This window comes from Watersipora subatra, chromosome 4 (assembly GCF_963576615.1).
Source record: "Watersipora subatra chromosome 4, tzWatSuba1.1, whole genome shotgun sequence".
Taxonomy (NCBI): Eukaryota; Metazoa; Bryozoa; class Gymnolaemata; order Cheilostomatida; family Watersiporidae; genus Watersipora; species Watersipora subatra.
The window spans coordinates 63,211,677-63,355,855 of record NC_088711.1 but is presented as its reverse complement, the minus strand read 5'-3'; the positions used below and the strand labels follow the sequence as shown (position 1 = coordinate 63,355,855).

At 36.6% G+C, this 144,179-nt stretch overlaps 9 protein-coding genes across 11 annotated transcripts in view; 2 read left to right on the top strand and 7 right to left on the bottom strand.

Annotated features, from left to right (window-relative positions):
• Positions 1-54,553, bottom strand: part of LOC137393504 (poly(A)-specific ribonuclease PARN-like) — a 59,417-nt gene extending 4,864 nt beyond the window's left edge. Inside the window, exons 1-17 of the mRNA XM_068080080.1 lie at positions 54,437-54,553; positions 53,856-53,933; positions 53,586-53,656; positions 52,879-53,031; positions 50,744-50,804; positions 49,428-49,563; positions 45,051-45,164; positions 44,728-44,848; positions 44,263-44,397; positions 43,606-43,649; positions 40,754-40,872; positions 36,985-37,171; positions 30,496-30,551; positions 28,084-28,170; positions 27,293-27,364; positions 26,422-26,572; positions 15,210-15,268 (exon numbers count right to left, since the gene is read on the bottom strand). Of these exons, the coding sequence (XP_067936181.1) occupies positions 15,210-15,268; positions 26,422-26,572; positions 27,293-27,364; positions 28,084-28,170; positions 30,496-30,551; positions 36,985-37,171; positions 40,754-40,872; positions 43,606-43,649; positions 44,263-44,397; positions 44,728-44,848; positions 45,051-45,164; positions 49,428-49,563; positions 50,744-50,804; positions 52,879-53,031; positions 53,586-53,656; positions 53,856-53,933; positions 54,437-54,455 (1,663 nt within the window). The 5' untranslated portion in view covers positions 54,456-54,553. The remainder of the gene's footprint in view (positions 1-15,209; positions 15,269-26,421; positions 26,573-27,292; positions 27,365-28,083; positions 28,171-30,495; positions 30,552-36,984; positions 37,172-40,753; positions 40,873-43,605; positions 43,650-44,262; positions 44,398-44,727; positions 44,849-45,050; positions 45,165-49,427; positions 49,564-50,743; positions 50,805-52,878; positions 53,032-53,585; positions 53,657-53,855; positions 53,934-54,436) is intronic.
• Positions 54,554-59,036: 4,483 nt separating this feature from the next.
• On the top strand, positions 59,037-64,457 carry LOC137393716 (protein FAM167A-like). Its single transcript, XM_068080388.1, has 2 exons — positions 59,037-59,764; positions 63,602-64,457. The coding sequence occupies exons 1-2, from the start codon at positions 59,183-59,185 to the stop codon at positions 63,851-63,853; spliced, it is 834 nt and encodes a 277-aa protein (XP_067936489.1). The 5' UTR covers positions 59,037-59,182; the 3' UTR covers positions 63,854-64,457.
• A 521-nt stretch (positions 64,458-64,978) lies between these two features.
• On the bottom strand, positions 64,979-83,274 carry LOC137393670 (primary cilium assembly protein FAM149B1-like). Its single transcript, XM_068080310.1, has 12 exons — positions 82,958-83,274; positions 81,724-81,967; positions 80,885-81,033; positions 79,721-79,846; positions 78,754-78,879; positions 75,637-76,053; positions 73,706-73,865; positions 72,756-72,911; positions 70,844-70,972; positions 70,299-70,398; positions 69,157-69,240; positions 64,979-65,683 (listed from the first exon to the last, which is right to left on the bottom strand). Exons 1-12 carry the CDS (start codon positions 83,155-83,157, stop codon positions 65,625-65,627), a joined length of 1,950 nt encoding a protein of 649 aa, XP_067936411.1. The 5' UTR covers positions 83,158-83,274; the 3' UTR covers positions 64,979-65,624.
• A 9,945-nt stretch (positions 83,275-93,219) lies between these two features.
• On the bottom strand, positions 93,220-105,776 carry LOC137393440 (small glutamine-rich tetratricopeptide repeat-containing protein alpha-like). The gene is made up of 8 exons (XM_068079992.1): positions 105,668-105,776; positions 103,383-103,518; positions 103,127-103,212; positions 102,822-103,000; positions 102,431-102,535; positions 98,662-98,801; positions 98,197-98,332; positions 93,220-94,029 (listed from the first exon to the last, which is right to left on the bottom strand). The coding sequence occupies exons 2-8, from the start codon at positions 103,480-103,482 to the stop codon at positions 93,801-93,803; spliced, it is 975 nt and encodes a 324-aa protein (XP_067936093.1). The 5' UTR covers positions 103,483-103,518; positions 105,668-105,776; the 3' UTR covers positions 93,220-93,800.
• Positions 105,777-117,009: 11,233 nt separating this feature from the next.
• LOC137395193 (uncharacterized) lies at positions 117,010-124,823 on the bottom strand. The gene is made up of 6 exons (XM_068082031.1): positions 124,021-124,823; positions 123,767-123,926; positions 123,577-123,683; positions 122,706-122,847; positions 121,222-121,434; positions 117,010-117,790 (listed from the first exon to the last, which is right to left on the bottom strand). The coding sequence occupies exons 1-6, from the start codon at positions 124,746-124,748 to the stop codon at positions 117,509-117,511; spliced, it is 1,632 nt and encodes a 543-aa protein (XP_067938132.1). The 5' UTR covers positions 124,749-124,823; the 3' UTR covers positions 117,010-117,508.
• A 311-nt stretch (positions 124,824-125,134) lies between these two features.
• Positions 125,135-130,200, bottom strand: LOC137395195 (clathrin light chain A-like). The gene is made up of 6 exons (XM_068082033.1): positions 129,997-130,200; positions 129,575-129,621; positions 129,307-129,381; positions 128,337-128,451; positions 126,282-126,393; positions 125,135-125,538 (listed from the first exon to the last, which is right to left on the bottom strand). Exons 1-6 carry the CDS (start codon positions 130,145-130,147, stop codon positions 125,358-125,360), a joined length of 681 nt encoding a protein of 226 aa, XP_067938134.1. The 5' UTR covers positions 130,148-130,200; the 3' UTR covers positions 125,135-125,357.
• Positions 130,201-130,895: 695 nt separating this feature from the next.
• LOC137395194 (transcription factor Jun-like) lies at positions 130,896-132,266 on the bottom strand. The gene has a single exon (XM_068082032.1). It carries the CDS (start codon positions 132,133-132,135, stop codon positions 131,128-131,130), a length of 1,008 nt encoding a protein of 335 aa, XP_067938133.1. The 5' UTR covers positions 132,136-132,266; the 3' UTR covers positions 130,896-131,127.
• Positions 132,267-141,117: 8,851 nt separating this feature from the next.
• LOC137394473 (uncharacterized) overlaps positions 141,118-144,179 on the bottom strand; it is a 3,104-nt gene continuing 42 nt past the window's right edge. The window contains exons 2-3 of the mRNA XM_068081196.1: positions 143,351-143,812; positions 141,118-141,773 (exon numbers count right to left, since the gene is read on the bottom strand). Coding sequence (XP_067937297.1) covers positions 141,234-141,773; positions 143,351-143,812 — 1,002 coding nt within the window. The 3' untranslated portion in view covers positions 141,118-141,233. The remainder of the gene's footprint in view (positions 141,774-143,350; positions 143,813-144,179) is intronic.
• The window catches only part of LOC137393264 (RDS/peripherin-like protein xRDS35), an 8,676-nt gene continuing 8,075 nt past the window's right edge, over positions 143,579-144,179 (top strand). The window contains exon 1 of one of the 3 annotated variants that reach the window (XM_068079730.1): positions 143,579-143,719. The gene's annotated coding sequence lies outside the window, so the exon portion shown is untranslated. Of the gene's footprint in view, positions 143,720-143,795 lie in introns of those variants that run through there. The other 2 variants (XM_068079731.1, XM_068079729.1) reach the window with 2 other exon arrangements.

Genomic DNA, 144,179 nt, shown 5'->3' with positions numbered 1-144,179 from the left:
CTGTTGCCACATATATGTGTTTCCCATTTGCCACAGACATAGATGTGGAGGACATTGCCTTCAAAATGGGAGCACTCTTTCAGCTGGATACAACTGCATTGGAAAATGAAATAGTCTCCCTTCAAAATGACATAGAGATGAAATCCAGGGCAACCACTGAGAGGGAAAAATTGTGGGGATTGTTGTTAGAGGAGAAGTATCCAAACATAAGAAGATGTGCTTTTAATTTATCAGCCTGCTTTGGATCAACCTACCTGTGTGAATCTGCATTTTCTTACATGAAGATAATAAAATCAAAATACAGATCCACCATGACAGATGACCACCTACTGGCGTGTATGAGGCTTGCAACAACCTGCTACTACCCTGACTATAAGAAACTAGCTGCATCCTCCCAGTGCCAGGTTTCTCACTAAGGTAGAGAATGAATGTTTTTCCTTTAAAATTATGTTACTTACTGGATCACTGCATTATATAAGCATATATGTGGAACTTAATAAAGGTGATAGGCTCACCACTACAGGCTCAAGTTTGTTTTTAATTTTTTGTTTTGGGGCTTCGCTAGACTAGTCGATCTTTGAAGGCAGGCAAATATAAAAGTAGATCACATGTCTAAAAAGGTTGAGCACCGCTGGTCTAAACTCTTGTAATCTTAGATGCTGACTTGCAACAAAATCTACATTACAGTTATTTGGTATCAAAGGATTCACTATGTCTTACTCAGCTGTGTTGTATGTGCAAAATATCTGGAAATGTGATTACAAGCTCTTAAAAGCTCAAAAACGAACAGTTAATCGCCGCCATCACGAGACCGCCGTAGATTAGAATCTCTTTCCAAAGTGGCTTAAATGGGACGTAATTGTACAAGATGGCTTCTGTTTACACTTTCACGCAACCTCATTCGTTGAAATATTTTCACAAATATACTTCACGCATTCACTAAAACCATGTCTATTGTTCTTACATGTTCCAACATGTTCTATTGTCTATTTCATTATCATTGTAATGTTGTTACTTTGAGCACTGATATTTCAAAACCTACCATAAAAATTCGTTTAACTTGTAACCTTAGCTCGAAGGAGTGCATATCGTCCTCTGATAAACATGACGAGCCTGTTGGTCACCTGTGATAATCGAAAAATGCTGCAGAAATTATTCGCGCTGTTTGGCAGGAAGTATGGGTAACATAATCAGATTATGACTAGACAATTAGACCAAGCCGAAACAAAACTGTAAACTAGCGAGCGTCTATATTTGGTAAGTGCTCTTCGGTAAAACCCGAAGTGTTTGTCATCAACTAGTGCAACGAGAAGTTTTATATTTAGTCTTTTATTGGCCTTTCAATTTTTGCTTTTTGAGCTTTTAAGAGCTTGTAATCACATTTCCACATATTTTGCACCTACAACACAGCAGAGTAAGATATGGTCAATCTTTTGATACCAAATAACTGCAATATGAATTTTGTTGCAAGTCAACTTTTAAACTCAGGCAAGAGCCTGCTGCAAATGAGGAACCAATGAAGATCGCTGTATAATGTAGATATGATTGATGGCTGCTACTTCAGAAATGTTATGCCAAAAGCAGGTACACACATTTGGCAAGAGCCAAGCAGCATTACGACATCACTAGGTCAGCATTGGCTAATGTAGATTACATTGGCTAAGTATTTATATCAAGCAAGGTCTGTGAAAAAATCATATATGGAAGCAGAAAGTAGTAATTCACACCAACTGCTTGTACTGTCTCCAGCAATGGTTGCCGTTTATGAACACCAACACTGATTATGAAAAGAGAAACACTGCTAAGGAGTTCATACCCTTCATTTACAGACAGTTCATCAGCCGTAATTGTTAGTGTAAAAATAAAACTATTTAGTCAACAGGTTTGCTTCACTTAAAAGCAAGTTTAAACTGGTTTGATGGTTCAACATTTCAACAGCAAGCAATAGGCTGCCAGAAGATCTGCAACAAAAACATTTTTATTAAAGATGTTTACCCTTCAGGCTTCAAGCAATAAGCAACGAGCAACTCCAGCCATATTTGTCTCCCGAATCGAGCCGTTAATCTAGGAAACTCCTCTCGCTAGTGGCTCTCTATTAAATATTTGTTTGAAACGCAGCAGAACACCCTCCCCCTCCATGTCACGCACGACAAAACTGCAATTATTGAAAAATCTGTGATACGCCGAGAGAATAGAAAAAGACGAGAGAATAGAAGAAGACGCAGGCAGTAGCAACCCTAGAAACAATTACAAGCATTGGCATTGGGTTGAAGTAATTTGTTGTATCCAATTAATTATTTACCCGTGTCAATGGTTTTATAGCTATCTTATTTGCTCCGGCTAACAATTGACTGATTCATTTAAAGATGCTTCACAAAGATTCACTAAGTATATTTACTAATATACAATGACAGTTTCATAAATTGGTAATTTTTGACATGATTGGGTACACAATGGTACAGAATAAGCAAGTCCGTAAGGTCTATCTATAGTGAATAAGCACAGGTGTGGCGATACATCAGCAAATGCTGTTGCTTGAGATTGTTTTATTCTATGCTATTGAACTTTTGCATTATATAAAAAGCATTAAACTCATGCTAGAAATGTTTCATCGGTATTATTTTTAGACCTTCAAAAAGCATTTACCGTGTCGGTCAGATACCAATGATCACAGCATGTACAAGGTAGCTCCATGTTTAGGGTACGAGTAGAGAATACAAAAGCGTCTCAAATCACTAATAACAATTTTTTAAAAGGAACCGAATCTGCTGAGATCACTTGGTTATTACAATTGGCTGCTTTACGATGAACCCATTGGTCAATATGCAAAGGTGAACCAATCATCCAATGCAAGCTGCTAAGAAAAACTAAATACATTTTCAATAGTATACAATTCCAGATTTAAGTTTAATCAATAACAAATTAATTTTTTTAATTCTAAATTTAGGCACGCAGATGAAGAAAACGCTATCTTATTAGAAGTAAGTAAAACTAGATCACATAACCATAACAAAATAATAATTCCAACATGTGAGTACCGTAAAACCTCTAATTGAACGCCGCCTCTATTTAAACACCACCTCTATTTGACTGCCACTACGAGAGAAGGGTTGAAAAATAGAGCGCCACTCTCTATTTGAACGCCACCTCCATTTGACCGCCACTATGTCTATCTTTAATCTTTATGAACCTATAATATCAAGTGATCAGTAGAAAAGTGTCTACAAAATCGTATAAATAATGAATCGTTTACATTAATAACTATCAATTCTCTCGTTGTCCAACTCCAAAGCTTTTCGCTTTTTCTTTTAATGTTTGAAAGCAACACCATAGAAATAATCAATAACGGTCTCAGGCTAATAATAGTTCCTTGTTTAACGCGGTCTATCTACTTCGAAGTAGCCTACATATATAAAACCGGTTCAAATTTATGATGATAGATAAACTTTCAAAGCAACGCCATAGAACTACTGACTATTTCAAACTAATAGTAGTTCATTGTTTAATGCTGTCTTAATACTTCGAAGAACATGCATATAAAAAACGGTTTGCAAGTTTTGGGCCAAAGGTTACGGTTAGCGAGCAAACTTTTACGCGTTGTATTTGTGCTAAATGCATCGCGTAAAATTTTCGCTCTGCAAAAAATTGTTTGAACGCTAATATCGACTAGTTCAGCAGTGCAGAAGAAGAGTTGAGGCCAGAAGATATTGTGGAAAGTATTGGACAGCTAGAAGATGTTCGTTCCATCGAAAGCAACAATAATAATGCAGATATTTGAGCAAACGATGCAAATCTTTTTGTTTTAAAAACGTTAATTTTTGTTTCTGCATGGTTCAGTTATGGTTCGTTTATGTCACTTATTCATGAATACATATTTATATCATTTGACAGATTATCATTATATAACTTTTAAATATGCAGAATTACAGCATGTTATTTAATAGCATCCTTGCAGTTATCTTAAACCATAACTGCCACGAACAACTTTTATCGTATTTACTAGGTAAATCAGACGTGCTGATTCCGATTTTGTAATCAAAATAAAGATTAGGCCACTAACTTTCAGAGTAACGAAGGACTTTTTATAGCGTTTTAATATCGATCTCGAAAACAACACGATCAGCATAACAAGCTCCGCCCATAAATACGTGACGTAACCTAGCTTTTTAAGAACAGAAGTTACGTAGGGATGTTTAGACCGATTTAGAATAATAGAGATGGGTGTTTTAAAATCCATTAATATCTAAATTCAGCCTTAAAAATAATATCAGTCTTTTCTGAAAGGTAGATAAGCTAGTTAGCATTGCATATTTAAAAAGCGCGATAACAACGCTAGCTTGTGATAAAACCGCGCTTTTTGAGCTCATTTTTCTCGGCGTCCAGCCCATTTAAATGTCATGTAACAAGCTGCGAGCAATTTTAAATAGTTAATATCCCTTTCATAAAAAACTGAAATTATTTTACAGGCTGGATTTAGATAATAATGGGTTTTAAGACACCCATCTCTATTATTCTAAATCGGACTAAACATTCCTAACTTCCGTTTCTGAAAAAGCTAGGTTTCGTCACATATTTATGGGCGGAGCTTGTAATGCCGATTGTGTTGTTTTCGAAACGGGTATTGAAGCGCTTTAAAAAAGCCTAAATGACTTTGAAGGTTAGTGGACTAATCTTTATTTTGAGTACAAAATCGGAATCAGCGTGTCTGATTTACTTAATAAACACAATAAAAGTTGTTTGTGACAGTTATGGTTTAAAGGTTGACTTGCAACAAAATTCACATTACAGCTATTTGGTATCAAAAGATTCACTATGTCTTACTCTGCCGTGTTGTAGGTACAAAATATGTGGAAATGTGATTACAAGCTCTTGAAAGCTCAAAAACGAACAGTTAATCGCCGCCATCACGAGACCGCCGTAGATTAGAATCTCTTTCCAAAACGGCTCAAACGGGACGTAGTTGTACAAGATGGCTTCTGTTTACTATCACACAACCTCATTCGTCGAAATATTTTCACAAATATACTTCACGCATGCAATAAAACCATGTCTATTGTTCTTACGCGTCTGTTTTACCATCATTGTGATGCTGTTACTTTGAGTACTGATATCTCAAAACCTACCGTAAAAATTTGTTTAATTTTTAACCTTAGCTTGAAGGAGTGCATATCGTCCTCTGATAAACATGAAGAGCCTGTTGGTCACCTGTGATAACCGAAAAATGCTGCAGAAATTATTCGCACTGTTTCGCAGGAAGTATGGGTCACATAATCAGGTTACGACTAGAAATTTAGGCCAAGCCGAAACAAAACTGTAAACTAGCGAGCGTCTATATTTGGTAAGGGCTCTTTGGTAAAACCCGAAGTGTTTGTCATAAACTAGTGCTACGAGAAGTTTTATATTGAGCCTTTTATTGGTCTTTCAATTTACGTGAGAACATCACGTGACAAAACAATAACCAAATGTAATGACTACGCCAGAGAAATAAACTGATTTCAATCTACGGCGGTTTTGTGATGGCGGCGATTAACTGTTCATTTTTTAGCTTTTAAGAGCTTGTAATCATATTTTCACATATATTTTGCACCTACAACACAGCAGAGTAAGAGATGGTGATCCTTTTGATACCAAATAACTGTAATGTGAATTTTATTGCAAGTCAACCTTTAACAAAGCTTATAATGGATCGATGCCCAAAACTCCTCTTCTAGTGTACATAAAAAGCTAATTTTGGCTGCAAACTGTAGCAAACATATCAATGAGTGCAAACACTGCAATGAGCTTTTAAGCAACATTGGTAAATATAGGGACAAAATAAAAATATGTCTTCAAATTTAGAATGAAATAAAAATTGAAAATGCCAACAAATTGCAAAGAAGAGCTCTGGCTATAAATTTATCGCAGGTCAATTGCAAGCAATAGATATCGACTCGTAGGGATATTTCTCAGTTTCTCGATGCATATTTATTAAAAGATCTTTAATAAGTCAGAGGTAAGTTAGCATATTTATTGCATCCAAAAGGTTTAATATCGCTCTACCAGAAAATGAGGGCAAAATATAGGCGACATTCGCTTCGCCCGTAATAGGGTTAAATTTACCTTTTGAAAATTCTGACGAGCCATTTGAAAAATACAATGCCAGCCTCTATTTGAACGCCATCTCTATTTGACCGCCACTACAGAGGAAGAGTTGAAAAATAGAGCGCCATGGCGTTCAATTAGAGGTTTTACGGTATATACATTAATTGGAAATTGGTTGCTTTACTGAATAAGCTACTACATTTTCTCTCCCTCAATGACTTTCCCTGTGTGACATGATCTGAAAAAGGCAGGGGCTTATGATTTTAGTGAGTCTGGCGAGTTGTGAAGCGTGGCTAATTTTTAAACTACATACCATCTTGTACAACAATATATTCCCTTCAAAATAATATCCAAAGTCATTTTTGTAAAATATGCTAACTTGGCCTCTCCTTTATAATGACCAAAGGTATAGCATCACCCATAGCTATTATATAGGCATGTAGATGCTTTCGTCTGCATAACATGGAGTAACGCTAATTTCTAAAACAACTATTGTGACAGTTGTTAGGGCCAACATAGTCTTATTAGAGGAGCCAACCAACGGCAGGCTTGTGATTGTTGCATTTATTTTGGAGCGAAAAGCAATGGAATGGGGAATCCCCGACTAGTCAGTATTGGCTTGCACTACAGCATACAAAAGGTGAGCAAATAGAAGCCACTACCCAGAAGCTATCAGCAATGAAAAGGCCATTGTGGGGCTTTGCGCGCCACACAAGAGTTAACTAGCGGAGCTATCTACCAAGTTCATAGGACAACCAACACAAGCTAAAAGTGCTCCTACTTAGCTGGTCTTTCACAACCTAATTTGGTTAAAGATGTTTTTCAATTCCCTGCGTGTTGAAGGCGTGTATACGAAGAGGACATGCACGTGTACACACAAAGTGTGTGTGGGATCATGTATAGGGCACACATGTAGCACATGGGTACATGTAGGGAGCATGCATAGGTACACATACAGAGCACGCACGGGTATATATAGATGGGACATGTGGGTCCACCTAGAGGGCACGGGTGGTTACACGTAAAAAGTGTGGTTATATGTAGAAGGCACATGTAGAGAGAACGTGTTTGGGTGCATGTAGACAGCGTGTGTGGGTGCATGTAGACAGCGTGTGTAGGTACATGTAGAAGGGAGGGCAGGGCATGCAAGGGAACATGTAGAGGGGAGGGCATGCGAGGGTACATGTAGAGGGTAGGGCATCCAAGGGTACATGTAGAGGGAAGGGCATGCGAGGGTACATGTAGGGGACATGGTAGGTATACATAAGGAGCTAGAATTACAATTGCGTACTTCTCATGAGTTTAGGAAATATAAGGTAGTTTTGGCTTGGTTTAGGCGCACAATGGTACATGAGAACCAAGTCTGGTAGGGTTAGTAGACAGTAGATAAGAGCATTCGTGGTGACACATCAACTAAAGCTATAGCTAGAGATATTTAATTTTTTAAGGCTATGACAACCGATTGCATGCCTTACAGCACGTGCATCTTTATATGTTACACAGATTTTATTGGATTTGTTCGCGGATCGTCGATAGAGTATTCGTCGCATCGGTGACAGATTGCTGAAAGCAGCAAGTAGAAGATAATTACAAGTTTTTGAATATGTATAGACCTAAATATCACGCTCCTCCCCATTCCTTGATAAATACCGTAAACCTGTATTTGAACATCACTTTTATTTGAAGGTTACCCCTATTTGAGCGCCACTATAGTAGGTTTGGAAAATAGAGCGCCACCCTTTAATTGAACGCCACTTCTATTTGACCGCTACTTTTATTTGACCACCGCTATTTGACATTCTTAATCTTTATGGACCCATAATAGCAAGTGATCTGTAGAAAAGTGTCCATAAAACCTGCTAATAATATCTCGACTACATCAATAACAATTAATTAATTCGTTGTTTCTTTTCGTAAAGAAGTCCGTTTTCAACTCCAAGCCTTTAGGTCTTTTCATTAAAACCTTTGCTTGCATCGCCATAAAATAACTAGTATCCAGGCTAATAGTAGTTCCACGTTTAACGCGGTCTTGATACTTCGACTTACTGCATGTGAAAAACGTTTTACCAATTACAATGCTTTGGATGACTTGTGCTAAGCGTGCATGCGACTAAAAGTTTATCATTATTTTCGTGATAAGTTTTTTTAGATAGCAACGTGAAAAAGTTTTGCTCGGCTAAAAAACTGTTTGGACGCTAATATCGACTAGTTCAGCAGTGCAGAAACAGAGTAAAGGTCAGCAGGCAATGTGGAAGGTATTGAACAGCCAGAAGATGAATAAAGGTTCCATATACACGTAGAAGCAACCATCAGAACACAACCTGCCAACAAATGATGCCAATAACTTTGTTTCAAAAATGTTAATTTTTGTTTCTGCATGTATTATAATTTGTTTATGTCACTTGTTCTTGAATATATATTTGTAGCATTTGATAGGTTATTATTATAAAACTTACAAATTTATAGCATATTATTTGATAACATCATTGCGGTAATCTCATAACTCCACTTCTATTACACATAAAAAGCTAGTTTTGGCTTCAAACTAGCAAACATATCGATGAGTGCAATCTTTTATACGACCTTGTTAAATATACCCTACAGGATGAAAATATTCGATGGATATAATTATTCGCGATTTCGCGAACAGTTAATTCCGTGAATTATTAAATTTCGCGAATAATTGGTTCTATTTTTAAACACAAGGGAGAATAACTACTGCCTCAAATTAAAAACTAGCCGCTAGGCAGAAGTACTAAACGTAGCCGAGTTCCAAAACTTTTTTTACATCATCACCGGAACTTGAGTTAACCTCATTGCCATTGCATCCCACTTCTTTACAAAATTATTTAAAGAATAGAGAAAGCATAATATTATTATGCTTTATTATTCATCTTGAGGTGTTGACTGATGTTTTAAAAAAAAATCAAGGAGATTGACCAACCAGAAGCTGAGATATAGCCAGCCAAACACAGGTCTACCAAAAAACAAAAGTGTTTTGGTAATCATCAATATATGACGTATGAAATCGACTTGTGTGTCATTGGTCAATTAAGCCAACTAATGCGCTCTCCTATAACAATCACGGCGTTTTAATTGGTTTAATCCCTGGAAGTATAGAACAATCAAATTGGGCCTAACAATCATCGCTCCTAGAATTCCGAACCAGTCCCTCCGGACGTGTAGATTAGTTTTAGCATAAAATAATTACATGCGTCTATTATTTCGCAACATTTCGCTATCTTGCTAGTTCAGCTCAGTTTTGTTGTTCTCCTACTTAGCTTCCCTATTCAGACTCATCTTTAGCGTTGTTCAGATTTTTTAACTATAGCTAATAAATAGAATCAATTAAATCAATCATCAATCTCGGTTATCATTTGGAATTTTCTACAAATTATATTAGTTACATCATTTATTCTATACGCAGTTATATTATTATTTTGTATAATATGCATTATGAATATTATATAAATCATAAAAAATAATCGTAGATAAGATAATAGATCAATAGAAAAATCAAAGCAAAAGTTATCGTTTTCTTTTCTTATAGCAAGAGCAGCACGGTCAAGTTAGTCTTTTTAAGATTATGGCTGTAGTGAACTTCCAGTCTGTTAATAGTGACGATAATCATGAAAATCAACTGAATGCTGCAGTAGATACACAGTAGAAAAATGATGAAGGAACAAAAAGTCCCATTCCTATTTCGTATTCTAAACAAACTGCAATCGCGGATATCGCATATAGACTATACACGCACCGTTCGTTGAACAGATGATCTTCGGAGCATATCCGTGGAGATCGAGTTAAAATTTGAAGCACAATAGTCAAAATCTGCTCTTCTGCTTTAAAAAATCATGGCGAGGGGTTGTGGGCAAATGCCTTTACCACACAATGTTTGGATGATTTTCCTGAGAAACCAGAGCTAGTATGTAAATTATTTACTATCGCGAGAAGCGTTTCACATCTCGTAGCCAAAACAATCATTATAAGTAACGGTGGTAAGGGTGCGCAACTCCGGCACATGACCATTAAGTCGATTTTATACGTCATAGTTTTCGGGATTTTCGAAGGGTTTTCCTCTGATTCTTTATTAGGTAGACCTGTGTTTGGCTGTCTATATCTCAGCTTCTAGGGGGTCAATCTCCTTGATTCTTTTTTTAGAACATCAGTCAACACCTCAAGATAACTAATAAAGCATAATAATATTATGCTTTCTCTATTCTTTAAGGGTTTCACAAGTTATTCGGCATGGCGTCGTCATCGCAAAAATATCTCTTACAGTCTTATTACATTGAAATCAACTCCATTAACTTCTAATATCGAAGTTGATGACGATAATGATTCTGATCTGGACATTATAGTATGTGTTTGATTTGCAGTGCAGATACATTTTTTCATAATTAACTGCGTTAGTTCATTCTCTTGTTTAAAAACTGATCGCTTTCGTTCAATACTCCAGCTATTGTTTTTGTACTTCCTTTACACTTATTAATATTTTTCTTTTTTGTGTTGACTGCAGATTGAGAATGAAACAGAATCTATTCCAATTACGAAAACTAGAGACAAGTAGTAATATTCACCAAGGCAGGAATATTGGCAGAGAAGCAACCAGTCAACCTAGACCCCTTCATCAACAACTCCTTGATATCGCTGCAGCAAACATGATTATATTATACATATATTCTATTTCATGTGTAGATATATTATAATTTATTACAAACTTGAGTTTACAAATATAATATTTGAAATACAAATAAAATTTTACAAACAATGAATGAAGTAAATAAAAACAGTTTAGCCCATGTGGCGGTCTGGCAATAAAATTAAACCGATACTCTTGATAAGTAAATAGGCCTACTAGAGTATAATGGTGCTCTCTGACTAGTTATTTTGGTAATAGCAGCTCTATATCGCTGTCACTGTCTCGAGTAGATGTTAAAGGCAATTCTCTCGCTACCACATGGCTGGTAAGGGAGTTATCATCAGAACTCTCCTCGTGGCTCACCATTGCAAAGTTTCACCGGTTGGCCAAAAATTTGTGCTCGTAAAGGCGTTGTTCCTTTTTTAAAACAGATATATTATCCTCGTAAGTAGCTGCAGTCACTTCTACCTCAATTGAAAGACCTCCCTGAATGATTGGTGATCTTCTAGTAATGACATCCACCACCTTTGCAGTCATTGTGCCTCCGGGTATGATGAAAAGCTGCTTACTCTACTTATTTCACGGGTAGGTGACCAACCGTTGTTCAGTCTGCGTTTATTAGCTTTAGTGCAAATAGGTTGTGCAGATTATTGGGCTCTCTCTCAAACGAAAACAAATAACGAAGCGGTAGGAATGGAAAAAATAAATATTGCATTTTACCAAAGAACCAAAGTAAAATTCAATTATTAATTTAGTAAAGGGTTTTGAAAAAAAAACATTACTTACCACAAGTTGTTGGTTCATCAAAGGCCTCCAAATCGATGAATATTCGTGAAAACCTCTGGACGCAGCAAGAAATTTATAGCTTAGCATGATCGACTCATAGTTGTCAGCTAAATAGAAATCCGAACGCGTGGTGTACTCATGTGCAGCTAGCAATACGCATTGCTCTATTGCTAGCCGCAATAGAGTTAACCCTTAATAGAGCGTGATTGTGTTCATCTGCGAATAAATTAGTCCGCGAATATGCATGAAAAAGGCAATTTGCGCAAAACTTGACTCCGCGAATATTTTCATCCTGTAGGGTAGTTTTGCAAGCAGTAGATATCAACTGATAGAAACATGTACCAGCTTCCTCGTGAATATTATTTAGAGTTCTACAAGTTGGAGGTAAGTTAGTAAATTTTTAGCATCCAAAAAACTTAAATGTCGCACCGCTCGAAAGAGTGCAAATATGGGCGACATTCGATTTGCTAATGAAAGGGTTGAATTAATCTTTTCAAAATTCTGAAGAAGTATTTGAAAAATACAATGACACCTTTCATATGAACATCACCTCTAATAAAGCCCACTCTAACGGAAAGGTTGAAAAATAGAGCGGCCATAGCGTTCAAATAAAGGTTTTACGGTAGTCTTTCGATATTTTGCGACGAGTGCCCCTCCAGGGTACACATAAAGAATCCAAATGAGCCGTAATATTCTTTGTTTTTGATGTGGTCATTAAAGGCACTTTGGACAAATAGAAGAACTAAATACATTATTGTGTGCGTTGTTATTGGCAGAGTAAGAGCAAACAGTAAGATAATAGTGAACAGTATTGGCATATAAAACACGAATGGCCTCCTGAGTTGAAAATTTTAAGCAAGTCTGCAAAACACGAATAGAACCAATGAAAGAGTACAAAAAGTGTACAAGCACTAGATTATAACAATGGTAGCACGACGACGGAGCCACCCGTGGTCAACCATGGCCTCCTAATCATATAGTTTAAAGTCCTGTACAGGATCAATTCGATAACTCAGCCAATTATGAATAAGCCATCAGTATTTCAAGAGTTCGTGGAGAATAGGTCAGACACACATGTGAATACTACACTAAACATGACAAATGCTGAGCCAGTGACATGTTATAAACAACCCACGGAGCTGAATACTAATGAGGTGAAAAAATGAGACAAATTCAATTATTATGGGTTTGACAATTGCCTCTATTTCTAAACGCCTGAGTCTCTCCTCTATTGCAATGTTTATCATGTACCAACAAACTCATCTAAGATAATTACTGCAGGTAGATCATCAGTTTGGGGAATGCCATATTGGCTCAGGCCACTTAGCATGCCATCTGAAAAGTTCTTTTCAGACAAGCCGAAGATCGAGCCAATATCTTGCTGGCATCACTAATAAGATGCTTGCTAAATTTGTAAAGATAAGGTGGTCAGCTCTGTGGCTCTTTAGGCTAGAAGGAAGTTTTGTTGATGATCGTATAACACTATTATTTGACGACTTGACAATATACAAATTTCAGTGCCAGTAAACTAAAAATAAACACCAAACATATCAATGAGTGCAATGAGCTTATATTCAACATTTTTAAATATAGATATAAAATAAAAATGTCTTCAAATTTAGAATGAAATAAAAATTGAAAGCTCTAACAAATTGCAAATCAAAGCACAGGCTATAATATCATCACAGATTTATTGCAAGCAATAAATAACAACTGGTAAAGATCTCTCATCTTCCCAATGCATGTTTTATTTAGAGATCTTTGACAAGTTAGAGGTATGTTAGCAGATTTATTGCAGCCATAAGTTTTAACATCACTTTACCAAAAGGGGAGTACAAAATACAGGTGTCATTCGCTTCACCCGAAAAAGTACTAAATTTATCTTCCCAGAATTCTGAAGAGCTATTTGAAAAATACAACGCCAGCCTCTATTTGAACAACGCCTCCAATTGACCACCACTAGAGAGCAAGGGCTGAAAAATAGAGCACCATGGCGTTCAATCAGAGGTTTTACGGTATTGAATGCTAGTTCTCAGTCATCTAATGATTAAAGACTATCCGAAAAGATGTCTTCATAGAGCAAATGTGAATCTAACCATCTCACCGCATAAGAGGTCACAAATATTGGGTCGAATACTCCAGCAAACCATACCTACAGTTTCATCAAATGCACCCACAAACATGCTCTCGGCCTCAGCAACTCGTCAGCCCAGTAGCAACCATCTAGCCATACGCTCTTTCCAAAAAAGACTCACATCTGAGTCTCAAATCGGAGATTTGTGAGTGGATTGTTGAATTTGGTGATGAAGTTATCAAAACTGTAGAACAAGAGAGAGAAAAGGAGAGGCAAGACCGTATGGCAGCTGAAAGGCTAGTAGCATGATAAGAGAGTAGACTGGTGAAGAATTAGAGGAGGGTAAACAGATTAGAAGAGGAACTGAGAAGAGGTTGGAAGGAACAAGGCGGACCGAGAGGCTATGGGTTTAAACAAGTGGAGAAGGTAGAAAAATGAATGACAAGATATGGAGAAACGAATAAGGGGCAAAGGAACAGGGGCAGCCATGTTAATCAGCATGAAGTTTAAGGCCAGCCACGCTGCTTAAAGCATTCTTTTTATCAAGGTAACCAAACAAAAGCAGGCATTCTAATTGCAAGCAAAAAGTGAACAAGCTTCAACTGATCAGCTATGCAGAGCATTGCATGACACTTGCACCGAACAAGGAAGTTTTGTAATAGAATGTGAGGGCCAGCCTTATCAGGATTATCAATATGAGCTCTCATGACTTGTATGAAACTTATGAGCAAAGGCTATGCTTACCTAGAAGCCGAGGCCTCAAGAGAGGGATGTAATGGCTCAGCAAACAGCCGGCAATACGCAGCAGCGTCAGCGGATACATTGCTAGTCGCTAGTCAAACCGGTATCAAGCAGTAAATGCCCTCGGAGTGCATCATACACAAATGTCATTTACCTCTGGCAATGCTTATAAATGCTACCATAAGGAATGCCAGCCCACTATGCTGAGACTGGGCCCCATCCTAACTTTCGTATGTCAGGAAATAGCAGAAGTGTCAGTGAGCGTTGTTGCTGCTTCAAATGGCGCTAACGGTTTCGGTGGAACCGAAGCACTAACAGCTGCATGCAACGGAACCCAGGCACTACTGATTGTTCCCTTGCTCTAGCAATAGCATCAGGGAAGCTTGGTTCAGCTATCTCTATGCTAATAATGTGAGTGATAGCTCTGGGCTGATGCACTATTACAGCTCCGATACTACTAGCTAGTGCATTCCAAGCAGGTACTCAAACTAGGACAAATGCAAAAGTTCACGGAAGAGTGCGTTACTACGGTACGCCCTGACATAAGAAGTAGCTGTAGTGTTTAACATGCAAGGATGGAGGTGGCTTGCTATGCAAGACATGCGCAATCAAACATAGTTTTTCTTGACAAACTCAGCTACAAAAGGCGGGTCATTCGCATGGGTATCATTTTTGTAGTAAATGGGAATAAAAAGGATAATCGCACATTTTGATTGGTCAATTCTTCTTTCTAGGCACTGGAACTTTCCACAGTTCAAATCTTTTCTCCTCATAGAAGTTTCATTGTTTCAGTGCAATCCAAATATCTAACAAACCTAACAAGATGTGAGTTCTAACAGATGAGATGAAGTCTAGGTAACACAACTGCATCCGCATAAGCCTTACCTGTTTCACTCTCTTTTGTCACCTTGACTAGCTTCACATCACTTTCCCCGGGAGTTGAACTGAAAGAGAGAACACCCGTGCGTGAGTTGCCTCAAGTTATGTGCACAATTTAGTTTTGCCAATAGCATGTTCACCTCTTAGTCTAAGAAGCTCACCATTGCATACCCTGACCTTTCCAGCTACTGAGTGTGAATGTCATTGGTAGAAGGGGGATAACAAGTATGTTCAGCAAACATCATTTGCAAAAAACCGTATTTCCTCTATCCCCAAGCTAATAACAGTGATGGAAGGTGGGGTTACTAGGTGAATGCACTAATCGAGAGAATGGTCTTGAATCATTTCATTGCTAACGGCCAAAGATTTATATACTGGCTTGTCATAAATAAACAAGCAATGCAACATCTAAACTTGACACTAATTGACAGGTACTCTCTAAGATGGTGTCATCTAAATGGCTGCTATATAAACTGAAGAGGTACCTCAACTTTTCACTACTTATTTATCCGTTAGCTCAGAAATGAACTTAATTAGTTGTTCATCTTCAGTAGGTTTATGAGGAGTCGTAGCAGATAGCAAGACCGGGCTTCGGCAATGGAGAAACGCACGCCTGTATACCAAATGCTCATGCCATTTTAGTAAACATAAATGATAGCCAAGTGAGCGAGTGATGAACGCATCCTGAGCAAACATAAATATTCAATTATAAAACATGAAATTAAAGGTTGTCTTATCTTTCATCCTATTTCATTAAAAAATGTAAAGAAATTGCCAAATAGTTTTGTTTCATTCAAGTTTTAAAATTTACTTGATAATATATGATAAAACTAGCTGAAATATCCTGCCTTGGCCAGATGAATTTTGCCGTACAATTATTGTCTTCCCACATCTACTCCTTCCTACATCTATTTCTTCCTACATCTACTCCTTCCTACGTCTATGCCTTCCTACATCTATTCCTTCCTAGCCTATTCCTTCCTAAATCTATTCCTTCCTATGTGTTCATCCATCAATCTATCTCATATGACCGTTGTATGTATTCTATTCCAAATGATGGATATATATAGATTATCTCATATGACCGTTGTATGTATTCTATTCCATATGATGGATATATATAGATTATCCCATATGACCGTTGTATGTATTCTATTCCATATGATGGATATATATAGATTATCTCATATGACCGTTGTATATATTCTATTCCATATGATGGATATATATAGATTATCTCATATGACCGTTGTATGTATTCTCTTCCGTATGATGGATATACAGTGAAACTCGGCTAACTCGACCTTCATGGGACCGAAAGAAAGTGTTAGAGTTATCAGAGCGTTCAAGTTATGAGAACACTGTCACAAGTGCATGTATTATTGTATTTATCAGTACATATACAAACTATATATAAATCAAAAGCATTGATTGCTTGTTGCAAGTTAAGGGACCTCTCATGTAATGTTTTAACAATTTTTATCAGAAAGTATAAATATTTTCCTTTTATTACTTGAGATTCGTTTGTTTGTTTTAGGTGATGTGACTGCCAGGACGTTTTCAGATTAAAATAGGCAAAACCTGATCGCGGTTGAAACTTTCAGAAAAAAAGACATATGTTTCTTTTGAGCGTTTTAACAAAAACCAGTTTAGCCCATTTTTCTTAAAGTTTATCTGAAGGTTACCTGGGTTCTCCTTGCTTGCGGAGGGCTATCCCCAAGCGGATGTTTGGTAAAATTTGATTTTTTGCAAACTTTTAGAAAAGTCATTAACGAAAATATTTTGCCGATAGTGGTAATAATGACGCCTAAGTACTACTAAAAGTTGTTGTTTATCTCTATGGCTTGGAATAAAGTGATTTTCTAAAGCGATAACAACCGTCTCGGTAGCCGTTGGGCAAAAAAACTGTTCGAGTTAACAAAGTTAAGGTCGAGTTATCTAAAGGAATTTATCATTGCGTGGGAACGGACCAAACAAATCCGTTCGAGATAACCATGTGTTCGAGATATCCGAGGGCGAGTTATCCGAGTTTTACTGTATATAGATTATCCCATATGACCGTTGTATGTATTCTATCCCATATGAAGGATATATATGAAGACCACAATGGAAAAACCAGTGATGTCACACTTTCGAGAAAATCAATTTTTAAGATTTGAGACTGGATCACGCAATCAAAATACAGTTTATGACAAATATATGTAGGTTTATTGACAGATACATAGTTTGGTGCTTATAAAATAACATTTTTAACTCAGAATATTAGTTTTTTTGTAATTCAGTGGTCAAAAATGAACATGCATGTTGGCAACGGACATCACCTATTTTTCCATTTGAATGCACTAAAAAGGTTTTGCTCAATTAAACATTATATTTTTTCCACTTCAAACTATATTTAACTATTATAATATAAGTACTGTAACACAACCAGTAATTAATAGCAGTTTAAAGTTTCACTACAATGTCTAAATTTCATCACTATCTGCTGTCACACCATCACTGGTTGTAAAATTGTCAAAATATGGTTGATTCTCTAGTTTGCAAAATTGTTTAAAAATCTGCCAATCTTGGTATTTTCTTTTGCTGACTGGCAATCGACTGATAGTAATGATAGTTGATTTAGTTCAATGAAGAAGCTTAGACGGTTTTTTAATAGCACTCTCGATGTAACTGCCAATTCACGATTCTCTATAAAACGCCATGAGCTTGCTGTTCGCATTCGCAGCTTTCACTTGACGAATAGGCCTAGTTTTCATTGGACAAGTTGTCTAGTACATCTGTTTAAGATATTCTGTGTTATTGAAGGATTTGAGCTGTTAAAGCACATAAATTACATAATTTTTTATTGTATATTTCAATACATCAGAGTCTTGGCTTTCGAATGAGCTATTGTTTGCCATGGTGAGACAGACATTGGTTGGTGTTTATAGGATTTCCCCAGAGCTCTACCGCGAAAAAGTTTACTGGCATAGTCTCGAAAATTATGACGTCACAATTCTCATATTCGTTGTTGTGTGCTCTTACCGCTTATCTATCAACTACGAAAGTGACGATAATGACGCTAGTGGCAGGCAAAGGTAGGACAACTCCAGAGAACGAATGAAAATGACAAAGGAATCAGTGTCATTAGTTCTCCATGTACATATTATTTCTATGACAAGTACCTCAAACTCCAAGAACCATACTATATTTTCCCGATAATATTATGCACTAGCTCTTTGTTTTTAATGCGATGTTAAGGGTGACGACTGAGACCAATTAATTTCAAGCATTGCGTGATCTCGCGAAAGCGCGATTGACATTTAGTCCTAGGGTCACGCAACCCGCAGGTCATAATTTAATCGATGTGATTTCATTACCTTTATCAACGACAGTACATTTATTGAAGCATAATTAATTAACCCAGAACATGTGTTTGTATTGGTCAGGCGTTAGCACGATCGCAGGCATTGTTGATTATCTAGAATCTTAGTTTATTATTAGCGCTCTCCAGGTTTAACAGCACCGATTGTCACAGAAAAACGAAGCCTCAATGGCAGCAAAAGGGATCGACGACCTAAGGCTAAATGAGAATTATGACGCCACATTTTGAGTACCTGAACCAAATTTTTTTTTTGCAAGACGAACTTTTGACACTCCGTTTTTCATAGTTCTATTATTCTTTGTGTATTGAATATAGGCTCATTCGAAAGCCAAGACTCTGATGTATTGAAATATATAATAAAAAAATTATGTAATTTATGTGCTTTAAGATAAATTGTTTTAAAGGGTTTAGGATGTTTGCGAGCATTTCAAAACAACTTTACCCAATTAGACGGTGGATCTACATCTGACTTGCAACTCACTGCAGTCATGTCTCAATCACATTCTATGTAAGAATGTTCATGCGTTGAATAGCTTATTGTGATCTTGTTAAAAAAGGTTTTCTCATGCACAAGCCAATGGAAATAGTGAATGAGTGTGTAGTTTTTGTTCTGTCCATCATAGCTATCACATAACGAATCTAATTGCATTACTTTGGGACCTGTGGCTTTCAATGGGGCCTTCTTTTCTCTACTTTACACACAGTTATTAGCAAAAATAAATAATCGTTTTGTATTTTTTGTAGTGTAAAATTGATTAAAATCAGAAAACAACTTCTGCCTGTCATCTGCACGCAATTACAAAGCATGTTTACCGTTTGCATAAGCAATTTTCTCCTGTTGTGTGGCTAGAAACCTTTTGCTTTTTAGCTTGCTTTTGTACACTACCATCTTTTCTTTGTTTTTCTAGGCTTCTCAGTTTATTCTGAAGACTCGATCTATCTCCAGATGCCATCAGCATTAATAATAACTTAACGAACAAGCACGCGTTACGCATCGATCGTTTCTGCTAGCTAAACAACATTAAACAATGCAAGACCGCGTTAACGAGCAAAACGCTCTCTGATTGGTTAGCTATTGGACTTAGCCGATTTTTCCACATTACGGCTTAGACATCTCCTGTTTATTCATTTGAGCATAAAATTTAAACACAGTTTTTTATAGGATAACACTGGTTTTTCCAAATTTTTAATTCACCATACAATTCTACAGTGCCAAAACTACAGGTAGGTAGCAATAACTCCAAAAAAACCAAAATGTGACTTCACTGGTTTTTCCATTGTGGTCTTCATATAGATTATCTCATATGACCGTTGCATGTAATCTATCCCATATGATGGATATATATATAGATTATCTCATATGACCATTGTATGTATTCTATTCCATATGATGGATATATTTAGATCAGTGGTTCTTAACCTTTTTTGCCCCATTCCCCCTTTTCCAAACCTAAAGACAGAAATTCCCCCCTCCCAACTCCTTCAAATAATGCACTGCAACTAGATAGTGAACTTTATTTACATATATAACTTATATGCATATATATACATGTATATATGCATTTATTACAGTCATATTTACATGGAATATTAAAAATGAATGTATATTGAAACTCAATATATCTATCATTGTACGACAGTCAGCAGACTAGTGCGATTTCTGTGTTTGTTTGGAGCTGACCAGAATTTTGATGTTGGGAGTTGTTGTAGATAGGGCACAGATAGATAGGGATAGATCAGCTTCTACTTCCAGACGGTTTCTAGATTTGCTCTTTACGGTTAGCATTGCTGAAAATGCTGACTCGCAAAGGTATATGGAAGCAAATGGTATGAGCATCTTGAAAGCGGCCAGGCTTATGTTGGGATACAATCTTTGGGCCTGAACCCAAAAATGCTCTATTGATAGCTCCTTGAAGTCATCTTTTAATGCAGAGTTGTTTTTCAGCTCCAAAAACTCCTCCTGAAGCTGTTCCGGAATCTCATGTACATTGCGTCTGAAAGGGTCTCGGGGCAGGCTCATCAATTGCTCTGTCCTAGGATCTAACTTTGGAAAATATCTCTCAAACTATGCTATCAAGCTGTTCAAGTGATGCTTTACGTCGTTTAGCAAAGGAGCGGAAGGAGCTTTCTTGTCAACTAATGAATGCAGAACTGGAAATGAAACTCTTACATTCCCAGTAGCCAGTCTTTCCACCCATAGTTTGAGCTTGTCCTTGAATGCATTGATACTATCAGTTACATTCAACACATTTCTGTCTCTACCTTGCATCTTTGTGTTCACTTCATTGATTGAACCAAATATGTCAACCAGGTAAGCAAGACACTGATGGAAGCCTTCCACCTGCATTGAAGCCAGTAGTTTGGGTTTGTTATGAGTTTTCATGAACTCATTGAACTCTGCTCGTAGATTGAAGAAACGCAGAAGCATGTTACCCTTTGGTAACCATCGAACTTCGGTGTGGAACAATAGTGATGAGTGCACAGCATCCATACCTTCGCATAACTTGTGGAAGAGACGTGTTTGCAATGCAGAGCCTTTGATAAAGTTTACTACTTTAATCACTGAAGAAAGGTGTTGCTGCAATCTTTTGGGAAAAGTTTTTGCTGCTAGCGCATGTCTGTGAATGAAGCAATGGGTACTCACCACTAAAGGATTCTTTTTTTTACCAACTGCAAATCCAGCACGACAGCCAAGCATGGCTGGAGCACCATCAGTGCAAACTCCAATCAGTTTGCCCCATTCCAGATGTTCTTTGCTGAAGAAGTCGGAAACCAGGTTCATAACATCAGCAGCTGTGGTGGTCTCTGTTAGAGGACTGCAGAACAGAAATTCTTCCTCGATTGTCTCTCCGTGTACATAGCGTGCAAACATCATCAGCTGTGAAATGCTAGCAACATCAGTGGACTCATCAAGTTGAATGGCGAACATGGGAGATGACTTGATCTTTTCAATTACTTGCCTATCTCTGTCCACAGACATATCATCGATCCTCGATTTCACTGCGCTGTCTGAGAGGGATAAATCAGCTATCTTTTGAGCGGCTGTGTCTCCGAGAATAATCTTAGTACACTCCAGCGGACAAGGTTTAACTAATGTTTCATCAATGGTGTGTGGCTTCTTATCTCTGGCGATACGGTAAGACAGAGCATAGGATGCCTCGGTAATGGCCTGTGCCTGGATATGAAAGCTGCCAGTGGAATCCATTTTGCCTGCTTGAGTTCTCTCTTTAGCTTCAAGGAACAACGGCTTTGATTTATCCATGTGTTCTGCATGTTTATTTCCTAAGTGTTGCTTAAGTTGATGTGGTTTCATGGAGTCGTTAGCGAGCACTTTCATGCACAAAACACATTGTGGTACTTCGATGCCGCTTTTAATCATACAAGTGAATCCATAGTTAAGGTAAGAATCATCATATGTTCGTCTTTTTGTCTTTGACATTTCTAACACCTACAATATGGGATATACAATCAAAATATTTGAATACGTTCAATATCTACATGAGCAAAACATCATACATATGTTTGGCTACAGAGCAAATTGTCAAAATGTTATACGTTTATGCAAACCAAATCGGTAACTGAACAATTAATATTGCAGGTATGTATATGCATGTAGTGTAGCAATCCTTACCTTTTCCACAGTTTTAGATCTTGGCTTTGTTGAAACTACTGAAATTCATTCACTCCTCGCTGCCCTTTATATAAGAAAAATTGGTGCCACGGAAATCCCCTCTGGCAAACTGCCAAATTCCCCCCTAAAATCCCAAAATTCCCCCTGGGGGAATTCCCCCCTGGTTAAGAACCACTGATTTAGATTATCTCATATTATGGATGTATGTGTTAGCCCACTTTAGAGGTCTACTGGTATATTAATAAAATAATATATATTATTCTATAATAATATGTAAAACATTTATAGTATATATAACATATATATTATACAATATATATTATACAATATATATTATACATACAATATATATTGTATGTATAATATATATGTATATATTTTATATTAACTAAAAGCAAGTGCAGAAGCATATAAAAAGAGAACTCTACACTAAAAACCTAAAAGATTATTAGTGGAGTATGAAATATTTGAAAAATTATTGCGAAAAGTAAACTTTTAGTATTTGCGTTACAAATTTGTTTCGTGCGGAGCACTCATCAGACGCGATTGTACTAAAATGAAAAGCTTTACCGAATGTGCCAAAATATCAGAAATGGGCTCGCTGTGGTAATCATGTAATTCAGTGCTAAGTGTAACCGAGAAGATAACTCCTAGCATGTCTGCAATTAGAAGTCAATTCATTTCTTTTATTTAATGTGCCTAAGTGTGGTTTGCATATTATGAAGTATTTTTCAAGTAAACATAATTTGCATCGTTTTGTTTTGTTTGTGTATGGTTGTGCTTGAGCTAGTATTTTCCATGTTATGTTGTATGTTGAGTTGCTTTCTTTCAACTTCCAAATGTGCTTGCTCAATTCTGTGTGGTGTTGTTTGTTTTTGTGGTTAAACGAGGCTTTATGGTTACTGTATCTAGTTTTAAATTCGGTTGAGCAAAGTCCTATGTAGGTTGCTACGTGGTTGTTTGTGTTGTTGCTTACTGTTGCTTGATATATCACATTTTTGGCTCTGCATTTTCCTTCCAAAGGGCAGTTGTTCTTTTGTCTGCAGTTGCAACTTTTTTCGTTGTCTTCTCTTTGTAGTGTACTGGTTTTATTAAGGGTTTTGTTGCTCCCATCAATGATTGTTTTCATGTTTGGCATTACTGAGTAGCTCAGTTTTAAGGTTTGTCTATTAAATATTGCTTGGAGTGGGTGTTTCTTTGGGAAGCATGTTGTAATTATGCTGAAGAATTTTTGTCTGATATTGGTTGCAACATTGGCGCTGAATGGTGGGTTGTACCATGTGATTTTTCTTTGTCTGTTACGTTTTTTAGGTTTTTTCATGTTGGTTTCATATTGTAGTTTGCTGTTGTATCCACTTTTGTGGAGTGCTTCTTGGTATGGTTGTACTGTGCTGTTAAATTGTTGTTCATCTGATGAAAGTGCGTTTAGTCGTTTGTTTATGTTGTCTGGTAAGTTTTTCAATATGGAAGGTGGATGGTTGCTTTGTTTGTGCACATATAGTATTGTGTTGCCTGGTTTTTGGAAAGGCTTGAAGCTGCCATCTTGTAGATTTAAAGTTACATCAAGAAAGTTCACTGATCGTTTGTTCGCCTCAATAGTAATTTTCAAGTTGTTCTTATTAAATATGTTGCATATCAGTTTCTTTGTTCTCTCTATAGCTTGTGGTGTACCCTTGCAAACCGCAAGTCCGTCGTCTCTGTATAGTCCAATGCTGCAAGTCAATTCTTTGGGTATTTGAGTCAGTAAGTAAGTCCCTACTAATTCACAAGTCTCCGCTCCGTCGTAGCTACCCATAGTCACGTCAAACAATTTATTAGAGTTCTTCTTTGCCCAGGTTGTGTCGTTGTGAAATACAAGCGATCTTTTTGCATGTAGTATGATTGCCTTTTCGTATATATTTTATATATATTTATTGTTACAGAAACTGACGTTATAGGAGGCATATGTTATAGGAGCGTCTACTGTATATACATGTATATATACATATCTATCTATATAACTCTAAGTTTGTTTGAGTGTTTGTGTGTGTGCGGTGTGTGTTTGTGTGTGGTGTGATTGTGTAATTCGGCATGTCAAGTTATAGCTATTAAAATCTTGGAATTAAAAGCTCATATTCTGCTGGATTTGAACTCACGAAGATCATGGTCAAAGATTGGTACTCCAATAATTGTCTAACCACGAGTGTACGAGGGCTGTAGCGATTCATAGCTTTTATTATAATTGTATTGTATACACCCTTTTCCCGATTTTACACGCTAAATGACGTATTAATTGGAACTCTATGAACTCTATGCTTTCTCGTGTTTCCGTGAACTTCTATTTACGGTTTTTCGTAGGGTTCAATTGTATTATATACATCCCTTTTGTAGGGTTCAATTGTATTATATACATCCCTTTCGTAGGGTTCAATTGTATTATATACACCCCTTTCATAGGGTTCAATTGTATTATATACACCCCTTTTGCTAGATCCGGTAAAGACTAATACTCTTCACGCGGACAATTGTATCTCCAGTAAGAACTGCCTCTATATTCTCTCTCCGTTCGGTCAGACAAAGACTGTCCAATATTTCATTTTTACATTTGTACCAGTATCGAAAGGTACCAGTGTCATTGTATTCAAATAGATAGCTTCTGCTGGTTCAGTAAGCTTTTTTATACACACACACACTTCTATGCACGAATTGTTATTATTAATTCAACATATTCAGGATTTTTATTTTGTTTTCTGGGTCGGTATTAAATTTAGCTATTACTTGCTTATTATTTCCCATTCACATTTAAACACTATGTTATTTTATTTTGTTTCTTAATTTATTTGACCAGCACAACACATTTTTCTCATCATGTGAAATTTTAAGTTAAAGTTGTTTGACAAAGCTTGAAAACTTTTACAGTTGTTTTATTTTTTCTCTTAATGTATTTAAACTGCACAAAACTTTTTTCTCATGATATGAAATTTGAAAATTAAAATAACTGTTGTTATATATTAAGTAAAAAAAAGTCTGTGCAAAGACTTTTATTACTCGGGCATTCACCTAGTATACATATATACTACATATATATACTATCTATAAGTATATATATATACTATCTGTAAGTATATACAGTCAAACATGGATAACTCGCCCACGGATAGCTCGAATACATGGTTAAGTCGAACAGTTTCTTTGGTCCGTTCCTACGTAATGATAAATTGCTATAGATAACTAGAACTCAACACTGTTAACTCGAACTGTTTTTTGCCCAACGGCTACCGAAACGGTTGTTATCGCTTTAGAAAATCACTTTATTCCAAGCCATATAGGTAAATCTCAACTTTTCGTAATTCATAAGCGTCATTATTACCACCATCAGCAAAATATTTTTGTCAACGACTTTTCTAAAGGTTTGGTGAAACTTGATTTATACCGAACATCCGCTTAGCGATCGCCCTTCGGAAGCAAGGTAAAGCGAGGTAATCTTTGCATAAACTCCAAGAAAAATCGGCAAAATTGATCGTGGGTAAAACGCTCAAAAGAAAAAGATGTCTTTTCTTTTGAGCATTTCAACAACGATCAAGTTTTGCCAATGTCAATCTAAAAAACGTCCTGGCAATAACATCACCTCAAACAACAAACCAATCTCAAAAGATAGAAAAATCTCTATACTTTTTGATAAAAACGTTTTAAACTTTACATTAGAAGCATTTAATTTGAAACAAGCCATTTGTGCTTTTGATTTATATTATAGTTTGTATATGTACATGTATCTACTAATAAATAAGTAAATACATGGACTTGTGACAGTGCTCTGATAACTTGAACGCTCTGATAATTCGAACACTTTCGCTCGGTCCCGTGAAGTTCGAGTTATCCATGTTTGACTGTATATACTATTTATAAGTACGTATATATATATATATATATATACTATCTATAAGTATATATATATACTATCTGTAAGTATATATATACTATCTATAAGTATATATATATACTATCTATAAGTATATATATAGATATATATATTGTACAGCAATATACTGTACAATATATAGTATATATATTTATTTGTTTATGCACATATACACACACAAACTAGGGCTATGCAAAGGTTGATAGGATGCTTATTTTCAAAGGAATTTCAGTTATCTTTGATTTTTCACATGTGCAAGGGGCCTCAGAGCATCAGAGCCTCAGAACCACTACTCTGCAGAGAACTAATCAATTAACTTTCCCACCTCTCTGTGCCGCTATGCTTCCTCTTGACAGCCTGTTTTGATGCTTGTTCATATTTTGGAGACAGAGACTGGCTTTTTAGCTGTTGTTTGTGCCACTCAGCGTATGGGACGACTACGCAGCCAAGAGTACTAGCACTCAACAACTTCTTCACTGAAATCAACAATGGAGTACAGGCTAAGACACTGAGTCTCATACGGCAATATTGATGACCAAGCTGGATAGCCCATTGCTGGGGAAGGTTAGTTTGCAGTCACTTGGCGCCTCTGTCTGTGCCTGGGGATGACACATAAATAAGACAAATGCCTCAATGTCACCACTACAATTACATGTATGCAAAATCAGTCCACTAACAAGCACACGTGAACTTAAATTTATGCGGAACCATTCCCACGGTCTGCCATATATATAGAGCGAAAGCATTTCTAAACAGCTTAAATGGGTCAGGGAGTTTGTCGTAGTGAATACAGGTAAGTACAAAAAGTGAACACAGGTATGTACAAGGAGAGAACACAGCTAAGTACAAGGAGTGACCACAAGTAAGTACAAAGAGTGAACATATGTAAGTACAAAGGGTGAACATAGGTAAGTACAAGGAGTGAACATAGGTAAGTACAACAAGTGAACACAGGTAAGTACAAAGAGTGAACACAGGCAAGTATAAGGAGTGAACACAGGTAAGTACAAGGAGTGAACACAAGTAAGTGCAAAGAGTGAACACAGGTAAATTCAAAGAGTGAACACAGGTAAGTATAAGGAGTGAAGTGAACACAGATAAGTACAAGGAGTGAACACAGGTAAGTGCAGAGTGAACACAGGTAAGTACAAAGAGTGAACATAGGCAAGTACAAGGAGGCTGTCACCAAATCTCACCTTGTGCATTCTCAGATCTTTCTTGCAGACTAACCATAGCAGAGGAGTTGTCTATCCATGTCACATATATCACTAGCAACAAAACACACAAAGTTATGCCTGCAGCTTATCCGGCAAGCTAGAACTCTTATAGTAAGTGCATATATATGAGAGGAAAACTCCGTGAAACCAAGTGAATGGTACCAATAGCTACCAAACAATAATACTGCTCAAGAATTGCTTGTAAGTTTTCGACCACTTCCCGGGATGGTAGGTACCACCATGAAGGTGACACCTTGTATCCACTCTAGGTAATATTAAAGGTTAAAACCTCAACAACACTTTTTGTTCACAGAGGCTGCTGACTACAGCGATGGTGAAGCCGTGACCAGACAGAAATCGAATGTTAAGCTTTAGAGTGCGCAAATTTCAGCAGAGGAGACCCAAGTTTGTAATGAACAGTCGTATGAATCTGAAGAGACCTCTAGAAATTAATACATTTTATTCGGTTGTTGCACAATTCCACTTATATGTCTATAGTTTGATTTTACCTGCTTGTGAGCGTACAGACTATAGATAATAATATACTTAACGCGACTTTAATGCTTTACACTGGCAAGAGGATCAAGCGAAAATTGCGTTTGCTAATAATAAAATATGTTGTCCAACCAAAGACAAAACAAACTGAGTATGACCAAAGCAGTTTGATTTACAAGCTTTCACGTTTCGGTTCTTTTTCAAACAAAGTTTCAAAGACCGAAAATTCCGTTTCAGTTGTCATGTGACCACCCCTTCATACTAAGTGTTCTTACAACTTGGGAAGAAGACTTGATTGATATCCTGTCTGGTCCATGTGTTAGGAAATGACAGGTAGTACAGGTGCTCCCTATCCGGCAGAACTGTAATAAGGATGGTACTGAGGCTAAACTGTCATCAAATATAAAATATGCTAAAATATACCATTTATACATGGACTGCTCAAGAATGAACGCGATTGACATGTTTCACGGAGCGTACCATGAGAAAGGAAAATCTTTCTGACATGCTCCTGAAACCCTCCCCCCCCCCCTTTGCCGTCTGACACGAGCCAGAATCGACGTACCGCTAATGGAATGCTATGCGGAGGATAAAAAAGGCTATAGCAATTTATTAGTCTTTTAAAATATCTGAGGACATGAAATGTTTTTGTTGGACTCTCAGTATTTGGTCACTAATTCTATTGGCTAGTTACTAGCATAACAAAGTGTAGATGGGTTACTATTGGCTAGTTACTAGCATAACAAAGTGTAGATGGGTTACTGTTGGCTTTCTTATCATATGGATGTATATAAAAATCTTCACACAAATCTTCACAATTAGTTCTGTAACTAGAATACTTTTGTTAACTGTCCACAAGTCTTTATTTGAGTGGCTCAGACTTAATCTTTTGTGAATACATTATTGCTAGAGATCAATCACAAGCTCACCTCTCATATCAATATTTAAGCCGTTTAAACTAATGATAAGTTTTGGAGTTGAACCGCTCGCTCTCATATCAATATTGCGAAGTACTCTAACAACAAACACAATGAATCAAAAACACAGTTATTAATCCAGGTAATCACGCGTTACCGCTTTATCACTTTGGTATTGTGATGCACACAAAGTATACCTACTGAGTGCTCATATTCTCAGTGATGGTACTGAATATTTCCACTGGTTTAAATCAATGCTGTGGCATTTTAACATAGTTATGGATAGTGAATCAAGTAGCTATCAACTTCCAAGGTAAACAGAGTATAAAAGTCTTATTAATGTGAACAAAACATTAAATCATGGAAATGCAAGACTTCCTTTATATATGAAACATTTAGATATATCATCTACTCAGTGGTGTTTAATTAAAAAAATTCAATTGTTCAATACAGTTCCAGTACATTCAGGCATTTGTTGAATGTGTTGCTATAAATAAATGTAAGAACCAAGTTATTATAAAACATTTTTTGAACGCCACCTCTATTCGAACACCACCTCTATTTGAACACCACCTCTATTTAAACACCACCTCTATTTGAACAACACCTCTATTTGAACGCCACCTTCAATAGAACGCCTCTACAGAAAAAGGGTTGAAAAATAGAACGCCTCCCTTTAATTTAACGCCACCTCCATTTGACCGCCACTTTGACATTGGCGAAAATCGCATTAATGTCGATCCGCCTGAAAGAAAGTGTAACACATAGGCGACATTAGTATCGTTTCGTCCATGAAAGGGTTAAATTTATCTTCACAAAATTCTGACGAGGTAGTCGAAAAAATACAGCGTCAACCTTTATTTGAAAGCCACCCCTATTAAACGCCGCTATAGGGGAAGGATTGGAAAATAGAGCACTATGGCGTTGAAATAGAGGTTTTACCGTATATAATAATAGATCAAAAGCTTTAAGGCTGGTTCACACTATAGCGTCGTATGTCAGGGTTGTCCTCTCGGCGATTATTCATCAATTATGTGCACTGTAAACCGAAGGCATGGTCGATGCACCGCGTACACTTCAGAAAAGTTTGCAGCTGTCAAAATTTCGCCAAGCATCCACGACAGGCTGTGCAATGTGTATCATTTCAGTAATGAAAATCGTCCATCGTGGATTGCTCAATCCATATTTTCTTTTATGGCAGTGCCTGCGAAACTAGTATTTCATCGTTTCTGCGACCTTTCTTTTCTTACATTTCACTGATGTAAACATGGATGGGTTTGTAATAGTGAACATTGTTATTACAGACGATCCCCGAAATATTGTGTGAATAACACCAATGTATATAGTGCGAACCAGCCTTTGGTAGCTAAAAGCGATCACAATGGTTGCAAGTGCTACAACAGGAAAAACAAGAGCTGCATGTACTACAACAGGAGTGACAACAGTTGCAAGTGCCACAACTGGAGTGACAATAGTTGCAAGTGCTACAACAGGATTGACAATAGTTGCAAGTGCCACAACTTGAGTGACAATAGTTGCAAGTGCTACAACAGGGGTGACTATTATTGCAAGTGCTACAACAGAGGTGGCAATGGTTGCAAGTGCTACACGAAGAATGACAGTAGTTGCATATGCTACAACAGGAGTGACAACAGTTGCAAGTGTTAAACAAAGGAATGGCAACTGTCGCTAAAACACTCCATAAGACAGTCAGTAAAATGGACGGAGCACAAGCACAAATGCGAAAAGTACAAATTGAAATAAACAAACCTTCTGGGCCAGCCAAGTTCATGTATGGTATGTCTTGTATCCTGTTTAGATATATTCTGTAAAAGACATTTACGAGCCATCATTAGCAAATGCGCTGGGAATGCCGCAGTTGGACTGGATGACGCCAACATTGTCAATAACGGGTTGAACATTGTTTTAAAAAGTACCGCAGTTCATGGTTAACCATTTTTGTTTGTTTACAATAAGAATTGTAAACAGGTGCTATGCCAATCAATGAAAGATTGTGACAGATAAACATTGTAAAACAAAACCAAATTTCTGTTGTGACTGCAAAAACACGACATATTTAGCATGCTGGTTTAGAATTGCATCAAAATGTGACTTGTACTTGTCAAATCTCCCCAGCTATTTAACTTAGACATAACACCGATGTGTATCTGGCCTTCAATGCTGCTCCTGAAATCACTCAAGCTGCCTGTGTATACTAGCTGAATACCTGCTATCAGTTGTCAGTCAAATTTATGTGATAAATGCTAAGTTTCCATACAACGACACATCCCCATATGGCGCTGTAATGCCATCATGGAAAAAGCTGTGTGGCTCTCATTCTGTCGTAATTCAGTGTCACTGTTTAAAAGCAAAACACCCATAGGATGCGCCATCTTTGCGCTATGGAGATGGTCTGAGCGACCAACGGCGCCGCACTTGTGCATACATAACGGTCTTGCATAGGAACTTGACATACGCCATCGCACAACCATCGCTCTACTATAGTGCCCTATGGAAACATGATCTGCTTGTGGGCCCAACATAGCACCCAGAGGTGGCTACTCCTCTGGCTGTATGGAAACTTTAGTAAATAATCAGAAACTACATACCATTACATTAATGAACATTAAAGACTGCACTTTAATGTGCAGACATTCACCGAATTGACTAGCTGAGCACCTCATAAACTTTATATATCACTGTCAGTAGGTCGAATGGACTTCTTGCAACTAATAAATGCTGTCTGATAAACCAAGCATAAGCACTGAGTAAATAAGGGCTCCCTGTTTTAATAATAAATACAAATAGTTGGCCACAGAGTTGCTAATAGCAGCAGTGATTATTATTCTTAATTTATCTACAAGAAAGATGAGCAAGCTATGAGGGTCTGGAGAGCAATACGACAAACAAAATAATCCAAGTATAAACTATATTTTTACAGAAACTCACTCAAAAGTTTTAGACTAGAGCTGGTCTATAACCTTCTACATTCTCTTTTTATTGCTACACATACATGCTGCGGCGATTATATTTTATAGCATGTGCGTCACAAGCAAATATTTGAACTGAACTACACTGCTGATAGATAGTGCGCCCACGAGTACATCGATCATGCTCATTGGTTACTGGAGCATTACAAACACATTTTTCAAATTTTATGACTGCTTACTTGGGATGTTAAAAAATAACAGGCTAATCTTTCAAAATGCACATAACACATGAAAAGTTTTCTTACAATATGCAAGGCACTAACTAGCCTTGCTGAAATGTCTTTTAATCGATCGGATAAAGCTTTCAACGATATTGAGAGTATGTCATTTAATTTTATGCAAAAATATTACGAACAGGGATGAAGCAAAGAAAATTACCGAAGCATTTCAAAATTCTTTTGAGTGTTAAAGTTCTGGAAGTAAAAGCTACCTAATAATTGATTCCATCAGCCTTGTTCAGTGCCATCCATTCATTCCTCATCTTTCAAACCTTTTTCTCCAGCCTTACGCAACACGCTGTGCTTTACATAACTACTCATACGCTCTTCAAGACATTGGAAAAAAGTGAAAAGGTAAAAACAAATTTCATTAGAAATCTGCATTTATCCCATGAAAATACATTTTAAGGTCTGTTGTAATACAGCATGCTTAGAGTTGCCTTTTCTTGCATCCATTTAAAATGGTTATTGTAGTTTAAATGAGAGCAAAGAGATGGGTTTTATCTTCTACGATAGCTAATCAGAAACGTCCAAGAAGATTTTCACACCCTATCGCACTTTTTTCTTTTCACTATTATGACTTTGTAATTATACTATTTAATACAGCGTGGAAACTCAATCAATTCAAATATATATTATGTATATATTTGAATTGCTCGACTTTTCACAAATATATAAAAAAGTTTAATACGGTGGAACCTCTATTTACGAAAAACTCTACATATGAAATCTCCAGGTTACGAAGCATCTTTTGGTAAAAATTTTGTCTTGACTTACTATGCAAGTTTTTAGATATTTTGTTTTATATTTTGTTGTATAACTTTTGTTTTTTTTTAGAAATTTTGTTTCGACTTATGTTTCTATGGCTTAAAAGATGTTTCTAGATACAAAAGACTAAAAGGCCTTTCGTACTTTGGATCATTTGCTTCCCATAGGTCTAGCAAGTGTCTCACTCAGTTTTCTTAGCTAGCGAAAGTCTGTAAAAAAGTGTTTGGCTTTCATTCATTGTATAATTTGGAGTTATCATATATCACATATTCTACAGAGTAGAAAAATCTTCGATTCTAACAATTTAAGTTCTGCGTTTTCTGTATGAGTTTTTTAGTTTGTCGGGATGTGAATAAATCTTTGTACTTACATATTAATAATGTTTATTCTGAGTAAAACAAAACCACGGCAACAGCACAACACCCACCTTTTCCGACCGCCCTCCTTTAACTTCCCGCTGTCTTCGCTAAGCAGCGGCTAGACGGCCAACGCCAAAAGTTAACAAACATACCGTTCCTAGTTTTTATTCGTTATATCTCTATTTTGCTTTTTTCAATGTTCTTTTTTCCATTCATAGTAATATAATTCTAACACGGATTTGTTACAAATTTCAACTATTACATGTGTTTAGAATTTAGCTTATGTTTGTTTTGTGGATGCTTGCAATGGATTAGGGCATTTACATGGTAAAATGCCTTTCTACTTGTGAAATTTCCTACTTACGAAACGGGTTCCAGAATGAATTACTTTTAATAAGTAGAGGGTCCACTGTATTTCGTGAAAACCAAATATAAAAGATTTATATATTCGAGACTTTGTATGTCAATGTTGGATCTATATATTCGAGACATTGTATGTCAATGTTGGATTTTGTTATGAAAGTCGTAAAACTAGACAAAGCGCAAGAAGAAGAGACTACAAGCCAACAGGTCGCAAATATTTCCTGCTGTTACATCTGGAGGTAGGAAGCTAACAGTGTAATGGTCAATTGTAGCTTGCATCTCCACATTTTTCATAGAAGTTAACCGCTTTGAGTTTCTTTACAACCATGTTTGGAGACCAAGGTGATCTTTATAATGAGAGAGGGCAAGAGAGACTAGGTCTTTGCATTTGTGGAATTGTTTACGTAATCATTCAGTATAATATACAAACACCACTAGTTCCTGTCTAGCGTCTTCTTAGAACCTTGCCTGTCTATCCTAACTAAAAGTCGCAACTGAACAAGATGTGTCTGCTTCTCTAAACTTTCTAATGTGTTAATTGCTAAGTGACCCAATGACTTACAGTGCCTCAGTGACTACAGTGACTCAGTGATTACACTGCCTCAGTGACTACACTGCCTCAGTGACTACACTGCCTCAGTGACTACACTGCCTCAGTGACAACAATGCCTCAGTGACTACAATGCCTCAGTGACTACAATTCCTCAGTGACTACAGCGACTACAGTGCCTCAGTCACAACAGTGACTACAGTGTCTCAGTGACTACAGCGACTACAGTGCCTCAGTCACAACAGTGACTACAGTGTCTCAGTGACTACAATACCTCAGTGACTACAATGCCTCAGTGACTGTAATGCCTCAGTGACTACAATGCCTCAATGACTACAGTGCCTCAGTGACTGCAATGCCTCAGTGACTATAATGCCTCAGTGACTACAATGCCTCAATGACTACAGTGCCTCAGTGACTACAATGCCTCAGTGACTACAGTGCTACAGTGACTACACTGTCTCAGTGAATACAGTGTCTCAGTGACTACAATGCCTCAGTGACAACAGTGACTCAGTGACTACAATGCCTCAGTGAATACAGTGGCTCAGTGACTAGTGCTTCAGTGACTACAACGCCTCAGTGACTACAACGCCTCAGTGACTACAATGCCTCAGTGACTACAGTGCCACAGTGACTACACTGCCTCAGTGAATACAGTGTCTCAGTGACAACAGTGCCTCAGTGACAACCGTGACTCAGTGACTACAATGCCTCAGTGAATACAGTGCCTCAGTGACTACAATGCCTCAGTGACAACAGTGACTTAATGACTACAATGCCTCAGTGACAACAGTGACTCAATGACTACAATGCTTCAGTGACAACAGTGACTACAGTGCGAAAATAAAAATGATGTCATTATTATCGCACTTTTTAGCGGTTATTTCGTGATTTTTAAAATGACCAAGTTAATTATAACTCAAATATGTCATTTTAAATTATAACTTTTCGATTTATAAAAACTGAATATATGTTGCTTTACGAGTTGCTCTAAACTAGACACCTGTAAGAGTTGTCATCCCACACAATACAAGCCAAGGGAGGCAAATCTAAGTTTTTTCCGGTGAATACGAATATAAAATCTTATTTTTGCCATTTTCAGACATTAGGATTTTTCTACAAAGAGAGACTACTTTTAATTTCAGATGATAACTCTCAAAACAGAAAATGGTTTGGCAGAGAGACTACATGAGCGAGGGTGAATGTCAGAAGCAGATCAATACAGGCACGCAATTACTAACTTCCTTACAGTGATAGTGTAGTGACACCTGGGTGCACCAGTGCACCTGGGTGCACCAATGCCGAATGGTTACACTGGGCCAACAACGCTGGCTTTATTCGCTATGCATAGTTAATCCCCAGTTTCTGTTACTACGACATAAAACTATGAGACATACAGCCTTCACTTCTGCAATTTTCAGTTTCAAGTGAAAACAGATAGATTAGAGCGCTTTGAAAACAAAAATTTCTGCATAAGAAGCAAGAGGAAAAGCAAGACCTATATGCACACACAAGTATGATGTCATAGGTCATTAAGGCTGTTTTCCATGTCACATCGCACGGGTGTTTCGCTTCCAAATTGTATATCTTTTATGCTTTGTGGGAGGGATTACGATGAACAGCATATCAGCATCTTCATTATTCCAATGTATTCAGCACACCGACTGCCGAATTGCAATTTCTAGAGAAAATCTTTTTTGATATGGTATGGGGAAAAATGTACGGCAGGGGGGTGGGTGTTTCGAAAAAATATCGTATTCCACATCATCAGGCGAAAAACCGTATAACAGGGACATCGTAACCCAGAGATGCGCTGTATTTGGCTAAAAGTTTATGACACTTTCACAAATTTATAAAAAATATATTATAGAAAAGTATTGAATGATATGATTGGTCAACTGATAACCATAATTGGATAAAACAATACTTTCTGAACCTTTGGAGAAAATAAGAAAATAAATTCCATAATAATGGAACTTATCACACAAATAATGCTTTTCATAAATTATAGAGCACAGGCAATTAACTAGCTTAAAGCTAGTCGTAAGAGGGTTAATATACATAATATATTATAAATAATTATGTAATAGGAATAATATATAAATATGCATCAGAAGCCTTTGTAGTCAGGAAAACAAGTCATTTTGGTTAATTGCTGCTCTAACGGCATAAAAACCTACAAATACTGAAGATCATGTCTACAACCTTCATAAAAGGAATCAGTTTTCACTGCACTTTTATGATTAAAAGATACATACGGGAGTCGTTGTTCCTGTGTAGGAGTTGTCACCTCTACAAAGTATTGCTGGCAGGTGCGTATTTAGACCGCCAAAGAATACAACTATCTCATAAATGATTACCATACATGATGTTCACAGCTTTTTAAGCAATCCAATTGATGACCGCGGTAACTCATAATAACTGGTAGCAAATTATAGTTTCAAGATAAACCATTCAACTGTTTGAGTTTACAATTTAAATATCAAATTCTTCCAAATTACAATTGTATTATAACAAACTGATGCGAACGGTCATATGAAAGGTTGCTATAGCAACTACAATAGAAGTGACAGGGATAAATATCATCAACTCCATGCACAGAATCATTCCCAGTAAGACAACTCCTTCGAAACTGAATGTAATACGAACAAAGATTAAAATGAGTACAATTCTAAGTGTTTCATCAAAGGATGTCATGAAAGACTACTAACTGAATTAAGATATCAAGATACCGCGATTCAAGGCTTCAAATGACTCTAACACAACTGTGTCAGCAGTATTACCTAGACAGTAGCCATTGCTCTGAGATCGATATGCCCATAAATATAGTAAACCCTATATCTATGGGTTTACTATATCTATGGATGTGCCTAAAAATTCGATCTAAGAAAGCTGCAGAATACGAGGAGTCAGCGTCCCACCCAGTACACAAGTAGAACTAAAGATTGTCTCAAAGAGAGTACAACTAACACAAGTGTAAAGTCAATTAACAGAGATAAAAAACTTACTTATTGATAAACGGGGTAAGAAGCTTGCTGTTGGAGGCCAGGTTCTGTACGGGAGGAGTTGCCTTAAGACCGATGGTGTGCGCCATGATGGCAAAGCATTTGCCTGTCGTATAAGCGTCATAGCCGGCGTCATGAAATTCCATCTTGCAATCCGGAGCCTCATAGTCTGGGAATCCTTCAGGAATAACTTCAAAAAGAATATCAGATGAAATTAGGCAGCTCTCAACTAATTAAAGCATTCAACCTACAGTAGATGCTCCTATAACATAAATGTCCTTTGACATAAATTCCACATAACATGAATAGTCTATTTAAAGTTTTGCTTCTACTCTTGCCATACTTAGGAGAGAAAGGGATGTTTATGTGAGAGTCTAGTTTACTGCGAGAGGTAATCAGGAGTGTCGATAAAGCACAGAAAATAGGTAGCTGCACAAATATTCAGAAATACCCAAAGGAGGTCGACTGATGTAGGTGTTCAAGTGTCGATCTATCATGCTGAATGCTACAAGTTATAGTCTCGTCAAAAGCGGTTTTATCTTTTATTTTAACCTTTAACCCTGGCTTCAAATGGACGAACGAACAGACAGACACAGCTCTTATTGTAGAGAGGCTTTATTTTTGTCTTACTTTATTTTAAAAAGTAGTTAAAAAGTTAGTAATTTTTAGTAGTTGAAGTAGCTACTTTAGTTTAAAAAACGTGAAAAAGCGATTTAAACTGACATTGAAAACTAAACTGAAAGTGCGCGTGCGATTCCCTAAACATAAAATTACCATAATCATGAACCATAATCCAAGCGAAAGCGATAAGAAAAAAAGGAAAGTTGCCGATACAACCCGGTAATACCACAGTTACTGCAGTAGAGTCATTAAATTAAAAAGTTGTTTAGTTTTTTCCTAGTTCTTTTTGAAGGGCAAGACGAGTGAGTTTGGGAAGATCTTAGAATGGATTAGGAAGTATACATGTATTTTAGTGTGCGCGTAACGTAAAATCCCTATATTGTAAACTTTTTTGAAACGGATTATTTACGTTGTAGGCGCGTCTATCGTATTTGCTCCAAGAATTAATCAACTGAGGGAGGTGCAGAAGCATTTGCGAATTAGCGAGTTTCCGCGATTTTTAATGTAAATGGACAGTTCTCCTTCGCATAGTTTGGTTCTCAGTACTCGTATTACGCTAGACAGCACTGCGTACCTTCATTATTTAGCCTTAAAACTCTTGAGACCGTGAAGACTAGTGCAAGTGCTAGAAGCTGTGAAAAAGATGAAGCTTCTTACTTTAAAATTAAAGCAAATAACAGAAGAACACGAGCATCACAGAAGAACACGAGCAGACAATTAACAGAAGAACACGAGCAGACAATTAACAGAAGAACACGAGCAGACAAATAACAGAAGAACACGAGCAGACAAATAACAGAAGAACACGAGTAGACAAATAACAGAAGAACACGAGCAGACAAATAACAGAAGAACACGAGCAGACAGACACCTTTGCATCATCAATTCTTTAAACGATTTCCAAACGCAACTGTCGTAATTGTGAAGAACAATGTGAAGGTGGTACGGACAAAAGAAAGCCTGATCTTGCGAAAGTGGAAAGACAAGACGTGGTAACTAAAAACCAAATGTAAAAGGTATGCAATATAAAAACAAATACATATATAAAAAAGCTATGAGAATTTAAAGTTCTTGTACTCAGAGTTAGAGTATATTGGCACAAGATAGACTATCATCAGCTAACTACAAACTGTCTGTCTGTCTGTCTCGAGTGTTGCCAAAGCTGCTCCTTGATTCACCTGCTTTTTACCATGAAGACCAAATGATAATAAAAACATTTTCTTATTGAATTACTTTATCTAGTTGCTTACAAATAATTTAGTATTTAAATAGTTTTATAAAATGGATTGGTTTACATGTAATATATCATTACTTCAAGTATTTATCATGACGTATTTCAACTGTAGAATGAACCAGCTGTAATACAGAGTGTTTTAATAAACTTGGCATTTTAAAAAGGAAAATAACTGAACTCAACTTTTTAATTTAATGACTGTACAGTAGCTGTGGTATTATGGGTTTGTATCGACAACTTGTCTTCTCTTTTTTATTACTTTCATTTGGGTGGAGAGTCCATGATTACGGTAGTTTTACAGTAAATTAAGGGGGTGAGCGAGCGCCTTCGATGTCAATTCAAAATTGATTTTTTTCTACACAGAAAAAGTCTACGCCGCAAAAGAAAATTGTATGTCTAAAATAAATGAAAACAGACATATATCATTATTAAAAGCAAAGGGATGTTTGTCTGTCCGCCTGTCGCCAAGGTTTGAGGATAGGATAAAAAATAGCTTTCAACGAGGATCTCTTACAGTGAACTAGACTGTTTAAGTGCTAGTATATATAAGAAATAACCCTACATGTCATTTTCTCTCTTAAGTGCGGCAAAAAACAAAGCGATATTTTTAAGGCTGACAATTAGATTCTCGATATTCAAATCAAATTGGAGCTCTTGCACCGACTACACGCTTTACATAGAATGGAAGCTTTTCCATAGTACAACGCAAAAATTCTACATAAATAGTTCACATTACATGGAATCTATGCTATAGGAGGTTTACATTATAGGAGCGTCTACTGTATTGACTAAAGGAACTTTCGGACCCAACATGAATATGTAATTAAACCGGGAATCGAGTGTTCTTAAAACGATGACCGAGAATCAACTCTGTCAAAAGCTATAGCATGAGAGTTATCAGAATGACCTTTGCTTTATGACCTCTAGACAACCTTTGCTTTGCTTGTATTCTCCAGACAGGGTGCTTGGTAATGGCTGCCGCAACGTTATCAGAGATGTGATTAATAGTTCTAAAGTGGATCACTGAATTTGAACCAACTGAGTTGAACAGTTGTTAGGTTGCCATATGAACTACATATGAAAGGTGCCTATATATGTGCATATGTACACATAAGCCTATATATGTACATATGTACATATGTACATATATGCCTATATATGTACATATATGCCTATTTATGTATATATGTACATATATAGGCATATATGTACATATGTACATATATAGAACATATGTACATGCACATATGTACATATGCACATATATAGGCATATAAGTACATATGTACATATATGCCTATATACGTACATATGTACATATATGCCTATATATGTACATATATAGGCGCTAATCATTTAACAGTTGTTAAATGACTATGTTGAAAATGTTGAAAATAAAAATATTTATTTTATTAATATTTTGTTAGAGAGTACATAGTTTGCTTACAAACATGTTGGAATGCTGTTGTTCCCATTTAATTAAAACCTGTTATATCATCTCGATGCGCTTGTTACAGCAACAGTTTCACCATTACAATATCAAAACCAATTGTGCCGATTCACATGTAGGTGTACTCATATAGTTCAAATAGATTCTTATGTTCTACTAAATCCACTTACATTGCCATAGTTCTACTTAGACTGCAACCTTTACTATAAGAGCCGTGTTCGTTTGTTGGAAGCCATATTTAGAGCGTCATGAATAAATGCATCAGATGAGAATTGAACTCAAAGAGTCAACTTGGTAGACTGATACACTAGCCACTGCGCCACTTAGCCTCCTCGAACCATCACAGAATAATTGTGTATATAATCATTGCAGATGATGATAGAGATGCCGATGTACTAGAGATGATAATATATATGAATGATAATATATAATATATATAATATATATGCTATCATAAAGACACCCACCAATATTGATCTGTTGGTAGAGGGAGGATGTGAGAGCCTTAATCAATTCATCTAGAGAAGTATGTGGAATGTCCTCCTTGAAAAGGTAAGTGGATGAGATGACCTTAGTGTCAAGGAGTCTACAAGTTGGAGCAATATGATTAATTTAGACAGCCATGAGTGAATCGCTGGTAATAGTGAGTCAAGTTGGTCGCTCTGAGTCAGTCGCTCTTAGTCAGTCACTATGAACGATTGCGCAGCTACCTATTCTCTGTTTTAACGACAAATCTGATGATCTATCATGACAAACAAGATTGTTGCAAAAGCTATATATATATAATAGGTATAACGCTATATGCATGTCATTTTTTCTTTTGTGGGTGTGACGAGATAGATTAACGTTCAAATCAAATTTGAGAACTTGTCCTGACTTGGCACTTTACGTTATGTGGACTTTTTTATGTAGTACGAAGCAAAAACTTTGCATAACTTTTTATGTTATTTGGACTTTATGTTATAGGAGATAGAGATGCCCCGAATCTAATTTCACCAGCCGATTCAGATACCGATCCGATATACCGATTCTTATTGAAAAATAATCCGATTCCGATCTTTTGTGTTGCATAGATAATTTTTAATTTTATTATGCAAATACAAATATAATGCAAAGAAAATATAAATATTGATGTATTTATTTGTTTGCATTTATGGAAAAAAGATATGCATGGATATATATTCACATACTGACATACCGTGCATCTACTAACAAAACAGTGAATGTTTCTTGTAATTTGTTAATAATGGTAATTACTGTTAGTGGTACAGCTTTCTTTGTGATAATGAAGTCTCTCTTCTATTGCTGAACGAACTGCTGCGCCTGCGCAAGTTTAGAGCAAATCAATGTTTACTTTAATTACCATTAGTGATTCAATTCTCTCAGTGAGACGTCTCTATCTTCTATCACTATCGATGTAGCCAGTCGTACTGAAGAAGGACTCACGTGCCTCAGATGATGGAGGACTGGATAAATACCGATAAGCCACTGAGGTTATTTTGTGCAATACAAACGACACATCATACGGTATCGTCAGGATCAAGAGAGAGATAGATAACTTTATGCATCGACTGCTCAAATTACTTTCGTAATGCTAGTAAATAGAAATATCACAGCGCATTCTTGTTTCCCATCATTGTTCTCTTGTTCGTGATCGGCAGCAATAAATCATATCGCTGTGATTGGGAAATACCAGCGGAAATACCACTTTGTGATTGCGTCCTGACTAAAGCCAAAATATTATTCAGCTGTGTGGATGTTCATTAGGCTATAGACATGAAATAGATTGTGTGACAGGCCCGGAATTCATTAGGTAAAAGTAAGGAACTTGCAGCTGATGATTTTTTAGTAGTGTAGCAGGCTAAAATATGGTTTTCTGCTAAATAGCCGATCTGAAAAAAGTATCTGAAGTTTTCGATTTTTAAGAAAAGATTTGCCGATACCGATTCAGATACAGTCATACTTCAACTTACGAGCTTAATGCGTTCCGAGACTGAGCTCGTATGTCAATTTACTCGCATGTTGGTGCAATTCATTTATATATAGAACAATTAAATATATATTGATTGGTTTCCATACTCTAAAAAAGCACATAAAACACTCAAAACAATATATTGTAACAGAAAGAACATGTTGGTTATTGTCCTTACGTACTACATGCTTTCAAAAAGCAACAAATAAAAAATAATGCAAGGAAATGTGATTAATTAAAATGTAAAATTAAATACATACAATAGCAGTTAACACTCGCATTTGCCAGGGAGGGAGATATAAGTTATCCTTCGTTACAACAGTTGTCCTTGATAAATTTGGATTTTATCAAAGTGTTAAAAGACAAACTTAGAAGCAAACCTAAAAGCAAACTTTCATTTTCAACTAAACGTAATTAAAATTTCTTCGGCGTTCATAGTTTGAAATTTGTCGCTGGTTAGCGAGAAATTTTTCCTTTTTTTTCGCTTTCACGACTAGCCGGCCGTTTTAAGATAAACCTATCTAAGGACGTTTGCCTTTGTCGCCCTTGCAACATGTTGCGATTAGGACGAACACAGGTGTCGTCACAAATGGTTAACGCCCGACCACTAGCCAACTTGTCCAAATGTCTATTAACAGTTTGGATAGATAGCGCCGGCCTTTTCACATAGCATCGTTTCAGTTACGCTGTCACCGGCCAATTGTTTGTCCAATGCCATCAGCGGTCGTGAAGATCGCTGCACCGTTTAGAAACTATGGTTAGTCCTTTTGCGAACTAAATGCCCTGAATATAATCCTTCTGTTTGATAATTATGAATGTATTTCTGTCATATTGCCGAGCTAGCTGAATCACGCATACACATTTCGCATATTTTTCAATATTTTTCCGTTTAATATCGACTGTTATCATTTGCTTTTTCTTTATATTATCTTTCATTTTACTGGCAAACTTTCGGTCTACGCACAGTACTTTTAATTCACATAATTCTGCACAGAAAATCGTGCACAAAAAACACGGTACAACAGTTTAACCTGAGCAGTTGAAAAATACAGAGTGATGCTGTTCTCATAAAACACCTCCGGCATACTTGGCAACTGACTCAAGTGCTCGTATCTCAAGCATGGCTCGTATGCTAGTGCTAAAACTTGCTTAAAAGCTGGCTCGTATCTCAAGTTTCTCGTACGTTGGAGCACTCGTAAGTTGAAGTATTACTGTACTTAACACCCATATCGATTCCAATATTAAAATCGTGGGAACTCTAATAGGAGATACGTGTTATAGGAGTGTCTACTGTACTTTATTGTAGTAAGCAGGTGGTGATCGCGTAGCGGAGAGAAAACCGCTTACCTGGGAAAGAGCTCAGTAACCATAGCCTTGAACTCCTCATATGTCTACAAAGCGTAAGAAGGGTGATACAGACAGTGACACCAACTGGTCATCATGTTGTGTGATGGCGGCTACACTCATTACCTCATATAGTTGCCCCTCATGGTGTTACTTAAATGTATCAACAGTTGTATTTCCAAAATCGAGATGTCGGAGTAAATAGGAGGCTACATCAGGCAGAAGTCGGTCAGCAGAGGTCGTAAGAATTGCACCTAAATTACACATTCTAGTTAGACCCGGCCACTAGTTATTGAGTGAGTGTAAAATCATGGAGATGACATGAAATTCCAGCGCATTCTATACTTGAGCTTTTTAAAAATTACTTTGTAATAACAGGCAAAATCAATCGCATTTCTACATAAGTGTAACTTCAGCAATATTTTAACTACAAATATTCCTCAAATCACAGACTTTGATCTAAGTATCAACTGTTTCATGTAAAACAATTTTATGCACAAATTTTTAACAATTTCTTTTGAAAAACATCAAAAGCAGCCGCTGTATTCGCCCAGTCAACTGAGTCAACTACTAAGACCTCTGTCAAAATCGGTACAACGCAAAACAGAAGATTTCATAAGATCGAAGAAGAAAGGCATATCTCGGTATAAGATGTCTAACCTCTGGCAGCTCTGCCATAAACTGTGAGACGAAGTACATAAGATCGAGTAGCATATTGTGACCAACGAGCATCTTGCCCTTGCTCGATATCTCTTTGATGACATGAGAGAAACCAACTGCCACCTGGAGATCTTCCTAAGATATAGTGAGACCTCAAATATCATAACTAACATTAACACATTCGTCACACATAAAGTCTGCAATGCTCTACATCAAATCAATAGATCATATCGGTCAAGATATCTTTTTACTAATGATATGGTAGCTGGCCTGAATTGTGATATATAAACTTCTATGCTGTGCTTGTAATAGTTTCAGAGCCATACTTTTCACACGATCGCTCTTGTAATAGCAAAAACAAAATACTCCAGGTGTTACACACAATGAAACATGACAATACTAACAGTACTAAAAGTACAAACATAACTGCACAATGAATGCATTGGATCCAGGTCTAGAGCTCACCAATTTTTTATTAATTACTGCCTGCTCTTTCGCTTTACGCGTTTCCGTGTTTATTTTTGAGACTTGAATATGTTTTTCTCTTCCTTCTCCTACTGATTCCATATAAGCTTCAACCGGATATCTGAAATGTTTTGGAAGACGAAAAGTAAAATTAAAGACACTGAGTCTATATTTACCTTCAGACCCTAAAGATAAGGTAACTAGAGGAAGTGTAACTCTCCAAAGCTTAGAGATGTATACCTTCTACAACAGAACAACATCAAGGCACGGTTACAAATCGAGGCAAGTACAAACCGATAAGTTTCAGGTTAGAGTCAACCTACTTGAAGCGCACGTATTGATATGTTATTTTACGTCTGAAGGGTGAGCAGGGTTCTAAATCAAGTGGTTGAACATCATCTTCTGTTGTAGATGAGAAATATTCTTCAACTTTCTTCCTATAATTAGACAAGCATAAATTAGGTACTGACAGGAGAAGCAAACACCAATATACCTCGCAAGTGCTGCCTTATCAAATGGTTTATAATGAGAATTTGAACTTTTTAACTACAAGTATTTAACTACAGGTATTTATCAACTACAGGTATTTATCAACTACAGGTATTTACCAACCGCAGGTATCTATCAACTGCAGGTATTCATCAACTACAGGTATCCATCAACTACAAGTATCCATCAACTACAAGTATTTATCAACTGCAGGTATTCATCAACTACAGGTATCCATCAACTACAAGTATTTATCAACTGCAGGTATTCATCAACTACAGGTATCCATCAACTACAGGTATCCATCAACTACAGGTATTTATCAACTACAGGTGTCTATCAACTACAGGTATTTATCAACTACAGGTATTTATCAACTACAGGTATTTATCAGCTACAGGTATTTATCAACTACAGGTGTCTATCAACTACAGGTATTTATCAGCTACAGGTATTTATCAACTACAGGTATCTATTAACTACAGGTATTTATCAACTACAGGTATTCATCAACTACAGGTACCATAAAACTTTTATTTGAACATCACCTCCGTTTGACCGCCACTTTGACAATCTTTATGAACACATAGTATCAACTGATCAGTAGAAAAGTGTCCACAAAATCGTATTAATAATTAATCGTTTACATCAATACCAATCAATTCTCTCGTTGTCCAACTCCAAAGCTTTTAGCTTTTCTTCGTTAAAACTTTGAAAGCAACGGCATAGAAATAATCATTGTCCCAGGTTAGTGGTAGTTCCTTGTTTAACGCGGTCTTGATACTTCGAAGTACATGTATGTACATGTATATGAAAACGGTTTACATTTACGATGGTACTAAGGTTACGCTGGATTTGTGCTAAATGCAATGCGTGAAAGTTTTGCTCTACTAAAAATTGTTTGGACGCTAATATCGACTAGTTCAGCAGCGCAGAAAAAGAGTCAAGGTCGGAAGACATTGTGGAAGGTATTGGACAACCAGAAGATGGTCGTTCCATCTAAAGCAACAATCAGAACGCAACTATCCAAGCAAACAATGCAAATATTTTTGTTTCAAAAACGTTAATTTTTGTTTCTGCATGTAACATAAGTATGGTTCCTTTATGTCACTTGTTCATGAATATATCTTTGTAGCATTTGATAGATAATCATTATATAACTTACAAATTTGCAGATTTATAGCATACTATTTGATAGCATCATAGCAGTAATCTGATCTTACAATTGAGCGACGCTCGTAACTCATCTTCTATTGAACATCGAAAGCAAGTTTAGGCTGCAAACTGCAGCAAACATATCAAAGAGTGCAATGATCTTTTATGCAACATTGGTAAATATAGATATAAAATAAATATATGTCTTTAAATTTAAAATGAAATAAAAATTGAAAGCTTGAACAAATTTCAAAGCAGTACACAGGCTATAATATCGTCATAGGTTAATTGCAAGCAATAGATATCAATTGGTAGAGATATTTCTCAGTTTCTCAATACATATTTATTAAGAGATCTTTGACAAGTTGGAGGTAGTTTAGCGGATTTATTGCATCCAAAAGGTTTAATATTGCTCCACCGAAAAAAGAGGGCAAAATATAGGTGACACTCGCTACAACCGTCAAAGGGCTAAATTTATTTTCCCAAAATTCTGAGGAGCCATGTGAAAAATACAACGCCAGCCTCTATTTGAACGCCGCCTCCAATTGACCGCCACTATTATAGAAGGGTTGAAAAATAGAGCACCATGGCGTTCAATTAGAGTTTTTTGCAGTATGTATCAATTACATGTATTCATCAGCTCAGGTATGAATAAGTAAACAGCCAGGATCAGAATTTTTTAGATATTTACATCTGAGAGTTAACAGCTTGCAGTCTATAATATTTACTAACCTAAGATACTATAACTATGATCAATAGTAAATAGAATATGGAGTTTCAGAATTGTTTAAGCTAAAGACAACAGGCACCAATACAGATACCTGATGTCCAAAATGGATCCAATCGTTAACAGGATCAGGGTTTTTGATCAGGACAGAGTTTCTTTAAATGAGAAAAGAACTTTGCCAGTTACCCGCGTTTGCTATTGATATCACGTCAATATAAAGCAGGGGTTCCCTACCTTTTTCATTCAGTTCCCCACTTAAGCCTTTTCATAAATTTGATTCCCTACCCACTTTTAACACTCATAACTAAAACAACCAATACAAATTATAACCCCATTTTATTGTAAATACCTAAACATATAACAACATATTATTACTTTTTTATACAGCACGCATGCAACATACACCGATACATGACCTGTGGCATGGCGGTGAATTGGTTTACGACTAGTTTAACTTACTATCCAATCAAAATCTGGATAGATGTGTTCACATATATCTGGGTTCTGACTAGTAGCTCAATATTAGCAACTAGTGTTATAGATAAAACCAAAATTTTAAACTAGAAATTCCACTGTCATACAACCCACGACCAAAGTAGTAATGGAAAAAAGAAAGGGTACTGTTGATTGTCGAAAAAGTAGTTCTCAGCAGGAATTGACAGAGTATAATGTAAATGAGACTTGTTTGAGATGATATAAAATAAATTTGAGGGAGCACGACTCTAAAAAGGCGCAACAGAAATAACAGAAATGTAACAGAAATAAATATTAATAAAATAAATAATTAACTATCTCAAACTTATGTTTTACAATAATAAAATAAATATTAATTCAAGCTGTAGACCTAAACTACTGTACGTAATTTAAATAACAACAGCAATAATGATGTATGTTTATTATATCTCTTATTATATTGAAATGCAATATTGAAATGCAATATTAAAAGTAAATGGCAAGCTGCCGTGAAATATACAATTTGAAAGTTGTTTGTTGGTTAAAATAAATATTAATTCAAGCTGTAGACCTAAATTACTGTAAGTAATTAAACTAACAACAGCAATAATCAAATATGTTTATTATATATCTGAAATGCAATATTACAAGTAAAATATATTGTAATATACAGTTTGAAAGTTGGTTGTGTTGAATGCAGAACGGCTTTGACAACGATATGTAACAGAAATACATATTAATAAAATAAATATTTAATTATCTCAAACTTATGTTTTACAATAATAAAATAAATATTAATTCAAGCTGTAGACCTAACCTACTGTACGTAATTTAACTAACAACAACAATGCCAACAATAAAGAAATATGTTTATTATATCTCTGAAATGCAATATTAAACGTTAAACGGCAAACTGATGTGTAATATACAGTTTGAAAGTTGGTTGTGTTGAATGTAGAATGGTTTTGACAGCGATATGTAACAGAGAGCAAGCGTTGGCATTTACGCGTCTGGAAGTTTTATGCAAACTGGAGTGAAATAAAGAAATATTCTTGTCATAAAAGGGCGTTGTAGTAACGCCCTACCTTGTAGATAAGATGTAAAGAAATCTGGCTGATGTTCTAGATAATTTGAAAAACCTTCGGTAATTGGACAAAAACGTAGGCTGATAAACTGTGTACCACATTTTCGTACCTGTAAATCGGTCTACGCCTCAAACAGTAGACAAACGGTACACAGTAAACAGTTCTACTATCTGTCGCACGGCTTTATTGGCGTTTCGTAGGTCAGTCGAAACTATTAATAAACCAAGCTGTTCAAGCGTTTTGTGGCGATTTGTGGCAAGACTTTATCGTTCTATTCTCTGTCGCTCGGCGTTTCAATTTCCGGTCTTAACTTTTATTAAACGAAGCTTTTCAAGCGTTTTGTGACGATTTTCGTCCTAATAAATCTGTCTATTTATGTATAATCCGATCAGATGGGTTAGTTTTAGGAATTTGCGTCAACCTTTCAAAGGCTTGGTAACATATTTAAATAGGTTTATATGCGTTTTGTATCATTATTATACTTAAACGACTTTACTGAAAAATAGTTAAGTTTGTTGATAGGATTTCGTTGCAAGGGTTTGGTGACGGCCGTTAACGGATAATTTTTCGGGAGTTGTGTGCACATGTGCATTTATCATAATTCTCCCAATCAATCGTTTCACTCTTGTTTGGTCGTGGGATGATGAAACCCAAACTCACATGGCACTGCAGAACCTAAATTAAAAATTTAACAAATCAGACATCTTGCTGTTCCCCTTGTATATTCAAAATTTTCCCCTTGGGGAATTCCTCCCTGGTTGGGAACCCCTGATATAAAGGCATTCACTTACATAACACCATTTATGAATTTCTTGTCCTCTCCCTTGACCGCAATAGGGGTCTCTGTGACTGTGGATCGCTTCTCTTCTTTCTCCATGATGGTGTCTCTAATCTTACTCTCTGCTGATGGCCGCAGGTAAGAAATTCCTGCGGCAACAAACTGACTTTGATAGAGCAATTGCCTGACAAATGATATTGGGAGCATCCCTGACAAATGAAATTAGGTGCATTACTGACAAATAAAATTGGGTACATCCGTGACAAATAAAATTGGGTAGATCCCTGACAAATGAAATGGGGGCATCACTGACAAATGAAATGGTGTGCGTCATTGACAAATGAAATAGGGTAAACTATTGACATATTTGGATTAGTCATTGACAAATGATATTGTATGCATTAAAGATTGGTTCATTGATGCCATCCAGCAGTAGTGCGTCGACAAACTCTTTCTGACTGTAGACAAACTTAGATGACACGGAAAATATTAAAACGATAACATCATTACCAACAGTTTTTCGTACTCGATGTATACACCAAGCTATGCAAGCAGCCCTCGATTGGTAAACTGCTATACCAACATTCATCGATTAGGTCACTGTACATAAACCAACTTTTCGCAGTGAATTGGGAATGGCCCCTCCAATCATCCCCGAAAAGTGAAAATCCATGAAAAAGAAACTAATTTCTAAAGGCACCTTTACATTAATCATAATCATTTTCCTCTTTTTCTTGGATGTTTAGATGGTTTGGAGGCCATTTAAGAAGCCTGATGAAGGGTGCTACAAGAACTTTGCAGTTTTACATTTCACAAAATACAACAGGAAACCACTGTTGTGACTGCTACCACAATGATGCTTGTGAGTGGAACTATCTTACTGAGTAAGGGTATGAAAAAGATTCACGGATTGTATTTATTTTCCTTAGTTACTAATGAATATGTTTACATCACAATGTACAGAAGCCGAAAAGCTGCGCCACAAAGTAGCAATATATACCTCCTTTGCAATATAGATATTTGCATGACCCCATCATAGCGATTGCCATTTATTATTTTTGACCTATCCAAAACAAGCATCGCCTGCCCACCCGTCAATCAGCACCAGATTCCCACACGTTAAGCGTTGTTGTCAAACCAACCCTGCCTTATATTCATGTAACAAATTTAAATAACAATCTACAAGATAACCAGGAAGCAGTTTTTAGCCAGTCGTAATAATTTTTTCAGAGTTCTGCTCCTAGTGGTTGAATAAAAAGCATGTTGTCCACTCTATTGATCTTAACTTTAGCGATGAGAAAGCAATACACAAAAAGCAAAATCACTCACCTTGACAAAACACTTTGTTGAAATCAAAGCCATGACTAGCAAGAAAGTTCATACTGCTCGCCTGCAATCAGTTGAAGCAGAAACGCCATGAGAAAACTATATGATGACTGAGACATGATTAGCGAAGGTTGTCATAAGATGAAAGGAGTGGTGTTCTAAATATTTACGCTTCCACCGGTAAATCCACTAAAGTTCTTCTAGCTTGCCCAGCCTCAAGGAATGTAAAGAATTGATACAATATTTCTCTGATGGGGCAACCCTCGAAGAACAAGTATAATGTCTGCGGAGGCTGCAGAAGCTGTGCGTGTTATTTAAGTGTATTGTTGCACATAAAAAGTGGCTCTGTGATCTTGGCTGGACATCTATGAGTTCAGTGGTAAGGGAACTTTGATGACTGGAGACATACCCAGTTACAGAGAGTAAGTTAAGGTTGGATGTCATTCCAGTCACCATAGGTAACCCTTTTTGAGAATTAAACTTTTTTTGGGAGTTGAACCCTAAAGTGTTACTTGCAAGTAAGACATTTGGCACCATGGCCTAGTGTTCCTCTGATACTCCTCTAACAACTTCTGAATATTATCCGCACATTCTTCATGTATAGCACATAATAGCCGAGTAGTGACAATGCATGTGATTTAAAAGTTAACTGATATCACAAATTGCAGCTTTACAGCTTTCAGAGACTGATACTCTCTTAGCTCATGTACTTGATGACTTCATCATAAACTGGAGCACAAAATGTCAGTCGTCTTGTCCGAAAAATGTAAAAGGGTTAAAAGTTAACTGACAACACAAAATTTTATTGTATTAACAGTAAAAGATAATATTATAGATTGGTGCTGGAATAATATTCTATGTAATCTTGACAAAATACAAAGTTTTATCAGCATTTTTAAGTCATGAAAAATGAACAGAAAGATTCACGATCTTTGCAAAGTATCGACTGGAAACAGCAGCAATGTTATGAAATCACATTCAAATCACTCGTTTTTCAACTACATTATCTTAAAACTGGCCAATCCAACTATTCATTACAGCAGAGCATGTGTTAATGGATTTTATACAGATGACTTCTGAGAATAGCTAGTTTTTACCGACAATTTCTTTAATTTCTCATTTGTGTGAAGGAAGAAGTTCTTGCTAGCGCACTCGTCAAAGTGTACGCACAAGCTGATTGGTGTAATTCTAGAACCACCATCCGAAGGTTAATGCAGGACATATAAGTACAGTGCAGACTTTTTCGTTTTTTTCTAGAACCTGACTCAAGTTTGTGTTATAATTATTTTAGCATTATAATTATAACCAAAACATGTAGCCTGGCAACTAGATGGGAAAAATGTATTACAATAGCATCCAACAGAAGCGCTTTGACCTCGTATAACATACGTCTATGTTTTGCTAAAAATGACCTCTGTATGTCACAGCTTCAAGTTTGTATCATGACTATTTTTTCTCCGAAACTGGTTTTTGTTCATCTAATTGCAAAATTAATGCTAAAAAACTAAATACCATGATCATATATGTATAAATAGATGTGATCATATCAATATAATTAGATGTGATCATATCAATATAAATAGATGTGATCATATCAATATAAATAGATGTGATCATATCAATATAAATAGATGTGATAATATCAATATAAATAGATGTGATTATATCAATATAAATAGATGTGATTATATCAATATAAATAGATGTGATCATATCAATATAAATAGATGTGATCATATCAATATAAATAGATGTGATCATATCAATATAAATAGATGTGATCATGTCAATATAAATAGATGTGATCATATCAATATAAATAGATGTGATCATATCAATATAAATAGATGTGATCATATCAATATAAATAGATGTGATTATATCAGTATAAATTCATGTGATAATAAAATGCTGTCAAGTAACCTTTAATGCCCAGTCTGATCTATCTCACAGCAACATAGTTGTGCCTAAAGACTATACATGTATATGGGATGTACATGTTGGGCTAAGCATGTCATGCCCAAGTACTGTTCATCATGTTCAAGCCATGCTCAAGTCATGTTCAAGCCTTGCTCAAGTCATATTCAAGTCATGCTCAAGCCTTGCTCGAGTCACATAGGATGAAGAGTTGATCTCACCTGACAAGTAAACTCAAAAGATTTGCCATGGTCGGTGTGACCAAAAGTTTGGGGTGTAACGTAGAACTTGTAAGGCTTGGCCAGGTAGTCTCCATCAGGTTGTTGAAAAAACATGCAGAGACCAACTTGGCACATGAGGTAGTCCATGTTGCCCTGTAAGGGTTCCAGCAATGCAACACATTTAAAGTCGTGACGCCAAAGATCATGATTTCTAGGAAGGGATATTGCCAATTTATAAGGCTCTGAAAGATCTCTGCTAGTGGCAAGGTCATACGTTCATATAAAGCAGCAGAAAGTCAGTTTTTGTTTGCATTAATTTTACAGACTACTGCTTTTCTTTATTAGCGTGCAAAGTCATAACTAATTTGAACTCGAATCTTCAAAAACCTCCAGCTATTTTTATTAAATACCAGCCAGCCGCCTGTCATTAGTTTCCATTTGCGAGTGAGAGTAAAGCTTGCAGGAGATCATGCTATGTTTGCCACTACCGCCTAGCTAGGCAGCTATATCACCTTTCATCAAGCATTCTTCATGATGTACATATTTGGAAAAAAGAATATATTCCCTACACCAGAATGAAATTCTGGGGTGAAACTTTAACAAGTGTATTGATAGTTTCCGCGGTAAAAGTGATATCTTGAGTATCAAGGGTAGAAATGGAAAATACTGCAGTGTGTGAGCTATCTGTCATTAATTGGCAACCTTACCTGTCTCAGCTTTGTATATCTCTCTGGTACTGTATCAAATGGCCTAGCCTTGAAATCTGCTTTACTTATACCTACAGGGATATACGTTTGTTAGCAAGATAACGCCTGTCAATACTATTAACAGCATTCATAATGTAGTGACAAGTGAACTTACATGCAGACTCTGCTACTTTAATTAATAATATCCATTGTGTTGTGATTCAAGCACTCATTTGCAAACCCATGCCCCTAGTTTTAATAGCACTCACAACTAGTGATCAGAGCGTTTACCTGTAAACTCTCCATCAATACTAATGAAATCACATCTTCTCACATCCTCAAGTATAGATGGTAGCTGACTCTGGAAATCTACATAAATCACCCTTTATATCATCAGTAAGGAAAGCTACAAGTGAACAGTATTGATCCTTTTACATATTTACTAAAATTCAATAAAGTTTTGTTTCTGAATTTTAAGGTTTAACATCTAGTACAAACATTTTTGCATCAAATCAAAGTCGTAATGATGATCTCAAATATAATGGAAACCATGGCCGGGTATAGCTCACAATGTTAAAAACTTGAAGCAAAGCAATTGACCAATTGTTCATCAAATTTATAGTTCGGTTAGGTCTGATAATATGAAATTGACAACAAGTATCCAAAAGCTTCTTTTGCTATTGGCTACATAAAGGTGTACAAAGTAAAGAGCTAATAAGATATAGGCAATAAGTGTAAAACAAAACAGCATACACAACATAATTTCAGTTTTGAAATTTAGTTGCTATTTAAACTTTTAAAAAAAGTTTTTTGTGTTCAAATAGACAAAACCTAAAACAGTAACACAAATCTATCGTTATTAGAACACGTACTAGAACGAACAATCTCCATCGCAACAATAATTTATCCTCAAAGGTCACACAATTAACTCTGGCTGCGTCCGATAAGGCGAGGCAGGAACGAAATAGCACATCCATGTAGGAATAACATTCCCGCAAAAAATTGCTCGATCGGTGGATGGGGATTGTACTGGCTCCGTCTTAAAATCAAATCTGTACAAAATACGTATATATAAACATCGATTCCATTTATAATGCATGCACATAACCAAACATGGAAAACGTATGCACTTACAATTATAGTAGTTGTCCCCTCTTTTAATTCAACAACTAAACGCGAACTGAGTTAACTAAATAGTAATTGATATTTCCATTGCGACATTTTCAAATCTTCTAAACCTAAACTCTAAAGAAGGTGTTGTTTTGCTCAATAAACAGTCAGAAGTAAATTTCAATATCACATGATGCAAACTGTTCTTGCAAGACAAACACACAAGATTCAACGACTACTTTCAGTACTTTGTCTTCAATCTGTTAATTCAATTGACAGGCCTAATTAAGAAATATACATTATTTAGAGTGGAATACAAACATCTTAGTGATAGTTTCAAATGTAATAACACTGTATCGTTTAAACACATCCATACTCTTAGAATTAGTAAGAACTGTTATCAAATCCCTTTTAAAATGTCACATTCATTGAATGTCTGACACAACCATTCATTGTACTAAAATATTTTAGCAGAGGGATAGAAAATTTTAAAAACTATGAGAACATTGTTAGAGATGCTAACTTTCAGTCTCAACAAGTTTTTACTGGTCCAATATATAGACTCAAACAGAAATTAGGTTATTATTCATAGTAGAAAGGAATTTAGGCTATTTTTATAATAAAGCTATGACCAGGTCTGCCAACTGTCACGCATTGGGCTTGAGACTCACACAATCACCTTAAAAGAAAAAGAAAATGAGTAAGAAATGCGTGATATTTTTGCCACAATTTCCACAATTTTATATATACTATCGTTGATACATCAATTGCCCCAAAACCAAATCTCAAGCATTGCCCCACTCTTGGGTTGTCAGGCCTGGCTATGACACACGAATATAACTCAACTAGATGATGATAGACACTAGTTGAAATAGAGTGCGAGATTAGCAGACAGACACTGACACGGAATTAGTGAGGGAAAATGCACGCATCCTTTACGAAAACCTAAAAGTTGTCTTCTCTCACAAATACTGGAGCTTCACTATACATTGTATCTCTTGAATAGAGTAGAGAGCTCTTAGAGTGAGTGAATTAACTACAAAGCTTAATGTTCGTGTATTGAAGTTGTAAACGTCAGAGTTTAATAGTATATAACTATTATGCAATGAGATATTTTGCTAAGCTAGTCTTTGTCACGTATGATTCTTCAGCTCATTCCAGAGTCTAGAGAACTTCCAATCCTGATTTATTAGGTTAAACTGCTTATATCTTAAAGATTATTATCTAGTCAGGGTGAATAGCACAATAAAAATGCAAAACTTGAAAATTTCCAAAATAAAGTGTTCACTTGTCTTTTTGTCTCCCTTCCAACAGTCATAGAGATGCCAATCTTTATCCACATGAAAGGTTAAAGCAAATACTCCGGTATATGAGAGAGAGAATGTGCTGTTTACTGACGCATTAGAGGATTAGCGAGAGTTTATTTATTTCATAGCGTCCATGTCCGCTACTAAAGGCATTCCACACCGCTCTATAGGATCAGAGAGGAAATATGTAGGGGTAATTATAGGGCAGCAGGTATTTTATGTAAAACTCTTCTGCTATTAATTCAGGCTTATGCGCTGCCTGCTCAGTTAGATACAAGGTACGGCTAACACAGTAAATAAATCAAGATGGAGATTATATAAGAAATTTAGTATTATTAAATAAAAATATAATTTCACTCTGGTGCTGAGTGGATCCCTGTATCTATCTTGAGCAAAGGAAATAAGGTTTTAACAGTAATGAAAATGTGAGATCGATGTGCACTTTGGAACCGATGTTAATGTCTTCAGGAATCCGCTGTCTGCTCACAAGGAAGTTAATGAAAAGACCAGCTGTAATTTGTCAATATTGCAACCAGGCATAAAATTTAGTTAAAAACTAGCAACATTACAGGCAAAATCCATGTTTCTTGTATTGCTAAAAGAATGCTTACTGCAGTTGCTGTTGGCTGGTATGACTGTCAATAAAATACTGGTGGGTGTCTGTGTTTCCTGTTGTGAGGCAGAAAACAGGTTGGGCCTTGTGAGGAAGCGCTAGTCTTTATTGCTGGTAGTATGTGGACCACACAAGTTGAGCTAGATTCATGCGAGCTGCTGAGCTGGTCATGTGAGAAAAACGATGTTTGAAAACCTCCTAGGACGAGCTGCAATGCGGTTGGCTTCAGAACGTGAGAAAAGAAAATTGATGCATGTCTCTGCACTTTAGGTATTAAGGCAGGTTTTTAGCCCGTTTTAGATACTAACTTTTGTTCATAATCGCTATTAAAAGACCATATTTCCAGTTGCCAAAAAATATATATATTAAGACCGCAAATTATTATGATAAAAAGAAGGAAAGACTATTAATTCAGAATGCTTAACCTTTAGCGTAAGAATAGCCATATCTCATTTGCTGTTGTTTGTTTAAACATTCAAGGGTAGCCAAGGACCTGGCAGTTGTTCGGAGAGCATTGCTTGTAACAACTGTAATCCACATATCAAACTAAAACATAGTCACAAAGGCTAGAAAAATCTTTATGATTTGTATATTGCTGATCATTCAGAAGGCAAGGTGATGCAATAATGTATTAAGCCTGGTTCCCATATCGATTGCGAGACTCCTGCGGTAACTTGCGCAGCAAAATACATGCGACGCTAGGCTCAGCGGCATATGTTCACATAAAAGCTGCATCACTAAACATAATCGCGTAATCAAATAAAATGTTCGCTCGCCATGCTGTTTATATATTGGTGACCTTACCCTTACAATGCATTTCGGGTTTTACCTGCAGCCTTTTGCGAAATTTAAACAGTGCTAAACTGTTGCGTTGCCGCCAGCAACTACCGATGGTCCTCGGCGGTACCCGGCGCGTAGGTTCCCATTTCATCGCTAATAGCCTGCGGTGTATATATATACACCTCCGGTGCTTTGCGACGTATATGGGAACTAGGCTTTAAATAATAATTTTAAGGTCTCTCATCCTAATTTAAGGAAACTATGATATTCTGGTGTAGAACATGTGCATATGATTAATTGTTTTCTCTCGATGCAAGTGTGATCAACATACTGATAAACACTTACCGTATGTACTCATTCGACCATCTTTAATCGCATGTGTCTTCTTATGAGTTCTAGCAAGACATCAAATGCCACCAAATCAGCAAGCCAAAATTTCAACATTACAGGTTTTTCCACTTCTACTTTTATCATTGTCTGCTTTTAGACTTTTCCAGTCTTTCATTGAGCCTCCGCTAACCATGCACCAGAAGCTACCAATTATACCAGAAGCTCTTTGAGCAATACAAGCTACAGAACCATGTATGGGCCAGCATCGACCACCTGTGGGCCAATATCAAGCACCTACGAGCCAATATCACGCATCTGAGGGCCAACATCAAGGACTTGCGGGCCAACATCAAGTACCTGTGGGCTAACATCAAGCACATGTGGGTCAACATCAAGCACCTGTGAGACAACGTCACGCACCTGTGGGCCAATATCAAGCCCCTATGGGCCAACATCAAAGACTTGTTGGCCAACATCAAGCGTCTGTGGGCCGACATCAAGTGCCTGTAGGACAGCGTCAAGCGCATGTGGGTCAACATCAGGAGCCTGTAGGCCAACATCAAGGACATATGGGCCAACATCAAGGACTTGTAGGCCAATATCAAATGCATGTGGGTCAACATCAGGTACCTGTGGGACAATGTCAAGCACTTGTGGGACAACGTCAAGCATCTGTGAGCCAACATCAACTATCACTCCAGTAATTGTGTGATGAAGCTTTTTACAAACAAAGTTCTCCACTTTTACCTCCAAACAAACTGTAGTAACCAAAGCACTCAGGCAGCACCAGATGATCAGCTGACTTCCCTCAAACAGCCCCACACCTCTTTATTCTCCGATCGTCTTTCTTGTATGCTTTCTTTTTTCCTAGGTCATTCCAATTTATCCACCCCTTGTTTCAATTCAAAGCCGCATAATAACAAAAAGTTGATGTTTTATAATTCTCGTAAAATATGATGAAGGTTTGGATAGGAGATATTAACATTGTGTTTTAATGACAAACGAACTGGTCACAAGTAGCGACAATGGAGTATGCTTGCATAGATGACTAGATGGTGCTTTGTTACCTCCGGTTTGGTGACTCACATAGTGTACTGGTTAGTCACATTCCAGCATACACACAGCTTATATCGCAGTGAGACGAGACAGGAGAGCCCCTTAGATTTAATTAATGGACGGATTTATTCAGCGTTCACATGCGCATGACCTTACCAAGCGATGAGTAGAGTCTTTGTGCGCCTGCACTTATCGCAATGCGTGTGATTAGCTTCTCGTATCATGTTTTACAACATACGATTGCCTGATGAATTGGCCCTCTCAACGACTTAACATTTCCTAGTCTTAGTCATTGGTGAAAGAACGCGTTTATTGACATTTGTGCTACAGACTGCCTCTGCAGGGAGTTTCAGCCAATCGGAGTGACTCGTCAGCACTGTGGGAGAGAAAACACTCTTCAACTCCTTTCTTCACCTGGAACCATGGAAAGAGGCAGCGAAATGGGAGAATACCCTTCGGTCGATATTATTGTAGATGACTACGATAGGTCGGTCAGCGAGCTTGAACAAGATGCAGCAGATGACAAGCTAAATAATAACTGCCAAGACTTTAACAAAAAGATATGGAGCCAAACTGCAAGCAAGACTTTCGATGTCTCCTTAAGCCAACCCGATACGGCAGAGGGAACGTACAGTAGCTTAAGCCGACCTGATACGAGGGAGGGAACGTACAGTAGCTTATATTTACCTATTGATGTCTACCATGAGGAACTTACAGCGAATGACCTTGACAAAATTAAAGGGTTGGCTCGAAGGCTTAATCTACAGACGCGCCGAGGGAGTTATACAATGTGGAAAAGCAAATTGGGCAACAGTTTGTTGAAGAGTCAGCCAATTGCTCAAGGAGACAGCGCAGAGGCAGGTTTGGACACCGCTACACATGCCACAGGTCTACATAGTGTTGGTAACAGGAAGTTGACTACAGAATGTAAACAAGGTGAGCGGCCGACTCCAAGACTGCCTGAGCGAATGGAAACTGCCTTGCGTCTCATCAGAACTAAACTTGTGAGTTGTTATTAACTATAACATTACGCTCTCATTTGCAAACTCAGATATCATTCTGTAGTTACTCAAAATGCTGAACCAGGAATTATGTAGGCTAAGGCTGAGTGTTAAATTGCATGCATATAACATGTGAACAGTATGCTTACTGATAAACCAGAGTTAACAGAAAGTGGTGAAATTTGGTCCATCACGTAACTAAAATTATTAGTAATGTTGTTTTTAAAAAATCCATGAAATCTACAAAAAACGTGACAGAAAAATAATATCCTATTTTATAACTTACATCTTTAAAATCTTTTGTTAGGCTTGAACTTTTTAAAACCCAAGCTAATGCAACCAGCCCATAAACTCGAGCAAATGCATCCCATAACTTAGGCTAATACAGTTAATGAACTATTTTCTACATACAGTATAGTGAAACCTGAATATATTATCCTAACATCCAACATGCACCGCTTATTAGCATTATTTTGCTCGTTAAAGACCTCAATACTAGTATTCAGAACCATTCGGGTATGAAGGACTTTACCTACGTCATCCTCAAAGTTAATTTTACTGTTACTGTTGATTTCACTGCACTCAGCCTGTGTCTACTTCTTTTAAGGTTTGTAACAATTTGAGAATTTCACTTCAATTTTGTGGTAAATATTATTGGTGCAGCTGATGGAGGGGTCTTAGATGTTTTTGTATACTCGGCTCTCCCTGTCTGTCAACAGACGATGCGGTGAAATCAACAAATCAATTATGGCGTATTTCACCTCGTCTAATGGCTAGAACAGGAAGTGTGTGGTTAAATTATCTGTTCTTAATATTGGTATGTTTTTAGATTTATTGGTACGTACTGAAATATTTCATGGCTCTGCCATGTTTGGTGTGAACTTCTGCTCTGTTTGTCAGGGACAGCGTAGCTGTTCCTTCTCAAAGCAGAATAGCTGCTCTTTGTATCAAATCATTTTAGCCATTTGAAGGACAAGGGGAAGTACAACCAGCTGGCCATAAATATTCTGTTATCAAACTGGCATCAAGCAATTGCCAATCACTCACCAAAAGTACTACCCTAGCAATTTGTTGAATTAAATTAATCTTTTATGGCACCAATTTAGGTCATAGTCTAACTTAATGTTAACTTCATAAAAGTAGAATAAGGTTTCCTAAGTGGTGATTTAACAGGAGATTCAACACTCGCCCGACTATAAGAGGGCTACTACAATATGAATTCCAATGCTTTTATGATTAAAGTATAACTGCATTGTTCAAGTGAGTGCTTTGCCAAGTGGAAAAGCACGCACCTCTGCGGACTGCTTCAGTGTTTCATTGCTACTCTAAAGGTGAAGGTCACTGTACATATTATAGTGGTCAATTCATGCAATGGTGCAACATACGGAAGGTGATGTACATTGACTTACGGCTATTGTGTGCAAGAGTAGTGACCACTGATGACCAACACTGACCAATAGTGGTCAATTGTGCCGAATGCAAAAGTTTATTCACTTGCCAAAAAAATTATTGTTGATACTTTTATCTAAGTTATTTTTTCATGTAGTAATACAAGTTTTTATAGTCATCTCTTTCGCATCAATGAGGGTTGTCTTCTCTCGGTTAAGTAGGGAATATTTAGCGGCGCAGCATCAAAGGAAGCTGCTCAAGTAGACAAGCATGTCATCAGCTGACTACAGGCATGAGAACTCTCTTCATCATAGCATTAAATGGAGCGATATTAAATATAGTGGTATGTTTGCACAAGCTCCCTAAAGCTGATCACCTGTTGGCAGATGTGTTCTGCAGTTCATCTATTTATATCTTCAGCCCTTTCATTAATATAATTCTTATTTATGTGTAAATTATATCGTATCAATATTATATAATATATTTTGTTACACTATATTATATTACATTGTAGTATATTATAATATGTTACCGCAAAACATTATATTTTATTATATTATCATTATCAAAATAAATTACATAATATTATATTTTAATATTACATAGGATCATATTATATTTTATCATAATTATTGTATCATGCTATACTATATGATATAGGGATATATTATACATATATTATATTATGTAAAACAATTATACTAGAATAGCCGCCAAGGTACAAAGTCAGTCTATTTTGAGAAGCCTTAAGAAGACTTGAGCTGTATAAAGGCTCTTCTCAGATACCCACTGGCACGGCAGTGATGAGAACGTGAATCATTTGCCTCCAAGGTTACTTGTTTTGTTAAAAAGTGTATAGCTAAGTAGGTTTTAATGACACCACGACTAGGAAATTGATTTATCCAATCAGATTGTAGCTCTACATAGGCTAATCTGTGCAGAAGTTTGTGATTCAAAGTGATCATCAGAGAAAATTCAACCCACTGAATTGAGTGATTCATGAGAAAAAATCGGTTTCCGTTTTTGGAAATCGCCAAGTGGACAAACCAGTTTTCCACTTGGCAATTTTGAAAGCGATGCTCTACGCGATTTTATAGTTTTAAATCACTTATGACTACAATTCCATGTGAAAATAGCACATCACCTGTCACACCGACCGCCATCTTCTAGTTGAGGATTGTTTTCAAGCGATTCCACTTTTCCCACTTGTTCGTGTTGTAGCTGATAATTTTTGTCATGCATATTTTATTTATCTAACAAGTATTAAGGATTAACAGGTTAATACCATTGGGTGTTTTAAGATGAGTTCTACTGTCCAATGGTGAAAGTGAACAAATCGCCTCTAACAGATCGCGTGTCAACTTTCACAATTTCCTTCAAAACTGCAACGCTTGATTTTACTTTCCTTCAGAACTGTTATGGAGGGAGCTTCAGAGAGTAGTTTACATAACTCTACGTTCAAAGCGAGTAGGAGTGTAAGCAAATATAAACAATACGTTTATTTAACAAGAATGAACATTCACTGGAATGATCACACAAATCCCGAATACTGATACGTATTGATTAAAGACAAAGAATATTCATTCTGTTCCATAAGCTTTAAGCATGCAGGTGCCAAGTGCCCTTGTGCTAATCTTGGCAGTTGGTCCCTTGTACAAGGGTATTGTTTCGCAACTATGTTTTACAAAGTTGACAACAGCAACTGCAGGTGTGAGTATACTGCAACGCTTCCCACCACACAGCTGTAGGTGTTTTTGTCAGCTGACCTGCCAGCACTTGGCTAAATCAACCAGTTTTTTCTTACATACGATGCGATGTGTTTGCTCTATAGTTACCTCTATAGTTACCTCGAGAAGTATAAGTGGTTACTGCAGTACTTAATTTAGTTCACAAACATACCACTTGATATTGCATAAAGTACACAAAATATTGAACATCTGGAAGCACTTCAGGTACCAATTCATTAGGCACACCAAAAACGCAACAAATGCCGGTGCTCTTCCCTGTTCCAAACCGTCAGGCTTGAATTTTGATTCCGTGACACGAGGGACACATTTTAGATTTTGTGACGAAGATGCACCGTGTTTGTTTAAGAATCTGCTCGTTCATCTTGTAAAATTAATTAGTTGTAACGCCTACTGATAAGAAGAGAAAAGCAATGCAATGGGGGGGGATCAAAAACTGTCTGCAACATGAAGAAGTTGGGATGAATTGAAGCCAAACTTTTGCGCAAGAACAGATATTAGCTTTATGTTCCATACGAAGCCATAGTGGTGTCTCTCTGTTTTTATGCCTCGTGTACAGTGACATGAGCTGACAATAAGAATATGTGCCTGACTCCATTTCACTGGCAATGCGAAGAGGATGACATATGACAATTGTAAGAGCAAAAAACCAATAATATTTCTCAACTTTCATAGTCTGAGCTCCTGATATTTCTTTTCTTTCTAGATGGAGTTACAAGAGCAGGATGAATCGCTAGCCAGACAGTTTATAAATATTCGAGACTGTATTCATGGCCTGAGGCTACAACAGTCGCAGCAAGAGTATAATGATATGGTAGATGATGCGCAGTGCACCATTGCTGAGAATGTTGAATTTGAGAATGTGTGTGATGAACCTCGGACATTGGACAAAAGCCCCCTACTAACTTTAGGCATCACCAAGATGAACTTGACTGAAAGAAGGTTTTCAGTTTTCTAGGCTTCCATGAAAGCTGCCTCCTTGCGCATCCCTTCCGGGTTGAAAGTCAACTTCCATGTTTCAAATCACAAAGATGGGACCATCGTAGAGTAGCAACGCTGTTCTCTCAGTCCTTAGACCAGCCAATCAGTACTTTTTAGAACAGTCAATGATAAAAGATCAATAACTATTGTTTATATTACTATTATTATAATATAATAATATATAATAGTTATATTTATATTACTATTACATATTATATTGTTCAGATTCAGTAACAAAGCAATTTTCTTTTATTATTTTTCTATGTCTAAAGTTTTATTTAAGTGAGCAACGACACAACAGTTTATGTAATTTATCAAATATTATATAACGTAAGCACAATCTATTTTTAGAGTTTGTCCTTTACAAATAGAATGTTAGAATATAATGGTATAAAATAATCATCAAAATGGGGTCAGCAGATGATCCTTGTTATAATACTCATTACCAAAAAGTTTGTTCATAACCTGGCAGCATGAAAGGCCAAAAGTACACATGAAGGTAAGGGAGACAATAACCGCTTTAAACATTATCTAACATGTATTTTATACTAGTTTATAATCTCATACCATAGCTAGATACATTCAACTAACGATCAGTATTTTGAAGTCTGTTTTTTATTTTTTACCAAATATGATTTGGGATTTTTTGAAAAGTGCAAGAGCTATCTATATTCTTTATAAAATGGCTTGTGTTTACTCAATAGCTTGTGTTCTAAAACTGAACTGCTTATAAAGTTGTTATCTAAAAAACATGTCAATTTTTGCTGCTAAATGGCTTTCAAATGTTTATGCGAGCTATTTAAGGAGTTGTCTGCTACAATAACAGATAGCTTCAAACTAGCATTTCTTGTTTACTTTCAAGGCCAAAACTTCATGTACTTTTGCTGTCATTCGATGACTGACACTTGACTTCTACACTTTGCGTTCCTCATTTACACTACAAAAATTATGTTGTTTTGTTGAAATGTTCCAGAACATTTCTTTGTCAAATTGTGAAGCGTATAAACCATGAATGTAACGTGTATTCAAATCACTGATCCCGTGAATGAGAGTCGTGTGCCCTTGCTTCTCATAACAACAGCGCAGATATATAGCAATCTGTTTTCTGTATTAACAACTTGAATAGCGGTAAGAACAGTTGTGTTATAATCAATGATACATTCCTGTACTTGACATAGACTTAGACAGCCAATAATAATCAAAAAGGCACACATAGATGTTATATGAGCAATGTCTATGCAAATATATACATAAAATTAGTAATATCATAATGTGGCCCACATGGGGTACATTCAGTATTAAAAAGTTCACCTGAGTATGGAGAGTGTTTGAAGCAAAGCTCGTGAGTTAAAAACAGTCAGTCAACTGTTACCTCTTTCGATATGAAAGATATCGCTATATTTATTCTAAAATACAGTAGGACGACCCTCACAACTGTTTATATGTAGGAATGAGGAAGGCAAGCAAAAAGCTAGTAAAAATTATTACCAAAGTTATTGTGTTTCATGGCTGGTTAATGCTAGTAGCCATTTTGTATAGTGACCATTTTACTCAGTAACTGATTTAAAAATTGTTCGCCTTAATCCATTGGATTAACTTTCAAGATTGTCCAATCGTATGGCTTTCAAATCACATTATATAGTTGACATTCTGCTCAATCGCTTGTGAATTGACCTTTAACCTTGTTGAAATGTGCTGATTGAGAATCAGAGGCCACAGGAATGTCTAGGCAGAACATCTTAAAAATTTCACCGCACAATGGCTGGTCCTTTACGTCGAATCCCTGTGACAGGAGTGTGAGGCTGACCTACAGAAGGATACAAAATTCATTAGTGCTTTGTTGGAATAAAAAGGTTCAACCCAAATAGCAATATATACCAGTAAATGCAAAATTTCTAAATTAAGAAACAGGCCAAGGAGACTGGAAACGGTTTTATAGCTTTAAGCTGAAATGTTAGTTAAAAGCGAGTAAGTGACACCCTGGCAGTCGTGTAAAAGTTATGAGGAAATTATTAAGAGCTAGTAGAACAAATAGTCTAGAAAGAGAAGACAATGAAGAGAGTGAGTGATGAGAAACAAGTGTGGCACATGTATGCATAGTTACACTGTCTCTCTCGTGTTCATGGCCAGCGCCGCTCGCTGACCCATCGCACTCCTCAGCATTGACTGACGGAAATGTAGCCGAATAGGTCGAGCACCTGTTCATATTATAAATGCTCAACAATTATCATTCTGTGCGCAGAGAGTTAACATGGCCACCCATGGTAACATAACACACAAAGCGCATTGAAGTTGTGCTCCCTTTACAGTATCTTGTCTATGACGAATGGCAACAGGTTATTGGACTGAGGTGAATTATTTTTTGCCGTTTACATGCAAGGGTTTACTTCAGTTACCATAAATATTTTTAGCTGTCATAGCCAAAAACCAACATTCAATACGAAAGTCTAAGATGCCACCAAAGCTCGAACTGTACTACATGGTCGGTGAATGATCAGAAAATTTGTACCCTTTACTATGATACGAGCTGTGTCCATCCGTCCGCCTGCAGCCACACTAAAAGTGTTTAGAAAAAAGATTCTTGCCTCACTTGGGAATCGAACTCGGACATTCTGCTAAATTGGCAGGCGCACTACCACTGCACCACTCAGCCACCTTTACACATCTAAGAATAAATGTGCACTTACTTATCACATATGATGATCTCTCACGGTGCGCGGTACTGTCGGGGTACTAGTTTTATTAAAACCTACTGTCATTCAGTAAAAATAAAAAACTGTTGAATAGTTAAAAAATCTTGTTTGCAAAGTAACTCATACCATAGGCGAATGATTCAAATACTAATTAGAAAAGATTTAATACATTGCTGCGCTGCTACCGTCCAGTAACATTCATAAAGCACTTTAATTTTTGTAGCATCTTAGTGAAATCATGTTAATTTGTAATAACATGTGAAGTTAGAAAAAATATCACAGAAACTTACAATAAAATTATATTGACGATATAACATTGTGTCTTTGTTAGCTATGAGTTTCAATGTAAATCACCAAGAGAAGTTGCTGACAATGACAAACCATCTGGTAGTATGCATGCTTCATGAATAACATTGCATTGAAAAATTCCAAGAACAGAACTTAACATTCATGAACAACTTGAGGGGCCAGCCTGGAGCTTAAAGGTTGACTTGCAATAAAATTTACATTACAATTATTTGGTATTAATAGGTTCACCATGTCTTATTCCGCTGTGCTGTAAGTTCAAAATATGTGGAAATGTGATTACAAACTCAAAAATGAACAGTTAATCGCAGCCATCACGAAAACGGCCAACGGTTGGAATCTCTCTCAAAACGGCACAAATGTGACGTAGTTGAACACCATGTGCTTCTGTTTACACTTTTATGCAACCTCATTCATTGAAATATTTTCACAAATAAACTACACGCATTCAATAAAACCATGTCTATTGTCCTTACGCATCTGTTTCATCATCATTGTAATGCTGTCATTTTGAGCACTGATATCTCAAAACCTACCGTAAAAATTCGTTAAATTTTTTAACCTTAGCTTGAAGAAGTGCTTATCATCCTCTGATAAACATGACAAGCCTGTTGGTAACCTATGATAGTCAAAAAATGCTGCAAAAATTATTCGCGCTGTTTGGCAGTAAGTATGGATCACAAGCTCAGATTACGACTAGATGATTAGACCAAGCCGAAACAAAACTGTGAAGTAGCGAGCATATATATTTCATACGGGCTTTTCGGTAAAACCCGAAGTGTTTGTCATAAACTAGTGCTATGAGACGTTTTATATTGAGCCTTCTATTGGCCTTTCATTTCACGTGATAACATCATGGGTCAAAACAATAACCACGTCAAAAATAAAGGGATTCCAACCAATGGCCGTTTTTTAGCTGTTCTTTTTTAGTTTTTAAGAGCTTGTAATCACATTTCCACATATTTTGCACCTACACCACAGCAGAGTAAGACATGGTGTACCTTTTGATACCAAATAACTGTAATGTGAATTTTGTTGCAAGTCAACCTTTAAAGGTTTACTTGCAACAAAATTCACATTACAGTTATTTGGTATCAAAGGATTCACCATGTCTTACTCTGTTGTGTTGTAGGGGCAAAATATGTGGAAATGCGATTACAAGCTCTTAAAGCTAAAAAACGAACAGTTAATCGCAGCCATCACGAAAACGCCGTAGTTTGGAATCTCTTTATTTTGATGACGTTCTCAAACATTTTGGTTATTGTTTTGACACGTGATGTTCTCACGTGAATTGAAAGGCCAATAAAAGGCTCAATATTATGACAAACACATCGGGTTTTACTGAAGACCCCGTATCAAATATAGATGCTTGCTACTTTACAGTTTTGTTTCGGCTTGGTCTAATCGTCTAGTCGTAATCTGATCATGTGACTCATACTTCCTGCCAAACAGCGTGAATAACGTCTGCAAAATTTTTCGACTATCACAGGCGACCAACAAGCTCGTCATGTTTATCAGAGGATGATATGCACTCCTTCGAGCTAAAGTTAAAAAATTAAACGAATTTTTACGATAGGTTTTGAGATATCAGTCCTCAAAGTGACAGCATTACGATGATGATGAAATAGACGTATAATGACAATAGACATGGTTTTGTTGAATGCGTGAAGTATATTTGTGAAAATATTTCGACGAGTGAGGTTGCATGAAAGTGTAAACAGAAGCCATCGTGTTCATCTATGCCCCATTCAAGCCGTTTTAGAAAGAGATTCCGATCTACGGCGTTTTCGTGATGGCTGCGGTGAACTGTTCGTTTTTGAGCTTTTAAGAACTTGCAATCACATTTCCACATATTTTGGACCTACAGCACAGCAGAGTAAAACATGGTGAACTTTTTGATACCAAATAACTGTAATGTGAATTTTGATGCAAGTCAACCTTTAAGAAGGATAACAGCGAACAAAGGAGACAACTCCGACTAAACTGGGTCAACTCTGTTAGAACACTAGTTGACAGCTGATGATCACAAGGCTTGCCTGAAGGCTAGTTGTTATATTACGTTGAGACGAAGGCAAGGGGAGACAATGACTAGCACCTACGTAACTACTCCATCAGTATCTCCTCTATAATAGAAAGAACAAGGGCTGTGCTACGACTAACTATAAAAGCACCAAAGATTGTTTGGGTTTCATGTGTAATCTGGGGGATTCATGTATCTACAATGTCCTGTAAAACAGTCAATGACACGCAGCGTTTATGAGCTTGAAAGGTAAAAACTCACCCCATTGGCTATGGTGAGCTACTGGGTCATATCGGCCCTCCCCTTCCTCATCAACAACTGTATGTGGTCCACCTAGACTGCTTCCTGCAGCCAAATAGAAAAAAGAATTGTTTAAAGACACCTCTAACCTAAATCTACACTTATACAGAAGGCTGGCAAACAAGCATGATTTGTACCGTAGGTTATACATGTATTCATCAAATCAGAGAACTTACTAGTAGAATAAAACGTGATCAAGAAGCATGATATGAAAGGTCAAGGTTTATGAAAGGTCAAGGTTTAAACAATAACAATATGAAAGACTAACAAAAAAAGAAAAATTTTCAACTTTTTAAAACTTCAGTAGGTTTAAATGAGGCGATGTGTGATTGACAAAGTGCTTGTTCATTGACCTGGTGTGTTTCTATACTCAAACAATAGCCATGGCCAACGAACCTTTGACATATCGGTTAGAGTGTGATGAATTTATTGCAGAGTTTAGTTTATTCTGTCATGAATAACTGATATCATTCATCTGTAATTAGACTTACCCATGCGATTAGACTTTCCCATGCAATTAGACTTACCCATGCGATTAGACTTACCCATGCGATTAGACTTACCCATGCGATTAGACTTACCCATGCGATTAGACTTACCCATGCGATTAGACTTACCCATGCGATTAGACATACCCATGCGATTAGACTTACCCATGCGATTAGACTTACCCATGCGATTAGACTTACCCATGCGATTAGACTTACCCATGCGATTAGACTTACCCATGCGATTAGACTTACCCATGCGATTAGACTTACCCATGCGATTAGACTTACCCATGCGATTAGACTTACCCATGCGATTAGACTTACCCATGCGATTAGACTTACCCATGCGATTAGACTTACCCATGCGATTAGACTTACCCATGCGATTAGACTTACCCATGAGATTAGACTTACCCATGAGATTAGACTTACCCATGCGATTAGACTTACCCATGCGATTAGACTTACCCATGCGATTAGACATACCCATGCGATTAGACTTACCCATGCGATTAGACTTACCCATGCGATTAGACTTACCCATGCGACTAGACTTACCCATGCGATTAGACTTACCCATGTGATTAGACTTACCCATGTGATTAGACTTACCCATGACACCGAGTTTAACATCACCATTCCTTGCTCTAACATACTGCCTTTCTACAGGAGTGGAGACATGCTGCTGCATCAGTACGCTGCTAGGGTCAGCCTAAATATAAAAATGGTTGGTTTTGTACTTTTCAGCCAAATGAATTAAGGGCAGCTGTCACATTGTCCAAAAAAATTGCCTTAGCTTCTCTAATTTGTGTAACAAGTTATTCACAAAAGAGCTTCGCGATTTCCAAAAATCACCAAATTATTCGATAATGCTAATTTACGATATCGAATCACCATATATCGCAAATAGTCTATTTGTCGACGATTCGCGAAGCTCCATAAATCACCATTACACGATTATATCATTTATACAATTGATGACATCTTTTTGATTGGTGGCAATTGATGACATCTCTTTGATTGGTGGCAATCTTCAAATTACTTACCTTCAAAGTTGTCACCAAACAACTAAACCGCTATATTGCGGAGCTCTAATTCATAAAAGCAAAAAGATACAAGTTATAATACACATATTATAATTGACCAAAGGCACTTACTGTGGGGTATGTAGTGTGTGTAGTGCTAGGTCTTGTCTCTGCTGAAAAGGCCGCCTTTTCCTTCATGTTGGGACGGGAGTCTTTCTCTGCAATTGCACTGCTTGCTCTGTTGCCCTTTTTACTTGCCGGCTGAATGAACAAACAATAATATTAATAATAATATTGAGATAGCATGGGAACCAAACAAAGTGACCATCATGTAAACAGTTAGAACTCCGCAAATTGCAGCTTCACAGTTGTCAGAGACTGCTACTCAGTAAGCTCATGTACTTGATGACTTTATCATAAACTGGAGCACAAAATGTCGTCTTGTCAGAAAAATGTAAAAGGGTTAAAGGTTAACTGACAACACAAAATATTATTGTATTAACAGTAGCAGATAAAATTATAGATTGGTGCTGGAATAATATTCTATGTAATCATGACAAAATACAAAGTTTTATCAACATATTCAAGTCGTGAAAAATCAACGGAAAGGTTATTAAATAATATCGAATAGAAACAGCTGCAATGCTGTATAATTATATTAAAACTGCATTACATAATTAATTAGATATTAAATTGTTTTGGAACTTGTTTTGGAATTTTGACCAAACAATCTAACGATTGTCTGGTCAAAATTCTCATTTAGGAAAACAGAGCATGCATTGGTAGGTTTTAAACAGATTCCTTCTGAGAATATCTAATTGTTATGAATAACCTTTTTTAACTTTCTGTTTGGGTAAAGGAAGAATTTTTAATTAATGCATTCCGTAATATGAGGGGCACGAGCCAAGCGGTGATTATAGAGCTAACGGTGTAGCTCTATAACCACCGCTCGAAAGTCAATGCCAGACGTAAAAACGACACAAACATTTTCAGTATTTGTGAAACCTGCAACAATTATCTGCCATGTTGGGTAACTAAAACCACATAGCGTAGCGACAAAATGGAGAAACTTTATTAGAACAGTGACCAAAAGAAGTGCTTTTGACTCGCGCTCATGATTGGCTAATCGTTGGCATTGACATCGTATATCCCACATCGTATATCACACATCGTATATCACACATCGTATATCACACATCGTATATCACACACCGTATATCACACATCGTATATCACACATCGTATATCACACTTCTGTTTTACTGACAAAACAACCTCCCTATGTCATAATTGGAGTCTACATCACGAGTGTTTTCAGCTCCAAAATTGGCTTTTATTGTTCAAACATCAGAATTATCGCTAAAAAAATAAAAATATATTGTTATAAATGGATGTAATTGTAAAACGCTGTCAGCGAAGGTATTTTTGATTTAACTTTTGAAATAACACATATCTATTTTTTCCAATCACGTGTAAATTTTTCAAAAATTCTTACAGAATTCAAACAAATCATTGTTGAACGAAATAAAAAATGAAAGATTGGAATGCAAGTAGCTGAGTAAAGCATATGACATTAAGATAGCCTTGAAGGATTAGCAAAAGACAGAAAAGTTATGACCCCATGTTACATGATGGTAAGCATTTTACACAGCTAACTTGCCATAGACATCATAATTGTCCAAACAATCAATAACTATTTTTGTTATTCAATTATAAACTTTTACCAATGATAAGAGTTGTGCTATCTTTTTATTCCTTTAGGAATGTCTACTATCTGTGCCATACTGATGGTGTTGACACAGTAAAAGCAAATAGATTAGTATGAAATTGCCTCAAACAAGACAATGTTTTATCGGACTGTCATAAGGAGACAACTGCTATGAGCTGCTATGAAGTTATCGATAGTTCCGGATTGATAAATAGAATCGATGTTGATCAACTAGTAGTCAGATTCCGCCTACCAGTTAACAAGTATAACAATTCAACTTTTAACCTTTTTCATTTTTTAAAGCAGGTAGTTATAGCAGCGCAAATGAAAAGTTACCATTCTAGTAGTCTGGGGAGGTGTAGTGTCGGTATGACCTAATTGAGGAAGGGGTAGATCTGGTTGGTTGATCGGAGGCAAGGTCCTTATTCCGAAGCTCGGCGGTGAGCTAAGCCTCTTACCAACAGTAATTCCTGTTCCTCTGATGCCAGAGACCTAAATTTGATAGTAGGTTATTTCTATGAGTGTAGCTATGAACCATAATAATGGGCAGACAACTACAATATGACGAGAGCAGACATTATAAGAAGCAGGAGCAGTAGATGGACAGTAAATAGAGATTACAGGAAATATGGGTAACAATAAACAGACGGTACGCGAGGTTCTATGCAAAGTTCCACACAAGCTTCAGTATACCATTTGGTCCAGCGCTTCATTTGATATTTTAGTTTACTAAATATAACATCCTAGTCACGAAGCTGCCCAGTACAATGAAATCTCCTGTTAAGTAGTGGTCGAATATTAGCCAATGAAATCTCTTGTTAAGTAGTGGTCGAATATTAGCCAATGAAATCTCTTGTTCAGTAGTGGTTGAATATTAGCCAATGAAATATCTGGTAAATATTATCTGATATGAGTCTGAGTATTGTCCTATGGCAAAACAAATTTTGACAGCTTGACAATGCAAAATGTGTGATCTATTGTAACGAATGTGGCCACCGGCTTCACCTTAGATGTAGTGATTATCAACCAACACAGGTGAACAACACACCAACAAAGTGAAGACAACCCTGCAACAGTGCACAATCCATGATGCTCCAGTCGAAGAGTTGTCTTCTTGTCTCTCAAGTAAGTTTTCCCTCTCAGATGAAGTATAGCGATAAACCGTTGAGGTTTTGACGGCATACCGCTGACCTTATTGGCAAAAATACAGCGCATAAGTATAACTGAAAAACATTGAGGTCTAGAGTAAAAAGAGAGTAATCAAGAGAGGTACGGGAGAAGCGTACCTCCTCCTCCCCATTTGGAGTTCGACCTCTGTCACTGATGGGCATGAGATGCTTTCTTGGAGCTTTTCGACCAGAAGAGTTGCGAGGGGGACCTAGCCGACCCTTGCTGTCCTTGATGGCAGGTCGGTGGGTCGTGGGAGTGTCCACACCTTCCTCTCTGCTGTTATAAAACGTCATACCATTCACTATGTTACAGACTCTGAGTATTTTGAATAATATCTAGTGGCTTCATAACTTGGCTTAAGCTAAGGATTCATCACCATGGTAACCTGATCCGATCGAACGACCCCCTTACCAAGTCACAACTGTTTACGAATAATAAACTTTTGTAATTTGACTCGCTATATATATAGCCTTGGCTAGCAAAGCAAGAACTCTACTACATTATAAAAGATATTTCTCACAACCGTGTGAAACATGGATACTCATTGGTAGGCCTCACAACCATGTGACACATGGCGCTCCTTGATAGGCCTCACAACCATGTGACACATGAATACTCATTGATAGGCCTCGCAACCATGTGACACATGAATACTCATCGGTAGGCCTCACGACCATGTGACACATGGTGCTCCTTGCTAGGCCTCACAACCATGTGAAATTTGAATATTCTTTTATCTACCTCACAAAATAATAATAAAATCAGTTCTCATAAACAAGTGAGTGCCACAATTCTTTTCTAAATAAACCAAATTAAATAAGGCATAGGCCTAAGGTAATATGTACAGTGGAACCACGGTTCTCGAACATAATCCGTTCCAGAAGGTTGTTCGAAAACTGTGTTGTTCGAGATCTGAAACAATTATTCCCATTTGAATTAATGTATGTAAATTTTAATCCGTTCCAAGCCGAGATAACAACTTCTGTACTGTATATTACATACTATAAATAAAAACGGGTAGATATAGATCTTGTTTATTTTTAATAAAAAATTTTTTTATTTATGATGATGAAAACAGAAAACAAAAAGTAAAAATTTTGTATGTTTTGCTCTTAAAACATCGAAAACATTCTACGTTAATATACAATACCAAAAATTGCAGAAATTGATAACGAAATAGTGAAAAATACAACAGATCAGTTACATCAAAAATCGTGTGAAAAAGTAAGTATAAACAGCAGTGACGCATTTCCTTCGCATCTTTCAAGGAGAATCCTCCTTCAAAACAATTTAGAGTAACTCGACTGGAGGAGTTGTCTCTCTAGCAAATCTCTTCGGTAGAGGGACGTCGTCCCAGATGATTCCTTTCCTTTTGTAAAGGATTTATGAAGCGTAACTTGCTTCTCCCTTTGTTAGCGAATGTTTCCATGCTGTTTCCGGAGCTGTTCTGAACGTTTAATTCCAATGCGCATGCTCCGGTTTAGGCAAGAACCGAATTTATGTTCGAGATCCGAGACGAACAAAGCTAAATTTTTTTGGTCAAAAACCGAATTGGTTGAGAACTGAAGCGTTCGAGAACCGAGGCTCCGCTGTACTAATAGTACATAGTAGGTATGCACATAGAGCAGTAGGTTTTACATGGCTTGCATAGACGAATAACCATTATTCTTTGTTTCAAACTGTTTTGAATTGTTTCTCTCCACTATAATTAGTGAAGAAAAACATTTCAACTAGCTTTGTAAACAACTAACCATTTTACACCAACTCACGACTGTAACAAGGACTGTCTACTGATTCATAGTGCTAGTCGAAACTAACAAGGTGATTGGTTAAGAAAGCATACACATCACATCCAATCACAACCAACTATAAACGTAAAACCCTTCCAAAGATACTACTTACCTTAGCACAACAAACCTTCTACGTGTTGCAGACAATAAAACATAAACTCGTCTATTATATATATCTACGGTCTAAGACATTACCAGCTAGCCACAAGATGCCCAGATTAAAACCTCTTTTTATCACCTTGACCTCTTAAACTCACAATAATGTTTTTTCTCTAAAATTCATCGGTCGAATTTGGAGGAGCTTGTTGAGATTATCACTGTTGCTGCTATGAGCTTGGGCCGTGCTGGAGCGAGATTGGTGGTTTCCAAAGACTTGTGGATATAAGTTAGACGTCGCATGCGCTTCCAGCCTCGTAGGAATCTGAGGCAATTTAAGACGAGTATTATCATGGCCCGGCTCCTCCTCTATCGCCATCGGGAGGGTTATAATAAAATGTTCAGAGTACATCTGCAGCAATATTCGCATTGCGTCTGTCACTGTGTTCCAGACGTGGTCAAGTGATGAGTTAATAGCATCGTCTTTGACACAAGCTTTTGGGGTCACTGGGGGGTATCTACTACGCCTCCGCCTGTTTGATGTTGACGTAGCCTTAGAGTCCGTCAAGTCCTCAAGGCTGTAATGATCAAATTGCAAATATAATATCTAACAGGACTGCCAACAGATGCCCAAAAGATGAGTTTGTTTTCATTGCTTTCAAATCACAAGAATCTCCAAAACAAAGGGCAAAAGTGCATGATGGGAGGCATGCAACAGTCCAAGAAGATTCCACATACCACACAAAAAATTTACTGTTAGGTTTAGAAAGGTTATCGCATCTGAATGTGATGAAACATCTTTTCCCGTCCAACCTTTGCACACAAGTTACATAACATTGACTTTTCACCAAGCCACATTCGCTGGTGACATACAAATATCATGCACTGCATATGATTGTTGTGGCTTCAGATGCGTGGACATGGGTTGATTGTTTGTTTTACCTAGCAAAGCATTAACAACAAGAAAGCGTGGCATGAAAGTGAAAAGAGATCATTTTTAAATTATCTCAGCATTAAAGGATATCACTAGCAAGCAATGGAATGAAAAGGCAATAGAATACAGTTAACCATTTTTCTTGCAAGGATTAAATATAATCATATTTGTTGTCATAAAAGTAAGCCAAGTAAAACCGCATCATTTGATTGCTGAAATAGGTGCGCTTCCCTTGAAACAAGAGGCTCTAGGGTCGCCGAGGCGGAGACATCAAAGGAATTGATAAGCCTGCTCTGTCAATATTGACTCCAAGCATTCAATTTAATCCGACAGTCACACAACTATAGCAACAGAAAGTTGGGTTGCCAGGCATTGACGTGGAGCTTCGAGTCACTTCACGATCAAGTTGTTCGACAGAAAGCTGTCGGTATCAACAGAAAACACAAAACTTTTGATGAGGATTCCTAAAAACTATTTTACTGACCCAACTAAGTACATGTATGATGTTCAGGCTGTCACATCTATGGGCCCGTTCTGATTTGCTACGAGGGGTATATGTGACAAAATATTGAAAAAATATCTGTCATAAATGGAATACGTAATAAAAATTTATTTGTTCCTATGGATACTATCCTATGGTTCCTATGGATACTATCCTATGGTTCCTATGGATGCGACATTTATGTAACCAACACGGTAACTACTCAAATGCAATAAAACATTTAGCTTACACCAAATAAATTTGTTCTTAAATTAGCGTTCAGCTCTCATAACCAAAAAGCATTTAAATATTCATAAAGATCTCAGGCTATGGATGGTAATGATGTATCGTTAGGAATTATCTTATCGTTACACTCTCAAGTTTAATGGGTCCCAACTCAGTTATCTTACACCTTTGTGTACCTCGAGCAAAGCAAAAAATATTGGCAATTTCCTAAAGTTGTAAAGGGTAAGCTACTGAAATCTAGGCACCTCACTCTTACACCAATCATATACACTGATGAGCAGGGAAATGAAAAGCACCCTAAGTCAATTATACGAATCAAAGCTGTAGAAGAGTGTCAACACTTTCACACTCTTACTCTCACGAATAAAAGGTATAACAATGACAACTGATTTCAAAAGATATCTGCTATCTCACCTTCTCAAATTACAAGAAAGGCATGCAGTTCATGGCATTCGGTAACTCAAAGTTACAAGGGAGAGGGGAAGGTTGTCTTATAATTCATAGACTGCCAGCTTCATGACATGCCAATCTTTGGTTTACTCATAGAGACAGAGAGAGGGTAAAAGGTGACTACTCATGACAAGTCAATCTTTGGTTTACTCATAGAGAGAGTGAAAGGTAACAGACAACTCATGACAGGTCAATCTCCAGTTTACTGATAGAAAGAGAGAGAGACTAATAAGTGACAAGTCATAAACTGGACAGCTGTTAGGCTTTTCAATTCTCCCACAGCTTTCAGTTACAGCATTAGTTGTGACTGCTAGTAGATTGTTGATCAGATTCAACTCTGCTGACTCTCGTCATAGTATAAGCTTCAACAAACTCGCTGATTTATGCACGGCAGCGATTTGCATACACTATGCCAGTGTTTTCAGCACAGCAGAAAGGCTACCAGAAAAATGTTCTATGAAAATTTATAGTAATTTATATTAATTTAAATTAATTTATATTAATGAAATAAGCCTTTCATTCATCTCTAGATTAAGCAAGAAAATTTAGAATTTATTAAAATCAAAATAAATTTCATTCCGTACAACTTACGGTAACAAAAGCTCAGAATTTACAACAAGCAAAGACGACAGCTACTTTCTTCTGTTAGCGTGTGAAATGTTCAGCTGACATGTTCGGATGTTGCGAGTAAAGGTTGATGCAGCTCTCCTTATCCCACATACATGATATTTAGCAGAGAAGTCCTAAGGCCTGTTAATCCAACCAACAAAGACTCTGGGGCAGGTGCAAACAACTCTCACAGATTACATGATAGAATGCATGAGAGTAAAGAGATCGTGAGCAAGTAGATATGTCCATTTGCTTAACAGCTGATCTTACTAGCGTCAGTGTAATTAGCATGAGTTATGCCAAGAAACAGTTTTCATTTTATACCAACAGTTTATTAGCTAACAAAATCATATCTACCCCTACTACTAGCGAATCCGCGATCGTTAGCAGTCCTCTCTTGTTAGGGCCACCATACCTACTGTAGATACACGTATATATTTTGAAGCCTAGGATGTGGTTACCAGCACTAATGTTGTTAAACCTTTAGCATTTAGAATACTTGTAGAAGGTTGCTAGGATTGTATCAAATGAGGGAAGGCTTAAGTACGCCCAACTTACGAATCGGAATCTTGGGCTATAATATCTTCATAATATCCATCGAGTTCAAAAACCTCTTCAGTAAATTCTGCATTCGCAGATGCGGAGCAGCTGTGAGGTATCACATGACTTCCTTCTATATGTAGACTAAAATAAGATGAGAGATCAATTAGAAGCTAGCAGATCTAGAGACTAGCTGTACAGGGGTGGATACAGAGCCTAGTTGTACAGGGGTGGATACGGAGACTAGTTGTACAGGGATGGATTTAGAGCCTAGTTGTACAAGTGTAGATACAGAGACTAATTGTACAGGGGTGGATATATAGATCAGTTGTACAGTGGCAGATCTAGAGACTAGCCGTACAGGGGTGAATACAGAGATTAACTGTACAGAAGAGGATACAGAGGTGGATACAGAGACTAGTTGCGCAGAAGTGGATACAGAGACTCGTTATACAGGGGTGGATACAAAGACTAGTTATACAGCGGTGGATACAGAGACTAGTCGTACAGGGGTGGATACAGAGATTAGTTATTTAGAGGTGAATACAGAGACTAGTTGTACTAAGGTGGGTATATAGATCAGTTGTACAGTGGCAAATACAGAGACTAGTTGTACAGAGGTGGATACAGTGATTAGTTGTACAGAGTTGGATACAGCGATTAGTTGCACCACAATAGTGCTGCCATAGTACTCAGCACTATGTCAGCAATACTCGGTACTAAGACAGCACTATTCAGTATTATGACCAGAGTATATAGTATTCCTAATATTTCTGTTTAAATTCAAGCGATCTGCTCAACTGTTGCTAGTTAAACACAAATCATGCAAGCATTCTACAAACATACCAAAAAAGCAATATTTTATCAGAGGTGCTGATGCCGGTGGCAGTTTAAAAAGAACAGGCCTTACATCGATGCAAAACACAAGCCATGAGTAAAGAACACGGATAGAAAGAAAGTAACATTAGATCAGTGAATTACTCACCCTGAGTTGAGTGAGTCGGTATAATTAGATGTTTCCTCTGTCCTATGAGGAGTTGAGGAGTTGCCTAATTTCTCTATCATGTTATAACCGTGTTCAGTCGGAGGTATTACCTGATGTCCCAACACCCTGCAGCAGCATGAACACACGCTATACTTGTCTAATGACAGCTAACAAGAGAAGCATTTCTATGTAAACGCATTAGCACAAATGGTGTTGATAAACTGAGACATCCCAAAAGACATTGTATTTACCGTTACATAAAAACAATCAATTTGAATACACGGATATTCATCGATATATACACTACGTTTTACTATACGTTTATTTAATTTTAAGAGCATTTCTGCATGTCACCCCAAACAAATCCTATCCATAAGTCATTTGCAAAGAAACAGGAGACTAAGAGGAATTCAGTCTGAGATGGGCAGCTGATTGGCCAACCTGATAGTAAGAACAGATCTGGGCTAACAAATTATACTTCTTTACTCTCAACTAGTAGACCCTAACAAAGGTTGGTCTTGCTCTAACCTGCCAACATTAGTTCTTACTATCAGGTTCATCGGTTGTTTTTGCGGACTACTCATGGTAATCCTACCAAGTACTTTGTTTTATTTAGTTAAATGAATGGAAATAATAATGATTATCATTCATTACAACAATATTAATAATTCAAGCTGATGACAGCTATATTTTTACCAATATTTCTACTAAACATGTATATTCACAACAAACATTAAGTTAATAATGATATATGGGTGTGCACATCTTAGCATTGGTGTCAGAAGTGTTTAACAATGTTTGTCACGGGTACCTACAAACCCCGACTGTAGCTACTTAAGTAGGCTTTGGTGCTCAGCAAATCAGTCGTGTTGACTCGGCGCAGATAAGAGAGAATAACGTTATGAAACAAGTTTAATAGATACGAGCTATCAGAGGCGACATTAAACTTGTGCTAAGAGCACTGTGTGCCCACTCGAGATTACCTTCAACATACGAGAGTTGGCTTATTGAAGGAGCCAACTGCTTATCAACATACCAACTTGCTGCGAGGTTTTCAAGAGCCAGAAAAATCCTGGAGCATTCATGGAGCTATGAATCAGTGATGGTAGTTAGTTGACTAGTAATCATTTGCTAATGGCGGACAAGAAGTAATCATGGCCATACCTGAGATGGGGAAAAGACTGGCTCCAGTCCCGACACTCATTGTGAACTGGTAGATGGGATCCATTGCTAAGATTCTGGTTCTCGAAAAGCATAGAGTCGAGGTCATCAAAGAGCTTTTGCACGTTGGCAGATGCTTCTCTGTCAAAATCCTGTAGAAGCAATCAACCAATCAGATAAGGCAATACAAGGAATCTCAGACAAGCTTATTATTATGTGATAATTAGTCTAATATTATGAAATTAATAAAATCTTCAAAATGAACAGCAAAACTCTTACAGGAAGAGAAATATACATACATGTATGTACATACATGTATGTATATACATACAAGTATGTACATTTATGTATATATAAATGTATATGTATGTATGTATGTATGTATGTATGTATGTATGTATGTATGTATGTATGTATGTATGTATGTATGTATGTATGTATGTATGTATGTATGTATGTATACATATACATTTATACATACATGTATGTACATTTCTCTTCGTGTAAGAGTTTTGCTGTTCATTTTGAAGATTTTATTAATTTCATAATATTAGACTAATTATCACATGATAATAAGCTTGTATGAGAATCCTGTATTTATGCAGTAGATACATGTATGTAGTAGATACATGTATGTAGTAGATACATGTATGTAGTAGATACATGTATGTAGTAGATACATGTATGTAGTAGATACATGTATGTAGTAGATACATGTATGTAGTAGATACATGTATGTAGTAGATACATGTATGTAGTAGATACATGTATGTAGTAGATGAGAAATTAATTTAAAATAAAATCTATAGAGGAATTCATTGTGAATGTAAAAGTGTTCATACATCGTAGGTTACAGTGGAATAGCTGCTGCTCCTATCTGTTGTGTTTCCTGTTAGGTTAACAGGCCATTGGTTGTTGCTGGCACTTAGGCACTGCGCCGTGGTGGGTGACGAACAACCACTCTCCTGACCATACAGACTGATGGCATTGTTAACACTTTCTATAAATCTTGGACCAAACAGACCACTGTCGGAAGGGCCCAATGTACCGGTATACGCTTCGAGCACACCTCGAGATACACCGCGCCTGCAAGTAGAATAGAATTGGAGCTTACACTTAATGCAATACGTAAATAAGTTAATAAATCATTTCCATCTTTTTAGACTTTTCTGTTTGTTTACTAAAAAGAGACCGCAAACTTCAATCGTATCATTACATAGCCGTACTATCATCTGAATTGAGCTGCAATATCACAGTAGATGGGCTACACGTCTTCATTGATTTCATATGAAATCAGCTAAGCACACAATACTCTTTGCCTCTGAGCATCTTAAATCTATGATTGAATATAGCAGGAATTCTATGCAGTCAGACAAGAACTGGCAACATCCCAACACAGTCAAAATGACCTGCTGCCATCATATGCAGATGAGAATAATCAAAGTCAAAATGTTTAACTATTGCTTTCAGATTCTCAGGATTTTCAGGATTCTCAGGATTGTCCAAAATGAAATCAGAAAAAAGCAAAGAACGAAATTAAGTTATGAAATGATGAGAAGTCAAAGAGCAACATTGTTGTCTAAGCAATTGAATGTTGGTGCTCAACCATCTTCTTAACCCCATTCAACCACCTAAACCCCATTCAACCACCTAAACCCCATTCAACCACCTAAACCCCATTCAACCACCTAAACCCCATTCAACCACCTAAACCCCATTCAACCACCTAAACCCCATTCAACCGCCTAAACCCCATTTAACCACCTAAACCCCATTCAACCACCTAAACCCCATTCAACCACCTAAACCCCATTCAACCACCTAAACCCCACTCAACCACCTAAACCCCATTCAACCACCTAAACCCCATTCAACCACCTAAACCCCATTCAACCACTTTCTGTACTTGATTCAGCGAAATAATATCCATGTTTTCTAATAGAAAAAGCCAAACGATAGAGAATATTCCCATAGCCAGAGTATTCTCTGCTGTCTCATCAATCGTATCGAGAGTGTTTAGTAAAACTCTCACACTGAAAATCCAAGTTTTAAACTTTAATGTTATAAATTTTAAACCTTCGGCAGTGAAGTTTCTTCTGTGACACGTCTAAGAGACTTTTCCTGGAAGAGTGTCGATGTTTTACTTTATCCGAGGTTCCTTTAGCAGTTCTGGGGGTAACCGATACCTGCGGCGCTCCAATGTAATTCGTAAGGCTAGCGTAACCGATTATACTAGAAGTGGAAGCCAAAGCTACCGTCTGCATGACAACAGCCATCACACACTATATGACATTCTCAACAGTTGTTCAGATAGTCGATAGTACGATATTTCCTTGTCAAAGAAGTTTTTCACAATATCCGATCGGAGAAGAGACGCGTGTGAAGACCGCAATGTCATTGTTGCCGGGCAAATAACTTGCTCATCATGTCCAAAATCTTGTCTCGCGACCCCACACAGCCTGCCCAACAAAGGCAGCGACAGCAGCTCCAAGTGCACAGAAGATTATTGTAAGCCTTCTCACTACACAAACACGCATGACAATTGTGCACTGTATTTATAGCACTTGAATTATTAGCCATATTGTTTGCACAGGCAGTAGTGATAGTGGCATTGCATTGTTGCACTGCTTGCAGTTCGGTCAAGAGGCAGTAAACATAAAAAGAATACATTATTGAACCGTATTCATTAAGCCGATACCACCTGGCTCCAAGCCTCTTCAGAATGTCTTCCTCAGTAAACCTTGTGTTCATATAATATTATGTAACTCTGGCATCGTCTACGATCAAATAAACCGAAGGAGCAGCGCAACTAAGACAACCCGGACTGCAAAAATGTACTAAAAAACTAGATAAAAAATATTTTACATTAATTCTTCTACCTGCAAGCCTTTTAAGTACGATATTTAAGCTAGCATCCAGCAGTGAGAGTTAATGCCCAGCTTGTGATGGTATTATTGTGATACAAGGCATGATTGACAGTGGCAGGTGATGAAACTGAAAGTAGTGGCCTAATACAAGACCTGCAGGTGAATAAATGTTTCTTAACAATCTTATACATATATATTAACACCATATTAATATTATATCATGATATACTATGTATTATAATGTTGACAGATCATACAAATTAAATAAATTTTTTCAACAAACAGTTTGTGTCAAGTGTATAAAGTGTTAGAAATATATGTATGTTAAAAATATGTTTTTTGTTAGTATGATTGATACAACCAACTATTATGTATAAAGCTGCAAAATATGATATTGGAGAGGCGACAACTCTAGAGTTGAATTTTGATGAACTTATCAAAATGAACCAGAACAAAAGGTGTTGAAGTTTTTTATCTAGTTGTCACAAAATAAAGATTAAGCCAAAATGGTATTGTGAAGAGATTGTAAGTTCTGTCTTCTAATGAATAGCTTAAAAATTGCAGAAATATTCTGGCATTTCTAGACAATCATAATATCCTCCATAATAATATACTACAAGAGGAGCTTTTTTCTCCAATAGCCATAATTCGCTTTACTATTTTTTGTCTATTGTCTCATGGTCTAACCTGCTTTAAACAGCAATGGCCGGTGTAAATAAAGTTAATGCTTATATTCACAATGCATCATTACCATTATCTTCAACATTAGTAACGCAATGAAAAACCTAATATACCTGACAATGACTATGACAAACTTTAATCTGGCTCAAAACTCAGCTAAAACAATCTTTCTTCAACCGGAAGATAAAAAGCCACCTTAAATGTATGTATATAGCAATGTTTTACCATGATAGAGGTAAAACTTGCTTTCCCAGCATGACAAACGCAACGATATTAAAGGAGAATAGATTTACTAAAAAACTGGCAAATGTTGGAAACTTCAGCCACAGAAATAACAGCTCGGCAATACGAGTAGAACTCACCTAGAATTTCGAAAACACGAACATATAACTAAGAGGTCCTGCAGATGAACAGTGTCACGGATAACCATCTCCACGGTACGTTTGACAAGTGACAACATGATGCTGACATGCCAGCCACTTGTAAGATATCGGGTGGCATCATCCAAGCCAACTTACAGGATCTATTCAATATGTATCCTTTCACTCCTTAGCAACATTCACCTGTTACTCGTTTCACTGACCAAACATATGGGCCATCGGCATCAATCCTTGCAATGGTTTGTCAAGTTGGAGACACGGACAGACCCGCCCTCACTACAGCTAATTTTGCAGAAGTTCAGGCAAATGTATGAGAGTCATTAATGGGTTTGTTTTCTGAATATATGGCATCAGTGTAAAGAGACAGTAGTAGGTAATACCTTATAGATTATGGGCAAGTGAAGAGGGGAGACAAGCTCAACACTCAGCAGCAATCGAATAGAGTGGCAAGTCAGCTAATCAAATACTTCAAGCTATAATAAAGAGCTTTCAGATGTCGAGTTTAATGAAAGCGGATTGACGCTAAGAATAGGCCACCACAAATGCAATATTGGGAGAAAGACAACCATGATAGATGTAACATTGAGAGACAGGTGACCATAGCTGGAACATTACGAGGAAGACGGCCATAGATGTAACATTGAGAGAAAAACGATCATAGATGTAACATTGAGAGAAAAATGATCATAGATGTAACATTGAGAGAAAAACGATCATAGATGTAACATTGAGAGAAAGATGACCATAGATGTAACATTGAGAGAACGGTGGCCATAAGTATAACATTGAGAAAAAACTGACCATAGATGTAACATTGAGAGAGATAGACATAGATGTAACATTGACAAAAGATGGCCATATATGTAACATAGAAAAAAAGGTGGCCATAACTATGACATAGGGGATATAGCAACTGGGAGGATAACTCTCAAAATAATCCGTATACACATTTAAGGGAGGACAACTTAAAACAGAACTAGTAACTGCATATTGTCGTGAAAGCACACACCACAAGCATATGTGCCAGGAAACCTTAATTAAAAAATATTTTACTAAGACTTGTATAAATACAAGTCTACATGAATATATATAAATCCTGTCAATACAAATTTATCTTTAGGAGTGAATTATCTCACTGTTCATGTTGTAAGTTAAATCAATATAATGGATACGGTGACATAAAACAAACCTGAATATAATGGATACGGTGACATAAAACAAACCTGGGTAATCTTATTAACGAAGATTTATGCTGAACTTTACTATATTAAGTATTTTAAATATTGAAATGACATATTATAATGATAGATTATGATATATTATAATGATATATTATGGTGATATATTATGGTGATATATTATGATATATTATGGTGATATATTATAATGATTATAATGATAGATTATGATATATTATAATGATAGATTATGGCGATATATCATAATGATATAGGCCTACTATGGTGATATATTATAATGATATATTATGGAAATATATTATAATAATATATTATAATGATAGATTATAATGATAGATTATGATGATATATTCCAATTATATTTGTTATAAACAAAGCAATCAAAATCAGCCAGTTCTATAAAGAAATAAAAAGACGATTAGAACAGGACTCTGAATCAACTAACCGAAATCCTTAGATACCAACCCATAACTTTAAATACCTATCCATAGCCTTAGATACTCAACTATAACTTTAGATACCAACCCATAACCTTAGATACCAACCCAGTCTTAGATACCAACCTAAAGACTTAAAGGTTGACTTGCAACAAAATTCACATTACAGTTATTTGATATCAAAAGATTCATCATGTCTTACTCTGCTGTGTTGTAGGTGCAAAATATGTGGAAATGTGATTACAAGCTCTTAAAAGCTCAAAAAGGAACAGTTAATCGCAGCCATCACAAAACCGCCGTAGATTGGAATCTCTTTCCAAAACGACTGAAATGGGATGTAGTTGTACAAGATGGCTTCTGTTTACACTTTCAAGAAACCTCATTCGTCGAAATATTTTCACAAATATACTTCACACATTCAATAAAACCATGTCTATTGTTCTTACGCGTCTATTTTATTGTCAATGCTGTCACTTTCAGCACTGATATCCTATAACCTACCGCGGAAATTCGTTTAATTTTTCAACCTTAGCTCGGAGTACATATCATTGTCTGATAAACATGACAAGCCTGTTGGTCGCCTGTGATAATCGAAAAATGCTGCAGAAATGATTCGTGAAGTATTGGGTCACACGATCAGATTACGACTAGACGATTAGACCAAGCCGAAACAAAACTGTAAAGTAGCGAGCATCTATATTTGATACGGGGTCTTCGGTAAAACCCGTAGTGTTTGTCATAAACTAGTGCTACGAGAGGTTTTATATTGAGCCTTTTATTGGCTTTTCAATTTACGTGAGAACATCACATAACAAAACAATAACCAAATGTAATGACAACGTCAGATAAATAAACTGATTCCGATCTACGGTGGTTTCGTGATGGCGGCGATTAACTGTTCGCTTTTTAGCTTCTAAGAGCTTGTAATCACATTTCCACATATTTTGCACCTACAACACAGCAGAGTAAGACACGGTGAACCTTTTGATACCAAATAACTGTAATGTGAATTTTGTTGCAAGTCAACCTTTAAATACCAACCCGTATCTTTAGATATCAACCCATAGCCTTACGTACCAACCTATCACCTTAGATACCAACCTATAGCCTTAGATACTAACCAATAGCCCTATATACCAATCATTAGCTTTAGATTAGACTGAGATAGCCATTGGTGAATTATGAATCTTGAGAAGGCTACACTACATGACAGCAGAGACGAAAGGAGGCATCTAAGTCTCCGAGTCTACTGAAACGCACGCTTTAGACGAATACAATAAAAAATACATATTTGGATATTCTATCAGATCTATTTACTTTGTGTATTGTTTGTGCACCCCGCTGTACCAGCAGAGAAAGACGCATTACAGAGCTTAACATGTCTTTCCGCAACAGCCCTGCTCACTAGTTACATGCATGAGATCTACTTACTACACTCTATGGAAATAATTAATCTGAGACATTACTGAGCAAGCAGACATCTGGATGGTGCATGAACAGCGGTAGTGCTTCAAAACCTCATGAAAACTATAGCTTTTTAGTATTTCATTCCTAGTCGCAATTAAAAAACTGAATTTTCCAAAATCAAAGTAAATGAAACAATAGTGAAGCCAAGCTAAGGCAGTTGCAGTCGCCCACAACCTCTAACATTTACACATTTATAGTAAGAACATCTACATGACATAACACACAGCTTGCTTAAAATATGAATGATAGCCTCAACATCCCCCTCCCATACTATGTAAGATAGCCTCAGCATCCCCCTCCCGTACCATGTAAGATCTGCTCTAAACAGTCGCTGTCCCTGTATCTGTTATCTGCCACGGCCCAAAACATTATTTGTACACAACGCGAATAGTCGCTGCTCATATGTACAAGACCAATATATTAAGCAGCCAGAAAGTGCGAGTCACCCCCTTCCTGTAGCTTGCGTTATGAGTCCCTTGGCTATCAAATATCAAGACCATTCAACAATGCTGCTGGATTATCTCTTCCACAAACAGTTTAAATCCCTTCGTTAAAGCGCGTGTCTCCGGCTGAAATAAAGATGCTAAGAGGGCGCAAGGGGTTCAATGTGGGCCACGAGAAACTGTCGATGACTCAGAAACCAATCTCTAGAACAATATAAACAAAAGCGACACATAACAACACCATTGTCAGAATTTGGGCATCTCTTGACGTCCTTCATATCGACCTCAGCTTCAATACGCCCCTAACACACTCAATAATTGGCCAAGTAATTAATTAATAGCATGGCGCCACCGATACCAATGTTAAGCAATAATTGTTAGCAGAGCCGTGAAAAGAAATTTACAATAAACCGAACACAAAACCTGCCTTGTTACAATGCTAGCAAGCGGCCATACAACCAACATTCATGACAATTGTATATTCAACTGTGTTGTTTAGAGGTGAGAGGTAATAGGTTACTGGCATGTTGCCAGCGTTTAGTGACACAGCAGCTTGCATAAAGGAGGTGGATTGGTGCTTTATTTTATGTTGTGGAAAAAGACAGTGAAAAAATTAGGAGAGCTGATCCCTACAGAGTCTAAAATAACTTGGCTTTGATCTGAAAGACAGTTGAAACACTAGCGCAGGTACTTGCAGCATGGCGCGCACAGAAATGGAGCACATATATTTAAACCACTGATTGCCCGGCGTTGTACAGGTAATAAAACCAGCTTATAAACAGTGACAGGTAATTTAGTTACCATTGGATGAAGTTGACTAATTAGCTAATGACAAAATTAGCAAATTTACTAATTTGAGTAACTTAAGCTAGTAACTTAAACTTGCTTATACAGCTAAATGTACTATAATAACAACCGTAAAGCCCGCATCACGCAATGTCGTTATGCGTATTTTAACTGATGTAATAACTATGCGCACAAGTATTCCATTGTATCGCAAGTGAGTAGTACTGTGTAGTGAGTTAGTGCGCCTGTTTGCAAACCTGGAGGTTCCAAGTTCAAGTCCACTACGAAGCAGATTTTTCGAACCTAAAACCTTATTGCTGTTACTGGACACACGGATGACAGACTAACAAACAGATAAACATTGAGATTTATATATAAAATAAAACATATTAAAATATACATATGAAATTCTTTATTGAAGCCGAGGCAAATCTATACATCTTGAAAAAAAAATTTACTTGATAATTGACCTTTAAACATTTTCAAATTAGATGATATTTTCCGTTTGCAACAAGAAATATTGGCTGTGATTAAAGTTTAATTTTTGTTATGAGAATTTCAAAACTGTTTCATAAAGATAATTCAAGTATTCACAAATAAACGTAATATGTTATTTACAATTACCATTAATTTCTTCATACAATTAGTTTGTTATAAACCGTTGTGCAGTATTACAATAATCTATTGCTATGTGACAACCACAATCATATCAACTAATTGCCTTTAGATTTGGCAGAAGTGACCTGGTAGCTCCACAGCAAAAAATTATAGCTGAAAGGTGTAACGTGTTGGTTACTATTTTTCTCATAAATTTTTCGGGTAAAATTTTTCCAATCACTAATTCTGAAATATTTTCAACGTAAGGATGTCATCTCTCCATTTTGTAAAGACTGTAATTAATTATAAATAGATGCCTAAGTCTACTGTGTCAGTTCAACTATATTATATGACAAATATATAGAATAATAATAAAAGTAGACAAAGGTTCCCAATGGCTTCCAACCAACATTCGTTGCTGTCGAATTTGCATCAAAGCTACTACAGCACCAGCCAACCACACACTGAGACAAGACACATGTAGGCTTACCTATCATAGATATGCTTCCAACAGACAACTGTCCCGCTAGCTACGCACTCTACCTCTGGACAGACCGCAGCTTAACAATGACCCGTGGGTCAGGGTTAGGCTGCCTTACTGATACAGCATATAGGCATATGCTGCTAACAGAGAGGCTATATCTTTAGTCAGAAGAATAAACTAGACATAGCCTGAAGACCTATTTAGAATGAAGGAGGGACTGTATGACAGAGCGAGAGCTTCACAAGAAAAGATAGCATGAAACAGATGGATAATTTAATACACAACAAAAAACATTACATAGACTGAGTACCTACTCAAGAACAGAGGATATTACATAGACTGAGTACCTACTCCCAAATAGAGAATACTTTATAGACTAAAAACCGAGAATAGAGAATATTTCATAGACTAAAAACTTACATGTACTCAAAAATAGAGGATATTACATGGACTGAGAGCTTACTCAAGAACAGAAAATATTACACAAAATGAGAACCTAAACAGAAACAGAAAATATCACATGGAGTGAAAACTCACTGAGCATAGAGAATATTACATAGTCTGAGGACTTACTGAGCATAGAGAATATTACAGTCTGAGAACTTACTTAGTATAGAGAATATTGCATAGACTGATAACTTACTTAGCATAGAGAATATTACATAGACTGAGCACTCGTTCATAAATGAAACAAGGCTATCAAGTCTAGCTAGCAACTTACACCTCCAGATGACTAGGTACAGGCTTTCGATTATATTTTCCCGTCATAGTCAAAGTTTGCATGATGATCAGCTTTAATGGGTCTCATCCTTGGAACCCCAGGCTACCTGACAACATAAAAATTTATGTGTAAGGTATGAGGGTATGAGCAAAACAAGAGATCGTAGCAAATGATGATTAAGTTATAGCCTCAGCTCCCAAACTGCTAAAGTACTATGGCTAATAGGGTGTCGTAACTGCTGCCCAGCAACTATTAGGAGTGTAAGCAAACACCTAACTGTCCATAAAAAAACAATGAGTGGCTTACTTTTATTTAATGCAGTGTTGTTGCAAAACAATATAACTGCACAAGGAGACAATGTAATGCTTCAGTATCAGAGCTCGTACTCAACTCTGTTTAGAGATACATAGCCACAGTCTACAGCGCAATTAGTCATATATACATGTATATATATTATTATGACACTAATACTGGAAGCATAGCTCATCTTTATGTCAAATGCACCATTTAGCTATAGCAGAGATTTGAAACAGCTGATAGCTTCCATAACTGATTCATCTTATGAATCAGTTGAACCATATATTTGATGCAATGCAAAAATTCCTGATAACGTAAAGCAGACATGTACTTCAATGCGGTACTTCACAATAAAACCTCAACCATTCTAAAGGAAGTTAATTAGAGTTGTGAAGTCCAAATAAAACCAAATTTAGTATCCATGGTATAAAAAGAAACCTTTTAAAATCTATGTCAACGACAGCGAGGTTCAAAGAGAGTCAGTGACTTTCAGTTCTATTAGTGGAGAGTTGAAGGTCCACTGAATGATTGATTGTTAGAGTTGAAGCAAAGGCTATCATAGCCAGTGCTTTATTCTTTTTAACTCACATGCGAGTCAATGAACTCAGTACGTGTAATAGATTTTAGCTTCATTTCAACAATGAAGCCGATATTTGAGGCATTTAAGTAATGTAACATAAATTGCAAAAGTTACTTACAATACCATAATATATATTCGTCAAACTGAAATTGCTTCAATTCCTTATTAAGTACTTTGCGCAAAAAGCAATACAAAACATGTTTTACCCTAAAAGAGTGAGATAGGTTATGACCTCATTCTTTTACTATGACCACTTTATTTATTACACTGTTGAGTTATCTTAAAAAGCTTAATGTTGTATTAACTGACATGGCAACCAAGGAAGGGACATTTATACTCTGTGGTCACAAAAACAATGCATGGACATGTGTCATAGTTGCATGAATCTTCAATAAATCTTAATTCACCCAAAATACAAAAGTTCAACTATTAATTGCTTTGCCACGCCCTTGTAGCTATTTATCCAACGAAAATGTTCTTTCTTGTCGAAAATAATCATGTCGGCCTGTTGTATATCGACTAAATAGAAGATGCTGTTGATTGCGTTTTATATGAGCACGAAAAGATTATTATTAGACATAAACTGATATAAAGTTATAAACATACTATTGAGCTGTTGTAAGCTTGCAACAGCATGAGTTAAGTTACAAAGCTGATTCAAAGCTCTACAGATAATGGCTACAGCCGGAAAATAGATCTGATGTTCTACGCGTATGTAACAAATGTTAAAAGAATAATCTGAATACAGCGTTAAAACAAAGCCTAAAATCTTTCATACCTATAAATTTACAAGATCCCTAAATTATGTTTCCAAATATCAATTGAAAGCTTGTACGGACACACATCTACAACGTTATCACTGAACTGGTGTAAAGAGCGCATATGTTGAGGTGTTACATAAACAAGGACCTAAAGGAATAACACCTAAAACCACATTCGTTCAACTGATATATGCATATTTACGTATTATCAATGTTCAAACCAGTTACTTACGTTTGAAACACTATCATGAGCGCGCAAATTGTGATAAGGATGGTTAGTATTATCGTTGAGGATATCTAAGGAAAACAACATGGCCGCGTTATATCGCAATATTTACATTTCGAGGCTTTGTGACTCGCCGTAATATAACACTAAATTTATAATTTTTTAAATAAAAATTAAAGCTATTAAGCTGTGATTACAATATTTCACATACATGTATTTCTCTTTTAGAATAAGTTGTCTCGGAATTGTATGTTGCGCAAAGCTAATTAGCGAGTTATTTTTTCTTGTCCACTAGTTGATGAGTGAAGACAACAACAAATAAATTTATCGTTCATGTCTACAACCAATAAGCTGCAGTGTGTGTTTCTACTGTTTAGTACACCTGATAAATTCATATAACATCTTCTTCATATATGGCCATATATATACATGTATATACTGTATTGTTGGAAATACAGCAAATGTAGACATGAAGGTTGTAAGCAATATAACACAATGTAGGGCTGTAGGCAATATAACACAACACTGAGCTTGAACACCAGTCTGCAGTTCTAAGGAATGGCTAGCTAATATTACAAGGTTTGTTCCATTCTTTCAGTTAAAACAAGAACCTCATATTTTTGTCATTGTAAGCAACATAGCAAGCTTAGATATTTTAAAGAAACGGTTTGAATATAGAAGATGTATTATCTAATTCATATGGCAAGATGAACTACGAGATGTGGACCAAAAGGAAATGCACTAACGAAACCCCAAAACAAAATTAATCATAAATGCGTGCTGCAGAGGAAATGCTTTATGTTGGTCTAATAACAGAAACTTTAACAAGCAGTTAGTCCAGCAGCGTGTGGTAGAATGTTTTGCCAATGATAAAATGTACAGAACATATGAAACTATTGCGCTAGCTAGATTGTGAAGGTGTCCTTCTATATACTCCGCACAATGAATCGAGAGTGCATATAAACAAGTGACTGACAAGTGAGAGAGGTTAGTCTATTGATTGCCTCCAGTGTTGGGGCCACCTTCATCCTCCCCCATACTCCCTTGGAACTGGTTTCTCAGTTGGTCTACTAACTCAGGATTTGTCCTTTGCATTTGCTCAGCAAACTGCTGACCCGCCCGCATAAAGTTCTCAATATTGTTCGGTGCCGCCGGCTGACTCTCACTTGAATCAGACTCTGTTGGCTGACTACTCTGCATGTTGGTCATAAAGTTACTCATCCTGCAACACGTAAATAGCTTTATGAAACTTGACCCCGTGTTTAATGCTTTAGCGCATAACAAATACAAAAATAAAATAAAAACAGATATCAAAAACTATTCTTGTTCTTGTATTCGCAAAATTTGTGTCCGCATGTACTTTGGTATTACAGAAAATAGCTTGTGTTGTTGCAAACCACAGAAAGCTGAACTATCCGACAGATGCAATTCAGACAAAAGTAATAAAATATCAGCAATATATTTAGCGGTAAAAATGCTAGATGATCAAGTTCTTGTACGAGCAGATGTCAACCTGATGACGCTGCCTGAAGCTACCACTTAATGTGTACAAGTAAAACCTACTGGTGTGACTACATAAAGTATAGCGCATACAAGGACTACATAATGGTACGGTGTATACACGCCGTACTACTAGTCTATATATTAACTTCAAAGTTTGTCATCGTCTGTCGTTATCTGTTCGTAGCTCTGCCTGTCCAGTTATAGATATTAAAATCTTGGAATGAAAAGCTCACTATGTGCTGGATTTGAACTCACGGATATTACAACCACAAGTTTCTAACCACGCATTTAACCACTGAGCTACACAGTCCTTAGAATTCTATAGCTCTTACCAGATACTGTTTACCCTTTTCTCGATTGCACGCGTTATGATGACCCGGTTATATAATATTTTTCGCCTAACTTTATTAAACATGATGCTTTTCGTTATTTTTTGTTAGGGCAAATTTTTTTCCCGGCACACGATATCAACAAGAATTTCTCTTGAAGTTACAATTAGCAATCGGTGTATTGATTATTGACGAAATTGCCGATATGATACTCGCCGAAATACCTCCCACAGCGCATGAAAGAGATGTTCAGCGATGTAAGTTAATAGTGAAAACGAATATAAAAATGTTTACATATAGTAGATAAAATTTTAGCCGCTGACAAATTTAAAGCTTAGCTTCGTAAAATACATACTTCCACAATCATTAAATACGAACAACATCTGCTTTCTTTTCTTTATTTAAGGCTTTCATGTTATTTCTTTCAAATAAAATTTAATCTTCAATCAGATTGATTTAAAATAGCTTTGTTTGTAGGAAGATTACCTATTTTTAATTTAATGTTTCTTTTAATATGGATATAGTATATTAACATGTGTAATTTCCTTTCCTCAACAGACTTATATTGGATTCGTTACACACGAGTTTCACAAAATTTCGTTACAGTGCTCGCTTTGTGTCTTAGCTTACACATCTTTCCTTCAAATCCAACGACTTAATGATTCGAGATGAGTTCACATTTTAAAACAAACATGGTTACAGTACTATTTTAGTGTATTAGCGCGTAAGGTTATAATTATCAGTTAATCTTCACTCTCTTATAATTAATAAATAATTATTACATTTATAAAGTTCAAATTAATTTATAAGTATAGATTGTTACATTTATTAAGTTAGTTTTAATTTATAAGTTCACAATAGCTCTCTGTATTAGCTTACACATTTTGCCTTCCAACCCAACAAATTAGTAATTCGTCAGTGATTTTACATTTAAGAACAAACATACCATAAAAACTAGCCAAAACTAGCTTTTTGTGCAATAGAAGAGGAATGATGAGCGTCGATCCATTGCAAGCCGCGTTGAAATAACCGCAAGGATGCTATCAAATAATATGCTATAAATCTGCAAATTTATAATCCCACGACCAAATGAGCGGAGCGAAGTTTGAGTTTTTTTGATAAATGCATGTGCACACAACTTACGAAAATTATTCATCAACAACGTCGCAAACCCTCGTTTCGAAATCTCATCAACAAATTTAACCATCGTTTTGTAGAGTCGTTTAAGTATAATAACGATACAAAACACATATAAACCTATTCAAATATATTACCAAGTCTTCGAAAAGTGTCGACAGTATCTTAAGACTTACCCATCTGAACGGATTATACACAAATAGACAGATTTATTTGGCCGAAAATCATTATTAAAACTTGCTAAGCCTCACTTTTATCAAAGTTAAGACCGGAAATAGAAACGCCGAGCGACAGAGAATAGAACGATTAAGTCGTGCGCATTTCACGACAAATAATGTGCACATTTCACCAGTCTATAGCATTGGCAGATTGCCGAAGGTTTCTGTAATTAGTACGGAGTACTGAAATCGTTTCATTTTTGCCGATTTCGAAGTAACTGACATTTTAGACACTTTTGAGTACTTTGGTATTCTAACTGATGTCCAACGCAGTGTAAGTAAAGGAAATGACGATGATATTTTTTTCTAACGATTCTTATGAGATTATTACAATATTTAATTATAAGTTTGGATGACTACAGAACAATGGCTACGTAGTACAGATATTCTAAAAATCTATATAAATATCACAACTTCTTGATATTGTTGGCTATGACGTTTTGAAATGTAAACAAAATTGTGCATTGGATTTATATTATTACTATATTAATAATATTGATTACTCTAATAATATCAGTGCATTTTACTTCTAATATTGGCCAATATTGCATTTCTCCTATTGCAGGGGGAGAGATATAAACATATAATCTTTTCCTTTCATTATTGCTATTTGTTGTATATAATAACACCCACACCCAGTACATTACAGCTACCATTGCAGTTATCCTATTGCACTGCAGTGCCATTTGACTGCTAATATTGCATTTCTCAACCATCAGTACCCTTTCTTTTTTTCCAATATCACTTTGGTCGTGGCCTGTATGACAGTGGAATTTATAGGTTATATAATGATAATCAATCAAACGCTACAAATATATATTAATGAAAAAGTGACATAAACGAAACATACTTATATTACATGCAGAAACAAAAATTAACGTTTTTCAAACAAAACTATTTGCATCGTTTGCTCGAATAGCTGCATTTGATTGTTGCTTTCGATGGAATGAGCTTCTTCTGATTGTTCAATACCTTCCACAATGTCTTCTGACCTCAACTCTTTTTCTGCATTGCTGAACTATTCGATATTAGCATCCAAGCAATTTTTTGGCAGAGCAATACTTTTACAGAACCCTACCATGTTGCGGAACCCTATCATGTTGCAGAACCCTACCATGTTGCAGAACCCTACCATGTTGCGGAAGCCTATCATTTTGCAGAACCCTACCATGTTTCGGAAGCCTATCATTTTGCAGAACCCTACCATGTTGCGGAAGCCTATCATTTTACAGAACCCTACCATGTTGCGGAACCCTATCATGTTGCAGAACCCTACCATGTTGCAGAACCCTACCATGTTGTGGAAGCCTATCATTTTGCAGAACCCTACCATATTGCAGTACCCTACCGTGTTGCAGAACCCTACCATGTTGTAGAACCCTACCGTGTTGCAGAACCCTACCGTGTTGCAGAACCCTACCATGTTACATACAGAACCCTACCATGTTGCAGTACCCTACCATGTTGCAGAACCCTACCATGTTGCTGAACCCTACCATGTTGCAGAACCCTATTATGTTGCAGAACCCTACCATGTTGCAGAACCCTATTATGTTGCAGAACCCTACCGTGTTGCAGAACCCTACCATGTTACATACAGAACCCTACCATGTTGCAGTACCCTACCATGTTGCAGAACCCTACCATGTTGCTGAACCCTACCATGTTGCAGAACCCTATTATGTTGCAGAACCCTACCATGTTGCAGAACCTTACCATGTTGCAGAACCCTACCATGTTGCAGAACCTTACCATGTTGCAGAACCCTACCATGTTACATACAGAACCCTACCATGTTGCAGTACCCTACCATGTTGCAGAACCCTACCATGTTGCTGAACCCTACCATGTTTCAGAACCCTATTATGTTGCAGAACCCTACCATGTTGCAGAACCTTACCATGTTACAGAACCCTATCATGTTGCAGAACCCTACCATGTTGCAGAACCCTACCATGTTGCGGAAGCCTATTATTTTGCAGAACCCTACCATATTGCAGTACCCTACCGTGTTGCAGAACCCTACCATGTTGCAGAACCCTACCATGTTTCAGAACCCTACCGTGTTGCAGAACCCTACCATGTTGTAGAACCCTACCATGCTGCAGAACCCTACCATGTTGCAGAACCCTACCGTGTTGCAGTACATATTGGTCACCAGATATCTTTTATCGACGTTGTAGATAATCTATAACAACTTACATCTGCTGCATGCCTGGACTCTGCATCATTTGACTGGCCATTTGCATCATAGCAGGGTTGTTCATAATCGAGGCAATATCGGGCATGCCCCCTGGGGCCCCTCCAAACATAGAGCCCAAACCAGCTCCAAAACCTCCTAAAATATGGGACGAGTGAACAGATGATAAAACCAACGATTTTAACAAAATTATACCCCCATGACCATGGACACTCTACTGAGGACTTGAAGTTGTTCAATGTTCCTATAGTGGATGATATGTAGATATATTGAATATGTGATTCATTTAGTTCATGCTACAGCCCAAAAACATAAGATAACACTTTCATACATGCTGCAGGTAATAACCCCTGGCAATAAAATGCAAATAAACACAAGAGACAAGAGAGGTTTTGTTGCCACTTTACAGACAGACGAACGAATGTGGCAGAGGGAGAGGTTCAGCAATACATGAGAGAATTGGGTACCTTGGTTTCCAGATGCTTTAAATTTTTCCTCAGCAATCTCCAAATTTGTTTTGAAGTTTTCATTGTTAGGGTCGAGCTCTATGGCCCTCTTGTAGTTCTCTATCGCAACACCGTGTTGGTTCAAGCCCGACAGTGCCAGCCTGCAAAGAGCACAAAACTAGAAAGAATGTTTTAGTAACTAAAAACAAAAGTGATCTGACATATGAAAATGTGTAGCGCATACAAACAACTGCTTTACAAAATTACATCCTGACTGACGCAATGAAAAGATATGGTCGAACCAGTGTAAGTAATGAAATCATAAAGCCATGAGAAACATGACTTGTGAGCCCGACAAGTACTACAATGACTAGCATTCTTGTTAAAGCCTTCAACTCGACTGAGAACCTTAAAATTATGGCACTGGAGCAAGGATAAAGACTTTGTATCATCTCACAACGATAAATTAATTGTATTAGCCAGCCAACAGAGAGCCATCTTCAATGTATCTATAGCCTCAGGGCTTGCTATCCATAATACAATAAAAGCCTGGCCACATACTAACATTTTGGACGCCTTCACATCACAGATATCCAAAGTGTCTACTATTGGAGTGTGGCTGTAAAGGTTGCTAGCTTTTGATTGGTCTTTGTGACAGACCAAGGAAGACTAATACCAACTGTCGCGTCACGTTCTCCCATTCATTATCTGTTACATTTCACTAACCTATTCGCTGATCATTTATTCATTACTTGTTTTACAGCCAAACCTTTACATACAAAGTAAGTTTGTTCCAGCATCTGGTGCATATGCTGAGACTATTATGAGCAGGAGCAAATGTCACTTTAATAATACATCATATTATGTTTAATTGGCTCAAAACTTCAGAATACCTATAATAATCCTTAAAAAAACACTGCAAAAAATATTATATAAATTTTTTTAGATCAATTATATGTAAAAAGTGAAATTAACACATCAATAATCAATAAAAGAGGTTTACATCATTACTGTACCTTAGACATATAAGATTGGAAGTTTAGGCTGAACAATGTGCAGGTGTGGAGGTAGAAATGGTAATAGAAATACTTGTGTAACTTACTCTTGGTAAAATTTAAGATAACTTAGTTCATCTTGTTTTATATTTTTTACGTTTCTGTTTAATTAGCCTTTTTACTTTCTCCTGCCAAGCTATCATTTTTTAAGAAACATCGACTGCCATATCTGATCACTTTGGACATAGAGTCGAATATTTGCTAAAGCTTAATGCCTTATGTTGGTAACTCTGTATGTTTTGACGGGTGTAATTAGAGGTTTAACGGTAATAGCATTTATCTGCCCTACAGAAATGACATGAAAAAATAAAGTCATTAGAAACCTCCCAAAAGTCTTTGGCCAGTTAACATGAAACTGTAAACACAAAAAAGCACCAAGCAAACATCGGCTGTCACTCAGAAGATCCTTCACAATAGTATAGTAAAAATCATTTTAGGTGCAGTCACAGAGATATTTAGCTAGCCTATCAGTGTGTTTGTTATTTAGCTAGCCTATCAGTGTGTTTGTTATTTAGCTAGCCTATCAGTGTGTTTGTTATTTAGCTAGCCTATCAGTGTGTTTGTTATTTAGCTAGCCTATCAGTGTGTTTGTTATTTAGCTAGCCTATCAGTGTGTTTGTTATTTAGCTAGCCTATCAGTGTGTTTGTTATTTATCTAGCCTATCAGTGTGTTTGTTATTTAGCTAGCCTATCAGTGTGTTTGTTATTTAGCCAGCCTATCAGTGTGTTTGTTATTTATCTAGCCTATCAGTGTGTTTGTTAATTAGCTAGCCTATCAGTGTGTTTGTTATTTAGCTAGCCTATCAGTGTGTTTGTTATTTAGCCAGCCTATCAGTGTGTTATTTAGCTAGCCTATCAGTGTGTTTATTATTTATCTAGCCTATCAGTGTGTTTGTTATTTAGCTAGCCTATCAGTGTGTTTGTTATTTAGCCAGCCTATCAGTGTGTTATTTAGCTAGCCTATCAGTGTGTTTGTTATTTAGCTAGCCTATCAGTGTGTTTGTTATTTAGCTAGCCTATCAGTGTGTTTGTTATTTAGCCAGCCTATCAGTGTGTTTGTTATTTATCTAGCCTATCAGTGTGTTTGTTAATTAGCTAGCCTATCAGTGTGTTTGTTATTTAGCTAGCCTATCAGTGTGTTTGTTATTTAGCTAGCCTATCACTGTGTTTGTTATTTAGCTAGCCTATCAGTGTGTTAGTTTCCATGTTAAAGCGTTGGCATACTATGCCAAAGGGGAAGCTAAGCTAATTTTAAATTTATTCAGTTAAAACAAGTTCCCACATAAAACAAACTTATAAATTGCCGAACTTAGACTTCCATTTTTATGAGCCTAACTTACAATAACGATAAAAGCATATTTTTATAGATTCATGTTTTATTAACCTTTTCTCTGCAATCAGTCAGGCCCTCCGCCACAGTTCCAAATCAAATCCCGCTCCGATGGCTTTTCCAAGCAAAATGTTATTTATTGAACAGCAAATGATTAACTGTTATTACTACTTATTATTACTACTTCAAGTTTATAGAATATTTATAACCCGAACAAAAATTATAATTTTTCATTTTGGAAGCCAAACAGCACACAAAAAATTTGATTAAAAAAACTCATTTCATCTTTGTAAGTAGTTTGTAAAAATGGCTGTAATACGAGAATAATTAAAATTCATAATAAACTATTTATTAATTGAGTAAAAACAACTGCATTCTTATCACAGCAGTCATCAGATGCTGCTGTGATATCTTACCACAGCAACATGACAAAATGAAAGTTTTGATAAGAATGCGGTAACAAGGTTCAAATAGCGATGATCATACTGTCTAAAAAATTTCTGGCACACGGATTTTTGACATCAGACTTTTTAGCAGTGTTATTTGTACACTGAAGAAAGTATTTATGTGTGTATACAGTAAATAAATAGCACGTTCATAATAACAAAAAATTGAAAAAAAAAACATTTCATTCATGAAACTTCACCCATAAGAATCTACATAAGAAATACATACAAAAACAAACCGAAATTTTATTTCGGTTTGGCGTACTTTACCCGTCCAGTACTTTACTCAGCACACTTAATGTGAGCAGCTCGAACTGATGCATCTGATGATTAGTGGCCATTTCAGCGTTTATCACTTTTTACTTTTAATCACTATTTCGTTAATTACATGAATGTTTACATTCGAATCGCCAAATTTGACTAAAGGATCTTGTGAACTACATCTGTCAAATATGTAAATGTAGCTCTTATGTACTATTTTTCTCGCTTTGCTTAAAGTTTGTTGAGGAGCAAAGTTTGTTGAGGAGCAAAAGCTCGATGAAAGATAAATTCTGAACTCGTAATCTGCGGCCGAATATCTGCACCAAAACGTCCCGTGCAAAAAATCGTCACATCAAAGAGTCATGCGCTAAAATGTCCCATTCCGCCTTCTGTAACATTGTACTACACATGCAGTCAATTATCTCCAACATCGCTAATTCATGACAGAAAAATGTTTATGGGTTTGTTACATACTGAGCAAAACAGAAGTGCCAGGTAAAATTAATCATTTTTGCAAAATTACGAAAAAAAAATAGTGGTTTGTGTCCAAAATAATAATTTAAATTAAATGATCGAAATCAATGATGTAAATCAAATGAGAATATCAAATAAAATTACTCGATATTTTCGTGAGAGCCGTGCTGTTGATAATGAACGTATGAACCAGTCAGCATACATAGACTACTAAATATACCCACCCTTTTCGACCATAAGCCTTGCTGTAATTAGAGTCTATTGCTATTGCCTCATCACAATCATCTATAGCTTCCTGAAACCTGGAAAGTTTGTTGAACGCAGCGGCTCTGCAAGGTTAAATGAGATTAAGTCATTGAATTCAAGGGGTGTACTCATACGACTCACATACAACTACCAGTTAGAGAATCTGTAAAGTATTACTTTGAGTAAGTGATTTATGGTCACATAATTAACTTAAGTGAAACTCCTAGTAGACTAACATTGACCAATGTCCTGGCATAAATAAAATCCAAATCAATTTAAAGTAATTGATGACAAAAGACAACTCAAGCACTTTGGACCAGAATGTCAATGAAGCTAGAGCTGAAAGATGAATAACTTTTCTGTGTCGACCTGTTGCTATAGTATATGGCGTTAGTGCTGTCCTTCTCTATGGCCTTCCTGTAGGACTCCACGGCATCCATATACCTCTCAGCTTTCATATGTTCATTGCCTGCTAATTTCAGAGCCTCTGCTTCTTTCTTCATTTCTGCTGTCACAGGCTTTCTCGGGGGTGGAGCCCGATTTTCTATCTAAAACAGTTTTACCAAGTCAACGCTCTAGGCAGATGCAAGCCATAAGACAATAGACCTCAACGAGATTATGCCCAGAGCATAAACATACAGACATAGTAGACATGTATAACTGCATGTACTCACCAACTCTTCGAGGCTCATGCCTAAATCCAGATCAGGCCTACTGTCAGGTGAGAGTCCATAGGCAGTCTCCAGGCATTGCTTAGCCACTACATGAAACAAGCACCTGTCTCATGTGTTAGCACAAGAAAGTTTAACAAAGGGAGCCAAATTCACCACCAGGTACTCTAGTGCAATACTAGTTTCAACCACTAACAGCCTTGAAACATTTCCAACTAAACAGTGAGTTTTCTAAAAAGCAACAACGATCGGGACAAACCTTCTATGCTCTCTTTAGCTTCCTCTCCAGTGGAGCTATTGGCTGCTTCATCATTGAGAAACTTTATTATTGCACATACCGTCCTTTCTTTAGATGACATGTTTATTTAGTGCTTCCGTTCTTTGCTTTTACTAGTCTAAAGTAAATAGACAATGCTTAAAAAACACAATCCCTTAGGCTACAATGATGCAGATACACACATATGTCAATATGTATACTGAAAGGTGTTAAATGGAAGGTGTTAAATGTACAATGGTAGAGAGAAATCAGCAATGACTTGGTGTATAAGTTAACTAGAGAACAATCATGGAGTGAAATAGTTCAGAAGGGGAGGTTAAGATTCTACCAGCATTTTAGTAGGATGGACAAAGAAGCGCCTGCCAACAGTGCCATGGCAGACGACTCAAGATGAGCAGAGGACCTAAGTTTACATGAAGGAAGAATCTGCAGTCAGACTTGGATAAGTTAAGCATTAGCGAATCGAGGATGATCTCTCAGAATATGGGGATGGTGTGTTTTAGTAACTTCTCTGGGTAAAACTTGAGGAACGGAAGTAGTGACACTATGGAACCATTGCAAATGATGATGTTAATATGTGTACAGAACTTTTAGATTGACCTTCTATAGCACCTGTGCCAAACTCATGGCCCGCGGGCCACATCCAGCCCACCTCATAATCAGATCTGGCCCGCAAGATCCTTTTACATAATTGTTACTCGTGGCCCATCGATAAGGAGCACTGATTACATAATACTGCACAGAACTACAGATCCCATAATGCAATGCTTCAGATGCCTTGCTGCGTCCTTCTCGCATCAATTTGACCTGAAGTTTGTTTAGGAGTGATATTCCTGTCTGTTTTTATCCATATTTATGTTCCAAAACATTTAGTTTTAGTGTGTTCAATAAATGCTTATCCTGTTCGGCCCGCGACCTAGATGGTGTTCTGAATTTTAACCCCTTGTACAATTGAGTTTGACATCTCTGTTTTATAGAATTAGAAAATGCACATCACACCAGCTTAAAATTTGCAACAACAAATAAAGTAAAGTGATTGATAAGATAATTCTAAACATGACAAGCAAGGTCCTAAGCATGAAAAACTAATAGGATCATCGATCAATAAATGCTTTGATAATTAATAACTAGTTTGGCAAGTTTTTTTTTGTTCTTCATAATACCTATTCGATGCTGACCCTATTTTATTACTCTGTTGTTTTTCAGATGCATTAAACGAATGTATAAAGCTAAAAAGCTGTGCGTGTCATATCGTATAAACTGAATACATTATTATAAAAAATTGAACTATGTACAACACACAATAGCATTTAATTGTCCTTAGAGCTTTAAGCTTATTTATCATTACAGTTGATAATAATAATATAAATATGAACTAGGCTTAATTAACATATAAAAATGCCTAATGATAGTCTAGATACATTGAAGTAGCCTGCTCTAAAAAAACAACCAAGCTAGTTCATGTGATTTATTTACTGATTAAAAAACTAGTAAAAGTTGATCAAACCAATCCAAACTCAGTATGCCAACTCGTATGGTGCTTGTGGTGACTCGTAAAATAAAAGTTTAATTAACTTTCTCTCATATTACTAACGAGCTCGATATTTTTGTCATATTTATCCTTTCTTGAATGAATAGCATCCTTTTAAACATAACTAGTATTTGCATTTACATACTTGAACGTGAATCAAGTTTTCTAGCTACTTGGATGATAAAAATACAGTGGCACCTTGAGATATGAGTTTAATCCATTTAGACCAAAGCTCGGATTCTAAAAATCTCCAACTTATAGTTATATTATTTCACATTTGAAATAAAGGAAATTGATGTAACTCATTGTGACCCTATATTCCTAACCCAACGCATATTAACTCCCGTAACTAATGTATGTCCTATACAGTACAGCCAGTACAGTTTATTTAAATGTAAAACAACTTTATAGCTACAATAAAAACATAAAAGAAATAAGTTGTTAATACAATCAAAAATATATAATCACCAAAATGTTTCTACAGCCAATTTCATACTGATTATACAACATCAGTGAGTGACGACAAAAAGTTTGCAATGATCCGCTGACAAAATAAATCATCCTCAATAACTGTAAGCATTTTTGTGAACAAAGAATCACATTATGAGACTCTACAATGCATTAAACACTATCAAGCCCAGAGTTGGTGTGTGTAAATTACAAGGCGAATAGATCAAAATTTCTGTAAATCAAACTTTAACTAAATTTTTTGCTAAACTGTCAATACTAAACTTACTTTAACAGCAAAAATATCTACAAGTGTCAAGAGTAAAACAAACGTTTTTATGTAAGACGCGTGTTTATATATTTCTGAAAGAAGAGATTTGGTTGAAGCCAAAACCGTCAATGAGAATGATATTTTTTCACTCCTTTTTGTCACGAGGTTTTTTTCTTGAACCGATGGAAGGCGACCGGGTTTCCGAATATTGCTCGATTTGGTACAGACAGCATCCACGTAGTTCAATCACATTACAGTTCAGCATTAAAATTTAAACCTTCATCATTAAAACTTCATTCATTATTACACATTACTGGGTGCAAACCTTCATCTACTTATGTGCCTGTATAGCCAAAGTTTTTCACTTTTATTTACTCGAGTATATTTGCTTATTTTCATTACTGTTTTTAACATTAACAAATAATCAGCTATACTTTTCTAGTGTAGTGACTGTTGTAATGATATCATTTGATTATTCACAGTATAAATGTTTTCAGAACAAAATACAAACGGTTTTTATTTATTCAGCTCAAACTCAAAAAGTGCTTCTCATGAAGCAAGAACACGTAGCTGAACTAGCTTAAACTAGAGTTATCCTACTCTTTATAAATACAGGATAACTCCCAATTCTTGTCTATTCATACAACAATGACGCTGTGAACTAAGTAGCGGCCAGACAGCTGTCAGAATAGAAAGCCTGACAAACTGGAAAAACTGGAAAAAATAAATTAGTTTTTGCAACTGTACAAACTACATCAATATCACAAAAGCTTACAGCATGCAAGGGAAACAAATACTACACAAGTAATACATCACCAGCAAAGGTTTTCTTTGCTGCTGATGCGTTATTTGTGTAGTACTTCATCATACAATAATACATATCAATGCATCTCAATTGATTGTATGCTACAAAATTTAAGATCTTTTGTTACAATTGCTGGGTCATAAAAACGCAAACATAGGAGCTGTCCAACCACTGCTACTAACAAGCTATGAATATCTGGCATGTCAGCATGATATAGAAGTTTTCTGCACAATGCAATACAAAACTTGAAAGGAAGATAGAACCAAAAGACTCACAAATTGTGAATTAATAAATATTATCAGCATCATAGGCTACAATAATAAAGCAACATACTTTAGAAGTTATCAATGCACATTCTGTGAACCAAACATCTTTACAAAGCAACGAGTACAAGACAGGAGCAATTATTACGGATATCACCTACATGTCAGATGTAGGTGATATCACCTACATGTCAGATGTACATTGCAAGAGCAAGATTTACAATTTGCTGAAACATTGCAGCGGTCGATCTACACAAAATCATTAACTAGCAACAAGCAAAAACAGCATTGTTAACACTTTCACTCACTATATCTTAGATATATGAAGGATTATCGCTGATTGTTTGAAAAAATGCTCAATAGTAAAACTAGAGCTGACTAAAATCAAATTTGTGTAAAAGTTACTAAAATGGTTAAAGTATTTTATTACTAAATAGTTTCGTGCATAGTAGGCGCACTCTTCAGGTAAAATACTTTAACCATTTTTGGTAACTTTTACTCAAACTTAATATCTTAGATATAGATCATTGCTTTATTAGGGACAATATAGTTTGTTTTAACCATCGACATGCGTGTTATTCATAAACATAGATAGTCTAGTTGACAATACTCTTGAAGAAGAAATATAAAAGACAAAAATATTTTTTAACCAACACAAGCTATATGTATATATAATATATATATAATATATATATATATATGTATATATATAGATATATGTATATATAAAAAAAATTGTTGCCTCACCCCGATTAATCCGTATGGGTGGTAGTTTCTGCTTTAACTCTAGTCTCCTACCAGAGACCTCGGAGTTTGAGCACTCGCCTCAAGATCTTAGCTGTTCCCAGTAGCGCACTTTTCTGCAACTCACCGGAGTTGATTGCTGTTGGTATTTGGGCAAGCCACATTTTATGAGCCGGTGTTATTGCGCCCAGTGCCCCAATGACTACTGAGATTACAGTTGTTCTTACATCCCAGTATTTTTCAATCTCTTCTCCAAAAGGGAGATATTTCTCTACCTTTTCTTTTTCTTTGCTGTCTATATTGTAGTCATTGGGTACTGCTATATCTATTATAGTAGCTCTCTTGTTCTCCTTGTTCACCACCACTATACCTGGTTGGTTTGCGAGGACATGCCTGTCAGTCTGTAGAAGTCCCAGAGGATCTTAGCGCGATCATTTTCATTGACCTTAACAGGAGTTTCCCACCAGTGTTGTGGTTTATTAAGGCCATACTCGTCACATAGACTTCTATACACAACACCTATGACATGATTATGCCGCTCAGTGTATGCATTTCCTGCTAGCTGCTTGCATCCACTGATGATGTGTTGGATGGTCTCAAGTGCATCTTTGCACAGTCTGCATCTAGGATCATCTCTAGTGTGATAGATTTTCGTTTGGAGTTGCCTTGTTGGGAGCACTTGCTCCTGGGCTGCCATGATTAGCGACTCTGTATTGGCCGGTAGGTTTCCTTTGTTCAGCCACATATATGTCTGGTGAAGATCGCCAACCTTAGATATTTGTCGGTGGTAAGCACCATGAAGAGGTTTCGTGTGCCAGTCAATTTCCTCATCATCAGGGCGAAGGTCCATTGTAAGAGCGGCCGATTGAAATTCAGCTAGCAACTTATCTGAAGTGGCCATAGAGGCTGCATAGGCTTTGATGCTTTGCTCTTCCTCCTTCACTGTCTGCTGTACACTTTTGAATCCCCTATCGCCATCTTTCCTATCGAGATACAATCTAGTAGTATCAGAATTTGGGTGGCGTGCTCCATGCATGGTCAGCAGTTTATGAGTTGCTATATCTGTTTCCTTGATGGCTTCCTCAGCCCACTTTATTATGCCTGCTGGATATCTTATTACTGGCAGTGCGTAGGTATTTATTGCCATGACTTGGTTCTTGGCATTGAGCTGGCTACGTAGGACCTGCTGAAGGCGTTTCTTGTATTCGGTAATGGCTTTGTGACGTACCTCTGCTTTGTGGTTGATGCTGCTTTGCATAATCCCCAAGTACTTGTACCCTTCTTCTATATCTTTGATGGTACCATTTGGCATTCTTAGGCCATCTGTGAGCATAGAATGGTTTTTCTTAAGAATTAGCCTTCCACATTTCTCAATACCGAAGGTCATTCCGATGTCCTTGCTGTATACTTGAGTGAGGTGTATTAGCGAATCAATGTCCCTTTCTTTGTTAGCGTACAGCTTGATGTCATCCATGTAGAAGAGGTGGCTTATCTTGGTGCCACTCTTAAACTGGTACCCATAATGAGTCTTCTCCAGCATATTGCTTAGAGGGTTTAGGCATATGCAGAAGAACAGCGGTGATAAAGAGTCACCTTGATAGATGCCTCGCTTAATTTTTACACTTGCCAGCTTTTTGCCATTAGCCTCCAGTTCCGTCTTCCATTTGGTCGTTGACATCTTGATGAATGCCACAAGAGCAGGGTGAACATTGTACATACTGAGACACTCAAGTATCCAACTATGGGGAATTGAGTCATAGGCCTTTTTGTAGTCAATCCAAGCCATGGCAAGATTGGTATGCCTTCTCCTGCTGTCTTGACAGACCATCCGATTCACCAGTAACTGATGTTTGGCTCCTCAGGTGTTGCGCCCAATTCCTTTCTGAGCACTGGTCATATAGTGACTCATGTGCTCTTCCAGTTTGTCTGCAACTATTCCTGAGAGCAGTTTCCGGGTGGTGGGCAATCACGTTATTGGTCGATAGTTCTTGGGAATCGGCCCCTGCTTTGGATCTTTTATCAGAAGTACAGTGCGTCCTTTGGTCAGCCATTCCGGATGGTCGCCTTCTTCTATTAGGCATTCCATCTATATATATATATATATATATATATATATATATATATATATATATATATATATATATATATATATATATATATAAATGTATATATATGAATGTATATATATAAATGTATATATATAAATGTATATATGTATATATAAGCTGGTGAGTAAATCAAGCTGGAAAATTATTCTCACAGTGCAAGCGCTATTAGTTTTTGAGATTTTAGTAGAATTAGTTTCTATCAAATAACTATTTTGGAAGCAACATCACTAACACCCCAAAATCAGATCACAAGCTTTGAATTTACAAAAGTAAACATTTCATAAATTTTGAGGAAATGTTTGAAATTGCCACATGTAAACACAACCTGCTCATGGCGGTTGAAATTGGTCTAAGAATAACTATAAACGCTGAAATTGAAAGAGAAGTGAGAGTGTGGAGGGGGACGAAGAGGGGGAGTGGTAGTGCCCCCCCCTCTCAGCAGCAGTGCGAAAAAAGTAAGGCTGAGAATAACAAGAATAACAAACCAAAGATAATCAGAGAAACCTGCAGCCCACAGCTAGAAGGGGATCAGTCTATTTGACAAAATGCATTCAGCTGGTAAATTCATTTTCTTTTCTTCTTCATACACTCCCTTCTGCCCATGGCGAGACCTTTCACTACGCCCCTGCAAACAAACTACAAACAAGAAAAGTCATAATCAATTAGGGCTGAATATAGAAAGAAGTATATCGGTCTTCTTATGGATCATACAAGAGGGGTGGTAGTGCCCCCCCTCATACAAAACTCTCATTATTCTGACATTTTCATAATAAATAAAACTGTAAAAACTATGAGGAAATACAAGTATTTGCTGCTTTAATATTATTATTTATAGACAGTTCTGTGTATTATAATAATCTAACGATTCATGTGTTAAATATTACTACTTAGGTCTGCTATTGAAGCAGTACAACACTGTAATAAAAAATTGAATAATCCTGACATATCAGATAATTTGGGTCTATTCACCGAGCAGAAAAACACTGATTGATTTACTGGCTCATGATTGCCTTGTACCAGTTTAATATTTGAGGCCGATAGTGCCACTTGTTTTATGTCTAAATTTGTTTTGAGATAAATTGAAGTCAAGGTTCAGAGGATATGCATAGAACCATAAACACCCATTTCACTATAAAAAAAAAACATTGTTGATACTAGTTATAACTTGGAAATAAAAGTTGAAAAACTTCCTATTATATGTTACAACTACTATATATTAAAAAAATTATATAAAATTACAAACTAAGATTTTTGCCTTGACATCCATTTTAATGTCTGGTATGTACATCCATTTTAACATTGCATGGAGCAAGCACTCTGCTTTAAATTAGAATTAGCTCATAACATTGTCTCAAACTGTGCCTATGTAAATATTTACACCATAATATATTCTCTACAAACTCACACAACCGAATAAATATAATTTTTTGCTGTTGTGCTGAACATGTGATTGATCTCATGGCAGATGAGAGCCTTCAATAAACTTGGTATGCTTGAGGTTATTTGAATTTGCAAGAGAAACTATTTGTTATATAAATCATAAATAGTTTTTTTCTACAATCTTTAGCATTCAGCAAATTCATGTTGACACGTTGATCAATAATATGTCAATGAGTACCAATTTTGATATATTGGTAATATTTGTTATAAGAATGTTATAGGCTGCTATAAAAATCTATTGGTCTCAGATTCATAAAAATTAATTGTAAAGTTCAATTTTCTTGTGCTTTGTAAAAGTAAGTAAAGAGGTTTTCTTATCAGATGAAAGTTATGAACTTATGAGATATGAGAGTAAATATAAATAAATTAATGAACTGATAAGGAACGCAACTACAGCTAAGCAGAAAGTATACATCACATGAATTGGAGCAGATGAGTGTAGCATAAGAAGGTGATTTGCACAAGCACAGAAACGTCTCAAAAGTGACAAATGTGGAGATCACTCCTGGTGCCTCTCTTTCTGCAGCTAATGTCATCAACAGGTAATATAGCGTTGACACATTTCGACTGGTACAAATATACTCTGTGGCACATTGGAGCTGGTGGCTTTGCGCGGTCTGTCACACATTGCTGTAGGTCATTGTATGACAACATCAAACAGGTGAGCTCTAAGATTATGATGGTACATGCTGTACCCTATGAAGTGAGGAATGCTGAAGTTTAGCTCTTACCTTGACACCAAGGTAAATACTTGTATGGTGATGAAAGATATTTTCAGATACTGACTTATTAATGAGTTTTTTTTGCAGAAAAACCTAGTTATTAATTAAGCATCTGCCTCCATGAAAAATACAGAGTTGTCTGTTCAATGCACCATAGTATTTCTATAGTAAGGCTAATTCTCTTATAAGAGAATTCGTCTCCTTGATAACAGAGCAGACATTTTTCTACCGCCTGTTTTTATACAGACTGTGCTTCAGTTTATGTAAGTACCAGCTTAGCATGTTTTTACATTTTGTTAGTTCTAAATTTACCTATTCAGCAAAAGGTTTTGGTAGGAGCCAGGGCTATATAGTACCATTGGAATGTTTCTCACTCTATCTTTTCCTTACTCACACGCCTTTAGTGAGCTTTATCTGTACATATTGAATTGATCTTTCCTCTACCTTGCGATAATATAATTGACCTTCACTTCGCTAGCTTTTGCCAGCTTGTCCTTCTTTTCTATATCATGTTAGAGATATAACTAATGAAATAAGTATAGGTTGAATACAGGAAAGACCAGGTATATAAATATTAACTTTATTTACACCAGACAGTACCATTTAAAACAATTTAAACCATGAAACAAAAAATCTAGATCCAACAGTTTAGCATTAGAATACAAGGTGACTGGCCAGACCAATTGCAGAAAGCTCCTTGGAACCAGGGTGCCTCCCAGGACAGTACGGTTTGCATGTTGTAAAACGTTCATTTTTATGTCTGTTAAGTGGCCATATTGATAATCTGAACCACGAGTCTGCCCGCACATCGTCTACACATATTGCGTATCTTAACTAGTGGCGTATAAGCCTGTGTCTATATATGTCGAGCTCATTCTCATCATCTCCATTCGTCTTTCATACGCCTCCCACCACACCGCAAGGACTTTATGCTAAGCGTCAACACTTTGCTACTTTATCTTGACAATCACGAACTGGAAAAGTTTCTCTTAAGTACACAAACTAGGAAAGTTTTAACCTATTTACCGTACCCAATTTAGAGAATTCTGGGAGATACTTGCTGTCTTTAGAGACAGTTTTTTCTGTAATTCAAATCTGATGAAATGTCAAGCCAAGCTGCCACCTGAAAACCCTATCTATGAGGCTTCACACGTCCTCACTCTTTTCCACTGCCTTATCTTCCACTCCTGTATCTTTCACTGCTTCACGTCCATCTCATTGTAGCGTACTGACACCTCGTCTGCCTTCTGCTACCTGCTAAGTTTTATGACTTTTTGTTCCCCTCTACCAAGTGGAGGAACATAAAACTCTCTACATAGTTTATCCCTTGTTCTCGTGTGCTTACATTCTTGTTCACCATATCACGACACCTTTTTAGGTTCATCACCTCGTACTGGTGTTAATACTCACCCTTCTTTAGTTAGTTAGGCTAACCTTGCTAAACCATTAGCGACTGACCATCACTTGAGATTGTTGCAGGAACATATTAGACAATGTGCTCCAACAGTTCAAACCCCCTGCATAAGGTTTATCATAGTTTTAGTGACAATGCTAGGAAACAAAGCTAGGGTAGCACCTTTCAGAGTTTATATTTCCATTTTGCAAGTTGAATGTATAAACTACAGGTATTTACATTCCTATTACTAACAGAGAATAGCTGCCATTCTGTGTGTTACTATGTTCTGTGATTTAAACACATTCGGGGCTCAGAAGTCAGCCGTTTACCAGACAGATGTACAACCCACAGGCTAAAACATTCAATTAGACTTTGTACGATTCATTGTGCTTTTATCAAGAACTTGGATCATGGCTAAGCTGCCCCGTTTGGTACTTAGTTTGATCAAACTAACATCTCTCAAGTATTAGAATGCTGAAGAGATCAATAGAACCTTGCAAGGACATAAGAACATGCGCAGACTACAATATGTCTGACTCAATGAAAAGGAGATGTCAATGAACTTGAGATAAGAACACATGGTGCTGCCACGAGAGAAACCATGTGATCAACTCAAGTGCTTAAATGAGGCCCTCAACTCTATTAGAGAGCAACTCTGGTCAGATGCACTTCCCACCTTCACCAATAAATGACGTTTTTAGGATTGAACTCTACTATACTGTTCTTGGATTTGAGGCTGTACACTACTTGGCCAGAATGCCGAAGCTTACTATATCATGGCAGTTAAATTTTTATAAATGATGGTGATCAGGAAAAACAAATTTGGGTGAGGTTAAGTCTCTAACAACCTATTTAAAATGCTAATTCTCATGCTGACCTTTACCTTTTAAAAATTCTACTCAGCCTATAAAACGTTCTAGAATATATTAACGGCAACAGACTATTGGTTCCTCAGTACCCTGCTTATAGTCACTCGTAACAATAAAGAGTTGTATTTGCTTTTTTTAGCTTGTTGCTTGGTCTGTGCTACATTGGGGCCCTTAGCTACCACTACTCTATCATTATTATAAAAAATAAACTCAGACGAGGTCAGTGATAAGTTATGTTTATAACAAAAACAATGGCATTGCTGACAAATGACTATATGTTATTGTAGAAGCTATTGGAAACTGTGAGGCTGACTGGAAACATATACATCAACAGAGAGTATGCATAATACATCAGAAAGCTGCCAAGCATCTTAGTGAAGCCTCACAATATTGCAAGCAATTAGATGCAAAGATGTGGGGCGTAAAAACAAAGCCTCAACTGAAGGAGGTGAACTTCTATGTTATTCTTTTACTTGTTGCGCATAGTATGGGCTCAATTAGCTGTTATACTGTTTTATTCTACAAAACTATTTCTCATGGTAATATTGTTCTTTCGGTAATCTGTCATCAGCATTTTTGTATCCCATGTCAGAAAATTTGGCATCGATGATCAATATTTGTAGAAAAAATTAAAGGAACAGTCTTCTCATACAAATGATGATACAATTAAACTATGACATACCAAGCTAACTCATTTTAAGATCTACTGCTGAATAAGATGTTCTCATAAGTTTGGAGTGTAATTTATTTTTAATTTATTTTTTAAACCGAAAACCCTCCATAACTCTTTAATAATACTGTGAGTGATAATACCAAATGCACTAAACGGAACTACATAAAAATCTAAATGTAAAGATTTAATCTAACTGAAATAATAAAAGACAGTTGTTACTGTTTCTTTTCACTAAAAAAGATGCATATAGAAGTGTAACCTTGACGACATACAGGTTAAGTGATAGCAGTGTTGACAGAGACATGTAGGTTAACCTCATCTATGAAGTGAAAATCAAACTAACCTAATATGTACATGTGTTTATAAACATGCACCTTCAACTGCTTTATATTTCTACTTCTTTTAAAAATTATCATCATCCTTTTGATTTTCACTAACAAACTTGTAATGGTCTTAGAAACTTTAAATGTTGTATTTTGGAATTGCTTTTATGTAAACTCAAATATTTTATGGAAATTTGCATCACATATTGAAAAACTTGTATGTTATGGCAATAGCAAATATATCTTTGATTGTACAAGTAAGTAGAGGTTTGACTACTAATAACTAAAGGTTTGATTGTACATACTTCTAAGAAGTGGTTTGACTGTACTTGTAAGTAAAGATTTAACTGTACTTGTAAGTAGAGGTTTAACTGTACTAGTAAGTAGAGGTTTCCCTGTACTTGTAGAGGTTTGACTGTACTAGTAAGTGGAGGTTTGACTGTACTAGTAAGTGGAGGTTTGACTGTACTAGTAAGTAGAGGTTTGACTGTACTAGTAAGTAGAGGTTTGACTGTACTAGTAAGTAGAGGTTTGACTGTACTAGTAAGTAGAGGTTTGACTGTACTAGTAAGTAGAGGTTTGACTGTACTAGTAAGTAGTGGTTTGACTGTACTAGTAAGTGGAGGTTTGACTGTACTAGTAAGTAGAGGTTTGACTGTACTAGCACGAGCAGAGTTGACTATTACTAGTAAATAGAGGCTTGACAAGCATACACAATATACAAGTTTGAAAATGAGATGTGAAAATTGAACAAAACTTAATAAAAATAAATAAATGTGTCATAATGAAGGATTTTTAGTAACTAGTGCGTGCTTGTCTAAACATTTAAAGTGCTTCTTATATAAATTACCTTCAGTTCTCAAATCCCAGCGTAGCATATTTGTTTTGTATGCAGGTAATGGAGTCCTACCACACATCAGAGCTGTCCACTATAATGCTGCCCTATGTGCTCACCAATGACAGTGATGTGGTGGACACGGAGAACCATCCAGTGACGGACTGTGAACTCTGTCAGAACCTGTTAACAAAAATTACTTGGTCGAAAGGTTTAAGTCGTCTCTGCATCGTATTGCGCAACACTAACAGCAAGATGTCCGCTTTAGCCATTCGATGCAGTCCAGCAGGTTTTCTCTGCTCAAGACCAGACAGTAAGCATGTTAGTCAATGGTGTATCATGGTTGAATGTATGCAGGTGGTCCTAAAACCTTTGTCATTATAGCTAAAAGGAAGTCTTCTAGCTACCTCGCTTGACTACAGTATTACAGCCGCCCCAGTAAGCAGAGTGCCAGTAGGCCAGAGTACCAGTAAGCACATGCCAGTAGAGTTCCTCTGGCATGTCTCAAACCACCTGTTTACTGCTCAAGTCTACATGTTTTAGTGCACGGTAACTAGTGCTTAGCAATGGGTGAGAATAGATGGTAAAATGTGAGAACTTGAGAATGAATCTAGCAGCCTCCGGAAGCTAGTAAACTTCTGTGACCAACTAGGCATTTTCACTGTTGCGTTTACATATAGACATCAAACTCATGAATCTGTAACTTATAAACTGGATTTATGAATTAGACAAGTAAAATCGACGAGACTAATGCCTTGTTGGATATATTGAACAGCTTATCAGCATAATTACTGTTTGGTGATATTTTGTTTCAGTTTCCCTATCGCGAGAAGTAATGTTTACGAGATATGACTTGGCAGCAGTGCTTGTCGTGATATTCCTATGCGTGTCCTTAGCGACCATAGGAATATTGTCCCTCACCCAGGGCATGGTTCACAACAATGAGGATGATGTGCAAGACTCACATACTTACAGACAATCTAATAGAGTTTCTCCCACAAAAAATAACCTGGCTACTATCAACGAAGAGCGTAAAACAATGTATGCAACACTCCAACGCCTGGCCAGAAGGTGAAATTATCAACATAAAATGACTCGGTATACATGTTGTTAATTTCACACCATCCTGCTTGTTCAAACATAAATAATTATTTTTAATTATGATACGATTATACTTTATAATAAAATAACAAAGAACTTTTTATTTTGCATTTGCTCTAAATGAAAATGTAATGAAAGCTCAGTCACCCAATGGATTGAAGGATGTACAATTAGAAGCTCCTTGTATCACACTTACAAGTAGTTAGATTGTGTTCACAGGCACACATGTATTTTATTGGATTTGTTACATAAGACCAAGACAAAGCTATCGAAAATGACCAGAGCAGCTATAGATATCCTTAAAAGCGTGTCATTACGTTGTGCTGATATGCTCCATAAACCTGACAAACAACAGTATAACATGACAAGTTGAGAGATAAGAGCACACAGAGTAAGATAGCCTACAAACTAATAGCTTATACAGGTAGCTTAAATCCATTGTTAGCCTAAGACACCGCTGACAACTTGCTGTACACGTCACACGTCTCCTAACCTAATAGATACTACAAATCCCTAAGACTAAAGTATAAATCAATCAACTGTGAAACTGACAATACTACTGAAAGCATTACAAACATCTCTACGTAGTTGATTGCGCTTTAACATAAAATATATCCTCCAACATTTCCAATTCGGTCCTGTCAGCCTCCCCAGCCTCCACAGCTGTGCTGTTAATCTCTGAGGCTAGAGATCTGTCAGAGTCAAAAAGTTGCTGACTAGCCTTGCGAGGAGTGTGTATGGAGTAACTGTGACTGCAGCGACTGGAGTGAGACTGACTCGCTTGAGATATAGGGGAGTCAACCCTTGGACTTTTGGCGTCTCTTATAACCTTCCTCGCTGACTCTAGCAGACGATTGGTTTTCTACAAGCATTTGAAATAATTAAAATTTGGCTTTGTTGAAACAAATATGGAGAAGCCTGCAAAAACTCACAACTCTGGGCGCCTTCCAATTCGTTAGCGTAGAAGGTGCATGATTGGTGTAGAAGTGAGGCTTTCGAATCTCAATTTTACAGTTTGGGAAGAATAGCAGGTTTTACCTTGATTAGGTATACAGTGGTACACAATAACCTAGTCACGTAAGGTCCGGGACAGCGAATAAGCACTGCACCATGGTATGGTATCCATGGTGATAAATAATTAAAAGCTGTGGCTGAAGGTCTTTAAGATGGTAATGTTCTCAAAGTAGAATAACCCAACTTTTGTTTTATAACAAAGATGCTTGATGTGTGCTAAAAATGTCATATTGATTTCATTTATGGGTCATTGATGAAGTAATTACTGTGTTGAACGCATATCACTGAAACTAGCATGTAGAGGATAACTCCAAGTTATGGTTAAGGCTAAATGAATGTTTATCGTGTATTTGTTTTTATTCATGGATATTTTTTCAATATTTTGTCCCACGTACCACTCTCGGGTGCCTGTACGAAATCCAATGGCACCCTAAGCTTCAAAAGGTTGAATTTCACCCTTAACAAAGTTCTGATTTCCAAGCAAAGCGCTAAACCTGCTGTTTGGTACTATAGTCTCGCTGATCTGCTTAGACTACTAAAGGCTGTAATGGTGAGATAAAATCATGCCTAAGTCAGTGACTTTTGTCTCCATAAATAAGACAATTCTCAATTAAGTAAATCCCACCAGTTACTGCGATTTGGTAAGCTGATTGCAACAGTCTAACATTTATAGTGCACAAAAAAGTCAAGGTCATATTCTAACTTCAGTATAAAAATTACAATGTCACAGTCAATATTGGCATAATGCTAAGGCTAGAGTGCCACCAAGGCGCTAAGGCTAAAGTGACACCATGTCACTAAGGCTAGACTGACACCATAGTGTTATGGCTAGACCGACACCATGGAGCTAAAGCTAGGGAGACACATTGTAGGACAATGTTCAAGCCTTTTCTGTCTGCGTTGATCAATAAGGAGAGAATTAGATCTACAATCTATAACATTGATCAATGATGCAGAGCCTTAGATCTACAATCTATAATATTGATCAATGAAGGAGAGCCTTAGATCTACAATCTATAATGTTGATCAATGAAGGAGAGCCTTAGATGTACAATCTATAATATTGATCAATGAAGGAGAACCTTAGATCTACAATCTATAATGTTGATCAATGAAGGAGAGCCTTAGATGTACAATCTATAATATTGATCAATGAAGGAGAACCTTAGATCTACAATCTATAATGTTGATCAATGAAGGAGAGCCTTAGATGTACAATCTATAATATTGATCAATGAAGGAGAACCTTAGATCTACAATCTATAATGTTGATCAATGAAGGAGAGCCTTAGATGTACAATCTATAATATTGATCAATGAAGGAGAACCTTAGATCTACAATCTATAATGTTGATCAATGAAGGAGAGCCTTAGATGTACAATCTATAAATTTTATATCTGCATATAATTCTAACCAGGAGTACATATAGAGCACCAAATTGTGAACTGCTAACAATTAAGCTGACAAAGAATTGTTAATGTTGTCATGATAAAACAGAAACATAGAAGAGTAGAGAATGTAGTAGAGTGGGTGAGATCTCAGATTAGCAAAGACTATGGTAGATATTTGTGGTGGTTAAGAATTTATTTGAGAAAAACTGTGAAGCTGTGCTCCTTGGACTAGACTAACAGGAGAACTTTTGGCTATGCATATACCTTACTTTGTTGTATCTTCAACTTCGATGTTTCATCAATCTCTCTTGCTTCTTTTATAACAAAATGCTAGTGATGTAATACACTATAATGTTCCGTGAATAAATGACAAAAATAGACTCGGGCCTAATTCTTTGGACCAAAAGACATGTTATCAGTAAATCACGTGTCCAATATATAAGAAGAAAATTTAAAACTTGTGTCTAATTAAATATTCGAATATTTAAATCTTACACACACTCACCATTTCACTATATATGCCCTAAAAGTACGTGCGGATTGGGATGTCAACACAACATCTTTACTATAATAATAATCGTGTCCATCCGTCTGCTGATACCACGCTTAGAGCGCTAGGCGCCAACATGCATCACACAAGAATTAAACTTAGGTATCCATGTTCTGCAGGCAAGCGCTCTGCCAACTGCACCTCTGGACTACCTTACAGTACTGCGCAGTAATTGCGGGCAAAGTGATTACACATGACGATCTCTCATGGCGTAGGGTACTGTCAGCATACCAGTAGCAATAACATTAGTAAATGCATAATTATTTTCATGTTTCCCAGCATTCCAACAAATCAGAAAGAGTCATGATAAACCACTTAAAGGTTGACTTGCAACAAAATTCACATTACAGTTATTTAGTATCAAAAGGTTCACCATGTCTTACTCTGCTGTGTTGTAGGTGCAAAATATGTGGAAATGTGATTACAAGCTCTTAGAAGCTAAAAAGCGAACAGTTAATCGCCGCCATCATGAAACCACCGTAGATCGGAATCAGTTTATTTCTCTGACGTAGTTAATCCATTTGGTTATTGTTTTGACACGTGATGTTCTCACATAAATTAAAAGGCCAATAAAAGGCTCAATATAAAATTTCTCGTAGCACTAGTTTATGACAAACACTTCGGGTTTTACCGAAAACCCCGTATCAAATATAGATGCTTGCTACTTTACAGTTTTGTTTCGGCTTGGTCTAATCACCTAGTTGTAATCAGATCATGTGACCCATACTTCCAGCCAAACAGCGCGAATAATTTTTGCAACATTTTTCGATTATCACAGGTGACCAACAGGCTCGTCATGTTTATCAGATAATGATATGTACTCGTTCGAGCTAAGGTTAAAAAATTAAACAAATTTTTACGGTAAGTTATAAGATATCACTGCTAAAAGTGACAGCATTACAATGACGATAAAACAGACGCGTAAGGACAATAGACATAGTTTTATTGAATGTGTGAAGTATATTTGTGAAAATATTTCGACAATGAGGTTGCATGAAAGTGTAAACAGAAGCCATCTTGTACAACTACGTCCCATTTGAGCCGTTTTGGAAAGAGATTCTAATCTACGGCGGTTTTGTGATGGCTGCTACTAACTGTTCGTTTTTGAGCTTTTAAGAGCTTGTAAATACATTTCCACATATTCTGCACCTACAACACATCAGAGTAAGACATGGTGAATCTTTTGATACCAAATAACTGCAATGTGAATTTTGTTGCAAGTAAACCTTTAAAGGCCAGCCTAATTCAGGAGATCTTAAAACATAGAAAGACGCTAATAGCAATGATAAGATGTTATACGCAGCATGTTCGATAATAAGCAAATATCAAATGCTCACATCTATAGTATCCTGCATGCTAGACTGGCTCCTCGAAGAACAGCTGCTGGGGGATGGAACAAGTCGTTTCCCAATATATAGCCTTTCCTCTGGAGGCTGAGTCCCTGGAGACTGATCCATAGGCCCGGGTACCCGCTGCTGTAGTGGAAACTCAGTCTGCACAGAATGGTCCTGGGTTCGTCTTTTTGGAGTTGTGTGCTTGCAGTCATCCACCTAAACCATAGATAAAACAAGCAATTAAGGAGTAATTGGGTACATATCTGCATTGACTTTAATGAATATAGTTTATAGTTGTATATAATTTAGTGAATATACAATATTTAAGACCAATGGTCTTTTGGAATCAGGGTTAGGCAACTTTTAAGTTCATGATAAATCATGTCTACAAAGTCTATGATTCTGACAAGCGATACCTCACTCGCACTACTAATCTATGCGAAGAGTGCTTCACATTACTAAACCATAAAATCTGGATCCAGCTGGAAAAGGTATGGATGACTTTACCACAAACCAACAAAATATATACTGGCTGAAATATGGCAAAGTTATTTTGATTCCAAACAGCTAGGACAATTACAAAAGATACGTTAAGTTTCACGTTATGTTAGTCAATGTGTTGAGCACTATGTTCAGCTTAGCGTTACTTCTCTGTGATGGAAGGGTATAACAGAAGCAACGAGAAGACGACAGCCTTAACCTCGACATAAACTGACAAAATGCACACAATACTTTGATAAGTATGCCTATCGGCGAGGAGAGAAGAAAATGTATCCTTTAGCATAACAGCTTGTCCAAACACCACATGTATTTAAGATAGTCAACGGCTGATGAAACGGAATACATGTGAGCCTCAATTAAATCAGATGTAAGCAAACAATATTTACTATAAGCCTTGTTTTACAATTTTATTCACACCTGTGCTAGCAAGATTTAGGAAGTCTCGCTAGCAAAGACCTTTTGCGCGGAGTACTACTGCTAACACACATATAAACCTTTACAGCAGCCGTGGCCTAGTGGTCTAGAACTCCTGATCTACAAACAACTGTTCAAGATTCAAATCCCAAAAAAACCACTGGTGGTGACAGGAATGACATCCAACTTCAAAATGCTCTTCGCAACTGGACATTTGTAGAGCTTTCCCTCAAAGACAACATCCTCATTCCCTTGCCACAGGACTCAGACATGACCAGCCAAGATCATAAAAACATCGTTTGTTGCTTTTAAAAAAGATTCCAACAGCCTCTGCTAAGCAGACATACTCGATCTTCGAGGGCCTGCTCATACACAAACCTTTAGAAAAATTTTGTGAATTGTTTTAGAAATTTTACAACCAAAATTTTTTAATTAAATTCATAGTAATGGTCAATAGCCAGTAAATGCCATCTGCAATCAAGTAGGATCTCAGTACTTCCATCTAGCATTTAATAAATGGACAAGCATTCTATAAGAGTGACAGCTCCCAATTTACCGGTAAAGTGTTTTACCTGCACGCCAACATTGAAACTTCGGCTCAGGCTAACAGGTACAGCAACCGGAGTAGCCATAGTCTGCTTTGAAAAGGATCTAGAAGATTCGGAGTTGTGACCTCTATGGACAACATGACTAGCGGCGGGTCTGGAAACATCTCTGTAATAAACAACAAGTGTTGAAGTGGGCTGATATGCAATGCTTTAATAGTACATATGCAAATATTTCTATAACATTTTTTATACAATTTCAATTGAAGTGCTAACCTTATGGAACCTTTTGGAACTTATACAAAAAACCTTGCTGATTACAACAGCGGGACAGTCTGCTAAATTGAATATCAAGTTTATCCCAATCTTATAATCTTACCAACATGCATTTTTTTGCACAGCTCATTGTGCAGAAGTTTTTGTAAAATGCCAAAGTTCAAGCCCTTGTATAACCAATTTATAAATAATTGTTATTAAACGCATTAGCAAAAAAAAGTTTAACATAGAACATATTTTGCTACTCACCATACATTTCACCAATTATCGATAACAGAGCTTTGCATAACCACGATTTTCCAAAAGAAATGTAAAGTATTCAAGCAAGTTCCTCAATGTTCAAGACGCAAAGGTTATTATTGCACGATCTACATGTATGTACAATTTTAATTAGTCGCGAATGACTTCATTAAATGCAGTGAACAGATTTTTGCGATGTTCAAGAGCCGAAAAGTTTGTCATCTGATTTATAAACTTTTTATAGTTGAGCCAAATATAGATTAGCTTCCAAAGACTATATTTTGCATGATGGCAATGTTCAAATGCGTGATGAACACATGAAATTAGATTAAGTCTTTTGATTTCTGTACTGATTAAACGCAAGATCAAAATATAAAATTACTGATATCTCTGTTCTGTAAACTCGTGTTCCCTCAAGCTGAGTCGTTTTTGTGTGATCTTCAGTAATTCTTCCTGTTCAGCCAATCTTAGCTTCAAAAGCCTTTGTTCCTAAATAAATGAAGAAAGCAATCAGTTTGTTTCTCAACAAGAACAACTATTCAATATATTCTTAAACTAGTATCAAATGGTACCTCTATGAGTCTTGCCCGCTCCATGAATATTTCATCCTTCCGACTGTAGTCAATAGTAGAGTTAGTACGAACTGAAATTTCACTCAAAGCATCTGCCGCATGCAAATTATCTCTAACCCTTTTTTGTTGCACACCTTCACCAATAAACGTTGACGACGTTCTAAAATGAATTTAATAATCATAAAAACGGTTTCAATAAAATTAGTACTGACACCTTATGCACGTGACAGGCTCAATCAACTCATATTCCCCACCTTGGATTGCGAGCTGATTCACTAGTTACACTTGCAACTTCGGATGCAACCTCCATATCTTGAGTAGTTTGGTGCTTGCTTATATAGTTGTCCAGTTCAGAGCCATGACTCTGCTCAGCAAGTCGATTGTCCAGCATAATGCTCCCATCATTGTCTTTAAGACTTCTCAGTGATGACAGAGCCGACGTTGGACGATGAAGTACAGCTTCTTGTAGTTGACTCAAAAGCTGTTGACAAGAATTTAATTCTGTTTGAACTGCTTGTCGCTCAGAGAGTAAGTTTTTTTGATCTTTAACCAGATCTTTTATTGCCTCTTCAAAGTCATAGCGTTCTTTTTTCAGACATTGTTCAATTTTATCTTTTTCTGAGCCCAAGTTAGCGAGTTCTTGTATCAGATTAGCGACTTTTTTCTTGTCTTCTGGTCTTAAATCTGTAAGACTAGCTGTTCTTTTATGTTTCTTGTGATGTCGAGACATTCCTGTTTGGGGCCTCAAATTCTCTTTTCCTTCTTCAATGTACAGCACATTAGAGACATTCTGACCACTTTCCAATTGCACAGAAGATAAAGGATGAGTCTTGACATTTGTATGATTCACAGCGGTACCATACTGTTTCGATTTTGAATGCTGCCATCTTCTGTTCGGGTTACCAACTGCTCTTTCGCTTCGTGTTTTCGGTAAACAATTTTGAGATGTTGGCAAATTATGCTTAGTGTAAGATACACTCATAATTTTGACAGCTGAAAATTGATATATTTTACATGGAAATTAATACTAGGCGTTTCAAACAAACCGCTACTACTAACTCTTAAAAACCAAACAACGGATGAGCCTTAGTTTTTGAATGTAGGTATCGCGATAATTAACATCCATGGGCATAACGCGTTTTCGCAGTCTAGTTCTAGTTTTGCAAAAGACCACAACTCCCAAGGTATCGCACAATTCCATTTGATTTTGTGCAATACTACCGGTTAGCAAAAATTGTTCACTGTTTACCAGGTGAGTTTTTTGAACCTTTGAAGTGTTTTTATGGTAATGTTGTGGTAGATATACAAATTCTATCAAGCTTATAAAAATACAGTTTTTGCAATGGTTATTACGTTTAAAAATTGTGTTGTTGAAGAATTTATTTTTCCATATCTACTGATGTAAAAAAGAATGTGTTTTAACAACATTAATATAGGCAATAAGTTACACAACTGATGTAATTTTTTGATACCATAGCTTCCTTGAATGTGTTAAAATACAAAACAAATACCAAAATACAACAGGATACAAGATGATTTTGCTACTACAACACTTCCTGTATAGACGGCTACCACTGGTTTGCTCTATGATTCACTGCAGATTTCTGATGAGTCCACCCTGTTTAAGCTGCAATAGAATTGACCTAAATCTTGAAACATCTCTTGTGTTCTTAGAATTCTTTGGGTTGAAGTCGCAGAGCTTGCATATTCTCTCAAATTCACTGCCGGGCTCCTTGTCTTCTATTTCTTGCACATAGGCCTCTTCAGCAGCTCTATGACACAAGCAAGCATTTCAAACATTGGATAATCTTAACTCACATTTTACACCGATTGCGCACTCCAAATAGAATAATAAACTGACGCAGATATGAAAGCATTGGGAAGACACGAAGCAAACAAGTGAGTATCAAACGCTGTTTAAGTAAACTGGAAAACAGCCAGCCATATGCAGACAAAATTTGTTACACCGGAGGATGTTTGAACATTAATTGATAATTGATAATTAATTACTCATTGAGAACAAAATATACAATTGCTAACACCTTCCGGTGATTAGTTGGAAAAATCTAAAACAAATCTGCTACTACTAGCGCAAATCATAGGATAAAATGCGTGTGTGGTCATACATGTTGGGCTGTGGCTAGTGCTACGCACCAAAACATAGTTTCCACTGGTGAAAACAAGAACCAACTCTACCAGCCAATTTACTAAATAAAAGGACTATCACTGATGAGAGGGAGCAAGCAGCCCAAGTCCTAAGGCTATATACAACGATGCAAAAGTAGATAGAATGAGACTCAACTTGACAGTACTACGGGCACTGTACAGGTACCCGTAGTACCGGGTACGGGCACAGTAAGAAATCTAAATGACTAGCTAAAAGACAATACAGGGCACAACAATGTACACTCACTCCTACCGATCATTTTTTCTGAAATGAGTTAGAAGTAAATTGTTATTGCCAGGGTAAATCGTAGATCACGTCTTCGCTAAGCAAATCATAGAGTTAAATCACCTATTGGTAGCTTTAGTCTTCTCCAGCTGCTCATCTTTATGCCTGTACCAGTCGTCAAGTTCTTTTCTAGCTGCCCGCCTCATCTCCTCAATCTGCTCTGCTTCAGCTGAATCTAAAGGTAAGTGAGTGAAAGCGCCTTAAAGCCTAGTCCTGTATACACAAGTAGGACCCTGATCCTAGACACTTCCTTAAAAGAGTAACATTTTAGAGATAACTGAAAAAACAATTATTGCAGTACACTGAGTCTGATAGATGGCGTATATTTCTTATGAACAGAAAAACAGCAAGTTGTAGTGTCAAGCTCTTGTTGCTGATAAAAAGAACATTTGAAAAGAGGAGTATAGAGAAAGCTAAAGGAGTATAGAGAGAGCTAGATAAGTATAGCGAGAGCTAGATAAGTATAGCAGTAGCTAGATGAGTACAGAGGGATCTAGAGGAGTATAGCGGGAGCTAGAGGAATATAGAGGAAGCTAGAGAAGTATAGAAGAAGCTAGAAAAGTATAGAGGAAGCTGGAGGCGTATAGAGGGATCTCGAGGAGTATAGAGGGATTTAGATGAGTAAAGAATATTTTTAATAGAAAAGCATTGACACAACACAGATTTCGGTCAAGAATCGTGATTTATGTACAAGAAAAAGAATGAAAGGACAATAGTAGATGCGTCAAATGGTTTACCCAAGAGTGGGCTCGTAGACAGATACTAAGAAAAAGCATACAATTCGGAAAAACCGCGTTATTATAGAAGAGAATCCTTGTAATGACAATTTGAATGATGAAGATTGGAACTTCATGTTTGATCTATTTTAGAAATAAATCCCTAGAAGACATATCATATAATTTTGATTTGCGATAGGTTTTTAATTTGACTTTCACTAGAATTCGTCTCATAAAAAACCTCGCCACCGTCTAAGTCACCGATAGATTTTAAAGCTTGATATTTGGTGTCAAATTTTCCAGTTATACGCCAGAATTTACGGTAACAATAAAGGCAGCTAAATACAGTAGACGCTCCCTATTTATGTTATATAATATAGTAGAAGCTCCTATAACATATACCTACTATGACCTAAATTCCCCATAACATAAAGAATTTATGTAAAGTTTTTGCTTCACGCTACGTAAGAAGTTATGTACAACGTAAAATTTCAAGTCGGTGCAAGCTCTCAAATTCGATTTGAATAACGAGAATCTTGTAATTGGTCTCAAAAATATCGAGCTCTTGTCGCACTCGGGAGAAAATGACATACATCTCTATTATATATACAAGTAGTACCCCGGCAATCTAGTTCGCCGTGAGAAATCGTCAGTCGTGTTGATAAAGCACAGAGAATCAGTAGTCGCGCAATTATTCATAAATACTTAAATCGATAAATGCAGGTACCAGGGTGTCGGTCTACAGATCTGAATTTCATAAGTTAGAGTAAGCCAAGTTTTATTCTAACCTTTATACTTGGAGACGAGTAGATGGACACACAGATAGACACCGCTCTTTTTGTAGCAAAAATATTTTTTTATTTTGCTTTATTGTAGACACATGAATTTTCGATTTTTTTCTCTGCAGAATAGAACTCACTAATTCGGTGATAATGAACAAATCGTTGTAAATTGATGTTCTAGGTGTGCACTTCCTTTAACTTATTGTAAAATTACTGCAATCATGGACCCTAAACAAGTGAAAGTGATAAAAAAGAGGAAAATTTGTTGATACAAACCAATAATACCACAGTTACGGTTCAGCCAATCAATGAAAAAGCTGAGTATAGCTATTCCTTTTAGAAGGGTCAAAGGAGTGAGTTTGAAAAGATCTCCGAACGGATTACGCAATTTACATGTATTTTACTGTTCAGATAATGTAAAATTTGTACAATGTAAAAAAATTCCGGAATGGATTATTTACGTTGTAGGAGCGTCTACTGTATATAAAAATGACCAACATAAAAAAGAGTGCACCCCAAAAAGGATTATAGAAGAAAATCAGTTGTAGATCATTTTGCTAAGTTCCCCATGCAAACAAGTAAATGCGAATATTTATGTATCAACCGTGGGACTTACACACCTTTTTCTTCCAACATTTTTTGTTGATCTTCCCTCCATTTTTTAATCTTCTCTGGTTCAATAGCTAACCTGTCCAGCCCAGATATAGCACTATAGGGCCCATTTTGTACCACAGGCTATATGATATAACAATACAAAATAAGTTTTACTGTACAACATTACACTAATGCATTCCAAACTAAAAAACAAAAATGAGTAACATTCAGTGTACCCTTGATAAAATACATGTATATTGAGTATGCCCATGATATGTAATCAAATTATATAAAGAATATGATAAATGAGTATGAACATCCTTAAACCATATGCCGCATAACACTCAAATAATGACTCAATCCTAGCAAGATTTAAAGTAGCAAATTAGTAAGTTGGCACTAATATTTGGTAATTTTTCATTTATTAAAATGTTATTTATGTTAGAGTATTATTAATGTAGTTAACAAGTTAATAACTTATTTTTGAAAAACCTTAGATTAGACCTAAAGTGAAAAACAACAGAACAGGAATAAGCCCTGCAGGGCTGTAATCTTTAAAACTGAATCGAATTAGGTATGCCAAGAAAAACAAAGACATTTTGCCCTTGATTTACACCAACATAACTTGGAGTTTGTTTTATTCTTTTTTATAGATGCTATCAAATTACATAACCAGTTGAGGTAGGCAAACTGTATTCAGGGGTCAGTATAAGAAAAAAATTAGCTGGACAGGATTAAACCTTTATCTATTAGCGTCTGTAGCAATGGATTTAACTTGACTGTCTTGAGAAACCCTTGATCGTGATTACGTACAGAAAGAAACAAAAGACAAAAATAATTGTCGTATGCAGAATATTTGTAGGTACCTCTTATGTACTAATATTGCATTACAAGCAATTCCAAGAAAGGCTAAAAGTGCAGTTTTTTAGTAATTATCAGCAGTAAAAACTTTCTCATTACTAAGAGGACTTGTAATCATAATCTACTAGAGCATACCTCTGGCTCCTCATATAGGCTAGCTGCCGCTGTACCCATGTCTGCATCACCAAAGGCATCACCACCTACGGGAGGCTTCAAATAAACCAAATAAATGTTACGAATGCTTGACGATTCTAGAACTCACAGCTCACTACATCTTAAATATTTCATAAAGCTACAAAAATGAGTTGAAGCTTATCCACCTAAAAGCTCTAACAGAAATACAGTCTTAAATCACAAAAAATTCCAATATTGTAATATGAAGTTAAGATATAATAAAGCTTACTGAGTCTGCAGATACAGGATCAAACGCGTCGTACTGGGAAAAACCTCCTGTAAATAGTAAGCAAACTTTACCAACGGAATGTTTCAAAGCAAAACGGTTCAGTTTCGAAGTTTAGTTTACCAAATTTATTATAAAATAACAAACTAGAACGAAAAGATCATTTGTTAATTGTGAAAATTGTTATATTCTTATGACTTTGCCATAAGATTTGAAAATTCAGCGTAGTTCTCATAAGTACAATACATGTAAAACTACACTATTTCGCCTATTAGATTGCAATAAAATTATGCAGGTGTAAGCAAATAAACTTATAAACTACTTATACTACAACATAATATGTATCCTTAACTTTAAGGTGTAAACAAAAGTTTAAATATTTTCAAAACAGATGACGGCCAATGGAAACGATATAACGTAATTACCTTGCGGATCAGCTTGGGCAGCGTTAAAGTCAAAACTAGCATCACCATCAATAGCAGCTAATTCGTCTTGTTCTCGTGCTAAAAAGTCAGCAGCTGGGTCCTCATCCCCGTCGGTAAAGGCAGGGGGCGTAGTCTCAAAAGCATCAGACATTTTTCTCCACCTTTAAGCTTCAACCGGAAAATGTATTGACCTGTTTTTTTCTGGCCTATGAGAGGAAAGCTCGCTAGGACAATGTTCTAAGATGAGGTAAATATCTGTAATTGAAGGATCAAAGGCTTACTATGTTCAACTAGATAATCGCTGTGAACCATTGGCTGTGAAACTCTATGATAATTGATCGAAGAACTACGAGTAGAGGCCGAAGATATTGATGCGTAGATAGAACAACTTCAAAATTCTGTTTTAGTTTTTACTTCAGCATTTCTCAGTGCTGAGGTAAATTCAATTTTTAATAGTTTATTAAAAATTTAGACAACTAGATACAATATACTGATGACTACAAATAATTTATAAGTATTACTTCACATAGCTACTGCTTTTGCTTATCAACTAAGCCACTGGAAAATGGCATGTCTTATTATTTGTTTTACAGAATATTCAACATACACAGCTGTCTTCCAGTCATTCCTTTCACTGAAAATAACTAACTAGCTCGTGAGCCTATTTAACTATTTGTAGTTAGATATCTCATGTAAATCAATTAACTGACTAAAAAATTGCTTGCTTTGGGACAGCTAGGGCAGTAAACAGCTCATCTCTCCATGTCATGGAATTTAACTCCAAAATGTTAAAAGATGACTAACATATTTTTGGAGATGTTGTAGTTTGTCTTTGGTCTTCATTCAGTTGAGATGAAGATAAGTGACCAAAGGTGTTGCACACATTATTGATGTAAGGCTGACAACATTTTGTCAATGTATTTTACATAATAAATAAAGATTTGCACTTTACATAGCATAGCAGAAAGTTAGCTGACAAATCATAACAGCCAGAGACAACCAAAATATAATATCACATATATGATAGTGATAAACTATGATATAATATCACATTACAAATCAAAAAATAATCTTCATGTTTCATAGGATTAAAAAGCTTACAGCGAAAGATAATTTCATGGCATTATCATTTTATGTTGGCCCTAAGACTGAGGTATTAGGCATTAAAATTTGACAGCCAGTTTTCATGTGGTCCATGATTTGCTGTTTAAGTTGTACGACCTGATCATTCAGACTAGTCGCATGCTGTAGCAACTCAGTGTTTTTATTTTTCAGATCGTTTACTTTCTCTTCAAGCCGAGAAATCCGCTCCAGTTTTCTGGTTCGGCATTTTCGCGCAGCTATGCGATTTCGGGCTCGTTTCCTCTCCACTTTGATAACTTCTTGGTTGTCCATATCGATAGGCATAGCGTCGTTATCCATGTTTACGGTGCTGCTTGGTGACAGGGCAGGGCTATCTGTAACTCTACTACTGCCAGCCGGACTGGCTTGCATACTTGTAGGTACAGTATGATCTGTGTCAGATGAGCGTGATGCTGATGGTTCATGCTTTACTTCCACTGAAGATGGTATGGTTGACGATGGTTTTGAAGGTGTAACAAGACCAGAGGGTACAAACTGATACGGCCTTTTTGATGAAGGAATGGAGCCAAGAGCACTCATATTTGCTAAAGTCGTGGCAGCAGAGGTAGACGCTGAAGTGAACGCAATGGTTGACATGGGTTTTAGCTGGCTGTAAGTAGGCAGATCAGCAGTCTGAGAAGGTACGCCTGTTTGTGTCGAATTTAATGCATTTGGTAATGTTGTTGCAGTAGCTGTTGGGCCAGTGCTAGGTACCCCACCTGGTCCGTGCAGTTGTGCGAGTGCTTCTACAAAACCCCTTGCATATGCTTCTTGTTCGTCAGTAACATATTTCGGGTATATAAATTGAGTGGGTGTTGGTGTTTGCAGCACGCCATTAGATGTAAACATCTTTTCTAGCTCTGGCGAAGACATGTTTAGCATTTTAAAATCCGGGCTTGCTAGGAGGTTAGCAAACTTTTGCTGTTTAGTGTTACCTGATGTGAAGTCTAGAAACATGTTTTTCTTGAGATCTTGTGCCTTGTCAGGTTCGCCATCCTGATATAAACTGGCTTCCATCTGTCGCTTATCCAGCTTTGCTGTTATAAATAACTTATGAGTCACTAGAAACTATCGTTGCAAAGTTTAGTAAACGCGAACGCGTTCTTCTGACTAAGTCATGAATGACTAGCTCTAGCTGGTGAGTCATTATCGTCACTGCTGAGCAAGTTACTAAAAATAGACAGTGACACGACTTTCGGTGGCGTGATTGGCCCATTGATATTTACGTCAGTGTATCACGTGAACAGATATGTGCGTCACACCGAGTCGTGTCATTAGTAAATTGCGCTATTATAACTTGGAGTAATCTCATCTTGAGAAAAACTTGCATAGTCCTTGGCGTTGCAGTATTTTTCATACTAATACAATCACTGGAGAAAACATTCGCACGTATCGCAACATCGATCGTTCTTATCTAGCTTAGGTAGATGCTCTAGGTATCTAGCTCTAGGTAGATGGACGTTGGTGAGTGTCTAGTCGCGGCTGTATTGAATTAACTGCGGTTAACGCCTACCTTTTTAAACGATGCGCTAACCATGTACATGTATATATCAGTTTATTTATGTGTACTGTTGAAACTATTAAAACAGGACTGAGCAAAATATGCAACTAGTCAACGAAAGGCCAAGTTGAACAGTATTTTAATCTAAATTTACGAAATAGCACAGTGCTTGAATATTTTACAATTTGATTTGCATGACTTAATAAAAAGAGATAGGAAACATTGCGTTTTGCATGTCATCAAAGTCAAGCGTGGTGGTAGGCTTAAATCTTAAGCTCCTATATAAATTCTGTAAACATTACGTTTTTCTGTAAATGCTAGCTGGGTGCATCATTCACATGATGACACAAGGCTGTCATCATACCTGCCAACTCTCACCATTGGGCGTAAGACTCACGCAATCACACTAAAGAAAAAATGAAAATGCGTGAGATTTTTGCCCCAATTTCCACAATTTTATATATACTATCATTGATACATCAATTGCACCAAAACCAAATCTCACGCATTGCCCCACTCTTGGGTTGGCAGGCCTGGCTGTCATCTTGATCAATAACAGTCGAGATGTGAATGGCACCAAAAGGAAATCTACTAGTACTAAGTACTATGCAGTAACCAACGGTCACAAGCTTGGTATATATGACAATTGAAACTTAGCAGAAAAACAAATCTACTGCTTTAGCGAATAGTGATTCAAAGGCTTTACTATTTTAGCTAAAGCTAAAGAATTTATGCTAGCCAAATCAAAATGCAATCCTTCTGCCTAGTATGATAAGAAAGATTATATTTCCACCCTATACTTTACAATGAAAAGCTTTAGCCTGCTGTAGCTACTACTACAAAACCTACTGATGTTGACACCTGTAGTAACCGCTCAAAGCTGGAAAAGGTGGTCAGTCAGCTGACTGAAAGAATTGTACATCATAAAATCAGCTAAAGACACAAAACAATAATATATTGTCATCTACTTGTACAAAGCTGATAGTGCATGAAGCCAAAATCACTGCTTTAACATTTCAACTCACTGAAATAAAAAAAAATCAAATCAAACATATGCCAATGTATCAATTACACAAAAAGAACTTTTAAATCAGGACAATCACATACAACCATTTGTACTCCGACACACACTTATCAACAAAAATACTCACACCAATAGGTATCCTATAATAAACTCTACAACTGCCTTTGCTAGTACTACACCTACTGCCAACAGTAACAATGCTAGTCAACTCAAATGAAGTCCAAATTCTACTACAGTAGGGGCCTACTGTATTTAAAGGTTGACTTGCAACAAAATTCACATTACAGTTATTTGGTATCAAAAGATTCACCATGTTTTACTCTGTTGTGATGTAAGTGCCAAATATGTGGAAATGTGATTACAAGCTCTTAAAAGCTCAAAAACGAAAAGCTGCCGTAGATTGGAATCTCTTTATTTCGATGACGTAGCCACGAAATTTGGTTATCGTCTTGTCACATATGCTCTCACGTGAATTGAAAGGCCAATACAAAGCTCAATATAAAACTTATCATAGTACTAGTTTATGACAAACACTTCGGGTTTTACCGAAGACCCCGTATCAAATATAGATGCTCGTTACTTTACAGTTTTGTTTCGGCCTGGTCTAATCGGCAAGTCGTAACCTGATCATGTGACCCAATACTTCGCAAATAATTTTTGCAGCACTTTTCGATTATCACAACTTCACAAGTGACCAACAGGCTCGTCATAATTATCTGACAATGATATGTACTCCTTCAAGCTAAGGCTAAAAAATTAAACGAATTTATATGGTAAGTTATAAGATATCACTGCTAAAAGTGACAGCATTACGATGACGATAAAACAGACGCGTAAGAACAATAGACATAGTTTTATTGAATGCGTGAAGTATATTTGTGAAAATATTTCGACGAATAAGGTTGCAAGAAAGTGTAAACAGAAACCATCTCTCACAATTACATCACATTTGAGCCGTTTTGGAAATGGAATCCAAACTACGGCGGTCTCGTGTGGCTGCGATTTTCTGTTCGTTTTTGAGCTTTTAAAAGCTTGTAATCACCTTTCCACATGTTTTGGCACCTACAACACAACAGAGGGAGACATGGTGAATCTTTTCATATCAAATAACGGTAATGTGAATTTTGTTGCAAGTCAACCTTTAAATCTGAAAATTGTATTGTAGTAGGCAACAGTGACAAAAACATTGACAAAAATCAATTTAAGCACACTAAACAAGACACGATACGGAGGACATTATGCGTTAACCATGGTCCTCCATAATAGACATGTTCAACGAATACAAATTTCACTCATCAAATCTGAGATTTATCATACAGCTCACATCTGCAGAGACAGCAGCTAAAATCATCAAAGACTGGAAAGCCGATAGTTTTGCTACTGTTAGGATGACTATCAACTCCAAAGACTCATTAGAACATGTTGGTATGGTAAAAGGAGTTTCTGTGATATACCTGCTATATTCTGGTGCCTGATTTATTATGCTTGTCAAAGACCAACAACCACTACATACGCTAAAAATAACATTCAAAGATGAACTCCAGCTGAAGCAAGCAATAAAAAATAGTGTATTACATTCTAAGCTAAACATGATCTTTAGAGTAGAGCGTCTCTATGCCACCACAAAACCTCAATAGACAAAACTTCAATAGACAAAATGATGTTTGTTAAATTAGTCAGATTACCCATTGCTCACCTTAACATATGGGTACTTCTTAACGAAATAGACGATGTGAAATATCCAATCAACAAATACAAATTTTATCAATAAATACAATTTTAAAGTTTTTCAAATTTCTGAAACACTGTTAAGCATCTCAATAAGTAGTAATTTGTTGTATATTCCTGGTTATGTAATACAGCGTAGAGATAGAATAGGTAGGCAGGGTGGTGGTGTTTTGACCTATGATCACTCATCTATTGACTTCATCTCGCTACCTGATCTTGATAACATTCTACCGAATCTATTTCCATAAAAGCTCTCAACCATGCTCACAGCCAATTTTTACCTCAGTTGTTTACCGACATCCCAATTCTCCTGTTACCTGGTCAAACATATTTGAAAATTTTATTGCATATTGTAAAGACATCTGTCATAAACTTCTTATCTTAGGTGACCTTAATATAAGTTTAAATACTCTCAAATACTCTTTAAATACTCTCAATCTCAAATGGAACAATATTCTAAAACAACTGAATCTGGTCAGTTAGTCAAACAAAACACTCGAGTCCAGAAAATTTTTTAATCGCTTATTGACCACATATACACAACAGAACCAGATAACATTCATCAATCAGGTGTAGTAAAAACTGGTATAAATGATCATTATCTAATCTTTGCATCTCTCAAGTTAGGCACTTCAACTACAGGACCTAAAATATGTCAAAAGCTGACATATTTTGACTGGAAAAGCTTCTCAATTCAAGCTTTTAAAGAAGATATAAAAAGAGCTGACTGGCTATCTCTTTACCAATCTCCTTCCGTTGAGACTATGCTTAACCCATCTACTTCTAAACTAAACTCAATTATCTTGCATTACTTGAAGATCAAGACCAGATTTGTCAAGTTTTCAACTATTACTCCTGGTTGGACAGTCAAGCTCTAAAAAGTATGGAAAAGAGAACAAACTTGAAATTCAGCAATTGTGGAATGAATATAAAACACAGAGAATTACACGGCAAATCTGATGTAAAAAGAAAATTACTTTATATTTCGATCTTAATTTCAGAGTCAAAAGCTATGCAAACCAAGAAGCTGTGGCAAGTTGTGAGCAACACTAACAAAAATGACACTAATCCAAAGAGAGTCATCAGAAACTGATACCCCGAAATGCTCGTTGGGTAATGCTCTTAATAACCGTTTTGTCAACATTTCTAGAGGTTTAAATATCAAAAGCGAATGCAGTTGGACTCCAATTTCACAAAGCTATTCATACGCTTCAGATACTATCTGACCTATACATAAAACCGACGAAGTAAACATACTGCATCGCATTCGTTCAGATAAAGCTACTGGTATTGACAATATCTTCGAATTCTTTGCGCATCATAATCATCCCGCTCACAAAAATCTTCAACAGAGCTATAATAAAAGCAACTTTTCCTGAACTATGAAAAAATGCTAGTCACCCCACTGCATTAGGGTCGTGATAAAAATAATTAATCTAATAATAGACCCATATCTGTATTTCCTATACTTTCTAAAATTTACGAAAGGCATATCCTTAGTACACTTGAAATGCGCTTAGCTAACAACAAAACTATTAGCAGCCTACAGTGAGGATTTTAAAAAAATCACTGTCGCATTTCCACCATTCATCATCTCTACTCTGGCTGGTCAAACATGGTAAAGAATAAAAATACTCTAGTGATTATTTTAGACTTTATCATGACTTTTAAAAAGCTTTTGACATGGTTAATCACAATATTCTTATTTCAAAACTTGCAAGCATAGGAGTAACTGATAAATTTCTAAACACCATCAGGTCATACCTGAATGGACGGCACCAATGCATAAAAATAAAAAACATCTGCTCAGATGCTCTTCCTATAGCTACTGGCATACCGCAAGCATACTGATATAGTAATAGATAATAGCATACTGTGATTTGCACCCACACTGCTTCCAATTTTTATAAATTATTTATTTAAGTTATCACAGCACACCTCATGCTTACACTGATGATATATCTCTGATATATATGATTCTCTATATTTTAAACTGACCTTTCATGCCTCCAGTCTAAAATAAATGCAGACCTAAGACTTATCCAACGGTGGTGTGTGACAAATCAAATGTCCCTTAACATGTTCAAATTTCGATATCTCCTAATAAATCCACTATTGAATTTCCCTCTAATAATTTCTATATTCGACATTACTCTAACAAGACAATCTACTTCTAAACTACTTGGCTTTATCATCAACAACTCTTTATCATGGCTAGACCACATCTCATTCACATTAAATAAAATATCATCTAACTTACGTTTATTGTATAACATTTGTCATCTTTTGAACTTTGATATTGCTAGACTATATTACTATAATTTTTATCCATTCTTATCTTATATATAGCCTACATGCGTTCTACCCTACAACACCTGTAAGATTCACCAACAGGCTATTTGTGTTACAAAAAAAAGCTTTGCGACTTATATGCAAAAACCTAAACATACCCCATAAAAACCATCACTTAGCACCTACCAAATTAATAACAAGCACTACTGGTGTTCTTCCCTTACCTAAGCTATCACAGTACTTTACCTGTCTCGCTGCTCATTCAATACTCCACAATAACTGCCCTAAATATCTCAGCTATAGCTTTCAAACTATAAACTATGGCCACCAAACCAGGACCAGATTTAAATTACCTTGTGCCATAAACCACAACAAACTCAACAGTATACATTTATACTCAACTAAATACATTTAATAGCCTCTGCACTCGTTTAAGAACTCTTCCTCTGAAATCTTTTAAAGCAAAACTCAAACTACACCTACTATATTTTGACTAATAATATCATTTACCTATTTTAACATCTCTGTATTGTATTTGTGTTTCCATAACTAGAAATCTATTGTAATAAATATGCATAGCTATTTTCACAGAGCTCATACTTGGCCACTTTTTGTTTAAACAATACTCATATCAATCCTCAAGCTTGCTTTTTACATGGTTTATGCTTTCTATTCCAACATTATTATATTAGTTAGACCAATCATTAATTTTTTTTAATTTTGTATACTGATATTTAGTTTACTTGCTGTGATATTCTATGGAAAACATTATAAAATATGACTATTTCTTACCACAATGAAGATTGCTCAGATATATAGCAGGCAGCACAAGTCTGCATTTTAAGTGGTAAACTACTTCAAACACGCTTTTAATAACATATCTGAATAGAGGAGACTCAGACTTCATTTTGATATACAATAAGTACAACTTCAAAAACTGGCTAGCAACTACGGCACCATATTTATTGAAATTGGTGAAAATTCTAAGGCAGTCTGTTTATTTTTCACACCGCTGTATATGTGTTGTACCATCAGCGCTCTATAACTAGTCGCAGTTGAGTGCAAAAGTCGTTTTAGCTCAACTCACTGTTTCCAAAAGCAAATAGATTGGTAAGCGTATGAAGTTAAGTTAAACCATTTTTATTAAAACATTTTGGGAGAGCTGACCTTTTGATGTTCCATAAAACAAGAAGCTTAACACAAGTTGTATTTAGAGCGCTTTCAGTGATGAATTTTGATTAGAAGTGCATATTGTACCTTTCTCAACTTTGTCATTAATACACGTATTTATGGTGACCAATGAGTCAATGTGTAAGGGTGGAGTGCCAAAACCAATATTTCACTTTCTAATTTAAAAGCTGATTTTGAAAATTAGTCAAAATAAACTCAAAGCAAACTAATTTGCTATTACAAGTGTAAAAATTGTGCAAAGTTTTAAATGCTTTCCTAGCCGAGGCTTCAAAAAGCTGCATTAGTAATTTACAGTGCTATATATATATATATATATATATATATATATATATATATACGTTTACAGTGCTTGCGTCACTTCTACAGCTTTTTAGTTACAAAGTAATGAATAATTGATAGCACTGATTGTCTCTGGGGTAAATACCAATAAAACTGCACAATAATGAAACTGAGCTGTCTTCATATACAGTAACTTCTGTAATGTTTTGAACTGTAGTTTATTCGCTAGTTTCACGCGGAAATAAATGGCTCAAGACAAGACGATCCCTAATATTAACTTTCATACAATTACCTAAGCTCGCACAACAAAAGACAACTAATCTAACACAGCTGTTATCAGACGATGTGCTAACATCATATGGCACCAAAAGAAGGGAACAGGAAACCATATGCATTAAGATGGTTTAAATAAGAATTTTGTGATAATTCATTTGGATGATAAATGAATTTTAGACCACGTTTAAAACTAGTGTACTAATGCGAAACTGGCCTGTCATGGCTTCATCAAGACAAACAGTAACTTGAGATCAGTTGACCTATTTTAACAGTTGGCATTTTTTCAAGGCATGAGTGCTGTTTGTTGTAGTTATGACTACTAGATGTATTACAAACTGTAATACACAAAAGCACTGTATACATTATAAACTTCCTATATACCTTATATATATTATATACTTGCTATATATAGACACTGTATATATCATAAACTTGCTATACACATAAGCACTGCATCTATACATATAAATGTGACCGTCTGTTTGTCCAGTTATAACGATAGTTTTAGCAACGAAAAATCCGTTTTGCAAAAGATCCGATCTTAGAACCTCCAGTTCTGGAGGTGTTGAGCTTATCCATTAGACTACGCCTTCAACTGAGCATGGTGATCAATAATAGTGAAGATAATCATTACATCAGTTGAAATACACATGATGACATTGCATTACCAGCTGGGCTCACGGCTTCACTAGTGGAATTCCCTACATTCCAGGGATAATAAAAACAGCTTACAAACAGTTCCAGGTAGTGTAAAGATGATGTAGTTGGTAATGGAATGTTTGTAAGCTGTTTTTATTACCTGTGATACCGAGGGCATTCATCTAGTTATAAACTTGCTATACAAATAGATACTGCATATATCATAAAATTGCTATACACATAGACACTGTATATATCATAAACTTGCTATACACATAGACACTGTATATATCATAAACTTGCTATACACATAGGCACAGCATGGATGCTGGTTATATTACAAACTGTGCTGGTATTACAAATTGTGTTTCAAGGATTTTAATGCATTTGAAGTGCATATATTTTGAGTTACGCAAATGCCACAACTGAAAGTATTCTATTATAAAATCTTACAGAAGAATTGAGCTTTCAGTAATCCCTAATCTTAATAGCTTTTTCAAACAACTAGTACTAGTAATTGTACTAGCACTAGTAATAATGCAACTGTACTAGCACAACTGGTAGTAGTACATCTGGTACTAGCTGTACTAGTAGTAGTTGTACTAGTACTAGCTGTACTAGTAATAGTTGTACTAGTAGTAGCTGTACTAGTAGTAGTTGTACTAGTAGTAGTAACACTAACTAGTGGTAGTAGAAAGAATATTGAGTAACTGCGCCAAAAGAGTAGCGACTAGCGCATGTCAGTCCGTTTAGTAGCACAAAACACCTCTGCTGACTCTTAATGAGTAATATCATCTTAAGCCACACCTCTGAAGGTTCTGCTCACTGAAGCCTTCAGAACTACATAACTAATAATGCCATTTAATCCTACACACAAATGGTCAACCCCTAGCTATTCCTAACATATAACTATAGCTATAGCTATTCCTAACATATAACTATAGCTATAGCTATTCCTAACATATAACTATAGCTATAGCTATTCCTAACATATAACTATAGCTATAGCTATTCCTAACATATAACTATAGCTATAGCTATTCCTAACATATAACTATAGCTATAGCTATTCCTAACATATAACTGAGAGTATAAATTAACATCATAAATTCACAGTGCCAGGGCAACAACTGATAAAATTTGCAGCAAGTCAATCGAATGTCAGTTCAGTGGTCGTCTACCATATCAAAAGAAGTTTTTCATGTAAGCTTTGTACTGCTGGATGTCAACGGAAGAATACCCAGATTCCGATTCATTTAGTGATGACTCTGGAGCTAATTTATAGGTCGTAGCTTCCGCCTCAGCTTGTCGTCTTTTTTTGGTTTCTTCTATTCGTCTTGCAATTTTGGTTAAGAATTGGCTGTGCCTTTCTTCATAGGTTATGCCATAGACATACTTATTGGCACCGAGTTTGTCTATGAGTCGATGCTCCTTCGGCTCATGCCCTCGCAGGTACCTGCAATCCTCTATATTTTTCCAAATCTCTTCACTGTTTTTGCCAAGATTACGTTTTGCAACGATGTCTTCAGTCAAGCTTACAGGGACGGCGAGCAGATCTGGGCTCATGTCATGTTTATGCAGTAATTTGTTCAGGTTATGTTTATCCATGTCTATGGTATCCATGCTTGTGGCACTTCGAGTAGTGAATGGTCTATGCTCCAATCTCATGGTGATATTTTCGTTTCTTCCTCTCACTGGTTTTGCACTGTTCAACTGTGGGATACTCTACAAAAATATGTCAAATATTATGAGTCATGCACTCCTGCTATGTACGCACAGAAAACCGCTTGTTCTCTGTGCGGTTACAAAGCATCAGCCCGTCCTAGATCACAGCTTCGTCTTGGAGTTCGGGTAGTTATCTGCCAGCAAGAATGTTGTGAGTTCTACAATTTTCAGGAGGCATTCTTTTTTTCTCTGAGCAATGTAGGAAACCGCTTGTTCCCTGTGCGTAACGCCAAAAGATGGGAAACTGGTAAAATGTTCGCAGATACGCATACCGTTTGTCTATAGCTGCGTGACTCACTCTACTGTTTATTGCGTTGATGCTGTTATATGTTGATGCTCAATGCACTAAACATCCACTAAATATAACAACAGAATGACACAAATAGACTGTGTTCAATGATCCGCCACAAATGTATAGGTACGTAGCGTGACTCTTCAAGTCCTTCAACCTTCTGAGTTTCACGCAACTACATAAACTTAAACTACTCGATCAACGTGTACCCTGTGTCCATGAGCGGGTGTTATCTGGATAGATCTATCTGAATACTATTATCTGAATAATGTTGTTCAGACTTCACATGATTCTTAATATATGATACTGGCAGCATATTTGAGAAAAACAATCAAGCAATGCCATTTCTATATGAGACATTACATGAGAATACTGTAGTCGGGGAGTCATCTGACTTGAGTTAAGAATTATACCAGACAACTCTTATCCAGATAACACTAGCCGATTTCCCTTTTGGCAAACACTAGTATAAAGATCGGTAAGGTCTGTATTATGGAAACGCAATGACAATCTTTGATAGCCTCACTTGGTCCAAATCTTCTTTACTTATTTGCAGTCCAAAAACAATTTAGTTAGTATATTGACTAAATAAATTCGCTGAGTGTCATTATTTTACTGGATGGTTATACCTGAGTTGCCTCAAGGCAGCTTATTTAGTTCTGCAAAACAAATAATTACAACTAGTTTTTACTACATGTTATATCCACAAGAGACTCAGATTGAAACTGAACCAATTTGACACGTGAGACTTGATTATAAGGCTGGTTTTACTCAACAAATAAGGTATTAGTTGTCAGAACAAATATTGACATTTATGATAATGTCTGGTTTCATTATAATTTTACATCTTTCTATGTCTTTTAGTTCATTATATCTTCACAAAGAGAAGTGTCAAAAATGGAAAAAGCAAATAAAATATGCTATGCCATTGCAGGGATTGGCTTAATGGTATTTTTGCATCATCAAAGATACCCTTCTGTCTGTAGTGGCCCGCTGAACAAATAACTCATTGACGTTCAGAGCAAAGAATAATTTAAGAATAAGATTACAATAACATTGCTTAAATCATTGTTGAATTTTTAGCTTAATGTCTTCAATAACTGATCTAACCTAACTTGCAGTTTCATTGTTTAATAGAGAAGATAACTCCATTTATTAAGCACAGTGTGAAAGGTATTTTCAAAAGATACTTTTTACTAAAAACCTCACCTTGAACTTATTGCTACTTAGCTCTCTGCATATCTCTACTTTACCAACCCTAAGATATCCATGTCAGTGCACTCACCACGCCGTGGGATTGGGGACTCAGCTCTACTGAGAAGTCAGATTTTCCACCATGTTCATTCGCTGAAACCAGAAAATCTTGACCCAAACTCAACTTGCTTAATGGCTTATTTTCTACTGCAGGCAGCTTGAACGACTTGCTGGAGACATCAGCATGAAGTATAGCATCTCCTCCTACCTCCACAGAAGCCTTCCTTTCTTGGTTTTTACTGGGATGAGACGGTAATACCTTTTTAGAACCAGCGACTAAAACGGCTGCGGCTATTGGAACATCTGTAAAAGGAGTAAGTTTGGTACAAGAGGTCAAGGTTGAGAAGCAAGAAGAAAAAGGCGTAGCGACAGACAGTCTATACTCTATAGGTTTGTTTAAGTAAGTGGCAAAGTTATTACACAGTTCAACAAAAGACTCAGAACTGTTAGATCGATGAATAAACAGGGAGTTACGAAGGCTAATCGTTATTAGCTATTCTAAAGGAAGCTTACGCTCAGATGATCTTCTGCCTAAAAACAAATAAGCATTTGTAGACCGATCAATTCGCACATAAATCAGCAAAGTACTACTTTATGTAACTACATGAATTTAGTTGGTTTCACATTGTGGGTGAAAACCAAAGCGAACAGATTGTAGAAATATTGACTAAATAGAGGAAGATAGGCAATTTAGTAGCATCAGGAAGTTGGAATTGCTAAAAGAAGGATGCGTCATCAGGCATATGATAGTGTCATTAAAATATGAATGAGTTGCATTACGTACAGCTGAAGGGAGAATTAACTATCCATAAACTGTGTAGTGATGAGACAATATACATCTTAAAGGCAGCGCTGACAAT

Excerpts from the sequence above, each read along its gene's own strand:
- LOC137393716 (XM_068080388.1), top strand. The coding sequence starts at position 59,183 with ATGGAAAGAGGCAGCGAAATGGGAGAATACCCTTCGGTCGATATTATT. Across the intron at positions 59,765-63,601 it reads GTCTCATCAGAACTAAACTT|ATGGAGTTACAAGAGCAGGA; the intron begins GTGAGTTGTTAT and ends TTTTCTTTCTAG.
- LOC137395194 (XM_068082032.1), bottom strand. The coding sequence starts at position 132,135 with ATGGAAGCCAGTTTATATCAGGATGGCGAACCTGACAAGGCACAAGAT.
- LOC137393440 (XM_068079992.1), bottom strand. The coding sequence starts at position 103,482 with ATGTCATCTAAAGAAAGGACGGTATGTGCAATAATAAAGTTTCTCAAT. Across the intron at positions 103,213-103,382 it reads AGCTAAAGAGAGCATAGAAG|TGGCTAAGCAATGCCTGGAG; the intron begins GTTTGTCCCGAT and ends TGTTTCATGTAG. Across the intron at positions 98,333-98,661 it reads TAAAGCATCTGGAAACCAAG|GAGGTTTTGGAGCTGGTTTG; the intron begins GTACCCAATTCT and ends CCCATATTTTAG.
- LOC137395195 (XM_068082033.1), bottom strand. The coding sequence starts at position 130,147 with ATGTCTGATGCTTTTGAGACTACGCCCCCTGCCTTTACCGACGGGGAT. Across the intron at positions 129,622-129,996 it reads TGCCCAAGCTGATCCGCAAG|GAGGTTTTTCCCAGTACGAC; the intron begins GTAATTACGTTA and ends TACTATTTACAG. Across the intron at positions 129,382-129,574 it reads ATCCTGTATCTGCAGACTCA|CCTCCCGTAGGTGGTGATGC; the intron begins GTAAGCTTTATT and ends GTTTATTTGAAG.
- LOC137393670 (XM_068080310.1), bottom strand. The coding sequence starts at position 83,157 with ATGGCTGTTGTCATGCAGACGGTAGCTTTGGCTTCCACTTCTAGTATA. Across the intron at positions 76,054-78,753 it reads ATAGCCCAAGATTCCGATTC|CCTTGAGGACTTGACGGACT; the intron begins GTAAGTTGGGCG and ends TGATCATTACAG. Across the intron at positions 73,866-75,636 it reads TTTAGAGAAAAAACATTATT|CAGAGAGGAAGGTGTGGACA; the intron begins GTGAGTTTAAGA and ends GTTTTATAACAG.
- LOC137395193 (XM_068082031.1), bottom strand. The coding sequence starts at position 124,748 with ATGAGTGTATCTTACACTAAGCATAATTTGCCAACATCTCAAAATTGT. Across the intron at positions 122,848-123,576 it reads TTTACAGAACAGAGATATCA|AGATGTTTCCAGACCCGCCG; the intron begins GTAATTTTATAT and ends TGTTTATTACAG. Across the intron at positions 117,791-121,221 it reads GCATGCAGGATACTATAGAT|AAAACCAATCGTCTGCTAGA; the intron begins GTGAGCATTTGA and ends AAATGCTTGTAG.